Source organism: Xenopus laevis, chromosome 8L, assembly GCF_017654675.1.
Source record: "Xenopus laevis strain J_2021 chromosome 8L, Xenopus_laevis_v10.1, whole genome shotgun sequence".
NCBI lineage: Eukaryota > Metazoa > Chordata > Amphibia > Anura > Pipidae > Xenopus > Xenopus laevis.
In genome coordinates, this window is record NC_054385.1 from 91,478,891 (window position 1) to 91,623,069 (window position 144,179).

Here is a 144,179-nt window from a genome sequence, read left to right on the forward strand (position 1 = left end):
AGAGTTAACTGAGAAACTGAGACAATCAACTTACATTTTCCTTGTGTTATACCAACGTTACAGCTCAGTGCTTCCACTCTAGAGTGGTCCTGTAAGGATACAAGGTGGTTCCCAAGAGAAAAATAGTCCACACAGACTAAGAAGTAACTTCAGAGCAAACCCTTTGTTAATAATTACAATATATTCAACCTGGCTAATAGCCTAGCATAGCAAACACTAACTTTAAATTCTCTCCCTAATGTTATATTCGTCTACATCCTTCTACACATTTCATCCTCAATTCTGCTAGATACACCAATTCCTACGCATGTTTTGTACTTGCAGCTGCTCCACAGTATTACAACTTCATTGTAAATGACAACTTCATAAAATCGCAGAGCGCAGACAACATTTTAAGACACTGACCGTGTGTAAAACACCATTAAAAATATTTCATTACCACTTATTAGGCTCTATCCATTAACATGAATGCTTACAACCCCCAGTCACCAGGTGGACATCCAAACTGTAGTAAACATTATTGAGGAACATGGATGATGACTGGGAAACAGCTCTGATAAAATAATCCTCTAAGAAAAACAATGGTCTTCTTGTCAGATCTTATTTTATACTAGTGAAAATGATTATTGTCTTAAGGTGAGGCATGTGTGGGCTGCGGGTAGAGAATTTGTTCTAGCACGTCTGTTATACAGAGAGAGCACAGTTTTGGCTGGTACAGAATGGATAATCTGTTTTTCTAGCGCATTACTATAACAGCACAGAGAGAACATTGGGGGCAACGTGCACAGCTTTTTATTTTATAAACGTGTTCTAACATAAAACAAAGCAGAAGAATCCAGTGGATAATGTCTTTTTTGTCAAAAATATTTTGTACCAATCATGTTTTATTTTTTTCTATTCTTGGTAGTCCCATTAATTCATTTAATGTATTAATAATAATAATAACATGTAGTTTAGAAATGAGCACAAGATGATACAAATATAGGGCACAACCAAAGTCTGATAAACATTGAAACAAAGCTTTCTACGGACTATGCTTAGACACTGTGACCATGTAAAATAAAAGCTTTTTGCTAACCAAAGTTTACGCGTTAACATTTTGTTTACTTGTTTAAACAAGGTTTATTGTGACCAAAGTAAGGCTGTATGGGTACAGGTATGGGATCTTTTATGCAGGATGCTTCAGACCTGGGGCTTTCCAGATAGGGGATCTTTCCATAATTTGGATCTCCATACTTTGTCTACTAAGAAATCATTTAAATATGAAATATACTCAATGGAATTGTTTTGCCTTCAATGAAGATTAATTATATTTTAGTTAGGATCAAGTACAAGATACTGTTTTATTACAGAGAAAAAACAAATAATTTTTAAAATATTGTTTTAAAATGGAGTCTATGGCATTCCCATAATTTTGAGTTTTCCGATGAGCATTTACTGGTCACCTGTTTAAAAGTAAACATTTTATTGGTTTATGGGTTTACTGCACCTACTGTACAAACTCTATAGGGGTAATTTATATGGAGGACAATCTTATCACATTGTATCTAGGTCACATTCACTCAGTCCAAACAATAAGCTTAAAGCATAAATATCTCTTCTAAAAAAACATGTACAAAACGAGGAGCCACAGCTACTTTGTACTTTAGTAGATATCTACTGTTACACCATTGTCTATTTTTACTTCTTTTTTTCCTATAATGACAAGGAGCACAAGGAGATATCTCTCCATGGGTAAGATTTCTATGATTACCAATGACTGACTACTAGATGGGAATGTAATAAATAAAACATTGTGCTCTAACTAAAATGATGTGCCCAGCCCCCCCCCACTAGCTCACGCCTAGGTTAGATAAGGCTCCTACATTAAAGGAAAACTATACCCCCAAAATGAATACTTAAGCAACATATATTTTATATCATATTAAGTGGCATATTAAAGAATCTTACCAAAATGGTATATACACTTAAGTAAATATTTTACATCTCTTGCCTTGAACCACCATTTTGTGATGGTCTGTGTGCTGCCTTAAAGATCAACTGACCAGAAATACTGCAGCTCTAAGGGGCACATTTACTAAGGGTCAAATTTCGAAGTTAAAAAACTTCGAAATTCGACCATTGAATTTGATACTTGGATAGTCGAAGTTTTTTTTTGATCGAATACAGCCGTTTTCGATCAAAGTAAAAATCGTTTGATTGATCGATTAAATCGTTCGAATCTAACGATTCCAACGATTTTACAAAAAAATACTTTGACTACTGAAAACTTAGCAAAACACTCAGAAAGGTGATAGGAGGTCCCCCATAGGCTAAACAGCAATTCGGCAGGTTTAAGGTGGTGAAGTGTCAACGTTTTTTAAAGAGACAGTACTTAGATTTTCGAAGTCAACGTTTTTTCAATTCAAATCGAATTTTGGCCTATTCGATGGTCGAAGTACCCAATATTACTTTGAAATTCGAAGATTCACTTTGACCCTTAGTAAATTGGCCCCTAACTGTAACAGGGAGATGTGTTGAAGCAAAAGACAGAACTCTGTCTGTTAATTGGCTCATGTGACCTAACAAGTATGGTTTGTTTGGCATGTTTTTGTGCACAGTGATTCCAGGGGGAGGCCCTTATTTTTTAATATGGCAATTTTCTATTTATGATTACCCAATGGCACATACTACTAGAAAAGTATATTATTATGAAAATGGTTTATTTGCATGAAGCAGGGTTCTACATATGAGCTGTTTTATGCAATATCTTTTTATAGAGACCTACATTGTTTGGGGGGTATAGTTTTCCTTCAAGTAATGATCTGTGCCATGTACAGTGACTACTCACCCCAATTTGCCAACAAAGTGAGAATTCAGAGAAGGGGTTCAAACTATCTAGGTGTTAGGCACCATACATATCCCTTATCCTGCATATAAGAAGTGATGGGCGAATTTATTTGCCAGGCGCAAAATTTGCGACAAATTCACTTGATTTGCCGCCAGCGTCCGTTTTTTAGATGCCGGCACATTTTCGCCAGCATCATAAACGAGACGCTGGAGCGGTTTCGCAAATGTTTCGCTATTTCGCACATTTCGCAGGAAATTCGCCGATTTTTCAGCGAAGCGAAATGCCCCAAATTCGCCCATCACTACAAATAAGCAATGGGTTAATAGCTGAAGTCATAGATTAACATTTCACAGGGGCACTAAAAGTAAAATTGTACTGGTTTTTAATTGGTATAAAATAATACAATTTACAGTTTTTTTAGGTTCACTGTTATATTGGAATTTTTACATCTATGCTACTGTCAAACCTGACCCAGTGGTGAAGGGGTGGCAACCTAAATTATGATGGCCTCGTAATCTTCTAAATATGTCTGACAAACCAAAAACAAACATGGTTCTGACAAACCAAAAAAAAAAAGATAACAAGCTTTTGGGAATTAATTAGCGACCTAGGATACCAACATTACCTCAGTCTCATGGAAATAGGAAACATTTGAAATATAATCATATAAATATTGTGTACAGTTTCTGAAATAATAAAGTCACTTTTTCAATCTTAGCGGTCTGTCTCTCTGCATTCAGGCTGTGTGACAGGGCTAATTTTCTTATGTACAGTTAACTGTAATACATCATTGGTCTGTATTTTCTTTTGCCAGAATGATGTATTGGATCTAACTGTCCTTATAAAAAACACACATCTCTGGCACAAAGCCTGCATGCAGTGACAAATTGCTGAAAGGGGAATAGCGAAGTGTAACTTGATTATTTCAGAAATGGTGTAAAATGTGCAATTGATTACATTTAGAAAGTTTCTTATTTCCATGAGATGAAAATGAGATGAGATGGGCTTACATTAAATGTTGGTTTTCAAAACAAAGACACAGGTCATTCTGACAAAACCCCTCTTGTGAAACCACTAGCATCATCCAAACTAACCCGAGTTGTCAAACATCAGATAATTTGTGTCCTCATAGAGCAGCCTGCACTACTAAATAACTAAAACATTACCAGGTTCTTAATATACACTGCACCATTTATCATACCTTGTTATTATATTTTTGCAACAAAGCTGCTCTACATAACATTCTATGTACACTGAATTGGCCATGAGCATTAAATTATAGCAATTAACCAACAGTTAAAATAGCTTTAAATAGTCAGTAAGCAGATTAATATTAGAATTCTCTATGGAAATACACCATTTATAGTTACATACTGACATAGTTAAATCGGGTTGAAAAAAGACAAAGTCCATCAAGTCCAACCCCTCCAAATGAAAACCCAGCATCCATACATACACCCCTCCCTACTTTTAATTAAATTCTATATACCCATACCTATACTAACTATAGAGTTTAGTATCACAATAGCCTTAGATATTATGTCTGTCCAAGAAATCATCCAAGCCATTCTTAAAGGCATTAACTGAATCAGCCATCACAACATCACCCGGCAGTGCATTCCACAACCTCACTGTCCTGACTGTGAAGAACCCCCTACGTTGCTTCAAATGAAAGTTCTTTTCTTCTAGTCTAAAGTGGTGGCCTCTGGTACGGTGATCCACTTTATGGGTAAAAAGGTCCCCTGCCATTTGTCTATAATGTCCTCTAATGTACTTGTAAAGTGTAATCATGTCCCCTCGCAAGCGCCTTTTTTCCAGAGAAAACAACCCCAACCTTGACAGTCTCCCCTCATAATTTAAGTCTTCCGTCCCTCTAACCAATTTAGTTGCACGTCTCTGCACTCTCTCCAGCTCATTTATATCCCTCTTAAGGACTGGAGTCCAAAACTGCACTGCATACTCCAGATGAGGCCTCACCAGGGACCTATAAAGAGGCATAATTATGTTTTCATCCCTTGAATTAATGCTCTTTTTTATGCAAGACAGAACTTTATTTGCTTTAGTAGCACAGAATGACACTGCCCAGAATTAGACAACGTGTTATCTACAAAAACCCCTAGAGCCTTCTCATTTAAGGAAACTCCCAACACACTGCCATTTAGTGTATAACTTGCATTTACATTATTTTTGCCAAAGTGCATAACCTTGCATTTATCAACATTGAACCTCATTTTCCAGTTTGCGCCCAAGTTTTCCAATTTAGACAAATCACTCTGCAAAGTGGCAGCATCCTGCATGGAACCTATAGTTCTGCACAATTTAGTATCATCTGCAAAAATAGAAACAGTACTTTCAATGCCCACTTCCAGGTCATTAATAAACAAGTTGAAAAGCAAGGGACCTAGTACAGAGCCCTGCGGTACTCCACTAACAACACTGGTCCAATTAGAAAATGTTCCATTTACCACCACTCTTTGTAGTCTATCTTTTAGCCAGTTCTCTACAAGAATCCTCTTCACTCAACCCATTATCAATATATTTAAGACAGAGACATTTTGTGCATACTGCTACTGAAAAATGCCTTACCCTTTAAGCAAAACAGGGATTGTTTGTCCATATATTGCAATATATTTAAGCTGGCCAACTACGTCAAAATCATCCCATATCTGGCCAGTCCTACGCTTAATTTTCATCTGATTCATTAAGAATTCTATTGCTTCATTATACATTTTACAAAGGGACTAAGTTTTACCTGCAACTTACTTGCTGCTTTCAAAGTAAAACTCCCAAACTTGGCTGCCCTTTTATTAGACACCAGTGGGATCATCTGACTATAGCTGGGAAGGGTGGGAGCTACAACATGGAGCTGGTCACTGCTCCTGTATAACTATAACAAACAAGGGAAAGTTGTGCTCACCACTCATTTTTAAAACCATTAGGCGGGGGTGCAATGAGGCTGTGACCACAAAATGCATATAGTCAAATACAAGAGTCCTCTGCACTCAACCCATTATCAATATATTTAAGACAGAGACATTTTGTGCATACTGCTACTGAAAAATGCCTTAGCCTTTAAACAACACAGGGATTGTTTGTCCATATATTGCAATATATTTAAGCTGGCCAACTACGTCAGACTGGTTAAGTGGCCTATGGTTTTGAGGCTGAGAACGGGATCAATTTTTGAATAGCGGCACCACATTAGCAATTCCCCAGTGTCTCTGCACTATGCCAGATCTCAATGAATCCTGAAAAATTAAGTAAAAAGGTTTGGCAATCACAGAGCTAAGCTTGCTAAGTTTATCTTAACATGTTACATAGTTAGTTACATAGTTAGTTACATAGTTAAATTGGGTTGAAAAAAGACAAAGTCCATCAAGTTCAACCCCTCCAAATGAAAACCCAGCATCCATACACACACCACTCCCTACTTTTAATTAAATTCTATATACCGGTACCCATAATGTTCTAATACATTTATGTATTTATAATGCATATTGCACTGCAACAAATATATAAAAAGCTAGAGTTTTTTTTACTGTGCTTGCTTGTTGGAAATGATATAGCAGCTTGCCAGTGTCATATAGTTGAATTAAAACTGGGCAACACAGGGATATTTGCTTTCTAAGGTATGTTGGCAAGTCATAACATAGTTCTGTAGAACACTTGACTCGTGCATTGTTAGATTGGCAAATGCTTAACCCCAGACTTATATCTGAATCTATTTGGAGTCAATTGGTGGACTTTATTTTTTGATCGAATGCGCTATTACTTCCATTCGTACGATCCGAATGCGGCCAAATACGGACCTATTCGATCGAAAACTGACCTATTCAGCCATAAAAAACTTCAACTTTATTTCAGTTGGTCTTTTTGAATTAGAATTTCAACATTTTTCAAATTAGAAATTCAACCCTTGATAAATACGCCCCTAAGACAGCAGTATATGAGCAGCCTAGCAACATCCCAGGGTTTCAGCTCAACTTCTTCCAACAACAGGGCTGTGCATCTTACTAAAAACTAGGATAAGTCCACCCACTTACCACTGCTTCTCCCTTGCAATTCCTACCCTTAATCTCCTCAATTGTAACCCTAATGAAATGTTGCTATTATCTGGCTCAGTGGATTTGGGTAGCTGACTGGTTCTCACTGTTAGCACCACATTCTCTACCCATTCACCATGCCATGAAATCTAAGATTTAGAAGAAAAGAGTACTGCCTGAGATACTTTGGAACCTCTCTTTATGCTAAATCAGTACAAAGCTGCTTTATGCAGAGATATTGTTTGCAAGTATATTGCACCTGGGATGTAAAAATATGCAAGTCACGTATACTCTTAATGTAGAAGGACCTGATGTCTAAAGGAGGGAGTTTCAGGTGTTGGGTATAAATCTGAAATAATTTTAGATATGTTGTATAAACAACTGTACATTGGTCTCCATCAGATATCACCATATAGTAGATCATGGAAGGAGTTTTTTTCAACTATTCATATGGCAGGGTTTCCCTCAAAAGTTTTTACTGAGCATCTAAAGAGGTTTGTTTTTGGTTATGTATAAAACGTAAATGTATCCGTAGATAAGCTTTATCACAGTATTGGGTTTATGTAATAAAAGGCACTAAATTTGCCCAGGGGCAGTAACCCATAGCAACCAATCAGCAGCTAGCATTTACTGGTCACGTGTTTAAAAACAAGTACCTTATTAGTTGCTATTGGTTACTGCTACAGGGCAAACATAGTGCCTTTTATTACATATGGGGGTAAGAGGTTAAATGGGAAGCATTCCGCTGGATTTTTTGCTTCTCGGTGTAACATTGAATGGGTGGAAGCCAACAATACAGCTGAGTTATCAGATCTGAAACGTGCTGGAGCTGATTTGCATCAGTGTATGGTACAAGAATTCTTTCTATGAAAGATCAGCCTGTCTCCATGTGCAAGGTAGGGTGCGTCTAGGTTTTGTTAAAGCAAAGACGGGAGTCTAAGGCTATATTTAGAGGCATGTGAAATATTTCACAAGGGGACTTTATATGAACATCCTGTTGCCTCCTTAAGAGATGCACAATCAAACTCCCAAACACTGTTTTTACACCAGGCTTCAAATGCTACCAAGGATTTAACTAGGAAATTCTTATCCATTCTGTCCAGTTGCTGAAGTTAATTGTAAGCATTCATAGTTTTGTTTATAAGGAATGCAAGTCTGAAAGTGTTTTTGGAAGATTCTTGAGGAATGTGAAAGAGTGGTTGCCAATTACCCTACATGTGTTTCCTGACATTTTGTTTTGCAGGAGGGAAGTGCGTCCGATCGGGGAGATATTATTCAGCCAGACAATCCCAAACCACATATTTATTCTCAAAACCCGTTCAATCCACCCTAAATAACATAACAATGTATTGTTCGGCCACAAAAAAGGGCATTGTGCAATATACAAGATACAGAGGTTGAGAAGGGTCAAAGGTCTTCTCCATTGAAGTAATCATCTAATATTACAACATTACATACGAAGCACATTTAAAGGAAAATGAAGTCAATGTTTTTCAGCAGCTTGACAACATTAATTTCCTTTGTCTTTATTTGGGTGCTAGATTTGTTTTGCAAGTTTATTTACAGCATCTCCTGAGTCACATCCTGACATTCTGTCACAATAGTTCACCTCCGTTCCTGTGTACAAAGAGTTCCGCAGGAGGTGTAAGTGGGCATAGGAAGTGATTCTCTATATGAAGGCACATAAGGAATGGCAATTACTGAAGGGCATAGGAAGTGTCACCCAAAATATTTGCAAATCCTTTTTTGCCGGAGATAAAACTAGAATACGGAAAAGGTGGAAATATATTGAGTTTCAGATTAAAGAAGGGATGTCAAACCTCAGACACTCCAGTGGTTCCTGAACTACAATTCTGCTGGCAATGAACAATTGTTGATGCAGCTCGGCAACCTTTGGAATGCTGCATGTTTGACATCTGTGCTATGAAGGTCAGTTTGGAACAATGGATGCTGAATCAGAGATAGTTCTTGCACAAATATAACACAGAGATGGTTGTATGTTAGTAGCCTCCAATCCATTTTTGTTATTCATATCCAAGTATGTTGTAAGCACATATAGTTAAAAACAATACTGTATCTATACGATTAAGAGCTTGTTTACACACACCAGCGCAAGTGTGCAAAGGGCTAGTTTGGATGCAAATTAAGAGCAAATTAACACTTTAGCTTGCACCCATACATCCCGCTAGCAACGTGTGGCTACTTGCAGGGCTACTTGCCAATGCACCTTTCCAGCCAGCTGATGCGTAGTGCACAAGTGCATACTTGGATGCTAGGGAACCATGGAACTACCACCACCTGTCCTAAGACATGGAAGTAATTCCATGGACACTATTGACTTGTGCTTAGTGAGTTAGATGCTAATACAGTTGCACCAGAAATTATGCCATTCCAACATAAATACAGGGGAAATATCAATATTAACTAAAATTTGTGACCATATTGGCTCATTGTGCATAATGCAGTTTTTTTCAGAATTCCAGAATCACAGGGGGCACCACGCATGTATTGTAATTATTACTTACACGTTTACAAGCAGCACACAAGGGTGTGCATATTCTCTTTCGAACGTCCTTGAAGTAAATGGGGTGATTATGAGCGTTTTGTCCCCAACAGACAGAGCAATATGCCTGGGCAACAAAATGCTCAACCCATGTGCCAAAGCTTGAGCAAAGAGTCAGCAATGAGTCTGGACATAAATAGGAAGAATTCAAGACACACAGGAGGGTTTTTCTCTGAAAAACACAGGTAAATGAACCGGTGTGACTCATGGAGCAGACAATGCACAAGAAAGATTTATTGCAAAATTGCATACAATTTAATGCTCTCCCTCCACCTGTAATTTTCATTATTAGTTGGAGAGTGGCAACTGAACAATTACAATAGTTTTGGCACAATAAAGGCTTTTTGCAGAACATACACTAGGGCATGTTTGTGTTGCATTAGCACTGTAAATATGAATGTGGAGAATGAATAAAAAGCCACTTACTCACAGGATTAATAGCTCTCTGATTATGGGCTAGGTTCAGTTGTATCAGAAAAACTCCAGATTTTCTCATGAACAAGAGAGTTTTCACAAGATATTACCGGTAGATTAACTTTTCTATTGATTTCATTCCTATATCAGAAAATGGTTTATAACAGGTAGACAATCTAAGGCTTGGGCATGTAACCTATAAGTTAAAGACACAATGGGGGTAATTTATAAAGTTTGCATAGCGCATATTTATTTGCAAATGGTTGTTTTGCCCATGCTTTATCCTGAACGCTAAAATATTGCACTGCTGCCCATCTTTCCGGGTTTTTGCCAATTCGGACTGTGAACATTTTCGCAAATGAGACTGGTCTGTGTGTGAGTACAAGCACTTTGCGAGGTTGTTGTGTGCGAAAATAGTGTTGACAGTAACTTAAATTCGCAATTTGCAAAACTGTTTTGCGAATATTTTCACCAAAGTTGTAATTCAAACACAGAGTGTGCGCATAAATATTCGCAATTTGCAAATTTTGCCATATTTAAAAAGCTCTTATAGACATTCGCAGTGTGAAAAACAAATTCACAAATCTGTTTGCACACTCTTATTCAGGTTTATAAATATACCCAGGCACAGGGCACATATATTCATTGTGCAAATAATTCTGCCCTGCGCGGAGTTTATAAATGAGCCCCAATATTTACCATTAAGTTGGGGGTACAAAACTAGTGCTGCTTTTGCCATGTATAATCCTTGTCCATACTCACTGTTCCTTTTGCCTTTCTTGAATGTGGCTACAGAAAAATACATTCGATTATTTTTGCTGTATTTGGCGGGTGACATAATTGGTAAGACAATAAAGGTTAGAGGTGTCAACCTTTATGCTGTCATCAAACACAAGTAATACAAAATGAATTAATTGGCTTATCTCTTTATCAGCCTTTTTGCTGCTAGTAAAGGAGATTTTGTTAGGGGAAATTTGTAGAAAATGTACATTACTCTTGAATTTGATATGTGAACTGGAGGTTTGTTAGCTCTGGCCTGGGTAGTTTTATATATCACACAATCATACTTAAATACACGGTGCTGAGGGCCAAATTATTTCATCTTAAAGTATAAATGCCAGTTCTCTTGGGGTGACTATTTGCTGGCCATGGGCTCTCAAGTCAACTGCCAATTTTTAAAATTTCAATGAAAATAAGAAACAAACTTTATTTTTCTTTAAAAGAAAGAACAACAGGCACCATACAGCTAGACCACACCACTTGACCAATTTTGAAATTTCCCAAGTTGTCAGTATCTACAGAATCTGGAAAGTGCAATGTTGCACCATATACAGTATCATGTGCACTTTTTTCCCCAAGAAGCTGGTTTCCCACATCAAAGCTTTCCTCTGTGGGCTATGCTCTTTAACTCTCAATACATCACTTCCTGACCTATTCTTATGTAGAATAATAATATGCTTATTGTTACACAGTTCATTGAAGTTCACAGAAATATTTAGGCACAATGAGTCCCTGCCAAAAATATATTACAGATTAGCTTTCACTGGAAAGGATGATAAAGGGGTACATTTATGAACGCCGGGCAAATGCACAACCGTGCTGTAACCCAGAGCAAAGAACTTTAAACAGTCTACTGAAAATGTAAAGCAGAAAGCAATTGTCTGATTGGTTGCTAAATGTACCCCATGGTGTCAACACTAGGCGTGAATTATTTTGATTTTAAAACTACCCTTTCTCCCGCATATCCCCAAAACCCATTCAGCAACATATACATTTACTCTGTGGTTCTACATGCCTTGCCGACCCAAACCCAGACCCTCTTTTCTGTCATATTGTATTAACACATTATTTCAAAGGGGTGGTTCACCTTTAAGTTAGTTTAGTTATAAAATGGCTTATTTTAAGCAGCTTTTCAATTGGCTTTCATTTTTTTTTTAAATCTTACATTCTTTGAATTATTTGCCTTCTTCTGACTCTTTCTAGCTTTCAAACGGGGTCACTGCCCCTGTCTAAAACAAATCCTCTGTAAGGCTAAACATTTATTTTTATTGTTACTTTTTATTACTCGTCTTTCTATTCAGGCCCTCTCCTATTCGTATTCAAATAAATGCAGGGTTGCTAGACCCTAGCAACCAGATTGTATAAATTGCAAACCGGAGAGCTGCTGAATAACAAACAAGAAAACATTAAAACCAATTGTAATTTGAAACAGAATTTTAACTTTCTACATCATAATAAAAGTTAATTTAAAGGTGAACAACCCCTTTAATTAAGTATTTTCCCATATTAATTTGATCACGTTGATAATAAGAAAATCTGTCTCGGTAATTATTGTTCCATCTTCCTATTACCCATCTGTTCAAAATTTCTTGAAAACATTGTATACCCTCTACTTTCTTTAGTTTCCACTAACAATAGACTTTTTGTCTGGATTCTGACTTCTTTACACTATTGAAACCGTCCTTACAAAAAAAAACAAAACACTATGCCATATCCTCTATCAAAAGAAAAAAAAGGACATTATACTTCTGTTCTTAGACCTCTCAGTTGCCTTTAATAAACTCATGTAAGATCTAATCACAGTCACAATAACCAAAATAATACTCGTTATTACTAGGGTTATATTTCCTAGAAATGCTATTTTAATTTTACTCAAAGAAAAGCCAAAAAATGGGGGTGAAATTAACAGCATATTTATGCATCTGTAGCATGTAAAATACTACCCATTTTACATGTTAGGACTCTTGTTCGGAAATTTATATAAGCTCATCTCTCTAAATTATGCTCATTACATACAATCCACAGGGGGTCATTTATTAAAATCTAAATGTTAAAATATCGCAAAATTCAAATTTTCTTTTAATTAGAAAACTCTCATTTTTAAAAGGAAAAAGACCCTAAAATGTATTATACCCCAATGTTGCAAAAAGCCGGAACCAAAAATCTCAGACCTTTCGAGGTCCTGTAAAAGTCCATGGGAGAGGCACCTATCTCAATTTCAAGTTATCACGGACTGCGCTGGGTTTAGCAGAAAATCCAATTTTTTCAGGGTTTTCAGTCAAAAACTCGAAAAATTCAAGTAATTAGGGGAAAAAAAATGAAAAATTAGAGCAATTCTGGGAAAAAGCCTAAAAAAATTGAGCGATTTGGTTTTATGTTTGATTTTATTGAGTTTTTCCTCGAGTTTTTTTTAAATTAATAAATAAGCTGAAATCGGGTATGGGAGTTTGGGTGTATTTTTTTAAAATAAAATATGAGATAAATTCGGATTTTAGTAAATAACCCCCATAGAGTCACAGTAACTTTTTAAAGATTAAAGCAATTCTTTCATTATTTTTATTTCTAAATTACACTGTTTACACTGCAAATAATTCACTCTACAATATAAAATTGTATTCCTGAACTAGCAAGTGTATTTTTTTTAGTTATAATATTGGTGTGTAGTCAGCCATCTCAGGTCATTTTGCCTGGTCATGTGCTTTCAAACAGAGCCAACACTTTAGGATGGAACTGCTTTCTGACAGGCTGCTGTTTCTCCTACTCAATGTAACTGAATGTGTCGAAGTGGGACCAGGATTTTACTATTGAGTGCTGCTCTTAGATCTACCAGGGAGCTGTTCACTTGTGCTAGGCTATGGACACACATACATTTAACCACAGCGTTTTTGCAACGGTTTTTAAAAAGATCGACCGCTAAGTAGAAGTTTCAAGTTAAGGCTAAGGCTTTTTTAAAACCGTGATGCAAACCATGGGAGTTAAATTTATATGTGTCCATAGCCTTAGGGAGCTGCTATCTGGTTACCTTCCCATTGTTCTGTTGTTAGGCTGCTTGGGGGGGCGAAGGGAGGGGGTCCTATCACTACAAACTTGCAGTACAGCAGTAAAGAGTGACTGAAGTTTATCAGAGCACAAGTTACATGACTGGGGGCAGCTGGGAAACTGACGATATGTCAGATATCAAAATTAAATATAAAAAAATCTGTTTGCTCTTTTGAGAAATGGATTTCAGTGCAGAATTACCTGATGCGTTTTAAAAAAAACAAACAATTTTCTTCCCTTGACAGTGTATCCCTAAAGAGAATAAATTTTTTTAAAAAAGCTATTTTCATTCACTGAACAATATACATTCTTTTCAGGCAAATAACAGTATCCCTTTAATATTAACTTTTCTGTTCAACCAGTTTTGAACCCAACAAACAAATCACTCATTATCTTCAATCCAGTAGGGATTTTCATAACATGACTGCCCTTCCTGTAAACCTCCTTTCATCCAGTCCCAGCGCGTGTCCTTGTGTCACCTTCACCATACCATGCAAGATGCATTTGTTAGCAAAATTTCTGAACTGACCTTAAATAAATATTTGTACATATAGATCTCATCTGTTTATGGTGCCTAATTTCTGCTTTCCTTCTGGCATTAGTTACATTTGAGTTTATGTTAATATCAAACAAATAAATCCTTTTTACTGTCATTCTTTATACTCTTCCTAAGCAAATTTTGAACAACGGAAGCTTATACTGCTATACAGATATGTATATAATACACTGCCTACTGTATATATACATATTTAGGTTATTGTAGTAGTTATATGAAAAAAATTATTATACTCTTATAAAATATTAGCTTCACTATGAGGTCCTTTTCCTACTGAAAAGTTTGTATCTTGTTTAAGTATCAGAACAGTTCTACACCTTGTAGAATACGTTTTAACAAATGACATGCTTTATTAAAGGAAATATTTTTGAAAGAAACACAAATCATTATCCAGCAAGACAGGCAGTCTTTCTCAGATAACAGAGCGACCAATCACATGATTGCTTTATGATATTAACTGTTCTTTACCAGTAAGAGCTTAATTGCTTATTGATTCTAATAAACAATTGTTTTAGCCAATCCAAAGAAGGTCTTTCAAATATATATCTTAAAGGGAAACGTGGCAAGTTACTTTGCTATAATAATCTTGAATGAAATTTACATTTGAAAAATGATATGAGAATGGATTCAGATATTGCTAAGTCAGACCCTGAGTGGTAGCTTAAAAAAAGTACAGGTGAGACTTGTTATCAAAATTGCCTTGACCTGGGGTTTTCTGGATAAGGGGTCTTTCAGTAATTTGGATCTCCATACCGTAAGGGGCAAATTCACTAACCACCGAAAGTTCGCCGACAGCTTCGCTTACATCGCAAGACATCGCCAGGACAACGCTAATTCACTGAAATCCGAAGTTGCGTCCAGGGCGCCGAATGCTGGCGAAGTTGCACTAGCGTTACTGGGGCAAGCAAAGCGAAGTTGCACTACTGTTGACTAATTTGCATTTGTCGGGAAGTTAAAGTTAAATGGACATATATGTTGCAGCAAATACATTACACTACACAACCGCAGGGGATCTTAATAAAATAAAATAGAGTTGTTATATTGCCCTACACATGAGCCCAGTGTACAGGTCTGAGACTTGTTATCAAGAATGCCTTGACCTGGGGTTTTCTGGATAAGGGGTCTTTCAGTAATTTGGATCTCCATACCTTAAGGGGCAAATTCACTAACCTCTGAAAATTCGCCAGCGACAGCTTCGCTCACATCGCAACACTTCGCCAGGCGTAGATTCGCCAAGACAATGCTAATTCACTAAAATCCGAAGTTGCGTCCAGGTCGCCGAATGCTGGCAAAGTTATGCTATCGTTACTGCGCCAAGCGAAATGAAGTTGCGCTAGCATTGGCTAATTTGCATACGGCGGGAGGTTAACGTTCAATGGACGTATATGTTGCAGCATATACATTACACTACACAAGCCCAGGGAACCTTAATAAAATAAAATTGTTATATTGGGCGTTTTTTGGGACTTTTTCAACTTTTTCAACTATTTTTTGAGGAACTCCTATCTACTCTATTGCACTTTGCCTGGTCTGCGGTGGTGAAGGCAAGTCTGTTGCAAAAGGTAACGTTCAGTAAAATCCGCATCTTTGTGAATTTGCGTAGTTACGTCCATTCCCCAGAGCACAAATTCACCAGGCGTTAGGGAGCGAAGTACCACTAGCGTCTATCTCCTTCGCTAGTGAAGTTATGCCGGCGACCATTAGTAAATCAGCGAAGTACTGAAATGACATCAGGCTGGCCAATTTTTGCCTGCGTTAGTCACTTCGCCCTTTAGTAAATTTGCCCCTAAGTACTAAACTACTCTACTAAAACATCACTTAAACATTAAATACAGCCAATAGAATTGCCTACAATAAGGATTACTTATATCTTAGTTAGAATCAAGTGCAAGATAGTGTTTTATTTCCAGATTAGGGTTCACTTACCTGTATTTTGTTTCTATTAAAAAACCTATTTTGGAGCTCATTACACATGGATAGGCACAAGTGCCGGTGTGGTTAAGAGCACCATTCACTTAGCACTTGAGCAGGCAATAAATTACAGTGGTCCCAATAGGCCTTGCACCTGTAGAATGGCATACTGCTAAGTAGGGAGGTTTATATGCTTTCCATGTGCCGCTCCTTACATGGTGGGTGCCAGTTGTGCCCGCTAGTATACCAAATATAGTCAGGAGTGATAAAATTGGGCTTAATAAATAGGGGATGTGGTGCACTTTGGGCAAAAAGATTGTGGCTTGTGTCTGTATTTTCCCTTTGTGCTTCTGCAGTAAGTGAGCCCGTCTGTCTGTTTGTCATGTCCAAAAAAATATGTTAAAAAAAAAGTCCTGATAAATAGTGATGGGTGAATTTGTCCCGTTTCGCTGAAAAACTTGCGAAACGCATTGAAGTCAATGGGCATCAAAATTATTTTGATGCGCGTCAATTTTTATACGTGTGCCTATTTTGTCCAAATGCTTTAAAGTCAATGGGCGTCCAAATAATTTTTATGCGCAAAAATTTTTATGCGCACGACTATTCTGACGCATTCCCACATTTTTATGTTGCCAGCGAAACACTGAAATTCTACGCAAATTCGCGCCTGCCGAAGTAATTCGCCCATCACTACTGATAAAGGTTTCAAGTATAATTTTCCTTCCTGGCAAATTTCTGCGTAGTGCTTTGTCAGTTGATGATAGCCATGCGACGATTTTTTTGGCTGCCAGTGGGTTCAAAGCCGACCCCAGTTCACTGCAGTAATATTGTAAGCGATATACCTGAGGCAGGCAGAAGAGGAAATTCTTTTGCTGCTCTCAATATTGCAAAGTATGCTGTATCAGTATCAAGCCTGGGGCCGCAGCTCTGCAATTCTATAGCCTTGGGGGCCACTAGGAGAGTTCACAGAGTGGGAACTGGCCATAAATATCACTGAACCCTTGAATTTCTCCTTACACCTGTACTGATTTATTAGTTATGGAGAGAAATGTGGAAACTTGTTCAGAGATATGCAGAAGCTCATGTATTGAGTGTAGTGCAAAAGAGAGGATGGTTTATTGTGATGAAAAGGCTTATGAATTATAAAAACAGTATGAGGAGATGAGGCTCATTAATTGAGGGGAAAGAATTCAGAGACTGATGTAATTGGGAAAGAGGACAGATCAGGAGGTATTGCGTGAGGGGTACTTTTGTTTCTTCAAGGTGTTTGAATGAAAGTGCACTTCTTTTATTGCATTAATGGACCCAGACACATATTTTATACTAGCATGCAGCGTTCTCTTTTCTTTTGCAATGCGATGAAACACTGCACTCGAATTGTACTGGTTACAGCTCATTTCTGTGGCAACAATAAACTATGTATTTAAGAGTAAGTGCTCACTGATACCTTTTTACCATAACTGTAATATTGTTATAGAGTTATGTGAAATCTTTGTGTAAAAGAATTTAAAGGGAACCTCTTGGGTAAAAATGTTATAATATATATATAATATAGAGCCCGAATTCCGGTTGGGGATGTTTTTTTTAAAAATGTCAGCACTATGCTACCCGCCCTTGGAGCTCGCAGCCATGTCTGGTCACTCGCATGCGCATGTGATGCGCATTATGAAGCTTTTCATTATGCGCATGTGAGTGACTGGACATGGCTGCTCGCACCGGAGCTCCTTCCTGGTGCAGGTAGCGTAGCGCTGCCAGGGCCTTTTTTTTTTTTTAAAAAAAAAACACGGTTATCCCCAACCAGAATGCGGGCTCTATTAGGCCTCACCTTGGTTGGGGATAACATTTTAACCCAACAGGTGCCCTTTAAGGAACTCTTATCTAAGTCACAAATCCTTTCACGAAATGGTACAAGGTCCAATGTTACAGGAACTATGGCTGGGACCAGAGAGATTGATAATGGCAGGCAGCAGTCACATATAACATAGACACTGCTTTCTAGATTTCCTTATAGCCAATACAGAGATGTTAATACCCCATTTTTCCAGATTATAAGGCACAATCCTTAGTTTCATAGGTGATTGCTTTAGAACTCTAAGGGGCAAATTTATCAAGGGTCGAATTTCAAGTAATGGGAGTTTTTTTTTGAACTCCCATAACTTCGAAATCCGAATAAAAAAGATCGAAATGTATTACGTTTTTAACTTCGGGTGAATAGAATGTATAGAAAAATGTATTCGAATCAAAGTTTTAGCGCATTCGATAGAATTCGAATCCAAGTATTTGCACCAAAAAACTTAGATTTTTCAAAGTCCACCAAATGACCAGATGGGTTCTAGGAGGTCCCCCATAGGCTAAACAGCAATTCACAGGTTTTAGATGGCGAATGGTCGACGGTTTTAAAGATTGAATAGAATTTTGGCCTTTTTATCAATATTTGAAGTACACAAAAATAGCTTGAAATTCAAATTTTTTTTATTTTGAATTTTCACTTCGACTCTTGATAAGTCTTGATAAATCTGCCCCTAAGGGTTATGATGCTTGTTGAGCTCTGATCACTTCTTCAGTTTCATGAGAAAAGCCATGGGTTATTAAGCACCCACTACAGGCACTCAAAAACACATGCTGGCATTAGAGATGGCGACGTTCAATAAAATGCTGCTACTTGCACTACAATGCTTGCCTAGCAACTGCTTCTAGTGCCCAAATATTTTAGTTGGTGTATTTTTGGGTGACAGAAGTAGGTGTTGTGTAATCTATGGTACTTTCTATTTAAACTGGAGACAATGGGGCACGTAGCTGCATTGTAATCGCCACAGCTAGTGCTAGTATGCATTTCAGCAGATATATCCTCCTATTCCATGACCATAAATGAACAGTTCAGTATAAAAAATAAAAACTGGGAAAATAGATAGGCTGTGCAAAATAAAAAACGTTTCTAATATAATTTGTTCCAATTCCAAGAAAAACACCTGCTACCCACTGTCAAATTTGGTGGAGGTTCCACCATGCTGTGGGGCTAGTACAGGGACTGGGGCCCTTGTTAAAGTCGAAGGTCAGATGAATTCAACCCAATATCAACAAATTCTTCAGGATAATGTTCAGGCATCAGTCACAAGGTTGAAGTTATGCAGGGGTTGGATATTCCATCAATGACCCTAAACACACTTGCAAATCTACAAAGGCATTTATGCAGAGGGAGAAGTACAATGTTCTGGAATGGCCGTCACAGTCCCCTACTTGAATATAATCGAAAATCTATGGGAGGATTTGAAGCAAGCTGTCCATGCTCGGCAACCATCAAATGTAACTGAACTAGAGAGATTTTGTATGGACGAATGGTCAAAAATACCACCAACTAGAATCCAGACACTCATCAAAGACTATAGGAGGCTGTTACATTTGCAAAAGAAGGCTCAACTAAGTATCTACAGTATGCAATATCTCTGTTGGGTTGCCCAAATTTATACACCAGTCTAATTTTGTTATGATGCATATTGCATATTTTCTGTTAATCCAATAAACGTGGTCACTGCTGAAATACTACCGTTTCCATGAGGCATGTTGTATATTAAAAAGAAGTTGCAACTTTGAAAGCTCAGCCAATGAAAAACAAAACAAAGAATTTTTCATATGACTGTATATCCTCTATGGAAGCCAGGGCTGTGGAGTCGGTACACAAATCGTTCAACTTAGACTACTCCATTTATGGTTCCTCCGTACTAATACTAATGTCTTTTCCATATTGATTGAAAGACATACAAGGCATTTTATTATTGCCAAAGCTCAAAAATATAAACCACATACTTTGATAATTCTAAACCAAAACCAACCTGTATAAACCAAAAACAATTGGAAAACCTAAACAAGCTTATATAATTAATGGAACCTGGCATATAACCGTAGAATAGCTGTTAAATAAAATTCAACAGCTCTGGTGGAAGCTCAACCCCCATAGGGTCACACTGTAAAAGGTTTTAGGAAGCAAATCAACATAGTAGAACTGTACAGCTACAGACTGGCACAGGCCTGCAATTTAATGTGTTGGATTTCAAAACAGCTTTTCATGTTTAGGTGTATTTACACATCAAGCACATATTTAGACATCTCAGTGAGAATGACAACATCTTTAATTTTTTAAATGTGAGCAGAATAGCCCTTTTTTGGCAACGGTGACTGGATAGATTAATATGTCAAATGGAAATAACTAATGTGTATATATTTTTTTGTGGAGAAACGTCAATAAAAATGCAGCACTCTACAAAAGGAGGGAGCTTTGCAGTCCAAAGTCTAGCTCTTAGGACTTGCCCTCTGCCTCAGAAACCAGTTTTCATAACTTCTTTATTGAACACGTGTAAAATGGAAACACAGTATTTGGGACCCCCACTCTTTCATCACACACAGTATACATCTTACTGGATTACATGTAGAACCACAGGGTATAAACATAAAAGGTTAGCAGCACAATGCAGAAGATTGCAATGACTGCTGTTCATTTTAATAGGTCAAGCTGGCCACTAGAACTCCATTGTTGGGTCTTACAAGGCACCAGTAGAGAGGGAGAGCATTTAGAATAAAGCTGCGACATAAGAGGCAGTTGGGCACTTCTGGAATTAAAATTGTCCAAGTAGCAATATATGTAATTGACAGGAATTTTGGTATCCACAGTTGGCAAAACATAACCAGTTGGGGTCAGGCAAGTGCAGACAGCTGAAAAATACCTCCATGCCTTTATCTATGACATCTATAAAGGGTTCTGACAGTTATTATGGAGCATGAATAACACAGATACTAAATGTGTGCAGTCAATAATGTTACCAAAACCATGTATAACCATCACACAGGATTATGTACTCTTACAACAGATAGGAAGTGTGTCCTGTTATTAGAATCTTCTGTATTATCCAACCTATAGATTACTTTTTTTTTTATAATTAAAAATTGTTGAAAGCAAGATACCAGGAATACACTAAAGATTTTGGCATGGACTTCTAAAGCAACTGTCTCTTGCAGACAGTTCTATGAGGTTATTGTGTTAACCAGAAAAACAAAAACATAAGAAATAAAATGTATAGCATCTAAAACCTGGAAACTGAAGTGCGGGGATACAGGGTGTAAGAGGCCACTATGGTAAAACATGCCTGGCCCGTATAACGTGGCCTATATGAGACTATAGTATTTCAGGCAGCTGCAAATTCTAAATCTCCGTGCATCATGCCTGCAGCTAGAATTATTTTTAGAATTCCCCAGACACAGGCCCCTCATGTAGAAAGCTGAGTTTGCATATCTGCTACTATTTACCCGATATCTCTGCTTAAATGGAAAATCACCTTTACTTAAAACTTGTAATTGTCAGTGAAGTATGAGGGCATCGGTTTTTTGTTCCTACAGAACATTTTTCTGCTCATTTGCTTGAATGGACATAAGGTAGCTTCAATTTGTTCCAAAACAAACAAAACATTAGTTTAGGAGCTGAACTGACAAGACATTCAAACTGAAAACAAGAGAAAGCAGTAGCTTTTTAGTATCCCTATTCTGGTTTATATACCTCTACACAGCCTGAAATTGGGTAATACAAGTGAGTGAACATTAATTACAAGTGAACTATATTTTTGTTTGTGATCAAAGACATTCAAACTGAACATTCGGAAATAAAGGAGAACAAAAGCCTTATACTTAATATTGTTATAAAATGCTTTAATAAATAGTGTTTTAACATTTTAAGAACATGTCAAACAAAATGCACTAAACAGAATTATCTGCAAAGCAATATTGCCATTTCTGTATAAAATTATTAGTTTCAAGCATTCATGTTCATTGGCCAAAAAGAGGTTTAACTTTTCTTCATTGGTAGCCCAATAGCAAAAGGGTGCTTTAAAAAAAAATTAAACAAAAAAAAAAACAAAAAGCTCGGCCTTTGCTGCTATTATATAGAATATGAAAGAACAAGGAAATATGCTTCAAAACTTGATTTTGAATAACCAATTTTTTGTGAGGTAATTCATTTTGTAAGCTTAAACCCCATATTTTAATTGTTTTAAGTTGGGAGGGAAAAAGCCAGAAACTAAGAAAAATTAAACCAAAAAACAGAGGGGGTAAAAAGGAAAATATTGTTCCCTTCATTAGGTTTGTAGTGTACAGAAAACAAAACACACTGGGTAATAACACAAATAATGAGCAGGTCTGATAGAAAAAGTGGTACGTTAGCCTCCCCCATCTTGCTTGCCCTGACGCACACGGTGAATGGAACTGCCTGTATACTTGGACAAAATGTCATAACTATTTACACACAAACGTTTGGTGTCACAAAGAAAATACAAGACTCCTAACATTGATTATATTAACATCCCTTATTAAATCTGGACATGAAAAAAACAAAAAAAAAAAACCCCATCGGGGTGGGAACATTCTCTATGAAAAGCCAGTCACTAAACTTCCCTTCCGCAACATAAATTAAAAAGGAATGGCATGTCCAGAACAAAAAAAAAAAAACCCTTTTTTTGATAAATCAAATATACAGAGCAATTTATTTAATATATACATATTTACAAAAATATTCATTCACAAATAGAAAATAAACAGTGTCTCTTAAGTGGATTCCCCCCTATTGCTCTGCTTATGACTTTAAGCAGAAAGGGTAGTCTTTGACAGTTGCTATAAAAGTTTTAATCTCAAGGCACTTGTCACATACAGCAATACTGCAATCCTAAAAAAAACAATTAAAAAAAAAAAAAAAAACATAATAAAAGGCCACATTTGAAGTCTGAGACATTTATGTCTCCGGTTAGTCATTCCCATTAAAAATAATTGTAAGGCAAATATAAGTAAAAAAAAAAAAAAAAAATTAAAAAAAACAACAAGTGTATGTGGGCTGGGAATAGACCAATGAACCCATGTCTGGCCGCACTCTGCAATACAATACTTAGCTTCACAGCCTGGGCAGATGGGCAGAAAAAGGGTTTTGTCAGGGGGCGGTGCAGATCTACCTTCGCTAATTTGCCTCAACCAGGAGGCTTTAAACAAAATACCTGCATTAAATTACAAGATTATAAAAAGGAAATACATTCTGTAAACAAATGTACAATGGAGCAACAAACTGAACATGATGATATTGTGGAAATATATAAACTTTTTGTTTCCTCAAAATTCTTCCTTAAGAGGAGCTTGCAAAACTTTCCAAAAATAGCAACTATCAAAGATTTTCGCCCGTCTTTTGCCTTATAGCCACAAAATAATTTATAGAAAGACAACAGGAACAAATAGAAAGAAAAATACATTTCTTACATATTAAAGAAATGAACAAGACTCCAGAATTTAGTCCTAAACCTCCCTGGTCACTGGTTAGCAGTGCTAAACGACACAGGCCCCTCCTATGACAGAAGGAACGAATGCAATGGAGATGAAATTAGCCTCTCTCTCAGGTTCCCATTCCTAGCCAAGGCACAATGTCCCTTCTTATACACACAAGGCTACAGTTCCTTCAGCGGGATGTATTCACATTTTTAACACATCTGTTATCCATTTTGTAGTGACTTGTCCGATGGGGTTGCTTAACAGGGCTGCTCTCTGAGCAGTCAACATCCCCTTTGCTCGTTAAAGTTTTTGGGCATGTCTGAGAGGGACATTTGTCCACTTCTGTCACTTCCTCTCCAATCTCCTCCTCCTTTTCCTCCTCTTCACTGTCATAAGTTCTTTTCTGATGAGAAAGGAAATTTTTGCATTCATAATGAATGTCTTTGTAAGGCGCCCCTATAGGGTTCCATATGGGATTCAAAGGCTCCCTTTGATTATTTGCACTTTCTTCTTCTTGGCTCCTTCTCTCTCGCTCTTTTCTCCTCTTCCGCATCCACCACACACAAATTATTATGCATGTTATCCACACAATACTGGAGACTGTACAGAGTACCGGGATAAGGTAATCTGTAAGGGGGGAAAAAAAAAATACATGAGAAACAAAGTAATAAATACATTTGCAGATTATGTCACAAATTACATTTTTAACAACCAGGAATATGAAGGGTAAGGCTCAGGAACAAACAGTTGAAGCAAGAACAGATGTGCAACAGGAGGAGATTCTAGAACATACCTGGATGAGAACTGCCAACAGCCATTGTTTCCACTTTGACTTCAGTGACAGCCAGCAGTACTGTACTATTTTGCCTTTTTGTAATTGCATTAACAATGGTATTTGCAGCATTTTGAATCAGACTGTTGTCCTTGTCATCTGTCTGTGAGATAAAGGACTGTGGAAAAAAAAAAAGTTAAAACACTGTTAACATTTATACAAATTTATATAAAATTTAAATTTTAAAAAAAAAAAAACGCACTGCTCAGGTCTTATAAAAATTAAATGAAATGCCTATTGGCACATACGGACTTTTCGGCTGCTACTGTAGCCTTTCTCACTTTGAGCAGCCGAAACATCAGTATGTGCCAATAAAAATTTCATTTAATTTTTAGAAGACCCGAGCAGTGCCCTCAGCTTCTTGCGTGACAATAAAGTCAAATGTGCTTAATGGGTTACATAGAAAGAATGAAGAAACTTATGTCATGACTCTTGAAAGCCAGAAACTTAAAGGGATCCTGTCATTGGAAAAGATGTTTTTTTCAAAACGCATCAGTTAATAGGGCTACTCCAGCAGAATTCTGCACTGAAATCCATTTCTCAAAAGAGCAAACAGATTTTTTTATATTCAATTTTGAAATCTGACATGGGGCTAGACATTTTGTCAATTTCCCAGCTGCCCCCAGTCATATGACTTGTGCCTGCACTTTAGGAGAGAAATGCTTTCTGGCAGGCTGCTGTTTTACCTTCTCAATGTAACTGAATGTGTCTCAGTGGGACATGGGTTTTTACTATTGAGTGTTGTTCTTAGATCTACCAGGCAGCTGTTATCTTGTGTTAGGGAGCTGCTATCTGGTTACATTCCCATTGTTCTTTTGTTTGGCTGCTGGGGGAAAAAGGGAGGGGGTGATATCACTCTAACTTGCTGTACAGCAGTAAAGTGTGATTTAAGTTTATCACGGCACAAGTCACATGACTTGGGGCAGCTGGGAAATTGACAATATGTCTAGCCCCATGTCAGATTTCAAAATTGAATATAAAAAAAAATCTGTTTGCTCTTTTGAGAAATGGATTTCAGTGTAGAATTCTGCTGGAGCAGGACTATTAACTGATTCATTTTGAAAAAAAAATTGTTTTCCCATGACAGTATCCCTTTAAACATTTTTGCTTGATTATTACCAATATATGCATGTTCCATGCACTTTTTTCCTAGCTTCTATTGGAATTTTACTGACTTTGCTCAAAAAGGTATTATAAAAAATTAACAAAAAGCATTGTACAAACGATGCGGACCAATTAAGGTCAATCTACTATGAATTGGTAATTATAAGATGCGTTTAGATATGACAATTTACAAGCGTTTACTTTAACATTTACTTACTAATGCAACTTCTATAGCTTTTTCCATGGAATAGGATACGTCACACAAAACAACAAGTTCCCATTCTTTTTTCGATAAAGTCCTGATCGCAGGCAAATATCTGATCTCCGAACAGATATTTTCAACTGTAGTTCCCTTTCAAAAAAAAAAAAAAAAAAAAAAAATTAATGCCATGAGTGATTTAATTATTCTGTGCATTTAAACAAGAACTGCATATATATTACAGGAATGAAGGACAGATTATGTGTTTTTGGGAAAACATCCAAATGAAATAAGCACTGCACATAAGGCATCTCTGTGCGAAGACCTTTAGGCTATTCCAAAGGGGTTGATAGAATATAGTGGTTTGCCTTTGTTCTTACCAATCTTACTAGAAGTAGAACAAAAATATGTATTCCATTGAATATAAATTAACCCATTAATTCATTGTATATAGAAGGAGCACCCTAACTTGTCCAAGCATGATTGCTTTAAACAAAATAAATAAATAAAAAAAAATGGTCACAGCTGGTAAACATGGGTAAGGGCTTTTGTTTAGTATATGTCCAGTGCGGATACGTGAGCTCAAATGAAACCTGTAAAAAGCACACACTGAACAAATCAAGACTAGTGGTACCATCATGGCAGATTTTCCCATCACCAGTTATAAGTAAAAATTAGCACTGTGATTATATTGCCTATGTAGTAGATTACTATATGTTTTCAGCACCTACATAAGAGGGCATTCTTGGGCCTTACCTGTGGAACTTTGTCATTGTTGAAGATTAGAGTTATTCTTGCACAATTATTGTCCAAGTAGTCCGAGCCAGGCAGGCACTTGACTGCTGCTGGTAATGGAGCACTACATTGTCCCCATTCCCTGCAAGGTGGCTGGAAACATTTGAATGGTGCCACTCTGGCTTCACAAACCTGGCCATGAGGGCACTGGGTTTTGTCTTGAGAATATTCCAGCAAACAAGGCTTTGGGCCGCACCATGTCTAAAAGACAAATTTGAGAAATATCTTCTACATGTCATTACATTATGAAGATCCTCATGTTTTGAAACTACAACTTGGACATACCTTGGAACATTCAACAAAACCATCCGAGCAATGGCAGCTATTGCACTCTTCCACCCATTTTCCTCCATGTGGATACTGCATTCCTTTAAGCCAACAGGATCTTCCCAATCCAATGACTTTATTTTGAAAAAAAAAGGAAGAAAGGAGTTTAGGTGGCTTTCAGATCACCAAAAAAATAAAAAGAGGAAAAGAATGCACATTCATAGTGTCTCTCAAGTACTTAGCTCTAGGGAACATAGTAATTACCTTCTTGGCAACGGAGGCCAGCTCTTCCAGATGGGCAGGTGCACCTGTAGCCGTTTATTTCATCTATACAAGTGGCGCCATATGCACAAGGGGAAGACTGGCATTCATCAATGTCTACAAAAGAGAATCAACACAATAATAATGAATGGAATAGGAGCATTCAAAAGGCATTTCAATTCAATATCTGCCTAATTGGCAGTGGATGGAGCTGCTCAGTTTACAGTTCAAGCATGTGTAAGGTACAGGAAAAAAACAGCACTGAAACTTTGAACAGCTTTATATGGGGATTTAACCATTACAGTGAAAAATCTTTATTTAAATTATATGTGATCAAAAGAATGAAACCATAAATGCACGTTTAGTTTTTTGGCTTTGTATAACATGCAGGACAACCCCTTTCATTCAGACAGACTATGAACTTTTATAATTGACTTTGCTTCTAAGTTTAGTTTAAAGGGGAACTCCACACAAACATAATTTAAGCTTTTTAAAAAGGCAACATAATTTCAAGCAACTTTGCAATACATCAATTAAAAAATATGCAGACTTTTCATGATTTTTAATGGTTTGGAACAGTTCCCTAAGCCTAGCCCCGTGCTCTTCTGCCGATGTTTGACTACTTTGCTTAGCTGACCGACTACGGTTACTTTGTATAAGCAGCCAGCTCTCCTTAGCCTGCATCCTCCAAACCCCACAATTCCCTGCACACGTGATTTCAATAAGGAACGGAACATCACAGTGCAATGCATTGTGGGTTATGTAGTTCCTGCATGTTGTCTGTAAGCTGTGGAGATGTTGTTACAATTTGTAAAGCCCCATAAAAAGATATTTTCCAATAATGCTGCTATCACATGTTCAACTGGTTACACAAACAAATGGAATTAGTCTAAATAGGAGTACTTACTGATTCTGCAGTCAGGTCCTGCAAACCCAGGGGCGCATTCACAGCGAAACCAATTCACTCCATCAACACAAATGCCACCATTGTAGCTGCAATATATGGTAGAAAGATCCATTTTAGAGGACTTAAACAAGTTGAAAGAAACAGAAAAGCCATTAGGTGGTGTATTCCAGCAGAACAGTTTTCCGTGCCTTAATGTAAAAGCATGGTTGCTCAGGTCTCAGTATAAATGGTGTACAGTACATACACTATATGGACAAAAGTATCTGGACCGCTGCCTGTCTAACATCTTATTTGGAAAGCAAATTAGCAAAGTAGTAGCCTCTACTAAAAGCAGAAACATTGCTTTTGGGATTTGACTCCTTTTAGTCACAAGAGTATTAAGTATTAGTGTGACTGGGTGATCAGTCCTAGCTCTCAGTTTTCTAATTCATCTGTTTTTGTGTTTGGTAGAGTTGAGGGCATGACTATACGCAGGACGAGAAAGGGTTGATGGCATAACTATGCGCAGCACGAGAAAAGTTTTCCCAGTGCAATTTCAAAAAACATTCAATAGATTCACTTTGTGTCCTTTGGGCATAATCATGCTAAATCAGAAAAACACCTTCCCAAAACAGTCGCCACAAGGACAGAGTTGTCACAAATGGAACAATTAACTGTTTTGCTCGCATTTCACTTCGTTGGCAAGGGCAGCTATAGAAGGGCAAACATTTGGCAAGGATGGAACACACCACCAAGCCCTATACTATGACTTATTTAACTGCCAATGTTTGTTGCAGTCTGCTTAATTATACACCAGAATTGTGTGTGTAGCTTAAGATGCCAAATCTATTAATAAAAAGTGGCGTCTGGATACTTTTTGTCCTATAGTGAATATTTTTAAACACAAGAACCTACCATAAGCACAATATTCATTACACAGCTAAAAAGATCAATGCAAGTATGGCTGTAGCCTGATTTTCCTTAATATGATAGACCAGCCTTCACCTGCTGATAAAGATCAGACACGCCATATGTTCAAAGTTATCCTGCATGTTAATCCAATTTGAATTTAAAAGGTCTTTTTTTAGATGCCTATGTGAATTTAAATTCCGCTTCCTTGGACATTCAGTAATGCACACTTACCATGGATAAGGATTGCAGTCATTGGTATCTGTTAAAGAAACAAAAATGTGTTAAAATACCATCATTTACTATTTTAAAAGCATGACAAATCTGTAGTACTGTCCCTGTATGGAAGATTACCAACTGTAATTGTGCATATTAACATTCTGAGCCAATTACAGTGGATTTGGGGTGATCAGTGGTGCCCCTTGAATAAAAAGTTACCTAGGCAGGGGGAGCGATTATTACCCTGTCCTAATATAGTGGGGTGCTGCATGATATAGTTTTAACTATTGGGTTCTGCAGGCTTTTCTGATCTATACTTTTACATGAACACACTATTAATGTGTGAAAGTATGCACATAGTACCAATTGTGTGCGCGCGGTCACGCAAAAGCACAGTTTAAGGGTAAAGGGTACTTAATCTAAGAGAAATATGGTTGGGAAAATGAAAAGAATCAGTCGACAGTAGCAGCTCAATCTGACAGGCCTTAGCCCCACATACAAAACCTATACACAAAATAATTTTATTAGAAACAAACTTTTTATGCCCTCTGGTTACGTCCCATCCCAAATGAGTCAAACATGTTGACAACTAATGAAAAAGATAGAACACGCAGAATGGACACACCCAATATCCTAAAGGTATTAAAAAATAGCTTACTCTCTGTGCACGTCCGTTTCTCCCAGCCTTCTTTACACATACAAGAAAAGGAATCTCCATTGCCCACACAGGTTCCTCCATTCTCACAGGGGTTTGGAAGACAGCTGCTGTTCTTTGCTGTTTTGCGAAAGAAGTAGTACTTGTAAGTTTAACCACATTTTTTTTAAACAAATGAATTGTGCATTCTGCAATCCAACAGAACCGTAGGCAATATCTAGCCATAAAGAAAAGTCTGTATTTGTGAGATGGTGACACAATTTCTGGCACGAGTTAGAATGAGCACACCGATAAGAAACACACTCATAATGAGAATACCCAATGGGGTAGAAACAATTGTCTAAATGAGCTTCTAGTCTGTGCTCTACTGCTGAAATTCATGTAGACAAAACAATGATCCATAAACAACCACCATGTCTCTGCTAGCTGCAACAGAGCAATTTTATAATTCTTTATTACACAACAAGGACATCAAAATGGAATATGTTACTATAGAAAGCCTGCCTCAACTTTTCCTAAAACATCATAATAAAAAAAAAAAAAAAAAAAAAAAAATCTACAATAAACATGGTTCTGGCATTTACTGAATAATTGCAATTATAATATCTTTTATATTATACAAACAGACTACCCAGAAGGAGCCAAGGAGTGTACGTGTTAACCCAACTACTTTGTGTTAATGGAAACTAAAGTCTAATCACACAGTAACTTCAATTTAGTACAGGTTTTATTTGGCATTCCAGTGCCTTACACGTAGTAGAAAATATTCTCACCAAGGTTACATGTGCTTCCTTCCCAGCCTGGGTGACAAAGGCACCGGAAGGAATCGCCTGTATCATAACAAGTTCCCCCATTACTGCATGTATTGGCATCACACTGATATTCACCTGTTGAGTAGAATAATAAATCAAAACGTGAACTCCATGCTTCAGAGCATTAAAAAAAGTGACTGCTTGCCATGTCATATCAGGCCACATAGCTGGCTTCTAAAGTTGTAATTGATGGCATTATTAAACATGACTTAATAAAGATTAATAATTAACAGTTCATGTTAAGAGCTACGATCACTATCCCCATCACTCAAGTCCGCAACGGACAACTATGTACACGGATTGCAACTGAATAGGAAACATTTCCATACTGTGTGACATTTACTTACGGGAATGACAAGTTTTGCCTTTCCAGCCATTTTTACATTCGCAAGCAAAGTCATTCACCAGATCTATGCACCTGCCATCATTCTGACATGGATTGGGGTTGCAGTCATTATAATCTATAAATGGAAAAAGCACATTTTCAGAATACAAGACACAAAAGACGCTTCCATGGACTGGCATTTAATGTTACAATAAAAGTAGATCATGCTGCAAATATTTGATGCAGTGCAGTAATCCACAGAGGGAACTTGCTCCAACCTACTTATGTCACAAAATTCTCCTCCCCAGCCGTTTGGGCAAAAGCACTTGAAAGAATCAATCTCATCCGTACAAGTCCCTCCATTCTTACAAGGGGTCCCAAGACAGTCATTTATATCTAGAGTAGAGAGAATAGCAGCATGAGAGAGGGAGAGACACAAATGGAAAAAATAGCCTTCATATTACTACTACGCATATGGAAATATTAATTTAATACTTACTCTCATGGCAGTATGCACCCGTAAATCCTCGGTCACAGGAACACGTGAAATTTCCTCCTGGTTGACTAATGCACCGCCCGTGAGGCCCGCAAACATTAGAGGAGATGTAACGGATACCTTCCTGGGTGGCATTAGTAGAAATCGCTATTGTACAGCTGTCTATGACTAAAAATAAAAGTCACATTAGTGACACCGAGACACTCACCATCAGCTGCATAAAAGAGTTGACGGACAAAATGGGCTTCAATCTGAAATAGCATCCAACCACTAACATTTGCATAACTTTATAACAGTCATTTACGGCAAGTCTTTTCCTCCTATAGATAAAGCACAGGGCATAGTAGGGAAAAGCCCATTTTGATTTTCTAAATGTAAACTTCTGAAATGGAGGACTTGCTCTAGCTCAGACACTTCACAAAAGCAATAATCAGTTACCTTTGCAAGAGCTGTTTTTACAGTGGTCTTTGAGATGAGTACAATTCTTCCCATCATAGTCGTCTGAGCAAGCGCAGTAATAATCTCCATCTAGGTTATAGCATTGAGCTTTATTCTGGCAAGGGTTGGGCTCACAGAGATCAAGGGCGAACTTTAAAAAAGTACAAAAATAAACAGGTTTAATAAATGCTGCAAATGAACACGATATTTAAATGCCATACAAAACACAGAGGGAGGGCATTTGAATATTGACTGAACAGTAAACAGATATGGGATTTCTTATCTGGAAACCCAATATCCAGAAATCCTTATCTCACAGAGTTCATGTGAAACAGAAATATTCTCTTTACTTATCTAAACCCCATTTCTCCCAGCAGAGCGCTAAAGTGATATCCTAGGCCTGATGTTGGTGTTCCATTTAAAACAATGCAATAACCCACGAGCTGGCTAAAAACAGATCCTCAACACCTTCAACTGTCATCAGATACTTGGAATTATTGGCAGAGTAAAGCAGAAGCAGGAGAGTGGGAAGAGACTATGAAAGCTGCAGTTTTGTTACATGGATTTGGAGTCTCAGGTTGAACACCCATCTGCGAGAGCTATTAGGACAAAAATGTCCAACTTAAACAAATCTTAAAACATGTAAACCCTTATGCAGTTATATCCTTTTAAGGAAGCCCTTCATCTTAATAGATGGGCTTCAACTTGTCTCGGCTGTATTTATTTAAGCCAGATACACCAGTGTCATAACCTGAAACTGCTTCATTGCTGCACTTTTTCCCTTAAAATACTCAGCTGCCTCTTATCTCCTATACTTACAGCCATGACTTATGTATAGCTGTTGCATCTGTAAAGCTCTGACAGAGCTGCAATAACTTACATTGCTTATATGGACATGCACTCTGTAAATACCATTCATCAAAGATAATACTTTTACATTTTGTCTTTTTAAATAATCCAATTTGAGCTAATCGTGGGATTTAACAGTATAGGACTGCATGCTCAGTTTGAGGGGGCAGGCTTATTAGAGTAACCTATGAATAAATATTTTTTTTCCCTTGGCAAAAACAGGGATAGCAATACATATAAGGATATCAGAAATGACCAACCAGTTCCCACGAATATATTTATATATCCGCATAAAGCCCCAGGAAAATTCAACCTCTAATATTCTTGTATTCATGGTACATTAACATACACTAAGCATAGTTATACAGGTATGTGACCTGTTATCCAGAACTCTCGGGACCTAGGGTTTTCCGGGTAAGGGATCTTTCTGTAATTTGGATCTACGTACCATGAGTCTACAAAAAAATTCATTTAAACATTAAATAAACCCGATAGGCTGGTTTTGCTTCCAATAAGTATTATTTATATATCGTGGTAATAATAATAAAATGTACCTTGTACTTGATCAAAACGAAGAAATAGGACATATTTGAAAATAAAAATTACTTGCTTATAATGCAGTCTATGGGAAATGGCCTTTACGTAATTCAGAGCTTATTGGTTAACAGATTTCCAGAAAACAGATCCCATACCTGTATTTGCAGCGATTATATAGTGCACTACAGGTATCTTTCCCACTATGGAGAACAATTCAGAGAGGCATTCATTGTAAAGGATAGGAGTGCACCTTGCACGCTAACACACATGCAGTCTGGGTTAATATTTCTGGATAATTTGATTGATTTTACCATTCACAGGGATTTTTTTCTTACTGTAAAAGGTTAACTTTTAGCAAACAAGAGGTTATGGGCGTGCTGCACGCATACTTTCCCCCCCTCGCTTGCTATGTTTGCTACCGATCTGCTGGACTTTCTTTGAAGAATTTCCAGATCTGAAAGAATAATTAGCAGAGCTGTCCTGCACTGCAAGCCTGTGATGTAAAGCAGCGCAGACACATGCATGGTTGGCTAGTCACCTAAGTTTTCGGGGAATAGCTCTGGCAGTCCATCTGCTTTTATAAAAGGCAATGTAACTGGCTAGCTAGATACTGGGAATAACCCATATCTCCAGTTTTGCATATAAAAAGAGCAGAACAAGAAAACAAAAGGTGAAATTGATGAACTTGAAAACAAACGCTAATTTCGGACACCACTTAATTATAAACGCAAACTGAGGATCGGAGGTTACTAGATATTGAACTTAAATAAAAAAAAAAAGCTATTTATCTATGCAGGTCTGCGCATTTAAAGGCTTGTCAAAGAGAAAATAGCTTCCCCTCCCATACTCTGCAGATATTACTATTGACTTGGCTGCCTAACAAAATTTCGAGACTTATTTTGGAGGACTGGATTACATCAAGTTGTGGAACAAGGAGTCTGCTTTATAGAAGCGTACTGTAAAGGGCAAATACAGTGAAAATTGCTTCCCTGAATGCACGGAATCCCAGGGGCATAGAAGTGAGAACCAAACAACCATTCTTTTTGATCAGTATTTCAGTCAGGCATTTATTAAGGGGAAATGTTTCATCTTTCTTTATTTTCTCAAGCTTCTACTATGGCTAAGTTTGCAGCTTTGATAAACAGCCATTGTCTTTTTGGTATTCTGCCTTATACCCCATAGGCCTCCTACTGTATTATAATCCCCTTACAACAAACCAAAGAAAGGGAAGGGCTAGCATTCCAGAGGTGTGGTGGGAAGTCATTATGGGTTAACAAGTAAAACAGCAGTAAATGGCACTCTCCATAAGCCTTCTCGTAGGTTATTGCAGCTTAGATATCCCCTATAGTAAACATATATCTAGTATATAAGCTAGTAGTTTCACAATTTTTGTGGACCTCTATAAACTGCATGTGGCTTTAAACACAATCTGGAGTGGCTTTAAGGCACACACCCACACCTTCTAGAGCCTTTACAACACACACCTTCTGGAGCCTTTACAACATACACAGCTTCCAGAGCCTTTACAACACACACAGCTTCCAGAGCCTTTACAACACACACCTTTCAGAGCAGTGATCCCCAACCAGTAGCTTGTGAGTAACCCCTTGGATGTTGCTCCCAGTGGCCTCAAAGCAGGTGCTTATTTTTGAATTCCAGGCTTGGAGGCAAGTTTTGTTGCATAAAAACCAGATGTACTGCCAAACAGAGTCTCCTGTAGGCTGCCAGTCCTCATATATACTACCAATAGCTAACCACAGCCCTTATTTGGCACTACCCAGGAACATTTTTTAATGCTTGTGTTGCTCCCCAACTCTTTTTACAACTGAATGTTGCTCACAGGTGGAAAAGGTTGGTGACCGCTGTTTCAGAGTATTTACAACAGACACACACCTTTCAGAGCCTTTATTATAGACTTTGGCCAGTTCTAGAGATGCACCAACACTAAAATAATACACTACAATAGATCTGAATTTCTATCACATTAAGGGTTCATATTAAGAATCCTGACCTGAATGCTGGATTTGGAGCATCCCTAACAAATACAAACAATCGATCCTAATTCCTGCAGCACTGTGCAAGTGGTGACACCAGGCATGTTGCTCAAGGGTTGGTGAGATTATAATAAGGCAGCATTACCCTTATTACTAATGGATGTGTGTGAGCTTTGTCCTATATATAAAAATACTGGCAATCAGTTCCTTAACTTATAATAGAAGACTTATTGATTTTATAAAGCGAAATGCTGCTTATTTATCGTTCACATGGATGTTTGATTGTGAGGTGATTGGAGCATTACATTGTTTTTTAACTTGGGAATTAAAAGGTCTGAGAAAAGCAGAATGTTCTTCAGAAGTCTCCTATCAGCACCACTCATTTGCTTCCGGCTGAAGCAATAATTTCCCGTAAAAGAACAAGTTTAATAGCTGGTAACAAGGATATAGATTAAGTGGCTGAAACTTCCTGCAATTCTTATGGATTTTCATCAGGCTCCTTGATCTTTCAAAACAAAAATAGTCTGCGCACAAGCAGACAGAAGCACAACAGAGAAGGGATGCTATGCTGGTTTACAATATAGGAATGTATATGTGAGCACACTTTTCAACCACCAGACTATAGACGCGGGAAGGGCGGTCACAAATTATTTTTCCAGTGGACTAACGCCATGTGATTAACCCAGATAAATAGTCACCCTGGTAATCTGGAGTCAGGTACGAGACTGTACACAGCAGTTTCCATGCTCGTCACCTCTGGCTTATTGTTGCGCCAACATTTATTATGGACTCATTTTGGACAAGCTTTGTACATGCATGTGGTAAAGGGGGAACTCCACTTACATTTTCTGCATAATGAAAATTCAATTCTTGGCAAATTCCAATATTCATTGGAGAGCTTCAAAATTATTTGTAAACCCAACTGCAGCTGAAAGCAATTTATTTATTTTGTCCCATTATGCACTGCTGGCACTTGCTCTTGAAATAATGTAGTAAAAAACAGCTTTAATACTCAGATTACCCTCTGCTATACTGTCTATAGAGTCAGAACAAACAATACTGCATGGCTTGTCTTGTGAGCTTGCTGCTGGCCATATTGCCAAACAACTCAATATGATGCATCTGGGGACTGTACTTAATCCAAAACATGAGACATCTCCTGCAACTTAATACATCACAACATGTCTATGTTTCTTAACTATATGTCCCACTGGGTGTCAGGAATTGTAGATTACAACATAGAGGATAAAGCCCGAAATATATCCCAGATATATGATAAAATGTTACCTGAAAATACCCAGGTGTTATCCAAAAATCCCCAAATCAAATCCCCCCGAGCTTAGTGCTTCTGCAAGCTACTGTATGTTACAACACAACACTATAACGCACAGCATTGCTACATAGAAAAGCAGTCAGTTATGAACAGTGCAGCCAAAAGCACACACTTCAACCCAGAGAGAACAATGAGGCCTTTCCCAGCTTTCCCAGAGGCCGTGGCTTAGCAGGAAAAAGCAGAGGAAAATGCACATCCATTATCAGCACTGCCAAGACATCCTGCACTTCCCTAACGATTGCTAAGATAGGTTATTTCCCACTATTTAAATCGCTTTTTAACTGTGATAACAGAGACTGCATTCATGTTGCAAGCCTGAACACTTGCACTTGGCTATGAGCATCGCTTGTTATATTCTGAACTGGCAGAACATCCATACAATCCAGAATCCTTTCTGGAAAGCTACTATTAATTCCACTTCTTTTACAATAAAGGCGTTCTAGGAGATCTGTGAAATAATGAGTCACATATTTGCAAGCGTTTATATACCTGGGGTATTCCAGATAAGGGATATTTCAGTTATTTGGATCTTCATACCTTAAGTCTACTAGAAAATCTTGTAAACATTAATTAAACCCAATAGGCTGGTTTTGCTTCCAATAAGGATTATGTATGGCTATTGTTTATTATTATTATTGAGAAAAGGGAAATCATTTTTAAAAATGTGGCCTATTTGGATAAAATTGAGTCTATAGGAGACAGCCTTCCCGTAGTTCAGAGCTTTCTGAATAACTGATTTCCGGATAACTGATCCCATACCTGTATTTTCCCCTTGCACCACAACTGGCATTTAGAGGGTGTGCTTCCAATTCATTACAATGTATATACGTTAAACTGTAAAATGCCATTTGCAGCTTTTAATGAACAGCAAATGTTTAACATTATTGGGGGAATGTAATAAAAGTCGCTAATGGAAAAACTATTCGTAATGTGAAAAAGTTATGCCTTTGCGCAAAAATTTTCGCTTTGTGCGAATTTAATATAGCTTTTGCGAGCCCGAAAATTGTTTAGCGACCACTTCTGACAGTGGAAGACCATTTGCAAACTTTATAGTTTGCACCGATAATGTTATTAAACTTCTTATTGAAAAAGTCATTATGTTTGCTCCAAAAGATAACAACACCTTCAATCACTTCTTAAAGGAATTGTTCAGTGTAAAAATAAAAACTGGGTAAATAGGCTGTGCAAAATAAAAAATGTTTCTAATATAGTTAGTTAGCCAAAAATGTAATGTATAAAGGCTGGAGTGATTTGATGTATAACATGTCAGTCTGAACTACTTCCTGCTTTTCAGCTCTCTTGGTTTACACTGACTGGTTACCCTGGCTACCAGGCACTAACCAATCAGAGACTTGAGGGGGGGCCACATGGGTCATATCTGTTGCTTTGGAATCTGAGCTGAATGCTGAGGATCAATTACAAACTCACTGAACAGAAATGTACCATGTGGCCCCCCCTTCAAGTCGCTGACTAACTCAGAGTTATAGAGCTGAAAAGCAGGAAGCTGGATTCTGGCTGTTTTATTAGATATCTGTCCACTCCAGCCTTTATATATTACATTTTTGGCTAACTAACTATATTAGAAATTTTTTTTATTTTGCACAGCCTGTTTACACAGTTATTATTTTCACACTGAACTATTTAAGAGTGCGCAATTAAAATTCGCAATGCGCAATTACAGTTTAAGGAACAATATTGCATTGCGAGATGTGGATTTTCAGTCTGATTGGTGCGAATTGTTTTGCTCCTTGCGACTTTAGTTACATTCCCCTGTAAATGTTTAAAGCCACTTTGACACTAATGTACAAATTTGCTAATTCACACAAGGCATCAGATAGCTGGTACATCAATGTGTTATGCTATAGCCTTTGATTGCTCTAATTTAAACATTTCCCAGCCCATCAGAGTACAGCAAATAACTTTTCAAAACAGTCCTCACCTCACATAGGGTTCCAGAATATCCTGGGGGACAATGACAGCGGAAAGTGTTGACACGATCCTCACACGTTCCTCCATTCTGACAAGGCTTGCTTGCACACTTATTCATCTCTCTCTCACAATTCTTGCCAATGAAACCACGAGGGCAAATGCAGCGATACCCATTTACCTTATCCTAAAGCAGAAAGATTTACATCTAAGGATGGGTTTGCTAATTAAACGGAACTTACAGAAAGAAGGCAGTGGCTGCTTAGTTAATACAATGCCCCCCCCCATGTATATAAAATATAATTTAACTAGTAATACAACAACACATTTTTACCTGCCCCTTCCTATAAAAGAATGTAAGATATACATTGGTAAGTGTGCAAGTCTTATGAGGTTATGTAATAAATACAAATGTAATCACCTATAGCAACCAATAAGAAGGTGGCATTCATTGGTCACTTTTTTTTTTTTAAAAGCAAACATTTTATTGGCCGCTGGGTATGATCTGTGTCTTTTCATTACATATGGAGTGGATTAATATTTTTGTAATTACATTGTGAAAAGCAACACTCAATTATCAATAAACTAGTTTACCTATTTCCCCTTTTTTTATTCTCAGACTTTACAGAATAACCTTTTGTTCCTTACACTTCCTCTTTTCTATAGTAGGATTCCTGTGATTCATGTGAATTCCTTACAGAGGGCAATAATCTGCAATGTACAATCCAAGTTTACAGCCATTCTTTGTTCTACCAACCTGTTTTAGCATGTAAACCCATACTAAAACCCAAGGGATCTTATTTTAACGGATATGCTAAAATCAGATGTATAAGGATCGGGTCATACATTCTGAAGCCTGTATGGTATTCACTAACTGCATCGATATCAGTCGCTTTCATGCAGAAGTAATGACGGAATAACACCACTGTATAATTATAATTTTGGATTAATTATCAGCATATTACAAAAAAGCAATGGATACATATAAAAAGCTTACCTTACATATGCCCCCATTTAGACACTGTCCATGGCAGTCATCACTCTTTTCTACAAATTAAATAGACAAATTAAGTATAGGAAAAAAAAGAAAAAAAAAAAAGTAATACCATCAATAGATTATCTAGGCAAGGGAGTTTAAGAAGAGTGGTATATACATAGGGACGACATTCTGGAATATTGCATGCATTCTGAAAGCGCATTGCATTGGTTATTTTAGATATTCTCTCAAATCCTCAATAACCCAAACAAAAAACAAAGATTTATTCATTAATGTTATTGCTGTGGTTTTGAAAAATATTGCCAGGAGAGAGATTGAAAGACCCGTTTCAGATGTACTGTCATAATCACACCTGGGTTCTAAGTTTTTGTTTTTTTTTTTAAGCAGATTTCTGTGCTTTTTTTGTACAGGTATGGGACCTGCTATCCAGAATGCTCAGGACCTGGGTTTTTCCTGATAACGGATCTTTACGTACTTTGGATCTTCATATCTTAAGTCTACTAAAAAAAATCATGTAAATATTAAATAAACCCAATAGGCTGGTTTTGCTTCCAACAAGGGTTAATTATACCTTAGCTTGGATCTAAGGTACTTTTTTATTATTACAGAGAAAAAGGAAATTTTTAAAAATGTGGATTATTTGGTAAAATGAAGTCAATGGAGATGGTCTTTCCATTATTTAAAGTTTTCTGGATAACGGGTTTCCAGATCCCATACCTGAACCAACTAAAAGTGCCTAGTGAAAGCTAATATTGATATTGAGCTGGCCATGCATTGGCACATTTCATTTGCCGATTTGAACCAGCAGAAAAGGTGTCCATATCAGGTACAGATCATCTTATCAGGCAACTTTGCTAAACATGTGGCTATTTAAGTATATGGCCAGTTGCAGACTAGAGCAGATCTCTCTAGTCAATTATACTCCACATTAGAATGAGAAGGCGGAGCGTTTGAAATCCATGGTTTTATGTGCTAGAAAATCTGTGAAACAAACCCAGATCCCAGGTATGACCGGACTCAAATAATAGTTTTCTGTACACAATTGTTTTCTTTTGAGTGGAAATGCTATTTGAAATGGACCATTATATACTAACTGATGTGACAATTTAGTCCTGTCCATCCAGGAAGGCAGTGACAGAAATATCGACCAATCAGATTTCTGCAAGAATAAGCATTAAGACAGGGTTTCCCCTCACATTCATTAGCATCTGTGAAACAAGACAAAAAACAAACAAAAAGAGGAAATAAAAACACATGCCAAAGATGCCCAAACACCAAGCAGAATACATTGAAACTTCAAGTAACCCAAAGATGGTCAACCAGCTGGTCACTGCCTGTAACCAAACTACAACTATTAGTATCTTGCTGAAGATGATAGAAACTGTAGTTCATCATGAGTCAGCCCACTGTTTGAACATCCTTGAGTATATTACAGATTAAAATTATATCAAAACCCATGCAGATGCATTATGCTTTTGTGATTATAGAATTGTGTGACTCTTACTATCACATGCAGTGTTTAGCTGAAACCAAAAACAAGAAAGACCAATTTGCCCAAAAAGCAGAAGATATTTCTATAAACTGGTTAGCTCACAGCCCACACACTTTGGGGAAAAAAAACTGACCACCACCAATGTGTGCCCATCACCATTGTGCAAGATTAGTAAAATAAACCCATAAAGAGAAACTGCATCCAGCAAACTAAGCCAGTCTGCTCTGCTTGCATGCCTGACAGCCCTACAACATGCATTGGTAAAAAACTCCCTGCTACCTATAACAGAGTTGAGGTCTACTGGTCTGTAAATATTTCACTTTTCTTCATTTAGTTTTGTCATTGCACGGAGGACACAATTACATTTACAATTAAAGCTTTAGGGAAGGGGGAAAAAAACCAAAACAAAAAAACACGTACCAAGCTGGCAGGTGGTCCCTGCCCACTGAGGAGGACAAATGCATTCAAAACCATTGATAAGGTCTTTACATTCACCCCCGCTTGCACAAGGGTTGGATGCACATTCATCAATATCTAAAAGGTAGAGAGGAGCATGTCATGAATTTCTTGCCATTTAAGAAAAAAAAAAAAAAAAAAAAAAAAAAAAAGAAAGAGAATCCTGAGATTAACCCACTGTTATATGACAGAGCTAACTGCAAAAAACACAAGAGAACTTGCTAATCTTATTATATCGAAAGTAAGCACCAAAGTACAAATATGACCACCATTGCAAGAATGGGATCTCAATTCTGTGACACTTACTAAAGGAACAGAGAAACTTGTAGTACAGCAACCTCTAGAGAGCCATAGACTGCAGATTCTGCTCTTCATGGCCATACAAGGTAGGGAGAATCCCGTTTGTAACATTATCAGCAAAGAGATCATTTTAGACATCTAAGAATTTAATAAAAGCTGAAATTTGTAAACATACCAATAGCACAAGTTGGTCCAGTCCACCCTGATGGGCAGAGACACTCAAACCCAGTAGATACCTCATGGCAGGCTCCATCATTGGCACAGGGGTTGGAAGTGCAGGCATGTTCAGCTTAAGTACCAAACAAAACCGTATTAATATCTTAAAGGAGAACTAAAGGTTAACTAAAGAAGTAGCTAGAAATGTTGTACATTATGTTTTGTGATTCTGTACCAGCCCAAGGCAACCTTAGCAGTAAAGATCTGAGTCTCCAAAGATGCCCCCAATACCCCCCCAATCTTCTTTTCTGCTGATTCACTGCACATGCTCTGTGCTTCTGTCACTTACTGAGCTTAGGGACCCACTCACAATAATATACAGTAAGCATAGAATAGAAATGTCACAATATGAGGCCGATTAGTAATTAATGCAGATAATTATTACATGGCAGCACAGAAACCAGTGCAACTAGCATCAGAATTTAATAATCAGCCATGTAGATTCAGCTTATATTGCAGACCAACTCATTTTCTGCTGGCTAATATGCGACAACCTCAAGCTTAGCTTAGATTTATAAAACGGTTAAACTCCTTTAAGAGTGCTAAAACAGAAGAACCTGTGTGAACATCAGTATGCATTAAATAAAAAAATAATAAAATAGGTATACCTATTTCACAGTTTTGTCCAGAATAGCCATCAGGGCAAGCACAGTAATATTTATCAGGTTCAGTGTTCATGCAAGTCCCTCCATTCAAACACGGATGGTGCGTCCCACAGTAGTTCAGATCTAAGAATAAAAATTCAGGAGACATGTGTAAAAGCATCCAAAGTTATCTTTCAACTGTCAGCCGACAGACAACAGACAGCCATTACCTTCCTGCTTTTAAACTTGCTCTAGTTACTTCAAGCTGACCTAAAGTTATCATCACTAGCTGCCCTGTCACTCTACTCTTTTTATGTGTGTGAACAAAAAAGAAACAGCAAATGATAATAGGGGGGTGAAGAAAGGCTGACAAATACTTCACATTTTCCTCACATGTGCAGGAAGGTTAAAGAAACAGTTCCTTTAACGTTTCTTTGCCTGAAACACAAAGCAAAGGCAAAGCTTGCTGGAGAATACCAATATCAGAAAAGAGTCCCATTTTATGGCAGTAGGAACTTAAAGTCTAGTAGGCTCCCAAATGGTGGGTGTTTAGAATAGTGGCTAGGGACAGCCTGAAAGTCCATAATTATGCGGCTTGGACAAAATACACATGCTGTGTATAAGGATACAAGCACCTCAAAGCTCCCAAGGGTAGAAAAACCCTTTATTCTTTGGGCACCTGTATTATTAAGTCAGACATTGGAAAAAAAAGTATTATAAATGTATCAGTGGAAAAAAATAAATGCACTTTTAAATGATTTTTTCTACATATTGAATAGTTATGTAGTTGGTAGAGATTGCATATTTGTTCTCCCAAGACATTTAGAATCATCACTTATTGTCCTAGATATTCTTGAAACTATAGATAAAATTGCCTGATTGCAGATCTATGAAAGCACTGCTACTTATTATGCTAGGTGGGCCCAGACTAAATTATGGAGGTCAAAGGGCGGCAAATATCTGAAAACCACGGCTCTAGACTGTACTGGATTCATACTCAAGACTGTGTGGTCAGAATAAAAAGCCTTCACTGAGGAGTCATTTGGGTCCTGAAGCGTTTGAGTGTACAGTGTCTGAAGCACCTTGCAATAAAAATTGGGATTACCTCATTTGAAGTACAAGAAGGTACTGGTGTTCTATTTTGTTGTACAGAATAAAAAGCCCACAACAAATTCTAAAATCTATTCGCCTTCGTATTTTAGAGAAAAACAAAATTCCCCAGAGAAAATTATTAGTCATTAGCAAATAATGGATTCAGTAATGGAGCAGTAATTACAGTCATTACCCAGCTTGGTTTTATGCAACATTAAAAACAAACATTGTGTATCATATATGAAGAAGCCCAGGTATACCTTTGTTGCAAAGCAGGCCACCCCAATTGGTCTCACATTTGCAGTCCCACGGCTCCTGGCAGCTGCCATGCACACAGCCAGGATATGGGACGCATTCACTGCAGTACAGCCCTTGCCAACCATAGTGACACCTTGGAAAGAAAAGAAAAATGGTAAAGGATCTAAATGCAGAAAAGGGACCTTTACATATGGAGAAGCCATGCCTTAAGGTCCAGTTTCTTAACCATTGGAAACCCCAAATGGTGTTTTAACTAGAACAGCAACTAGATTAAGTTTCCAAAAAACATTCAGATTACAGAAGCGTAAGAAATGGGTTTAAACCCCCCTGATGGCATTTCTTCTTTATATAGCAAAACCTCAATCCCAAGTGAGGAACTGGTCAGAGGTTAGTCAATTTGTTGTTCTACAGCATGAAAGCATTATTTCAAGAGCTCTGGGTGGGTGAAGGGGCAGCTGTCTTGTCAATTTTCTCATAGCTATTTTAGGAACCTTTTCCATACAATGAGTTTATTCATAGAAACCATTTATAAGAAGTGGTTTACTGCATTGCAGTTGAGTGGATATACAGTAGCATGCAAAAAAAAAAAAAAAATAATAATTATTTAGTTCTCTAGTTTCTCTGAACAAATGCTACATTAAAATTTCGTTAAGTGGACCTGTCACCCAGACATAAAAAAAAATGTATAATAAAAGTCCTGAAATTCAAATTATTTTTTTTAATTGAAGTGTTATGCTGTCAGCCGTCAATCAAATATTGAATGTCCTTCCTCTACGCCTTAGGCATAGAGGCGGGGCAAGCAATTACTTTCACTTTCCATTCAGCAGTTGCTAGATGTCACTGCTCCTCCCACATTCCCCCAGTTCTCTTAACCATTTAATTGTGTAACCAGTGCATGGGGATGTATATCAGGTCCCCCATTCTGGTGCACAAATAAGACTGAGATGATGGAAGGCTTGCCTTAATAACAGTGTCCACAAAATGGCTCCTGCCTGCTTGCTATAATTCTGCATTCCCAGACTGATTGAAACAAGATTCAAATAATGTATACAAGTTAATTTTACTTGACTAACATGATAAAATAGGATTTTGAAAAAATTTTGGGTGACAGGTCCCCTTTAAGCGATATTTTTATTTCTAACCACTGACACTGAACCAGGATTTATGCTGTGGACCTATTATGATGAAAACTTGGGAACTGTGGGTTTCTGGATAACATTTTTCTGGAATATGGATCACCATACCTTAAATCACCTATTAAAAATGTAAACATTTAAAGGGGCCCTGTCACCTAAAAAAATATTCCAAATCCTATGTTATGACTTTAGTTAAGCAAAATGAAATTATTTGAATCTGGTTTCCTTTGGTCTGATACTTCATAATTTTAGCAAGCAGGCAGGAGCTATTTTGTGGACACTGTTATTAAGGCAAACCTTGCATCATCTCATAATATTGTTTGTGCACCAGAATGGGGGACCCGATGTCCATCCCCATGCCTTGGCTTCACAATTAAATAGTAACGAGAGAGGGGGAATGTGGGGAGTGCAGTGACATCTAGGAAGTGCTGAATGGAAAGTGAAAGTAATTGCCTGCCCCTATGCCTAAGGCATAGAAGAGGGGCAGACAATATTTGATTGACGACTGACAGCATAACACTTCAATTAAAAATTCGAATTTCATGTTTAATTTGAAAAGGACTTTTATTATACATTTTTTTATGTCAGCTGAGATTTTTAAATGAGTTTAAAACATCTACGAATGCTTTAATAAAAAATAGAGTTTGGATTTCATGTTTAATTTGAAAAGAACTTATTATACAGCTTTTTATGTCTGGGCGACAGGTTCACTTTAAATAGAAGGAAAAGGTTAATCACTGGCAATTTGTTAGGCAAAAGGTATAAAACAATATTTCTTTATATTCCAAATAATAAAACATCAAAAATGGCCGTTCAGTAGAACATACACAGCACTATAAGCAGAGATATCCATACCACCTAGCAGTATATTACGAGACAAAAAGGAAGCCACCACAAGAGACTGATACACTTGCCAAGGATGAGAATACCCCAACATTTCGGCACTATAGCCTTTGTCAAGGGGAGTGCCCTCAATTAATTTGTATTTCTGTTCAAATTCATTTGCCAAATTACCTAATTTTCAGTATTGTGATTTGGGCCAAACCTAAATCCTTGATTCAATACATCCCTGATTTCTTAAGATTCAACTTTAATGCTATGACATTAAAAAAAATGTATAGGCAGAAACATTTCTGCCAAAGACTTGTTTATTTCCCAGAGGAAAGGTTTGTTAATCAGAGGGGTAAGCCAGCTCTACAATTATCTAGGAAGATTAAATGGAGACTTCCTGTATAGCAGGAAGTCTGGTTTCATCCCAGCTGGTACAGGTGATGGGCTAGCTATAAAGTGAGCTTCCTTATTACAAAACACACACATATATTTAAACTACATTACACACAGAGACATGATTTCTAGGATCGACCCCTTTGAAGTCATTAAATATCTGCTCTAAACTAGAACACATATTAAATTCATTTAGATAAGGTTTTGAAAGATAAATGTGTGTTAACTGGCCAGTGATAGATTCAGGTAGGAAATGCCTGGTATGTCATCTGCCACATAAATAAAAGAAGAAAAAAGTAAAAATGTGTTTTTCCAGGTCGTTTCATGCAAATTAACAGCGAAAAAGATGAAAGAGACAAGTCTAAAATGAAAGCCTATTTTTGCCCAACTGTAACCCAGGTGCCTTTGTTCATCATATTATAAGCACTCAAAGCTAGTATTTCCAGGTCAAGGCAAAAAGGTCATGTCATGGTCAAAAGGCTACTCACCACCATGTCCCCGAGAGGTTATTTTTAAACAAGTTGACCTACAGCACATTTTAACCTTTGTTAAATATCTTCCCTAATTTACCACTAACAAGTAACTTAAGAACTAATTGAAGTTGTAAAACCATACGTCTGCTAGATTTTTATAGTTATCTTCCCCTTTAACAAACTGGAGACTACAGTCAAAGCTTGATGGAAATATAAACAAATAGAAATTGCGTAGCCTAGATAACCTTATCAGGCTTCTATGCCTGAACCAAAGCAATTGTTATGTGGAGGATACATTAACCTTGCAAGGCATAGGCTTAGAGAGAGACAACATTTCATGGAGGCACCTAAAACGATTCTTTAAATAAATTGCACCCAGAAACAGCTGGCACGGCCAATACCGATGTGGGGATGCAATAAACAAATACAGATGTGAAATATTTGCCCTCTGCAGCTCCGAGGTAACTTCTAATATCCTCATATTTTGCAACTGGGGGTACTTTATTTATTATAATACACGAATTTCAGTGAGTCATGTGACAGAAATGACATCAGAACTCACCGTTTATAACTGATGACATCAGAACTCACCGTTTATAAGAATATCATTTACAGGATATTCATAGCTTTTGTGTATTATAAAGGTATATCCAACATGAGTGTGTGTTGACAAAGACATTTTTATGCATGTATGCAATTTGCCACTGGACAGTTTCACACATACATCCCAAGTTAAAACAAAACCAAATTCTGCTCTAAGCAAAACCGTTAAAATTATATATTGCCTTAAAAGTTTAAAGAAAATGAAAAGAGTGGATGTGATCTTTACTGTAAAGGAATACTGTGACATACAGCGCACTTATTTTACAAAAGTATAATCAGTTCAGACTTTCCACTTATGTGGAATTTCCAGGCCCACACTTAAAGGGCCCTATACTATACAACAGCTTCCACTTTTGCAAAATACAAAAATTCCAAATGTTAAGGCAGTAGTGGCTTTTCAAAGGTCCAATCATTAGGTGCTACAAAATTGCAAAAAGCTCTATAAACATTCAAGTACCAAAGCACGACCAACAGCATTGAAAAAAAAAAAAAAAAAATACATCCTGTTATTTCTCGTCTGGGACATTAACAAAATGTTTTCCTGGTTACTAGCTGGCCTTCACAACAGAAACAAAGCCAGAACAAAGTTTTCATAAAAGAAAACAAATATATGTGCCTGCATATGGTGTGTTTGATTCACTTTTCCTGTGCATTAAATACACAAACAAACTTGCATAGGTAGAGATTTGAGCATGAAAGTGATTTTAAAGGAACTGGGTGATTTTTAAAATAAAACTGGGTAAATAGGCTTTGCAAAATATGAAAATATTCCCAATAAGCTTAGTAAAAAATTTAATCTGTAAAGGCTGGCATAAGCAGATGTCTAATGTAATCGCCAAAACACTACTACCTCCTTTGAGCTCTCAACTTTTAGTCAGTTGATGATTAAAGGGGGTCCAAATGGGACATAACTGTTGAGTTAGTTTGCTTGTGAGCGTGAAAGTCAAGATGAAAGAAAGTACTGTATCCAATTCCTGTCACACAACAGAAGAAGTTGGGTGGGCTATCTGAAGGCCTGGGGAGAATCAGTGATGGCGGGCATGTGGAATATTAGAACCAGTAAAGAGAACAGAGCTGCAGATATCAACTTGCTGACAGTTATTATGATTTTAAACAGTGAAACCCCAAGTCAAGCTACCAAATTATTTTTAGGATACATAAATGACTAATATCCGCAACACCGATTGATTTTTGAAAAAAACAAACAAAAATAATGGATCTGGATTGATATTGATAAAAGAAGAATGTCAATACTTACTTGCATTCACCAGGTACTGTGCATCTGCCATGAAGCAAGTCACACCCCTGCTTGCATATAGCTGTTAAAACACATTAAAATGATTGGAGTGACATAAAACAATTAGTTCATTCCACACAATTAAATTAAGCCAAACTGAAGGGTAAACAATGAGAACTCTGAAAATGTATGATCCCCGCTTCATGCATCAATGCTTGGTTCCCCAGACAGCTTTAAAATCCTGCTGCTGTCATGTCTTGCAGAGTTGTCTTACAGTGGGGACTTAATGATGAACAATTATGCCGTACATTTAAAATACACAAGGAGCTCTCTTACTTTGCCAGTAGTTGTGAAAGATTTATATAAACATGCAACTAGAAACTAAAAAACATCAGTAAACGCAAGACTACATGAAAAATACCTTGCTTGCACTCTGCTCCCATCCAACCTTCCATGCAGGCTTTGTTTCCATTACTGTCACACGTGTAATGACCAACAAAGTCATTTCTTGGTCTGCAGAACTTGTTGCACATAGAACCATAGTAATTCTCATCGCATTTGACCCTTATCTTTACATCGAATTGGGCAACATGTCCAGTTAATGGCAACAGGGTCCACTGGTCCTCAGGGCTGGTCACTCCAGCATAAATAACTCGATCTATCAGGAGATCTTCGTCTAAAACAAAATAGAATTTTAAAAAATTATATCAATAAAAATAATATTTGCAAAAGATAGACCAAGCTTCCTTTATTCATCCGGTTAAAATTTCAAGCCCAGCCGTTTCTACTGACACCAAACCGGTGTTGGTACACTGGTGGAAGCAATCCAACTTAGAAATTTATGTATATCTCTACTTATTTTGTGAAGCCACAACTTTCAGTAACCTGATGGCTGAGGCCTCTCTAAGCATCAGTTAGAGGGTTATAGAATTGATAATGGCTGTTTAACAATACAAGTACTCCTACAAATAAGTGTGATATTACTTATTTCGTCAGGGTGCCATCTGGGTCCAGATTATTAAAAAGAAGAATACATGTAAACTGCTAAATTGTGAGAAGACACAAAATTGAGTTAACTGGGAGAGTAAGAAAAATTAAAAAACAGTGAGTAGTTTATCTTTTTGAGGTCATTTAAAAGACAAACCACACAGACATGGACAGCAACAAATCACTACTGGAGGCACCAAAACTATTTCAAGTTTGCAATTCATGTAAAAAGGCAACAGGACATTTCCTAGTCAACAATGTGAACAGGATGCAGATTGCAAAGTCCATTCCTGCATTCTCAGACTATTTCTTTAGGGAAAGAGGGTGGGGGAAAAAAAAAACAAAAAACCTTTTTAAACAGTTTTCTGCACGAAAAAGTTTTTAAATCAATGTAAAACTGAACTGTTTTGTGCAGAACATTCAGCTCTCCTCCAGCAATATACTCAAATTTCCACAGTGCCTTGCAAGCTTCAGGGATTCAATTCATGAAATATATACGGTATACCTCCAACAAGGAGGAATGTATTGATTTTTATAGGATTAGTCCAATTAATTTCTATTTTTTTGTGTAAATCCTAAGAGTGTTAGGTGTTACTTGAGGTAAACACACACGTACTTTATTTGGGAGAGCATTCCCTTTAATAGTAGAAATCCTATACTCTTTTCAGTTGGGCTTTACCATGCAACGCCACCCCTCCTTCAAATTGTGATGAGATGGATTCAATGACTTGAAGTCTCTGCTTTCCAGAGAATCTGTCCACAACCATCCACTATAGAAAACAGACTTCAAGTCACATAATCCATACCATCACAATGGATTTAGGTAGAATCAAGTATGCCAACTAAATGAACTCATGTCAAAAGGGAATTTTGTTTTTAAAAGTTACATTTCTCAGAAAACCTACATCTCATACAGCACATCAGTTCCATGTGAACAGTAGGATATGTCTGGTGACACTTAAATCACCAATTTGGAACAAGTTTAAGTGCAAATGGTGTATTTGGGAAACTGCTAGGCTAGCTCAGTTGACTTATCACCTAGGTTTAAACAATTTCACTTTTATAAATCAGATTGGAAGTAAATGATGGAATTCCCTATGCCTACGATATACAGTAGTTCTTATGCATCAATTTAGAAAGAGGAGACAAAATGTTATTAAACATCAGGAGCCTGCCAGATCGCATTAAGTGCCAACCAGTAGCATGAGTGTCAGATTGGTAGAGGATGCATTTCTAAAATAAACGTGACTGGCATTTCTGCAAGTAATAAATATGTACCTATTCAGCAAGCTCTGACAGTGCCAGACGCACACACATTTATACACAACACATGCCTTGTGTGGGAAGCAGAATCAGGTCACACATACATTTTTTTTTTTAACATTTTTTTTAGAACACCAACATATTCCACAGTGTTGTACATTACATGGGGGTATACATTAAAAACAGAGGACATCACACAAAAACCACAAATAACCAATATAAGAGGTAGAGATAGATTAAGTTTGGCATGCATTTAAATATTTAATATGTATATCCTGTATTAGTAGAAACTCTAGAGCAGCTTCAAGAAGCACTAGACTAAAGAAGCTGCTGTTTAGCCATGGGGGCAGCCATTTAGGCTATAGGGCATACGTTTACATAGCAGATAAACAGCAAACCATACAATATATAGTGGTTAAAAAAATTACTACTCCTAAAAACACGAGTGCCACAGTGGAATCTTCAGGTCAGGATCCCCAACCGTTGTAATGTGGATTTTTTCCCCTTCTTGGGTATATGAGCAGGAGCTCTGCTTCGGATTGGACAACACCCATTAGTCTTTCATTGTTTCCCAGTGAGGGTTTTTAACTTTAACTTTTGTGCTAATGGCAAAATGGGGCACTTTGACATCCACTGGTTTAAGGCAGAGTATAGTGGCTGAAAAAAGTGGAGTGGTAATAGGCGAAAAAAAAAAAATCAAGCAGGGAGAGGTTTGAAGTTTGACAGCCGCTTGGCAGTGGCAGTCAAAACACTACTGTGACGCAAGCCTTACAAAGGAAAATAAACAGGACACAAGTGTCATCCATGGCTCTAGATCACAAAATAAAAATAGAACTAGATTTCAAAAGACAATTTTAGCACTCCGTTTTCTTAAATTTAAAGTTATTTGTAAGCCACATGTCTGAATTTCATGGAACAAACCACTCTCTCCACTATGCAAGAATAGAACAGAGCAAGAACACCTAAGAATTAGATATGCCATATTTATGCCTAGATATTTATATACTGATATTACAAACTAAAGGTACCAAAGACGTCTGCTTTGATGAAAAATTCATCATACAGATTGGTTTCTAATCTTATACTACCACTCCAAGGGATTCCCAGAGATCAGAGGACATGCAACAACATATTCTAGTTGACACACTGGTAGCATAATGGAAATAAACAGTGTTTTCTGGCTACAATATACTTAGGGTTGCCACCAGCCGATGTATTACCGGCCTGACCAGTAAAAATTATGGTTGATCCCAATGTTATTAACAGGCAAAAATGATAAATATACAGGAAGGCCGGTATTTTTTCCAGAAAAGGTGGCAACCCTAAATATACTGTACTTACAATCTTGTGTTGTTCCTGTATAGCCTGGGTGCTTTACTCAAGAAAAATATATTTTTGCATAATGAAAAATAATGTTGCTTATTTCTGAGCAACATTCTGATGCACATTTAACATTTAAAGGACCAGTAACTAGGGATGCACCAAATCTACTATTTTGGATTCGGCCGAACCCCCAAATCCGTCACGAGAGATTAGGCCGAATACCTAAAACGAGGCTACGCCCCGCTTCTTGGGGCAATTAATCACCATGAACACTATTTACTAATATCTGACCTCTTAGGCAAAGACAGAACAAATTAACATTGCTCTGATACCCAGCAGCCCCAATTACCTGAAATGCACAAGTAGACAGTTCAACGAAATGGGTACACAAGAACATCACAGTTGTGTACAGGTACTGAGATAACAGATGGGCAGCAGGATAATTCACCACACATCACCAGGCTTCGCCGTTTAAAAAAATGGAGTAATTTTTTACGTGTTTTTTTAGAGTAACTTCCACCAGAACTTGCTTACAAAGGTCTGAAGCAATGTAAAATAATGGTGGAAAATCTGGCATTCATATGGTGTAAAATAAAACACACCTTGATAAACTTCATTTTACACAGCATGATAAATATGCCTCCAAAGCCTTTAAAATCACCTTCTGCGGAGCACAACGTCAGCCCAGACTAATGAGTAAGGACACTCTTCGTTGTGCATAAAATTTTAAAAAAATTAATACACTTTAGTAATAAAAAAAAGAATAAAAATAAATAAAAAAATAAAAACCTTTGAACTCACCCACTTTGGTGTCATTGTCCCAGTCCCAAGCCTCTAAGATTAATGTAAATGACCTCTGAAAGACAAGATAAGTAGAATTAGAGCATCTCTTTATTAAAAAAAAAAAAAAAAAAAAAAGAAGAAATGCTTAAACACAATATGCCATACATTAGCTTCCACAATTTCATTTATACAAACACACCCAGATGCACACCATTGAAAAAATACTGTTTAGAGTTGTGGGACCAGTTACCCAGAATGCTAGGGACCTGGGGTTTACCGGATAAGGGGGCATTTCCATAATTTGGATCGCCATATCTTAAGTCTACTGATTTTAAGCATTATTTAAACCCTATAGGAATTTTCTGTCCTCAATAAGGATTCATTAGTACGGTTTTATTATTACAGACAAAAAGTAAGTAATTTTTAAATATGTGATTTAATTAAATTGAAGTATATTGGAGATGGCCTTTCCGTAATTCTGAGCCGGTTGGATAACAGATCCCATACCTTTAAATAGTTCTATCTTGGAGAATAAAACGTGTTTACAGTAATATATTTCCCCCTTTTTATTGGTATGCACATTAAATTAACTACTATTTCAGTGCGAATAACGGCCCTGCACGTACACATGTTCATACAGCTAGGCATTTGAAGCAGTGTTTCCATTGCTTGTCCATCATATTGAGCAACATCTACAGGTAGTAAAGGACAAAGGGCTGTTCCTATTACCCATCGACAAGCCCATTTAGATAGTCAGCAACAAAAACCTCCATCAAAACAGCTTTTGTGGTTGAAGAAGTATATGAATGGGGCTTAAAATTAAATGATGACACTAGAACTAGTCTGAATGACCTTGTGTCTTGCTACTGGTAAAATGATTACGCCTTAGAGAAAGTCCTAAATGGCAGGAGGTTGCCAATCATTATTAAGTACAATAAACATCACAAGGACACCGAGGGATAGGCCTTACTTACCAAGTGGAAATGCACACAATATAAGTAAACAACATTTATTTAGTTACAAACCTACACTGCAAATGCCGTAGAAAAAGGACATCTGGCAGGTTGTTTCTTAGTGTGCGCAAATAATTAAACATGTTAATCACCCAGGGGGGGGAAAAAATACTGTTCTGTTGCAAATCTAGTGCCTAGGTGCAAAAACATATCTATCTTTAAGCCTATCCTTAGGATTCCCCAACAGCTCATGCTTTCTAGATAATTGCACAAAAAAAATCCCATGGGATCAATAAGTGAACAGCTACAGAATCCCTAAATATCAGTATCTGCTTTGTGGTATTCACATGGCGTCCCAGTCAGAGAAGAATTTGTTTACAGACAAAAAAAAAAAATCATAACGAATATACATTTAGCCCTTGGGGCAAAGGCGGATACTTTTTTAATGGTGGCATTAAATTGTGTCCAATGCTTTTAGATTGTAAGCTCTTTTGATCAGGACCTGCTTTGGTTATTTGTTTTGTATGTTTTCAACCAACAGCACAGAGTGAAAATAAATTGTGTTGTCGCATGGTGGATCACAAAAATACATTGAACAGTCATCTCAGTCTAGGCAAGGTCACAAAACTAGATACTTCGCCATATCTGCTCATTTAGCTACAAGTCCAACTTCTGGATCTTAATTCTTACCTATGAAGACCTGTTGAGGGAGAGCAGTTATCAATGGGCTTATGCAGTCCTCCATCGACAGGATTTTGTAACCTGCCTGGACTGTCTGCCCCTACACAAGACTGATCTACCAGTTCAACACCCACACGTCAGATTCTCAGTGCCTGGGAACAGAAATAAATACTCCCAGATTCAGAACCCAGTGTCTTTTGCTACTACTCCAGATACACTTTGGAGTTAAATTCTCTGGCTTACTGAAGAGCAGCCAAATGACAAGTTTAGAAACGCTTTTAGAAGTCAGTGCCAACTACAGAAAGTCATCCCTACATACCACAGGGATAGCATCTCCGAAAGGAAGATCAAGTAACCAAGGAGTAATGTAAATACAAACTGATTTCAGTTATAAGATACAGGAATTCCATTGCTTGCACAAACAATAAAATAACACCAGCATACACAACATTAAGAATTTTGGTTAAGGAACCAAATTAGACATGAAAGATGTCCTATCCCCAGTTCTACCATTTGCCCAAGCCGAGTAGACCTTCTAAGCCAGCAATTGAAAGATTCAGGATTTCAGGGTCTAACAAATTTTAACTACTTAATGGGCTCATCACCCCAGAAATGTTTCCCCCATTAGAGCTGCAAGAGATATTTTCCACTGTTTGGATAGGGGAAACAGTCACTTATAACGGCACAACAATTCGGGTTTTTGCTGAAGCTTAAAAGGAGACTGAAATACTAATTTGATATGTGGATTCTCAGGCCCCAGTGACACCCTTCAACCAACATGATGTTGCAATATTAATTTTTTTTTTAGAAAGAGTTAACTAAGGAAAGATTAAAGATTCGTCTACTACCGAACCAAATCCAAATGTGCATATCCAAATTAGAGGCCAGAAGGTGAAAGACAACCGCGCGTGTAGTTAAACTTTTTTTTAAACTTCCGGTTTGTGTGACGTCACGTGACTAGGGATTAGATTCGTCCGAATCCTGCTGAAAAAGGCAGAATACCAAATGAAATCCTGGATTAAGAGTTGACACTGAATAGTAGGTTACTCCTAGACTAAATATGGAGTGGAATGTCATACCTATTTTTTGCATTTAATTTTTTTTTGCATTTTGTGTATACAAAAATTGTGTGAGAAGAACAGGCCGCAGAAATACTAGTCCTAGTATTTGTGGCGGCTAAATATAGAGGGGGTCATATATTTCCCCAGTTCAGACTGCCTGCTGGCATCACTGGTTTAAGCTCTGTTCTTTTACATTCTGACAAAACAAACAAACACAGTTTATACTAGATGAACTACTAAACTGCGTACTTGGTAGGATCAACAGAATGCAGCATGCAAGGCTTCAAGTAGAAACCTGACTGATTTTTCTACAGATTAAATGAAGTGCAACATGCACCAAGACTAAATACTTGTGGTTTCTGTAATGGGACCAGCACCTTTGTGTTCTAGTTAAAAGAGAATGGCATTAATAGATTCTTAACTAATACACATTTTGTTTTTTGAAGTACAGCTGGAGAAAGTTTTGTGTGCTAGTTTTGACCCTCAAAGCAAGACTGAAAGTGAAATGTACAGGGTGTTGTTTTGACTGCCAACAGGGAATATGAATTAATAGACGTAAAGACTTTGTAAGCAGAGAAAGGGCTCAGTTAGGCAAGTGAAAGAAAGGTGCTTAGATGTATAAATATGAACAATACATAGCAAGCACAATGTAATTCCTTTGCAGCACTTAGGTTTAGAAACATGGGGTGAATGGTCTGCAGTCGCCATCCAGTCTAAAACAATAGTGGTTATTTTAAGCTGCAGTCAAAATGACCTGTGTGCCTTACGGCTCTTACACACAAGAGTTTTGGGCTGCGCCCCCATGTGTTCCATTTCAATCCATTCAACCACAGAGGAGCGCAGGGCCAGATGCACTCAATTTTTCAAGCTCTCGTCCTCAGGATGACACATTTAATAGCCGAACGCAGGTGGAATGCAGCATGTTGCAGTGAAATGGAAAGCAAGCGAGCACAACCCAAAAGGCTTGTATGTAAGAGCCCTTAGGCCAAAGAGTTGCATGGAGAACACTTTTGCTTTGACTTATTGTGTAGAAATGCAACAGTTACCAGTGCCAACAGCCCCAAATAATTCACTAACAATTACTGTTATGCCCCTCCCCCAATTAAGACCAGTGATTTCTTACAGTGGTCAAGTGTGAGTAAATCAGCCCAAAGGCACTCGCACCCACTGTAAAATTTTAATAAAACTGCAACATTAACCGAGCTGGCCAGAAGAGCTACAGCACATCACAATACGGGCAAGACTGGCTGGAACAGCTCACACTCTCAGGACTTGCATCAGGAATCTATAGAAATCGGAAAGCACTGCCACTCTGGCTATTCACACTAGCTACACTTCACGTTTGGACTGCTGCAACAGAAGGTAACTGATTAGCAGTTCTTTCCCTAGAGCCAGAACCAGCGAACAGATATGGATAAACAAATACTGCTTTTCAACGGCAATTACATTTACAAGCGAACTTCAAAAACACCGAAAATGTATAATGGATGTATATTGGAAAGTTGCTTAGAATTAACGCTTGCTTTCATTATGCAAGTTTTTTGGGGGGGCGATCAATTGCAAGGAAAAACAAATATACAATGCTGCTTACACTTAATGGAAATATATAAACAGCTACGAGCACAGGGTTAATATCCTAAAAAAGAAACACATGACAAAAAGAGAACTTATTTTGGGCAGGTCTGAAAAGCGGGCTGTAGGCGGACCACATTGGCATGTGTTTGCAGTCATTACTTGGCAACAATGCCTATGGCCCCATGCGATCTGTCAAGCATGAATGAACAAAGGGCACGAAGCATGCACATCACCGCAATAGGCATGTTGCTGAATACACATACACTTACGGCATATAAGCAGAGATCCTTTGTGTGCTCCTCCTCATACATATACACTACTTTCCTAATGGGAACAGAAGTATTGCCGAAGACAAGCCTTTGTCCTACGGATAGATCTGGGACTTGTTTGCCCAAAACAGAGCTGGGGTACCAGTGTGATCCATACATTTAAGCTGCGCAGCATACTGTACACCCAAAGTCTGTAGAATTCCAATTTGTTGCCTAAAAGTTCTAATATAGTACATTCTAACACCAACACACATGGTGGCCAAGTGCATTTATATGCACAAACCCTGAAACAGTGTATTACAGAAATTAATGAAATGTCACATTTGAAGAACCAGCCAATTAGATATCAGCAATCATAAAGGGATGCTAGATATTTTACTCATCAGTTTACTGGAAAAGTCAGAAAATACAATGTAGAGAATTACTATAAATATGCTGTATGTTCTACAGAACGTCTGGTATTATTAGAACAAGTTTTTACGGAAGAGAAACTTGTTTCTAAACTGCACATCCCATTAGAAGTCAATTTAAATTCAGAATCAAGCATAATCCAGCACACGGCCTTTATGCAAAAAGCTTTCATATGAAAAACAAAAAGACACCCAAAACACTATGCCCCACATATAATAACAGACAATAAGCTAGCCCTGAGCAGTAATCCAAAGCAACCAAAATTATGTATGCTTTTAAACTGGAGACCAGTAAATGATATCTGCTGATTGGATGTTATAACTTGGTGTTTGTCCATCTCATATGAATAAGCTGTATTTATCATGAGAAATAGTATACTTTTGCTGCTTATATTTTATCAAGAAATTAGTACAAAAGGTGGTTGATAACTAAGGGCTCTATTTACCAACATTTCTTCATGAATCTCTAAAAATGTGTGTTTTTTCTAGATTTCTTTAAAACTATAAACATTAGAAATTTATTAAGTGTACAAACCACAAAAAAAAAAAACTTAAATACAAAATTTCATCTGGTAAAAGTTGCAGAGGCCCTATAGAAATCAATTGGAGTTGCGCTGATCCTATTTAACGTTTTTAATCAACCACATCTTTAAAGAGAGCAGGCCCACAGCTCCCTCTCACTTGCATTCATATATGCCAAATAAGCACCATTTAGCCTTTGGTATGGCCAGCTGAACCAGTCTTTTACCAGTTGGTCAGTCCATGCATGAAGAGTTTTCAATGACCATATTGAGGACATTTTTATGAAAGCAGTTTTATTAAAGCAAGAAAACATGCAAGCAAAATGTCACTTTATAAAGTACAACACATATACAGCTATAAGGAGGTCCATTATATCAAATTATTTAAGCCTATGACATTATTGGAACCTACAGTTTTCTATATAAAAGGGTCTTTCAACAGTTTGGATCGCCATACCATAAGGAGAAATCCAAAAGGAATGTTTGCCATGAACATGGATTTATGGTAGTACAGTAATGCAGTTCTAAGGTACTGATTAGTTGCAGAAAAAGGGGTTAATGCTCTTAACAGCTTGTCTATGGGGGGAAAAAAAAAAAAAAAAAAGGAGCAATGAATATATAAAGTCGGTAAAAATTTGGGATTATTGTTGTTCCTTTCTTTAAATTTGAAAACAAACCGAGTAAAATAATTGTGAAATATCTACAACCTTAAGCTCTAATCTTTTGGCAGACACTGTCCCATTTCCCAGTTACCCCCATAATGCTTTACATTGGCATTAAGCAACTTTTCAAAGTATGACACACTCAAGCAGATACTGTGCGCTGATTTGGACCTTTACACTGAATTGGCTGTGTATGGATCCAAAATGGTAATCTTCCAATTCAACATGCAGAATTTGTTAGAATACCCCACTGGATCAAGCTCACATCAGGGAACAGGACACACCGGCACAACATGGGTAATTTCAGCAGGTAAAACCTTGCTCGTTTATTGCAGATGCAACGTTTCGGGGCGTGACCCCTTTCTCAAGCATGAGATGTGTGTCCTGTTCCTACGTTGTTTCTGAGGTTGCCCATTCCCTCGAGCATCGAGCACCTGGGAGTCGCTGAAGTCTGGACGGCCAGGGTGTGCGAGTGTAAGTCTTTCTTCAAGCTCACATCAGTCCATGTATGGGCTCAGTGGATGGTGACATTTCAATGGATACATGCGAGTCAAATTGATGCCAATGTCATGATTCTGCTCATCAAACAGGTGGAAAATGGAGTTCTGGTCAAAACCATTGACTCAATGTATGGCTAGAAAAGGTAGACCTAAGACCTGTTCTCGCCTTGTGCAGTTAGGCCAGGACAAGACTGCGGATCCGCTGCCTCTCCTCTTCCTGCACCCCGAAGCATGGTCTCCGCTCGGGTGCAGGCAGACACATTGGATTTCGCAACATTTTGCGCCGAAACCCGCCCTGCCTTCAGAATACAAGGGGAGCAGCAGCGTAGCAGATTCTCTATTTGCAGATAATCGACATTCATCAACTTCGTCTGGCCCTAGCCTTTAGGGCATTTAATGAACCTTAGTCTGTTCTGTGCCATTTATCCCTGTACATATAAACACAATGTGCAGGCTTCATATGTAATAATCAAGTTATAGCTATGAATACATTCAGTACATACTCAGGAGTAAGGCAATAACTGTTTTAATGTAAAATTTAACTGCAATTATGGCCATATGAGGTCCTCCATTCACCACTATCTCCCTGAACTAAAAATAAAAAATAAACTCCATACAGTATACACATTGAAATCAGATGTGTGGGATGAATAGCAGATTTGGAGCCATTTAGGTGTCAACAGTGCCTTCTTTAGGTTCACAGGAAACAGGCAAAGCCAATGTTCTTATAAAAGCACACAAATCAAAATCTGAATTGATACCTTTAAATTTACAGAAACACTAGTATATTTTAGATAAGCAACAAGGAAAATCCATGGAAGGGAGAGGCCAGAGGCATGAAGCTGCCTATAATAGAGTTCTGACTCAAGGTTAAATTGTCATTCCTATCGGTATGTGTTTCCTTGCTCTAGTTTCTAACAGCTTGCAGTCTCCAGTGTAGCTGGATCCCACCAGTATCGGATAACCGCTTATTCCTGGCAAAGCCTTGGAAGAAAATGACGCTTTCTTGTCATAGAATCACAGACTAATTGCCACACTCTAGATATTTGGTAATTTACACATCTCAAACCTTTGATCAAAATGGCAGGGCAGTAAACATGCTTGGTTAATTAATGGCAATTCACGAAATGTAGATTTATTTACCCTTTGCAAACACAAATTAATAAAGAAAATTAAGTAAAGAAAATTAGACAGGTATCCAGCCAGCATCATGCCTAAACATTTCTGAGCACTTTTGAATGTCAGATAGGCTAACCAGACAGATGTGGCTACATGCTGCACAAGACACACACTGTATAAGAGGAAGACAGATGCTCTAGAACAGGGATCCCCAACCTTTTGAACGCGTGAGCAACATTCAGATGTAAAAGGAGTTGGGGAGCAACACAAGCATGAAAAATGTTCTTGGGGTGCCAGATAAGGGTTGTGATTGGCCATTTGGTAGCCCCTATGTGGACTGTCAACCTACAACAGGTTCTGTTTGGCAGAACACATGGCTTTTATGCAACAAAAACTCGACTCCAAACCAGTAATTCAAAAATAAGCACTTGGTCCGAGGCCACTGGGAGCAACATCCAAGGGGTTGGAGAGCAACATGTTGCTCACAAGCTACTGGTTGGGGATCACTGCTCTAGAAGAAAGTCACTCAATCGCTTCTACTTTCAAAAAGCTTTCCGTAATTCTAGTTGTGTGTTTTATTGAAAAAGTAAGAGATTCCAGGTCCCAAGCATTCTATATAACAGTTCCTATACTTGTAATATATTGCATGACTTATGGAATGTCTAGGGACCACTATCATGGCATTAAAGGGCAAATAAAAACCAACAAAGAGTTAGAAAACAAATTATGTACTTTATGCACATGACTTAAAAGCAAAAAACCAAAGATACAACATAAATGCAACAACGCATGACTTCAAAACTGCTCTATCTTTCTGTTCATAGTTAGCCCTTCTCTGGAGTCTACATAATATTAGCACATATAAAACGTGGAGAAGCCGGTCTTCATTCTCATATGCCATTTTCAGCAATACATGTTGCTGCAGCTGAATTTCCATCCCAAATACCTAAATGGTCATCAGCAGCACAATTCATAATCTAGATTGCAAGCAAGATCGAACAAGAAAAATCCCTCTCTATGGATCAATTATTTTTGAAGCCAAAATAGTAAAAAAATTGTTTGCTGTGGGGCGGATAGGTATTCCGATCGTATGCATTCAAAAAACTCAACCCTGCAGCATGCAAAATGCATGGATATCAAATGGTTGCAGAGATACCAATGCAATACCCCTTTAATGTGACCTATACCATAAACAATGGTATAGGTCACATGTAAACCCAAATATATAAAATCTAAAATGCTTAAGAGAATAAAATTTGCATGGCCCGACAGAACACTAACCAGTGCAAATCTTTTGGAGCACTCACCGGATAACTTTTCCTAGTGAAGCCAACATAAACTGTACTGAGGCAATATACATTAAGACAGGGGTCAGCAAACTTAACTATCAAAAGAGCCATTTTGCCCCCCCCCCCCCGGTCCACTAAAGAAAAATAGTCTGGAGCCGCAAAACATAACAGCATATAAACTTCTAAAAGTATTAACTTTTTTTTTCATTTTTTACAACATAATACAAAAAACAGAAGTGCAGTGTGTATGTGTAGGCCTACTTTGAAATAAATGAAACAATGAATAGCCCTATTAAATGCTAGTGTTCTCATCTGTTTAATGTGACTTCTGTTTCTGAAGCTCCATGCTGCAAGCAAGCATCAGGCTCCGGAGCCGTGTGTTGCCTACCCCTGCATTAAGAGGTGTGAATAACCAGTGAGGGTCACTAGGGGACCTAGGGACTGCAGAGTTGGCTCAGTTGTTGCACCACCTATTTGAAGGAGGAGGTATTGTCCGGTATAGTCCCAACTACTAAATACTACACGGGGCCCCAGTTTTTAATCCACCACTCAAAAAAACTAAAGTCCAAATGCGTGAACCATAAAATGAATAATGAGAGAAGACTTACATCCTTTGGTCAATAGGATAAGGTAGAATAACATGATCAACAAGAAACAGGAGGAACAAACATGACTTGCGGCAAAGGTATTTAGGTTCTTTTCCGGCTCATTACTTCTCTAAAACCTCTGAAATACACGAGCACCGAATACACTAATGACTTTTGTCACAAACTACGTGTGAGGTAAAACGTTTCTGTAAAACAGAGCGGTCAACTTATTCCTATATCTAGGGAAATTCGAATATCACAATTAAAAATGTAACAAAGCATTCAAAAGAATAAAAGAGAAAGTAAAACAAAATTAAATTTTTCCAACAAATATAGTCTCCACCTTTAGGAATAGACTTTATGTTCCAGGTACTATAGCCTAAATGGATACTATTGTAGTCCCCAAAGCAGCACTTAATATATGCTTTCAACTTCAGGGCTGAAACACCACTTTCCAAAAGCATTTTACACAGAGGTATTTGGTCATGGACATGAAGTCAAGATACGGTCTTCCAATACACACTGTGAAAAATACATGCCTTCAAAAGGGAAATATTTGCTTACACAGCTATTTAAAAGTGGAGTAAAATATGCAACATATGCAATACATTGTGTAATTAGAGAAATTGCCATGGTATACATGAGGCATCAAGGGGGACAACAGCTTCAGTTCAGAGTAACCCAGAATATGATCAAGTATAAAAATAGTGACAAAGTGTAAGTGAATGCCCTGATAGTGCCAAATATGTTGTTAGATTAAAGAATCCATCTGAGCAAGTGGACAGATTCTTGTGAGCAGCTATGGATGACCCAGAAATGTGAACATTCTCAAAACCATCGAATTAAGACCATCACAAAGAGGAAAGAAGACACTTTAAAGTTCTCAGAAAGCTGCCTTGTCCAAAAAAAAAAAAAAAAATTTGTACTATGGCTTTGTCCAAGAAGGGCTAGGTGATTTAAGGTTTATTCATAGCGGTAGCATATTAATCAGTTGAGCATTTGCTAAAGGGGAAAGGCAAATCAATTAAAGTTGAATCGGGAAATTTGTAAGCATATAAAATGCTGCTAAGCTCAAGGCCTGTGTGCTAGATGTGGCCTTCTAAGGTTTTGTATGGAACCTAGACTGCTCAAGAGCTCCACTGAACTCTCTGGATGACATCCTAAAGGAAACCCCCTTTATTCAGAGAGCTCTGAATTACGGAAAGGCTGTCTCCCCATAAACTCCAAATTTTTACAAATGATTTCCTTTTTCTCTGTAATAAGACACTACATTGTACTTGATCCAAACCAAGAAACAATTAATCCTGAAAGCAAAACCATCCTATTGGGTTTATTTAATGTTTACATCATTTTCTAGTAGACAAGGTATGAAAATCCAAATTATAGAAAGATCCTGAAAACTCCAGATCAGAAGCATTTTGGATAGCAGGTCTCATATCTGTATAACTGTATGGACCTTGCATCAATAAACCTGTGTATTTAAACTTGTAGGAATAGTCACTGCCTGGGTTGTACTTGTAGTGCCCTATGTTGCAGAGAACAAACTATTATTCTAATATACAAGAAAGTTATATACATGGAAAGATGCCATTTAAATGTGTAGTCACAAAAACTGAATAGAACATATGGTAGTATTCTACCAAAGTCGGCATTCCTCAGCCACTATTCCACTCATGTATGTACATATTTATTTATACAGTGCTAAATGTTATGTACAATCTTGACTCAGCAATGATATGCAGCTTTTGTAACCTCACATCTTGACTAGGAAAAGGCATGAGTGCAGCTGTAAAGTGGTTATGAAACTCCCTGTATAGCATTACAGCTGAAGCCTGCCACGGGATTCTGAGAGTTGCAATTCAACAAAAGGAACAAAAAGGGCTTAAGGTTGGACATCCCTGGTACATAAGCCGGTATACTGGGAAGTGATTTGACACTAGCAGCTACGGGAAGCGGGTACAGATCAGTTTCACAGAGTGAACACAACCTTTACATAGCAGCTTCTACTCACACCTAAATTCCTATGTACGGAAATTAGCTGCCTGTGTATTTCATTGAGCAGAATAAGCAGCTGTGCGAGTTGGGAAATATGGCAGCACAAATTAATTTTGTTCACCATTTTCTTCTGACCGGTATGTTTTAAAAAGGATAATAATAATAATAATAATAATAATAATAATGGCAAAACAGCACTATGCCTCAACACAGCAATCATTTACCCATAATATAAGTTGAATATATTTGAAAATGTACGGCCTACAGGCAAGATATGGCCCTCTACCTGTACACAGCCTTCATAAAATGATTTGCATGACATTTTCACAAAACAGAATAGATTGGAGATATACAAAATGGTGGACAGCACTTATCTGGAGTACTAGGGTCAATGCTTTAAATCAGTTAACAATTCCCTCAGTTGGGGCAAGAAGCATGGAAGCTACATTGATATGTACAAAATATAAATACCAACATTCTGATTAGTTCCAAATATTGAAAGCAAACCATAATCCTATAGAAGACAGTAGTATTCTGGACAGTCACATGTCCATTTGGTTTTAACAATATAATGCCAATTACTATCCTTTAGTCGCCAATACTCCTAGTCATAGGTTACTAGAATAGAAACTATTTCAGAATGCAAAGGACATCTTCATGTAATACGCTAAAATTATCTTAAAAGGTAAGCCATGATGCATAGAATGCAACACTGAGGCACACAGAATTGCTTGCACACAGGGCCTTGTTTTTTTAATTCCAACATTCATACAATATGGAGGTATGCAAAATATGGTGAAGAAAGGTAGGAGACTTAAGGTAGAGGGGTATGGCATATCGAAGAGCCAAACCATGATTTAACAGATTGATCACATTCAAAAGAATCAGAGGCAGGTTCACATAATCAAGTGGGTGTATTAAGGTCACGTAAGACCAAAATTATGTACACCAGTATGGGCAAAAAGCATTTTGGGATAATATTCGGTCTTCCATAGTTCTACTGTCCCTTTTAGAAAAACAGTGGTAAAAAAAAAAAAAAAAAAAAAAAAAAAATCACTTTATGGAAGAAATATGATTTTTAATTGCCACAGAGGCAACACAAGATGCTTATGTCTGAATATTTTGATTGCACTCATTATGCTCAGTAAAAATTACTTCCCCAGCAGGTGTTTGATGTACACGCCAAATAATTGATCAATTGGTCCACACGAGGAAATGATTTATTTTTTATTTTTTTTTTAAATCCACCTTTGGGTGCCCAGCTTATACTGTACGTATGCAGTCAATATTTAAATGACCATGGAAACGTCTTAAATCTGTCTGGAGCTTTACATGGCTGGCAGTCAATCATCAAGACCAAAAACTCAATTTAGGCCAGGGATCCCCAACATTTTTTTACCCATGAGCCACACACAGATGTAAAATGTGCTGGTGAGCTACACAGGCATGAAAAAAATTCCATGGGGATGGACACTTACTTTAAGGCCACCGTGAGCGACATCAAAGGGGTGGTGAGCCAATACATAAATATTACATATATTTCATTCTAGGTTTAATGGGTCCATTGACATTAGTTGGATAGTACTGCACCATTTTAGGGCCTTACCAAGTTACAATGGAAAAGCACATATTCATAGGAGGTGACACTTTATTTCACAGTTCACTATGTTGGAGAGTTACAGGTCACCGATTCATTCAGATCTCACTTCTATGGCTGGACAAACAACCAAACCGAATATAGTGGAGGGTTTGAGAATGGCCCCCTACAACTTGGGATCACAGGCAATAGTAAGCTTTATGTGAACCAAGAGTGCATCAAATATATGAAGGGTAGAACAGAACTCCACAAGCGTGTTTTAGTCGGATCGACTCCCATCGACAAGCCGAATGTAGTCGCAATCGTCAAGATACAATTGGACTAAATGAAAAGTGGGAGGTAACAACTACACGGTCAGACAGTTGGATGAAGACGCTGCGTCCACGTCAGACAGTCATGTCGCGTCAGATGTAATGTAGTTTTTACCTGACACTTCATTCAGTCCAATTAGAATGTTGACGCCTGTGTCTCCATCCGACTTGTGTGTTTTGTTGCCGAGCGCTGGTCCAACAAAAAACGCTGGTGGAGTTCTACCCTAAATGTGGACATTTTATAGATACAGTTGGCTTACCAGCCACTGCACAAGATTGAGGGCAGTGTCAAAATGGGGTGTCAGGAGCCCTCAACAGACAACCTCCAAAAAATGTTCCTAGTCTCTTCTGTTTACATACTACAGGTATGGGACCTGTTATGCAGAATGTTCAGGACCTGGGGTTTTCCAGGTAACGGATCTTTATACCTTAAGTCTACTAGAAACCCATAGGCTGTTTTTGCTTCCAATAAAAATTATACTTAAAGTTTTGTTCAAGTACAATGTACTGTTTTATTATTACAGAGAAAAAGACATTTTTAAAAATTTGGATTATTTGGATAAAATAGAGTCTATGGGAAATGGCCTTTCCTTAATTCAGAGCTTTCTGGATAATGAATCCTATACCTGTATAAGCATAATGTTTGCGTGAGCAGGAGGGTCCACCGAGACCACCTGAGCTCACTGGAGTTCTTGTGGGTCAGTGCGACACTCATGGGGAGGGCGCACACAATATATGAAAATGCACAAATAAGTACTCAGTAATCACCCACCTTTGAAATGCTTGGCTATGCCATTCTAACACAAGCCCTGGCTGTACAATGTATGTAAAAATGTCCTGATCTTACATTAATCAATAGTTTGGGATAATTACTGCAGTTTTTTTACTTTTCATTCAGCAAGACCATTCCTACTTGTCATATCCAACACCCCAGCCTCCACATCTTGAAAGATCAGTAGTGAAATTACAGTCAGGATTACACGAGTTTGCAAACATTCAGAAGAAAATTATTTCTACTGTCAAAATCTCTGTTCTGGGGACATGGGTGAACACTGGTGTTTAATTTGGCAAGCTGGCAGGAAAATAAAAAAGCATCAGGTCTTCCCGATCAAAACAAATGAAATGGAAACTCGTTCTGGGACAATATTCAGCAGTTACAGCTACTTTTCCTGCTCCAAGCATTCACTCTACACACACAGAATGAAGTTCCACTCAAAGAAACCCAAAGAGCAGATATCTCACTCGTGGTCCAGCCTACCAGAGGATCTCCTACTGTCTTACAGAAAAACGATACAATTTGTCACCATCTTTATATCTAATTGCTGTTTCGCCAGCTGACTGTTTTAACAGGTTTCCATCATAACCCCCTTGTAAAAATATGTTGGAAAGACGCACAACATTGCATCTACATTATTTGCTTAAAAAACACAAACGTGACTTTGGAAGAAGAACAGCATGCAGAATTTTAAAAGAAGCAACTCTGTTACTAGCATTACTTGTTTGTGATTATGGTCAAATAGGTTCCTAAAAATGTATTTGAACATTTGCAGCAGGAATACAGTATATACGTAAAGAAAATGCATCCACACATTGAAAACCTGTTTAATCTACACAATTTTTATGAAAAAAAGCAAGACCGCCACAGTTGCCAAGACATCACTGCCATGTAACTAGTCACAGATGCAGACAAATGCAACACCATATGGGTCAGAGCGTGCATATCTAGCACTATAGAAACAAACGAGAGAAAAAAAAGTACTTCACATCAACGCAATAGTATAAACTATAGGCAGAAATATACATACATTAGCACCCTATTTACATGGCCAGCTGGAAATACTGCAGTTGTGCCTACAACCAACACAGTATGACGCAGCAGCTGCATTCGCTCATGCTAAAAGGGATTGGAACTTGGCAATGTAGAGACCATATCAACAGCACATCTACTAGCTTATGTATTACCATTTGAAGGGAAAGACAGACAATTTAATTTCTTTTGATTAGATTTCAAAATGGCAGTGGGTATGGTCACATCAAATAGATGACAGCAAGTGGAAATGTGAATGTGCGAATACGAATGCGCCTTTTCTTGGGAAGATGCAGCAACCCTTTGTTGTTCAACACAACTCTCAAATTCATTTAAATTGGCATATTTATCAAATGGCGACAATATGATTTGGAAGGAAAATATCCAAGGTACCACCCTAAAAGTCTATTCAAATAAATTGGGGTATAGATGCTATAAAAACCATAACACGCTGAAATTATATCCTCAAGTGCAACTTCTGTTGCAGCAATTAAACAATAGCCATTATTATACAGATGGCAAATGAATAAAATTAGATTAAAACTGTAGCCTCCATGTAAATCTGTTAAAGGAATTTACTGTAAGCCCAATTGTGCTCCTGAGCTTTAGGCCATTATTAAAGCCCAAAACTAGAAGCCAAACTTGTCTGTAGGAGCATAAATGACATTCTTTGCCAGAATCCTCTCTGCACGGCATAATTCAACCAAGCTTCCACTGTGCACGTTTCTATTAATCATGAATTGGAACTGAAGAAGCAAAACATGTCTGGTGCTAACCTTGTTGTGCACATCAGATAAGGGGCTAGAAAGAATACTATCACGAGTGAGTTTGGCAAGGACAGGGTTGTAATGGGGCATGCTTTAGAGAAGAAAACAAAAGGGTGGAATGGACAGGTATCTTCTGACTAAAAGGGGCACATTTACTTAGCTCGAGTGAAGGATTAGAATGAAAAATACTTTGAATTTCAAAGTATTGTTTTGGCTACTTCGACCGATTCTAACTAAAAATCATTCGACTATTCAACCATTCGATAGTCGAAGTACTGTCTCTTTAAAAAAAACTTTGACCACCTACTTCGCCACCTAAAACCTACCGAGCACCAATGTTAGCCTATGGGAAAGGTCCCCATAGGCTTCCCTAGCAATTTCTGATCAAAGGAAAATCGTTCGAACGATTTTTCCTTCGATCGAACGAATTGCGGTAAATCCTTCTACCTCGATATTCGAAGGATTTAACTGTGCACCATAGTGTTATAGTCAAAGAGAAGGGGGAAGGACCTCTGATTTTCTCCAGTAAGAAATACTGAATTAACACTAATGGAATACATCCTGCTCATAGGCAGCATGCACAAGAGAAATGGTTAGGGAGTAGTGCCCTAAAAACAGCTTCCATACTTACTTGGCTAGACTAACTTTTAAACCAAGAAGACAGGGCATGAGAGGCACTATTGCAATCACTTTTATGCTCCGTGACAATGCATGTTAAAAAGTTTGACAGCATGGAGTAACCCTTATAATGGTTCAACTCTAGTCTGTTGGGATTTAGGGGTTGAATCTGGGAAATACTAGAAGTCATGGGCCAACCCTTTCCCATGACACTATCTAAGACAGAAGAGAATTGCATATTTAAAGATCATCTCACTAAATCTCTAAAACCACCACCATAAAAATTTACATGTTGCATGACAGGACTGTAATAAATACACATGAAACGTCCAAAACCTTAAAGGTATTAAGGCAAATATTACATGGAGGAAGCAGAGAAGGGCATAGGCCTCTTGTCCAGAAAATGAGGAAACAGGAAGCAATACTTTTAAACCCAAAAGGAAATGGAATGAATAGTAATCACAATACAAATGCTCTACAATGCAGAGAGCCAAATGCAAAGTTATAGATTTCTCATACAAGTAAGAACTCAGGCTGCTCTTTTAGTTATGTATGCAGAGCATAAATATTGAAAGCATCCATTAAAAATAAAATTAAAATGCATTATACAGCACAGCAGTTATCCACAGATGGCAAGGAGAGAAAAAACAAAACAAAACAGGGGAACATATTTAGCTTTCCCAAAGAGCGGGGGGATGAAATAGATGGCTATGAAACTCCTTATTGATTTGTACTATCATTAAATGATATTAAGAGTCCAGCGATCATTGATCTTTGTTTACAAACTGCTCCAAATCTTATCCCAGGTGAAACGGGAACAGGTGCTCAGTTTCCTGACAGGTTGCATAGGGCACATAAGCCGTTACTTAAAGACTATTGCACAGTTCCTTAGCAACAAGCTAGAAGCTTTGAAAGGAGCATAAAAGGCATTGCTATTTAGCCTTGAAAACCTGTACCCGAGCCATGTAATGGAAGATTTTGGAAGTCATTTGAGACATATGAACTTGCCTTTACCCATTATTAGAGAGTTTATCTATGTACTAGAGGGAAGACATACATTATATGCACATGCATTGTAGAAATATCCAATCTACAAGCCCTAAGGTCTCAGTTACAGTTTTGTTTGTGAGAAAAGACATAGCAACAAAATGCATTAAACACTCTGATGTCTGCAGGTATAGCACCTGTATGTTATCATCACCTTTACAAAATGTAATTATCAGTGTACTGGTAAGCTGGGGCCTTAGAATCTAAGCTCCGCTGGGGCAGAAAATGATAATCTCTGTAAAGCACTGCAAAATATGATATATAATAATGAATAATGATAACAATTTTAGTAGTATAGCAAGAGTACCTTTTTTTACATATTCACAGGACATAATTATCAAGTTCTCTCTCATTTGGCAATCATTACCTTTGATTGGTGTAGTGCAGGAAGAACGGCAATTAAAAAAAAAAAAAAAGGCAGGTTGTTATGGTTACTGCACAGGGGATAATTTGAACCTTTGATAGTAAATAAGAGCTCCTGGCTACTATCCCAGGCCTATGGGACTCGTAATAAAAATAGGCCTGCTTCCATGAGAGATGACCTGGAAGTGTGCTATGGACTTCATTATGCTTCCTATGGATGCCGCACAAACTCTGTGCTTGTGCCAACACGGCTTTCAGCATGAACCGGAATCTTGCACCATGCAGCTCAACTAGACTTCTATGGATGTACAAAAGCTTAAATAAAAGTGCTCTGGCTGTACAGAAAGTTAAAAGCTCCTTCAGACTATTTGATGCAGGCTGTAGAATCTACAGTGCTAACTGTCAAGTACCACGTTCATTTTTACATTGCAGTTTTCAGCACTGCAGATCCAGAGTCAACAACAGCCAGCTTATTAATGGATTGCTACCCACTCAAAGCGGTACGATCTACTATGGCAAGCTCCTGTAAAAATCACGAATGTTGTTGGAGAGCCTTTCCGTGGAACAACTGCAAGGGTCCATGGTGGGTCCTTACAAGGCAGATAATTTGATTACCAGTACACAACCTTCTCCATGCGTTGCAACAGTTTCTCATGCAGGATTCCATTATGCAAGGGTATTATCTGTATACTGGGAATCTAATTATTGATCTCTAATGACCAAATGTGGCAGAATGACCTATTTAAATAACCAAAATTTATGGTTATTTCTTGCGTTACAAAATAGGCAAAAAAGGTTTTTCAGTACAATTTCTGCTCACAGAACTTATGTTGAGCATGGGGGTATACAGCCCCTTAAAGGAACAGTTCAGTGTAGTTCTACTAAGGCTGGAGTGACTGGATGTCTAACATAACAGAATACAACTTCCTGCTTTGCAGCTCTCTAACTCCGAGTTAGCGACTTGAAGGGGGGCCACGTGGGACATAACTGTTCAGTGAGTTTGCAATTGATCCTTAGCATGCAGGTCAGATTCAAAAGCAACAGTTATGATCCATGTGGTCCCCATCAAGTCACTGATTGGTTACTGCCTGGTAACCAATCAGTGGAAACCAAGAGAGCTGAAAAGCAGGTGGTAGTGTTCTGTTTTGTTAGACATCCAGTCACACAAGACTTTATACATTACATTTTTGGCTAACTAACTATATTAGAAACATTTTTATTTTGCACAACCTATTAACCCAGTTTTTATTTTTACACTGAACAATTCCTTTGTGAAAATACAGGGTCTACTGTCTAGCCCTGGCGAGGACTGCTCCTTCCGAAGTGGAATTATGCAGCCACCAATTAGAGAAGCTGATGTAAGGAGCTGTATATGGTGAAGGTCACATATCAGCTGATTTAGTCACACGTGCAGCAAAACGACTGAATCAGATAGGAAAGCCATTTGGCCACGCTAACTTACACTTCCTTTAATCAAAAGCCCCACATGGTGTATCTGAATTTAAACTGAAATTCTAGGAACTTAAGGTGTCAACAGATCCCTATGTAAGAGCAAATGTAATGTTTCGGAGAGAAGTATGGTTACTATGGGAATGAAACAGCCCTTTGTGTTGAGGTACAAATTAGAAGAACTGGAAGAATAGAGTTTGCAGTTGGTGGCCACCTCCCATAACTATGTGTATACATGTGCAACTGGATAGATATAAGAGAGGGAGAACATTCAGGCCAGGTTAGTGTAAGGATGCCAGATCATAGGAAACATTTGGGAAAATTCTGGCTGAAAGGCTGATAATAGGAAAGCAAAAAAGCCTGAGGCCTTTTTGTTTTTAAACAACCTCGTTGCATCAGAGGTGCCATTTCATGAGAGTTGTAAACATTATGATTATAATGGTAATAAGATCTAATGCAGGGTTTGTAGTGTAGTAAACAAACATTAAAACAGCATGAGCTAATAGATATTGAAAGACTACACTTAAGATCACCTCTAACAAATAGTGTAAACACTAAAGCATCCTGACATGGTATTATTCTATTTGGGCAAGCAATCCAAACAGATGCAGCACCTCTTTACTTATTCCAGTGAATCACCCTGGTTGACTTTCCTTGTGAAGCCACCCATTGATATTAAATCCCTCAGTCCGAGTACAGTGACATTGTGCTGCTTCTGCTCAACCAACTTTGTTTTAGGGCCCTGGCAAAGAACATGCGCATAACCAGTCCATAATCAGATATCTCCACTTTGACCAATAATGTGTGGATCACATGGTATACCCGCATGTCAAAATTAAGCTACATGGGACCTGTTATCCAGAATGCTCGGGACCTGGGTTTTTCCGGATAACGGATCTTTCCATAGTTTGTATCTTCATGCCTTAAGTCTACTAGAAAATCATGTAAACATTAAATAAACCCAATAATATGGTATTGCTTCCAATAAGGATTAATTATATCTTAGTTTGGATCAAGTACAAGCTACTGTTTTATTATTACAGAGAAAAAGGAAATCATTTTTAAACATATTTGTATAAAATGGGAGAAGTCCTTTCCGTAATTCGGAGCTTTCTGGATAACGGGTTTCCAGATAAGGGATCCTATACCTGTACTAAAGCCCAGCCTGTCTGGTACAAGGCACTTGGGTTATTACAATACTACCGTTGCTCACTAAAATATGATCTGATCCATAAATGGTGTATAACAAATATGGTCCACCTACATGAAAAAAATTGGACACCATTTATTCCAGGCATGTATTTGGCTTCATACTACAACAGTCTGATTTCATCTTGTGATTACAAAGAAATGGATTCTCATTGGATCTGTGACTCCAGAACGAGAGTTCTTGGTCTGACCGACTGCATGACAGGTCCAGACTGGAATTCAGAATAGGCCATGGCATATCAATTACACATCAGCCCACTAAATAGTGGCATCTTACTGCAGCCCCTCTGGCATTTGCCAGAATGCAGAGATTGCCAGTCTGGGCTTGCTGCATGAGACAGGACCTGCAGCATGGTGTATCTCAAGATACATGCATAACAGCGATAACTAGTGTCAGAATGATGGTTTATATCTAAAGTGTGAGGCACAATAAAAAACACCCCCATGAATACTCAAGTTAGGTGAGAGTACAATCTACAGGCTTACTAAGAAGTAAAGGGTCAATAAATAACGGTTACACATGGTGTCTCCATTGTGGCAATGTTCCAAAAAGCAATGTAAACACAAGGGATAACAAAAGCTGAAATTCCGTGCTTGGGTAAGTAATTGTCAAGCAAGTGCAGATCCTAGATGAATTCCAAATGTAATAGGCTAATTGTCTGTATTCACCATTTGTCACGCATGCAGATGATTTGAGTTTTAGATAGGACACACAATCTTATATAAAGATGACACCAGACGCTAGTAACATCTCAAGCTATAGGTATACACAGGGGTTTTTGAAGCTTTATTTTAAAAAAGTTTTAGCAGGATGATCCCCCTCCCCCTTGTTATCTTGCTTGCATTACATATTTCAGGAAAAGTGCTACATGGCACGCACAGAGAAAGAGCAAGCTCCACACTGCATGCTCACAATAACAGTAAAAGGTTCTTCATGATAAATGAAGCCTATCCATTCTTAAACAAAGCTAAAGATACTTCAAAAACGACTTCTGTTCTCTACTACGCAGATGAAATCCATGTCCAGAATGTAACAGGAGCCAATGCAAGATGAAATGAAGACATTTCATCAACACTTGAGGGATAAATTTAGACGAGTGGCATTTTTGTAAAGCAGTGTGAGACCAACGATCCTCATCGCATGTGATCTGCAGCAGAGTACACCTGTCTCGGCCAGAGGAAGGGGTGTGCGCTCTGGGCACATAAGAGACACTGTTTGGGGGGAGGGGGGTGAAGATTTGTTACATGAGCCATTGGTGAAACCTCATGTTTAATGCACTTTAATCTCACACAGAGCCAGTACTACTGACATGCCACAGACACACGCTTGGATTGGGTTACTTACAGTTACAGGAAAACGGGAGACCCACAAATTTATTTATGCAGTAAAAAGGAGGTGGCATGCACAAAAGTCTTTAGCAGAATACGTCAGTATGTGCCATTAAAAATTTCTTTAATTATTATAAGTCCTGAAAAAGGGGTCTTTCTATAATTTGTTAATGGAGAAGGAAAGTTGTTTACCACTTGGGGGTGGCAAATGTTAGGCACCCCCAAATGATTGTATTTACTTACCTGAAACCCGGGCCGGTGTGCTGATCAGCAGAAAACTGCACCGGCACGGTGTTATTCCAGCGAGCACCACGGACGGAGTGATCCTCTTCCTATTTCCCGGAGCAGACGCATGCGCAGTACAACGAAATAGCCGACTTTTTAGTTGAAGTGTCGGCTTTTTACTCTAATGTGCATGCGCAGCCGCGCGAAGAAAGAAGAAGCCGAAAGAGGATCGCTCTGTGGTGCTCACTGGAATAACGCTGGCCCGGTGTAGTTTTCTGCTGATAGGAGCACCGGCCCGGGGTTTCAGGGAAGTAAATATATTCACTTTGGGGTGCCAAGTGGTAAACAACCTTCCTTCTCCTTTAAAGCCACTAAAAATAGGATTGTTTTGATGCCAATGCGGATTTATGCAGCTTTGTTACCATCAAGTTCAAACTAGTATTATGGAGAGGAAGAAAAAAAAAAAAAAAAAAAAAAACACACCACTAGGGAAATTGCAATCCTGCACATTCTGTATAACGTGTAATTGCATAGAATGGTAGATTTATATTTAATTGCGCAGTTATGAGATCTTATTTTATAAAACAAACAAAAAACAGTTAAGCTTGCAGTATGTATAGCACCAAAGTTTTCTGTATACCACTAAAAGAAACACAACCGTTGACAATAATAAAGTTAAATAAGAATATGCAGCAAATTCCTGTGCCTATCAACAGTTTAGACTATGGGTGAAACACACGCTAAAGGCATGAGCATCATGAGTTAATGACCTTAACTTTCCAGCCCAGCCCCCCTCCATCCAAGCTACAGGATGGATTGAAGCCAACTGCGCAACACACCCCTATGGGGATTATGCAGTCCCTGGAGGAGTCTTCAACAGCGAACCAGCCCCTTTTTCCTCAGTATGGGCTGCGTGCTGTCTGTCTGCCACCTGTAACCATGAAATAGCAGATCCAGGGTCCCTAGATAATCACACGCCCTGAGTTAACATGTCTGCCTCGTCTAACCATGTCACGCCATGAATATCTACAAACAGCGATGCTGGGGGAGCTAGAGCCTCCCCTCAATCTGACATACTTGAAGGCTTCCAGGACACTGTTTGAACATGGTGTGCTGCCTTGTCTGCATTTGCAAATCACAAAATATTGTATTAGCTTTTGTTTGTTCCTTTACAGGAAGGGGTCATTTAGACAAGATGACATCCACATACAGCAATTTAGCTTTGAAGCAAAAGGCACAGCAGGACTCCATCCTCCAACCTACACATGCTCTGCACTGGAAAGGGAATTTATATTCTATTTAATGCATGTAATTTAGGGAACAGCAGATGGCTGAATTTACAGATAGTCACATTAATATACTACAATATGTAATATACCCTACTGAAGCGATTCAATGCATGTGCCCTCTGAACTGCTCCTTTTGCAAAGCTTAATCTGGAAACCAGTGTTACAACAAACAGCCCAGGTGAATGGTATCCATGCAAACTCGGGTGAACTGCATGCAGCTCCATTCCCTACAGAGAAGACAATCTATTGGTTTATAGCTGAAACGCGAGAGAACTTCTGCCATGAATTATGACAGAAATGTTACATGCCGGGGCACAAGCTGCACATAAAGACATCTGCAGTATCAACTGCTCACCCCCATATGCACACATAAAACTGCCTTTCTCAAGGGCAAAGCCGAAACACTTATCTGCATCGGAAAGTCACAGAGAAACAGAGCCACTAGCTACCACCTCTGAAATGGATACTTCCAAAAAAAAAAAACAATCCAAACAATATGATTAGGTTGATATGGGACCTAATAAGACCACCACTTTGAACTTGTGCTTCTAAAAACCAAACCCCCCCCCCTTGTTAAACCCCCATTATAACATATCTTTGTAGCATCAAGATACTGGACAGGTAAGGAAAAGCCAACTTACCGTCCAGGCAAACTGGAAAGGAATAGTAATCCTGCCACTCTCACTGGGGGTACTTTTACCATGGTGGTTGTATTTGTTGTTCAAATAAATAGTATTTCCACCGAGAACCGAAGTAAATCCTGAGCCATAGTTGCATGGTCCAGTTGGGGTGATCTTGGCCTGAAACTCCTTCAGACAGACCTTCAGGTAAGTATCACACTCGTCTTTTCCACAGTCCAGGTTCTGATCGCTCTTAATGTCATCGCAGCATTCCCCATTTAACAATTCTCCGTTGGCATTCTTCAGAGAGATCAGCTGCAGCTCGAAATAACCAGTGGAATGGGAGACCTAAATATAACATATCAAATGGGGAGACAACCTCATTACTACGGTGCCTTGGGACCTGCCAGGAGGACGCAATACTGGCACCCCCCCCCCCCATGGAGCAGAAGAAACATGGATTAAGCGTAATTGGGCATTAAATTTATTGATCACACAAGGTTAATGCAGCAGCCATTAGGACATAAAACTTTACCCAATCCAATTCAGCTTAGTATACACAGAAGCACAGGGGAGGACATACCATTCTGCTATATTTTAGGGCATTGGTCTTACCGTCAACAACAGCCAACAAAAAGTTGGATCATGGAGTAATTCCATAAAAATCTATTTAAAAGGGGGGGGGGTCCTAGTACTCTGAAGTGGTTTGATACAATAAAAATATATATATTTTCTAGGGCCAAACAGCCTATATTTAAAAGATACCAGCTCACAACCCATAACTAAAGGTCATGTTTGTTTTAAACATTTGGGCTCAAAGACATTAAAACATTTAAGAAATGCATGTTTGTTGCAGTCCATGGTATATAGCAACCAGATTTAGGATGCCATTATTGGTTAATAACGTGTAACACCATGCATGCATTTACAGGGAGAAAGATAGGAAATAAACCAGAAATGATGGAGTGAAGTGAATTATCTGTAGCTCATGGAAGGGCAAATTGGCTACTCTTATTAGGTGAAACAAGGAACACCTGCACGTACTGGGAAGAGGAGGCTCAATAATTTGACATTAACATGTGCATAGTATGCAGAGCAGGCATCCAAACCGAGACCCTCCATTTATTGTTGAACTACAAATCTTAGCAGCACAATAAAGCCATATGCTGGAAGTTGCTGAATGCAAATAAATGCCTGATGTGAACAGCCACACAACTGGAAGGCTCATCAATATACAAGTATAATGCTATACGAATATAAGATGCTTGCAGGAAACCAAATGGATATTGAACAAATGCATCCAGATCCCCAATACTCTAGGTATTAGTAATACACTGCAAAAATATATATATATATATATATATATATATATATATATATATATATATATATATATATAATGGGCAGGTCTACTAGGCTAGTTGTGCAGTTAGAGTGTTTGTAATTAGCATTAGGTGCAGCTAATGATCTGATGCAGATGGTGGGGCACAGGGATGCACAATCATTAGGCACAATCATTAGGCACTGATCTGGCAACCTGTGTCTCCATGCTTGTAATTCACAGAGCCAAAGAGAAAAATAAAAAGTAATTAAACTTTGGCATGTCCTGACAGCTGGAGGGCCACAGGTTAAAACTCACCCTCCTATTTAATAGAATAAATATTAATCTAATAATTGTTACACTATTGATAGAAAAGCATGTCACTAAGGAGGCCCAGAGATACTAAGGGTAAATGCCCCTTCTGCCTAAACCTGGTAATTGCTAAACTATGGATCTGCAGGTTGGGCACATGCGAATGAATGTCAGGAGAAATACAGGCAGGTGGAGAGGGGATCATGGGAGAAAGAGGCTGCAGATGTGATGTTATTCTAGAGATCCAGCCTTACCTGAACCCACAAAGTTAGCAATACCAAAGCCAGCACTGAGAGGTGGCCGCCGCCGCAGCTGCTACTTATATCCAACATCGCTGGGAAATATGTGAGCGTCGGCCGGCGCTACCAGTAACACGCAGGGAAAGGCAGTAAAGGATTAGCCATGGAGCAGCAAAGCTCCGTCCACAAGGGATAAAATGATCGCAGTCTACTGGAGCAGTGCGAATACCTAGGATGTCAGTCAGGGCAGCTCCCAGCCCCAACTCCTTCGATCGGCTCTAGAGACTCTCTGGTCCCATCACCACCAACATGTAGGTGAAAGACTGACAGCTCCATTAACCATTAGTAAACGGCGCCCAGGCATTGATATTCATGAGGGGCGTGTCGTGGGCGGGGCCCATATTGAAGCGCTCAGGGAAAGGGTGGTGGAGGACGCCGGGCCAGAGGGGAGGGAGAGGTAGTGCAGGTTGTGCTGTACGCAGGGTTAATGCTGAGCCCTGTTCTTTCATCTTTCTTGTATATCTGCTGTATTCCCCTCAAGTGTCTTGCATAACTTACTCATACATGACCGAGCATGCAAACGCAGGCTTTAATAAAATAAGAAAATCAAATACGCCATTATGTGAGGAAACAAGGGCAGGTTAACTGGCATTGTGTATTGCAGAGACAATTGCTTTTCCCCGGCTCCACGCTGCCTCTAGACCTTATATAGATATGGCTGCTGGTTTATGAGCTGAGTACAATTTGTAATGACCTTGTTGGCCCTCGTCGTGTATCTTCTGAAGAGAGTGTAAAGCACTACACCAGGGTGCACCTGTTCTACTGCTCTAAAATGGCCACTAGCTTTAAGAAACATGCACAGTTGTTGCATTTGCTTACAGGGCCCTGGAGGCAGCCATTATGTACTGGGTTCCCTCTGCTCTTTGGCCCTTTACACTTGTGACTTGCATTAGTGCAATGAGTTCACTAAACATCCCCATAACACCACCACAGATTTTAGTGTGTTAGTAGCTCATGGTACTTGTGCCAGGCCCAGAGATGATGCCAGGCTGCCAAAAGACCTGGTGAACTACATACTAATTGTACCCAGGAAGTGTTGTTTCATGCCAAATACCGACAGGGAATTCAGTTTAGAGTATCCAGCATGCAACGTTACATTTAAGATAGTTACTAAGATCTGGGACACTGTGCATAAGATTTGGGGTACAAGCCTGGCAACACCACTATTTGCACCTTGGCATAAGAAATGTAAACCCATACTTGATCCAGCTACATACAAATGCCCCAAAAAAACCTAAGCACCCCCCCAATAACCTAACCACTGCCACTATGTCCGGACTAAACAGCTAGCCTATCTATGTAAATGTATGTGCCTACGGAAAATATTTTAAAATGTCATCATTTTTGCATATTATTATAAAGATATTTAATGAAGCCAGTGAAAGTCTGTTTTCACATACACAAAAGATACTTTTTTGGTAATATCATTTCTATTTGCAGTCCATTGAGCTCCCCCTTCTGCTTAAACAATGCAGAACACGGAGAATGTGCCGCACGTCGATAAATCGCTTGCTCCTTGGATCCAACAGACCTGCAGAAAATGAAGTGGGGAGTTTAAACATTTCCCCATAAACATTAAACCAATAATAAAGATGAGCTGGGAAAAAATGTGAATATTCAATCAGCCCTTTTGTGGAAATGTGCTTAATTATTAAGGTCACTCAAAAATCTGCATTTAATTATATTGTGGTTAATAACCTTGGGGATAGCAAGGATCATCTGCGGTATTACTGTGACAGATTATCAGCAGGGGGGATTTAGCTGGGTTCCGTACCTGATTGTTATGTCAAGCCCTTCGGTTCTTCGAAATCCTAGAATTCCATGCAGCGGATATGTTGTGTTTTATTGAACAGCTCACATCACTCACAGAAAAGTATTATTTACAGCTTGTTATGAATGATTTCTAAATCTGACTACCTTTATGTTTTATACCATACCAGACAATATTCTGAAAGACTGATCTGTATTACAGATTGGAAGTTCTTAGGGCCTTCTTTACTTCCTGTATCATTCAGTATGTGCATGTAATTCTTATGTTTGATGTATACTTCCTTCCATTGTACAGCCCTGCAGAATATGTTGGCGCCATTTAAATACTTGATAGTAATAATAGTTTGTTTCATGAATGTTTCCTGTAACAAAAAGGTTAGGGTCTACATGAAACAGCATGTTGTAACTTTTAAAAATACCCCAATAAATAGTTCTCTGCTTTGGAACTTAATGACCCATTTGACGTTGACCAAGCTAAGCAAGCTGTAGGAAAGAATTTTTTGTATACATACCTAATTTTCTTGTGTGGACCCAATAGGAAGTAATAAGAAATAGGAAGTAATAAGGTAATTTTAAATTACAGGTATGGGAACTGTTATCCAGAATGCTTGGGACCTGGCATTTTCCAGATAATGGATCTTTTCGAATTTGGATCTTCATACCTTAAGTCTACCAGAAAATCATGAAATCGTTAAATAAACCTAATAGGATGATTTTGCTTCCAATAAGCATTAATTATATCTTCGATCAAGTACAAGATAGTTTATTATTACCAAAAAAAGGAAATCATCATTAAGAAATGTGCACTATTTGGATAAAATGGAGTCAATGGGAGATGGCCTTTCTGTAATTCTGAGCTTTCTGGATAACGGGGTTCCAGATAACAGATCCCATACCTGTACTTCCTAAACTAGGAGAAAAGCAGAACATGCTATACTCCATATGTTAACAGTATTACAGGAACAAGATACCTGGAAACCCAATATCCAGAATTATGCAAAGGCCATCTTCCATGGAGTCCATTTCAAGCAAATAATTGTTTTTTTTCAATATCTTTATAATAATAAAACTGTAATCAATAAATGCCCCATAACAATCAGCATTTGGAATGTTTTGGAAAAATTAGCCAGTATTTAGTCAAACATATAAAAAATGTCATAATTATGAAATCATTACAGCAATCAAATTCATGTACATGATTTCATGAACTCAGAAATGAATCCAAAGAGCAAATAAACTGGAAGATTTATATGGACGTGCTCTTTATGATTTATCAGCGGTGGATTCTTCTAGCTCCAAGAGTTACCATTGGCCTCTTTGTTGCATATTAGCTAATTAGCTGAGATTTGATTTTACAGTTCTCTAGGAAATGTTCCAAGTTTTGGATATTTTCATGTAAATGGATCATAATTGATGCTTTTCCAGAACTTTATAGATTTATTTATTTCTCATGCTAACACCACTTTATAAGTAAAGCTATTAATATGGCTTGTGATTACTGTCAACTTAGATTGAGGTGTAACAATCTGTTAATTTTAAATTATATATGCAGGAAATGTGTGAATTTGTAGAGAAGTTATACCATTGTTTCTCCAAGGTAATTAAATTTTTTCCCCTGAATATGGGGATTTAGAAGCAAATTCTTCTTCAAAATGTTTCTTTATAAACATTTATATTAATGTTTCCAAAGTATTAACAAAAGGACTCCACTGTGCCATTAAGATACTTGTAGACAAATGTGGTGCTTTTAACTGATATACTCTATATGGGCAGGATTTTCCTATGTAAACACAATTTTGCTACATTATTCTGTCTGCTCCTAATAGAATATGTTTCTGTAAAGAATAAAACTAGAAAACAAATAGGTATTCCATATGGCAAATCACAGTTTTCTTACCTTTTTGTACAGTATTATGTAGCCACTTGTCTTAGTAGGTGCAACATTACACAGACATAGAAAATGTATGAAAAGGAAGTAAATTTACCAGCAGCAGGCGGCCTAATAAGGGAACTGACAACCATTGTTTATATACTTCGATTTACTTTTTTTGTCACTTCAGTATGGGTGAAAGAGTAAAGGTGATTTATGTTCCAACAACAATCATTTGAACAATTTATGTTAACAACTGGCCAACTTGAATTATCTGTACTTGAAAGAGAGAAAGCAATTGCTGCCCAGAAAATGGCTAGATTAATGTAGGAATGATGGTCATTCAGTAAATCTTGCCCCACACAGTGCTCTTGCACTCAGTTTACATCTGTATAAATGTCCACCAGTTATAAGTGATAGCAGCACAGACACTTCTTTCAGTTTGTGTCCAAGACTGAGTTACTATTTGTCTCGATTTTTTCTGGTCAAGTTTTTTTTGGCAAAAACTAAAATGTTTTGTGAAAAAAAACTTGAGATTTTTTAAGATTTATTATACCCCGAAGCTGCTAAAAGTCTAAATCCTTTTACAATTTGAAGATATTGTGATCAGCGATGAGATTTGTACAATAATCTGAAAAATTCGGGCTTTTCAGACGATAAACCAAGAAAAACGATGTTTCGGGCGTCAAATACAAACAATTCTGACAATTCTAGTTTTTGCTCAATTTAATGTAGTCTTTTCCTGACCCAACTTTTTTTTAGTTATTTCATTGATAAAAAAGATAAAATCGTGAATGGGAGTTTGGCCGAGCTTGGTTAATTAAAAAGATGAGATAAATTTAAGTTTTAGTAAATAACCCCTGTAATGTTTCATTTGGTAGACATTCCTAAAGCATTTGCCATACGGTGTGGCTCTCCTCTTCTACTGCACAACAGGCAAGCCTGTGTTTGCAGATTTTTAGGGGCGGCATGCTGCCCAGCCGCAACCTAAGGAGTACTGGGAACGCATACTCCTGTATGCATAATCCCCAGTGCGACAGGACCCATCAGCCTAGGGGCGCCGAAGGCTGAAATCCGGGACTAACAACAGGACATGTGTTAATGAGCTTGCTCTTCTCAGTGGGTCAGAAAAATAGGTCTCCTTCTCTGGTGGGTACAATTATAGAAAGTTGCATTTCTGTGTTCAGTTTGAAGAAAAAAAGTAATTTCACTCCTTTACCTATTTTCAAAAAACATTTTTATGTTCCACAAATCCCACGACCCTTTATGCCTCACTGTATTTATCCTTTTGGGTATAGATTGAATGTGGTTGGCTTCCTTGTACATGGTTCCAATGTGCCAGTTGCCCATGTTAATGTGAATGAGGCACTAAACTCAATGCATGCCAGGTACCAAGCTCAGTACTTTTCTTTACAACAAAGCATACAATGTAATTGAGCTTCCAAAATGATGTGCAAGTGATAGTTGTGTAAATATATACCCATAATGTCCAGAACGCAACTGTAATTAATTGTTGAAGTTATCAATGCTGGTTTAAGTCAGGAAAAAAGATGTGTTTTATACAGTAGCTACGAGCTGGGGTCAATTAACTTCTGGAATTTTTTTAGCTTTTTCATTGTAATAAGAGCATTTGTTAGCATCTTTGGTTGATTTAAGTAATTATGGTATTCTCTGGAACAAAAGTTTGTGCAACTCTTTCCATCTCAATATGTGATCTAGCTAGTCTTGTTTCTCTGGTATAGTGAGACATTTATAACATGAAATGAAAGAGCTCCTTTGCACAGATGCTTGTATCATGAAGATATTTGCCCCCAGCACATTCAAGTACAATCCTTGAGTAAAAGCAATTGAGTATAACACTTTCCCTTTAACACTTGTCAAAGCACTTGTAAAATATTGCAGTACAGGGTTTCATCTAGAAAAAAAGGCAAAATTGCATTATGCAGTATGTACTGTATATACTGTAGATGCCTCCATTTTTACAAAGAAAAGATTTGGCAAATCTAACCTTATCTAGGTGGTCACTGGTCCTTTCACTTAAAAACATTTCTTCTTCATAGTTCCATCATTCTATCTAGACTGATCTAATTCCCACTTTGGGTCCGAGGCACACCGGGATTCCGACATAGGGGTCCCCACCTCCGATCCGGGCAGGGGCGGATTAACGCATAGGCTACCATAGGCTATAGCCTAGGGGCCCATTAATGGTCAGGGGCCCATGGGTTTTTTATTGGAATTTCTTTTATTTAAAAAAAAAACCTTCCAAGCCCCCCCCCCTTGCTGCCTGGGACTGGGGGAGACAATTTAGGCAAGGCAGGTCTATGCGCATCACAGTGCACATGCGTCATCTGCGTGCAATCTTTCTCTCTAGCCGGGCTGGCTGTCTTTGACTCTTCGTTGGAATTAGCGTTCGCCAGTGACGTCACTGGTGTGCGCGGGGCAGGCCAGCGGCTTGAGAGAGTTGAGCGTGCTTTTGCACACATGCGGTACGACACTGCACAGAACAGACACGCAGTGGCCAGTGGCTGTGCTCCACTGGGATCAGCATTGGGGTCTCACTTCCAGCCAGACGTGGCGCACCAAAAAAAAGTCCTAACCTAGAAGGGGGCTCTGTGGAAAGTGTGGCCTAGGGGCCTCACATGTCCTTAATCCACCACTGGATCCGGGCCTCTATGCCCCAGCAGCAACCCCACTCCAGGACCCCTGCCCCATTTGCAACCCCCTCAGGGCCCACCACGTGGAGAGAGAGAGAGAGAGAGAGAGAGAGCGAGAGAGAGAGAGGAAGAGTTGACATCACCACAACATGTTGCTGTTTAATGATGTTGTGGTGATGTGATCCCTTCCCCCTTTCCCGCCAGTATGTGTATATTAGGCCCTTTTTTGTGTCTAATGGTACTGTGAGAAAGGCTCGATTGCTGTTCGAAACTTAGTATCCCAGTAATAAACTTAAATATATTTTTTGTTTTTTAAAGGGGTGGTTCACCTTTAAGGTAACTTTTAGTATGTTATAGAATGGCCAATTCAAAGCAACTTTTCAATTGGTTTTCATTATTTATTTTTTATAGTTATTTGCCTTTTTCTTCTGACTTTTTGCAGCATTCAAATGGGCGTCGCTGACCCCTACGAAGAAGCAAATGCTCTGTAAGGCACATTAATTATTATTGCTACTTTGTATTACCCATCTTTCTATTCAGGCCTCTCCTATTGATATTCCAGTCTGTTATTCAAATCAGTGCATGGTTGCTAGGGTAATTTGGACCCTAGCTACCAGATTGCTTAAAATGTAAACTGGAGAGCTGCTAAATAAAAACCCTAATAACTCAAAAACTTTAAATAATAAAAAATGAAAACCAATTGCACAGTGTCTCAGAATATCACTCTCTACATCATACTAAAAGTTATCTGAAAGGTGAACCACCCCTTTAAGACCTGAGAGTGTGGACTTCTTTTTGAATTATATATACATATAGAGGGAGACATTTAGATGCAGATTCATATGCCCAAAGTTACACTGATAACCAGTATGGTTTGCTGTGGTTATTTGTTTAGCATTACACAGAAATGTTCTGTTCTGTTGTAAGCATTTGCTAACTGTTACAGTATAAGTCCTGTATGATCTGCATTACCAGTCCTCTGTTCCCTGCCACAATGTTATTCACAGCATTTACATTACTATTACATAACGCCAACGACCTGCTGCAGGGATACACACCAGATATATATATTAGCAGTACAGTAAGCTCTGTCAATTTGATATGTCCAGCAGGTGCATTATCAATCTGCCAAGCAACTGCATTACCAGCACTGGAAGCCTTGCCACAGCAATATGACTAGAAACAACTGCTATTAGCCACATTTTGACAACAAGGCCCTGTACAGGTAACATAGTAACATAGTAAGTTAGGTTGAAAAAAGAGACACAGCCACGAAGTTCAACCTTTTAACTCTTTTAAACCTGCCTAACTGCTAGTTGATGCAGAGGAAGGCAGAAAAAACTAATTTGAAGCCTCTCCAACTTGCCTCAGAGGGGGAAAAAATTCCTTACTGACTCTAAAATGGCCAGTCCGAAATCGTCTATTTGAAAATATTTTTTCTTTTCAGGGAACTGTAAAATGGACTTTAAGCTTAGAAGTCCTTATATTTAAGGATGTACTGTATAAACATGTATACAGCATATTTTATTTTATAAACAAAAGATTTTAAGGCAAAAAGAAAATTTTAAGGCAAACAAAGACCCAATGGTGCTTAAAGATAGAAGTGTCGTAAAAACATTACTGTTAATTTATGCTCTTCCGTATTCTTCAGCAATATGAAATGCTGTCATTCTCCAAATGCATTAAAGTTTGATCGAATCAGCCACAGATTTGCTGGCAAAACTGTGGAGTAAACTGTTTTATTTTGCACATGATAAGTTTAAAATATACTGGTACTTTACCTAACGAAATCTGACACATACAGTAATTGTCATTGGCTTTTTATTAGTCAGGCATACTGAATGATTTATGAGCACTCATGGAGAGAGTACAAGCTGTATGGTTACACTGGTAGATTAGTTGATTAGAGATCAGCCAACCTCTTGTGTTCTAGATTAGAAGATTACCTGCTAGCCTCCAGATCTTGTGTTATGTGGCTGCTAGCAAGAGAGTACCAGCTTACTTATTGCTCATACAAGCAGGTGCAGAAGTCTCAATATTTCACCAATGCAATTAAAGGTGATATTAAGCCTAGAAATACTTCAAAGTCTGCACAAATTAATTGGGTTGTAAAAAGCTATTTTTCTAAGAATTGTCTTTTCAATCATCAGTAAGTATTCCCATGTCCCAAGAAATAATACAATGCTAATAAAGGAAAACTGCAGAAATGACTATTGGTGTGATAGAGGAACATCCTGTCAGAGAAATATGTTTTGCAGCGCCTTCATTCCTTAACAGATTGTCAAATTGGGTTTTTAAAGAGACATCCAAATGTACACCATGTCGGTTGTGGCTTCATTAGAGCGTAAAAGGACAAGGCATTTTTGTGTAGGTTTGTCTGTATTTTAGTTGTCATTAAACTTTTGTATTGTGCTGACGAATAGGTTGTCGATTTGTAAATGAATGCTCTAATAATAGTAATAATAATTATAATGAAAGCTGTGCAGAGGCTCTCACTGTGAATCAGTACAATTCAGCATTCAGTAGCATAAATGCAATGTAGCTTCCTAATAAATAAACCAAGCCTATTTCTTTTCATCCCAAGATAAAAAGCACATTAACCGCTTGCAGGATAAGTGTATATGGATTCATTATTGTTCACATCAATAATTTATACACAACCTTGGTTTTGTTAGTGGATAATGAAAATACAACACAAATTGGGGGGAAGGGGTGAATAAGCCAAGATCTCTGCTTTCAACATAATCTGTTACAAAATGAAAAAAATACTGATCAATTTAATTTCAAGATTTCTGTAAAAGGGGCTGATGAAGGATGTCAACATCTCAAAAAGGAACTACAGCGACCAGAATTCTAAAAAGCATTTTAAGGTCCGTTTTTTTCTGCTTTCACTGTTTCTCACAGAGTCTTATTTTAGACATTGGCTACCTTGAAGGGGATGAATCTAAACTGGAAACAAAGATACTGTATGCACTGGGCTACAGTCAACAGGTATGGAAAAGTCAATAGATACAAATGGGAGCCAGGAAAGAAGCTTAATAAACTAAGCACAGTGACAAACCTTACTCTGTGTACTTCTGCCCTTTACACACAAAGATAAGCAACCAGGCTACCTGCTCAGCTGAGAACAAAGTAAGCTTCATAGCTTTCACTTGTATGTTGCCTTCCTGCCCTCTTAGCTGCCATCTTCTTTCACAGCACACCTCCCAAATGATAAGGGACACAGAGCCAGGTGCTGTTGGGTCTGTGTCTGAACACACCATTTAATATCACCCCTCCCAAGTATGGTAAATTTATGGGGCAGGGGAGTCCAGTCAGGGAAAGGAAAAGAGTAAGCTGAAAACAAGACTGCAGACTTCAAAAAGTCACTTGTACCTTTTAAATTACAAAAATCACCCCTCTATGTGAATGTGTGTATATAGAATAGCAAACACATTTATAAGAACCAGAAAAGCAGTCCAGAAGAGTTGTGTCATGCTGTGATTTACTATCCCAAACCCCCCTAGCCTTAACAAAGAGAGATTAAAGATCATGCTCCTGCTGTAATCCCTGTAGCTGGCATCTGTTCTTGTTTCCCTTACAACATAGACAAATGTGCTGATAGCTGTTAAAGTAATAAGATCTGCATTTTTACAAGAAAAGAAACACTTTGCCTTTTATGGAGTGTTGCATAGTGCTTCCTCTCTTATATGAAAAGCATTGGGTCTGCTCTCGCCACATTTTATAGCTAATTTGAGATTGAATGTTACCTGCACTTCTCACCATACAGTATATATATTTATTCATTAAGAGGGAGCCCAAGGCTGGAAATAACCATGGGGGAAATAAACAGAGTTGTATTGTAAAGATTCACAAAAATACTTGCATTCTGTTCCTTTTCTTTTCCCAGATTTCAATTTCTGCTTTATCTGGACACCAGTATGGAAGTGACTAGTGCTCTTTAGGAAAGCTAATTTACCTTGATGTCAACCCTGGCTTTACAGTAATGTTTGTATGTTCAGTACCAGTTTTCACCCTGCATACATACTGTAGTTTGACAAATAGAGATACAAATTGAAGTATATAGTAAAATAAAATTTGAACTGAGGGACCTCCTCCTGATGTAGGGTGAAGAGAATGAGGCCCAGCCAATGTTATAGACTTGTTTTTTTTAAAAAAAGAACCCCCTAACAACATCTGTCCAGGGCAGCAATCAAGAAAATTACAAATTGGGTTTCTTGGTTTTTCTGTACCTTCTAACCACCCATCACCACTGTTTAGAAGTCCTTTAATCTTAGACGTGCAGACAGCTCTTAAAAATTAACATGAATTTGTACCAAAAAGAAAGGAACTGCAAAGAAGAGCTAACAAGGTTGCACAGCCTTATTAATGAATCTGCTTATACAATCTAATTATATTCATTAATAAGGCTGTGCGACCTTGTTAGCTCCTTTCTTTTTGGTACAAATTCAGCAATCAAGAGAAGACTGAGCTTCAACAAAGGGGCACATTTACTAAACTGTAAATTTTCTCTTCATGTAACTTCACCAAAGTTCACCTTACCTCGCCAGGTTTATTTTTACAACACGTCATATTTACCAAAAATGATAAGTTCACTTTTTCAAGAGAAATGTGGTGAGTTTTCTCCTGGCATATATATTCTCTGTTTTAATTCAGCAGTATATTTCCCCATACAATAGTTGTGGGGAAAATTCTCTAGAGAATTTTGCCATGGAGAAAATGTAATGATGGAGATTTAAAAATGACTGCTCAATCTTTATAATGGAAGTTTGCCAGCCTGAACCTGGAGAAATTTTTCTTGGTGAACATACGCTCTTGTGTTCTTAGTGAATTGGAGAATTTTCACTGGACAAAGTTCACTTGGAGAAGAGAGGTGGATTTACACCAATGCAAAGAGAATTTCAATCACTGCGAAGTTGATTCTCCAAAGCTTGTTTTGGAGCTACAGGCGATTCACAAACGCGATGTGGGCACAGGAGCTGGCGTCTTTCATTTGGTTTTGTTCAGAGACAAAACGAGCGATATGTTGCCGCGATTTGCTTTTTAAAAACGTTGGCGACAAATCGTCCAGTGTGTCCTTACCCTAATAGTGTACCAGCACTTGGAATGTAACTGGTGTGTTGCTATAAGCATAATTTTAATGTTAAATGTGGTTCTCCCCTGCTATAGAGATACTACACAAAGAAGCACAACATATTTAAATTCTAGGATTTCTAGAGTTCTAGTTCTCCTCAAAGGTATTAATAGCTACCATTGCTCACTGCAGTGGTGATTGTAATTTTGTAAATTTGTTACTGATGGCTACAAAAGTCATATTTGGCTCAAATGAGACTTACTAATATGCCCAAGATTGCGTCTCTTTTAAAATAAATAACTTAAGATGACCATACGTCAGTGATCCCCAACCAGTAGCTCGTGAGCAACATGTTGCTCTTCAACCCCTTAGATGTTGCTCTCAGTGTCCTTAAACCAGGTGCTAATTTTTCAAATGGTTGGAAGCAAGTTTTAATTGCATATAAACTAAGTATACTGCCATGCAGTTCACATAGGGGCTACCAAATAGTCAATCACATCCCTTATTTGGCAGCCCAAGGGACTTTTTCATGCTTGTGTTGCTCCCCAACTCTTTTTACATTTGAATGTGGCTCACAGGTAAAAAAGGTTGGGGACCCCTGCCATACGTGGTCAGATTTTCTCATTCTCAGATCAACAATCTTATTGTTAAACAATCGTTTTGCAATCGTTTTCACTGTACAACATTCCATCCACCGAGGGCTACCATTCAAAAATAAGTCATTGTTTCACTGTCAAAAGGCACGAAAAGATTGCCATTTTTCAAAATGTTGTTTTTTGCTCAAGTGTAAACAATATTGCTTATTTACAAACAATATTCTCTTTTGCAAATGTTTGCAATGCTTGTATATAATATTTTCTAAATCTTTTTTTCAAAAAGCTTTTTGCTGAAGTGCCTTGCTGGTATTGCACAAGGTAAATTAAAACATTTGGGCAGATTCACTAAGCGCCGAATTTGCCCTAGCGTCCACTTCGCTCACATCGCAACACTTCGCCAGGCGTAGATCCAGTGCACCGAACGCTGGCGAAGTTGTGCTAGCGTTACTGCGGCAAGCGAAGCAAAGTTGCGATAGCGTTGCCTAATTTGCATGCGGTGGGAAGTTAATGTTGAATGGACGCATATTTTGCAGCCAATACATTACACTACACAAGCCCGGAAAACCTTAATAAAATAAAATAGAGTTGTTATATTGCCCTACACATGAGCCCAGAGTATAGTTTATGTGCCATATGTTAGGAAATGTAGGGTGGAAGTCAGGTACCCCAAAAAAAATTTATGATCTTTTGCAGCCTATCACCCTGAAAAATGAAAAGTCGCCAGCGTTTTGTATTTGTATTTATGAATTGCATGCCTCATGACCTGCGCAGAAAGCATCATTCATTGAGGAAGTCTGTCAATCACACCACCTGGCAGTTTTTATCATTGAGCAACTGAAAATTTTAAACCCATTTGATCAATTTTGAGAATTATTATATCGGACGGAACAGTAAATTTGCAACTGTTCTCACACCAACTATACAATAACTTCACAAAGTACAAAATCTGTGTTTAGCCATCTTTATTCTCAAAAACCAACTTGTAACTCGTTCTCCTGATCACTGACAGCTCAGGTGGTGTATGTGGCCTTTACCACTGCACTGGTGAGCCAGTGGGCACGGAGCTTGCATCTTCCTTTCACCTTTATGTGCATATGCCTAACTGGTTCTGTGTGAATTTGTCAAAGTTGTTGTGGGTAGACTAGTTTAAAAGCAGGCATGCTTGTTCTCCAAATCTGCAGACACATAGCTGTTAGCATAACCATATTTTATTGGTGTTCATTAGATAAGCTAGAAAAAAAACTTCCCTTTTTTTATTTTTGTCCCCAACCCTTTCACCAGGAACACATGTCTGTTAAAGTGTAAAACAATAATCTGTTTATGACCACTTTAGGTATTTTCTTCAAGAAAATAATTTTCTCTTTTTGAAACACCACAACATACTACTTTAATATGATGTGAGGGAATGCACAGTGGGCTTATAATGTGTACATTTATCTTTTCCTTTCTTGGTAACTCAACTGTACATATTCCAGGCCTCAGGAGGAAGAGCAGTGGGGGAGCTCATGTTTCACATTTGAACAACTGCTAATTCTATGAGATCAAACATTGTTTTCCCACCTGCATGTTAGCATCACTTGTTTTTCAAACAGAGGGGAAAAAACGATCACATTGGCAATTCCCACTGAAATCTACTGTACACATATAAAACAGAATATATGGTTTCAATTACTGACATACGGAACATGGAAGTTATAGAGCAGGAATCAATAAACATCCCCTTACTGTGGCGCTAACATGCATCTCCAAAGTGTGTAATTTTGTGTCATTTTAGAATCATAAACCAGCATAAATATAAGAACAACTAACCTGCAGTGAACACAGTGAAGTGTAACAATTGTTTTTCAAAGATAATATTTCAGATCCCTGCCATGTCATGATATAAAGAGGGCAAACTTAGATATTGTTATCCATAAATCTAAAATAGAGGATAGCACAATTGAAATTACATTTACAGAGCCACTACAACGGAAACTACATATTATGAGATGATTTAATTTGTCATCAGGACATTTGCTCTGAACTCTCCAAAGATGTAAATGGTTGCATTGTTTTGGATCCCCTGGAGTCCCAAAATATAATAGCTTTCCCTTCTTCCCTATTGTTGCAGCTTTAGTCCTGTCAAAGCTAATGAATGTTTGTTGAGAGGTAATGTAGTTGCCCAATTACCTACATAACCCAAGATATGCTGATTACTTGCTGTGGACCACATACATATCTGTAGTATTGCAGTTATATTGCTAATCTTCACATGGACTACAGGAAATTTGATAAATGCAAGGTGTTTGAGGCTTTAGTTTATTGATATGAATATGAGTATGTATGCTTGCCTCTCTGGATATTGTTGATAAAAGGAGAAAATGTATTAGCTTTGAAGGTTTAAGTCTTTAGACCAGGAGGTTGCTGTAATGTCATTTATATGTAGATGTTACAGTCAGTGAGATACCTTACTGAGCCTTGTAGAGATATGTCTCCTCCAATTATTAAATGGAAAGCATTCTGGCAAATGTCAACCTCCTGTCGAAAGATGGTTGTATTGGTGTATTTTCATGGCATGCAATAAACCTTCTCACAAGCCAACTTGGCCTTTGTCTAGCTTTGCAATGCTGATCTGCCTCTCCTTTATACCCCTCTGTGTAAAAGAAAATGAATGGTGTAATACGTTACTTTTCCATATAGGCCTCTAGCACACCTAATTGTAGAAACCCTTATGAGTTAGATACACAAGTAAAGGAGATGTATGTGGATCTGCTGCGATGCTAACTACACAATGCATATTAATCAGAAAGTTTAGCTTCTGGGGCCAGAAGGAAATGTGAGCACTATTGCCATTGTGATATTGCATTAAGGCTAGTAGTGATTGTCTGCACCACCAATATGTTCACTAGAAGAACACAAGTAATAGAAAACATGTGGACTCTACTAGTCTTGTCGCTTAAAGTTTAACTGAAAATTTATTAGCATGCAATTAGACACAAAAACATATTTTGGTGTGGCTTGGAACAGTGGCATAACTATAGAGGAAGCAAACCCTGCAGTTCAGGCCCCTCTGCCCCCCCCCCTCTGCTTCCTCTATAGCTGCTAGAAATCCTCCCTCCCCATATGCAATATCACCTACCCGGCGAGAGAGGTCAGGGAGCAGGGGACATAAGCAGGCATGACGGTGGACGTAGGGCTGGGTAGGTGTGTGCCGGGTCCCTACAAATTGTTGGTTGGGCCCAGAGCACAGTTGTTACACCACTGGCCTGTAACTTTTCTTCCTCATATACAGTACATGATGTCCACAGTTGGCCAGTTGTTGTTCCGAAGCAACTAGCGTTCTGCTTACAACATTTCACAGTCAACACCTACGGTATACATCTAACTTCAGTCACAGGGTGAAAGTCACAGAATATTCCAAGAACAATTTATAAATTAGCCACAAGTTAGCGGTTCCCATCTAGCACAAGCTATTTAGAAGAATACAGCCCTGCACTACTTATTTTGCATTTAGCAAAACTTTATGAATTTCTTAGTCTTACACTTTAGTTTAGTGTTTTTTTAAATATGTATTTAAGTTTTCACTATATATAGCAGATTTGTTTGCAAATTATGCTTGTCTCTTTTTTATGCAATTCCCATTGTCTCTCTTCTTGTTATATTTAATATGTTTAATGAAATAGTCTGCTAATGTAGCGGTGGAAGATCTAAGAATTGAATGCTGATTTTTTTTTTACTCTGACAGCAGCTGCCAAAGTTGTTTTCTTTAGCTCAAGTTGCCAAGCACTTGCTTTTAAATAACATGTTTGATAGCAATGAACCCCTGTTTATTTAGTGAGGTGTGTAAGAACTCCAGGCTGTGGATGTTTCTATAAAAAGTTTACACAGACATGTAGAAAATTCAATCAGTACTACTTGTGTGTCACGTGTGCAGCGAACCCCTAGGGTCCTGGCTTCTCCTGGAAGTTTATTTATTTATTTATTTTCAGTAATACGGTATGTCTGCTTCTAGGCCTAAATATAGCCACAGAGAGGCACACTGACGTGTCCTATTACACATTTACCAGAGATTACAGTACTGTCCAGAGATAAAGAGAGTATGATTTAAAAAAAAGTTATTGCTAGTTTTCCTCTTTCCTTTGATACAAACAACATACCCCAGTTGCATGTAATATTATTTGTTTTTTAATGCATGTATTTTCAGGTTGAAAGGGAGTGATGGGATATGTAGTTTAACAGCTAACAGTTAGAGATTGCACATTATTGGTGTACTCTGAGATAGAGGTCGATTGCAAATATTTTTAAGGAACAATATTGATTAATAAATAGAGGTTAGGCTACAGGTTTCTTTGTTGTCCTACACCACGAATAAAACCATTTTATTTCTGTTCTGTAAAGAGCAGAAATAGAAGCATGTTTATAACACACATTGGGTCAGATTCGGCGAGAAAAAGTGGTTTATCAAGTGAAAATCATCAGTTTTCACGTGAGAAACCTTTTTCTCACTGAACTGAATCTGTGGCATTCACAATACAGGTGCATATAAAGTTGCTCTTTAATATCTCTGTATACTTACCCTTTTCCAAAACATACTGACATTATTGTATTGAGTTTTCTCAATTGGAACACAGACTGCTGAGTTACAAACTTTCTCTGGAACAAAAACACAATATCTATTCAGAAATGTAATGCCCCCCCCATGCACAAAGCACTCGGATCCATTCAGATTTGCTGAGATAGAAGAACTTGACTGGCCTTGGGTGAGCTCTGACCTCAGCCCAACACTTGCAGGATGTATTGGAATCCAGACTGCAAGCCGGGCCTGATTCCTAACATCAGTGGCCAATCTCATGGCTATTTTTATGGCTGAAGGAAGAAAATTCCAACAATAATGAAGTATCCTATAGTGGAAGGCCATGCTGGAAGACCAGAGGGTGTTTTAAATAACAAAGGAAAATTCTGTTATTTGGGTTAAAATTGGGTGCCCTTTTATCAATCCAACCACAAAGTGGTAGCACGCACAAAATCTACACCCAAGTAAAGCAGACCTAAAGCTGGCCATAGATGTAAAGATTTTTAAAAGATCTTTTTGTTATCGTTAGTCCAAGCTCATCTTTAAAATATGATTGTTTAAATGTACGATTTGTCCATCAACTAAAAAGACCATTTCAAGCGATGTTGTCTAGTTGAAGCCAGGAAAACTGAGGGTAGCTGCCTGCTTGGCCCTGCAAACAGATATATATAGATTTCACTGTGATTGATGAAAATTTTGTTGACGATTCAAGTTTTTTTGTACTGAAATTATAACGTCAAATCAAGTATTTAGCTAAAAAACTTGAAAAGGTCGAGCGTAAAACTTCAGCATGTAAAAGCTTGCAAGGTCATATAGGTCAATGGGAGTTGTCCTAGGCAAAATATAAACTATTTATTCAATTAAAGTTTTGTAGGAGGTTTTTTTTTGAGTTGGTCAACTCAAACAAATTTGAGTTGTTTGAGTTTTTTCAATGGTTTTATTAATTCAAGTTTTTTATATTTGATGTTTTTAATAAATAAGGTAACGTTTGTGTTTTATTTTTGATTTGTTAGTTTGTAACCTCTAAAATTACACAAATCCAAATTTGATAAATAAGGCTGTAAGTGTACCTACCTCTGTGTGATTTGGTTTTCATTTGCTGAATGTCTGGAGTTGTTTCACCTGGACCCCATATTTTATACAGTGAGCTGAATATCATACTGATACTCTTTAATTTATTCTTCTTTAGCTGATTTATTAGTGCCCAATATTTTTTATAATATTAACATTTAAACCTGTATTTTCCATGCTGAATCATTGTGTTGCAGCATGTAATAGAGTAGTCCAAATCTTTTCTTGATGCATACAGCGTGGTTGGGAGAGTAAGGAATCAGACAATTCATAGTGCTCAGTGCTGCTATTAAGCTCCGTAGTGCTGAATGATGTTAGAGTGCTCAAAATGGAACGGCCAAGGGCACACTAAGCTAATTGTCTGCTTTCCATCGCAGGTGTTTTTTCTATAGAGGTGGAGGAAAGCAGATCTGCTGTTATGTGCACATCCCGATATCTGCTCTGAGTTGCTCCACACAGGCCAACGCCAGCCGCCAGGCATGTCAATGGAGCTACAGGAGTCTGGTCATAAGAGTGGATCCGCTTGACATGGGCAGGGCCAAATATCTGCCCCATTTCCCCAACTGGCCTAGAAATAATTACCTCTTGTCTTAAGTTGGAATTTTTCTTTGGCCACAGCTTTATTACAAGACATAAGCAATAACAATACCTAACCATAAATATAAATAACAGATACATAATAACAGTGTTATAACAGTAAATATTGACAGTGATATAACATTAGCATAACAGTCATACTTAGCATCTGCAAGGTCCCTGGCAATGGATCAAAAATAAGTGCATGACAATTGTACCAGACCACCAGCTGCTTGTGCCCTCCAGCAGGTGGGTAAGCCAGATTGCATGCTGCAACCAATGTAAGATAACACCTCCCACAGACCAATGCTCTTAGAGAGAAAACAACTAACCATGTCCCACTGACAAATTTGCTAAACTTGCCAACAAACTATCACATTGCCATTGTTGTGACAACGGGCTATCATCCTTCAAAATGTAGCCTAATCATAATCCCTGAATACTCACCTTTCCGAGGTGACTTAACCTGTGTCCCACTAACATGGGCCACAATTGTGACAACTAGCACAAAGTGTTTGTTCTATTCAAAATGAATGCCCTACCTAACTGCACTTGATTCAAATGAACTACACTCCATCCCCACAATGCTACGTTACTAAATCAAACTACTAACCCCTGCCTGGCAGTTTTTGTCCCACCCAGTAATGAACCCTCAGTCGGCAATTTGCTGTACCGGGCTTCCCTCTCTATAAAAAACATCTGCAGAGGAAAGTGGACAATCCACCTCGTGTGATCTTGGCTGAACACATTGAACTGACTTAACTATTGTATCTTCTTTAATAAATGTACAATTTTGGAAAATGCGAATCCTTCAACAAATATACCACCCCTGGTTTAAGAATGAGAAGTTGGACAGAAGTTGTTATTTTAAGAAATATATTAAAGAACAAATAGTAAATTTTAGTAAATACAATAAATAATTTTGTAATGTCATTTATTTGTCTTCATCTAATCTTAATCTTAAAAAGGGGGAATAAAACAATGTATGGAACAAATATCTTTTTGGCTATTGAAAAGGCACTTCTTTATTGTCTGAAAATGTACTGGGCAAAATAGTTCTTTTGAAATACAGTAACTTATCCTTGTTGAATTGCCAAGGGGAATAGGAGAACTGCCATTTATTTATTTATTTGTTTTTTTTAAAGAGCTTTTGTGTGTTCAGGAAATTAGACACAGGGATCCTAAACTATATCCATTGAATTTTTTTTTGCAAAATAAAGAAAAAACAGGAAGCGATAACAAAGGAGTACATAAATCTATGCATTGTTTAAAGAATTCCTAGCAATAAATATAGCTGTACTGAAAACTGTTCAGTCAAGTTCTTTATCTTGAAAAAAAGTTTGATTCCTGGAGTAGATTGATTTAAAATACACAGACTCTGGTATTTAATAGGCCCCTTTATAACTTGTGTCTAGCACTGTTCATGACAAATAGCAAATTTTAAATGATGCTCTCATTGACTTATGAATTCATACAAAATTATGCCTTAGTCCAGTAGCTGACTCTGACCAGCAGCAGCATTGTACCACTATAAATTACTGATAGGTTCTTATGGATCCTGGAGTTGGAGAAACATACCAATATGCTATGACTGCATTTCATTAGTTGGATATTAGTTAGTTAGACTGCACCCCATATTAGCAATTTGCATGGATCTAGAATATTGGCCTACAGGCTGAGTGGTTATATCCCTATGTGGAATCACAAACTTGTGCAGTTATGGATTGATGCTGCATGGTTTATAGTATTATAATACACAAGAGCCATGAATATTCTGTAAATTATATCTTTATAAAAGCTGCTTAGTGATGTCATTGGTTATAATCGGAGCTTTAGTTATGTCATTTCTGTCACATGACTCCCAGAAACTTGTGTATTATAATAACTAATATTATAATATGAGCAAAATATGAGGATATTAGAAGTCACTTTGGAGTTGCATGACCTGTATAAAAACACTCAGCCTTCAGCCTTATAATTTCCTTATATTTTAAAAGAGGGGGTACTTTATTTACTTTATTATTATGAGGTAGCTTTTTTTTTTGCACTCACTATAGATTGGTCAGTAAGATATCTTATTTTGGTGAATAGTTTATGCTCAGTATAAGAAGTCAGCACTCACCCACAGAATGAAATGAAGTCAGGCGCACGTCTCAGGCAGCCACTTCCAGCCGAACTTCAAATACACTTTTCAATTAGGCAGCACCAGGCAATGAAGATTTTCTTAAAAAGCCTTTATTATGAGGTAGCTTGAGGAAAGGCTATTGTACCATTGCTGTATATCTGTCTGAGTAAAGCCCTTTTTAATAAAGGCTTTTTAAGAAAATCTTTATTGCCTGGTGCTGTCTAATTGAAAAATGCAGATGATCATAAACATCAGTTCGAAATTGACTATGGACAGTTTAGATATATAGCAAGCAAGAATTATCATGGAGTTGTGGTTTTACTATAATTCCAATAAACAAATGGTTTAAATTCAGATTTCAAGTCTCATAATGCATTATAGGAAACATGAATTCTCACTCGCTGGGGATGGGCATTACTGGTGCTTGTTAGTGCAGACCCCTCAATTTGCAAAATCAACAGGCAGCCATTGTTATTTTTAATGAGTTTTTGTTTTTGTAAGATATTTGAAGAACATAAGCTACTGTATGTATTTTTTGCCTAGTGCATGTAGAGGACATAATCCTGGCTATTACAGGTTTTTGCAAACATCTAACAGGCAGTTAGAGCTATAGGTCAGATTGTAACTCAACCTTTCATCATTAAGGCTTTCAACAGCTTATACTAGATATACCAGAAAGTATTATGTGCTATCATTTCCAGTAATAGTGCCTAAACAAAAAGTTTGCTTATTGCATACAAATGCTCCACAATCAAATGAATTTCCCCATTTCAGCAACAGGTGCACTTCAGCATGCACCACTTTAAAGGATCTTCCAATGGGCCAAGATGCAGGAGATGCAACTTTTAATAGTATATAAGAAATAGTTTCAAACCAAGTTAGTTATTGTTAATATAAAAAATAATATATATATTTAATTATACTCCCTGTGTTTGTGTGGGCTTTCTTGGCTCCTGATAAAATGGTGAATGTGATAGGGACCTTAGATTGTAAGCTCCTCTGGGCAGGAATTTATATGAATTATGTATTTCTGTTAAGCGTTGAAATATTTCTTTATATATAATGAAAAATTGTATTCTGCACTGCTGTACAACAGAAGGGTGTTCACATCAGAAGTTCAGCTTACATACAAGTACTGACTATTACAGGAGGTACAAAGGGCCCTACTCATTAAAGTTTACAGTCCAAAATATTCTTTCAGCAAATATGCCATAGAGATAAAGTTTCACTTTTTTTATGATTTGAATCAATAGAATGCATTATGATGCTATGTCTGCAGAGACACATAACTCCAGAACCAGCATGTCCATATAATTCATGGATGACCCTGTTAAAAACAAACATACCACATGCTGAAGCAGGTGAAAAAGAGATGATACTATGATAACATTCTTCCAAGCAAACCATTCATTTTGACTTCAGCAAAATTATTGCCAACTGGCATTGAAAATACTACAGTGTGTGGTAGATCTATAACCCTTTGTTCCTATTAAAAAGCAAGCTAAAGAAACAAAGAAAGGTAATTTGTAACTAGGAGGAATAGAAGTACTGACAGTTTATAATGCTTATTTTTTCATTAACATTCCCAATGGTATAGCCTTTGTGATTTTTACTATTAATGCTCTGTGCTTTGCAAGGAAAGTTTGCTATGATGGTGCTTCTGATTTGCTAACACTTGCCCCAATGAGGCCAAATAATTGATCTCCAGTCTTTCTCTAAACAAACTCTCCATTCTAGGAATCACTGCTAAACCTGCAATGTTTTTGTTTTATAATTTAAGTTTGAAGTATGAATAGTTATTATTTTATATAATGTTTTAATTCTATAGTTCTTTACTGCAATTTGACTCCTGTTGTATTTCTTAAAATAATTGCATTCTATGTAGTTTATTTGCAATTACTCCATTCCAATTTAAATGGTTGTCCACATAGCTTCAAAGCAGCTTATATGTTTAAACTGTATTAGTGACTCTGAATCAAATATTCAACATTTACTGTCAGCACTTTAGCTTTTAATACTGTATATGAGAAATCTTTAGAACAATACAACTTTGTAAAGGCATAGGGCCATCATTATAGTGTTGAGCTGTGTGCCTGGCCATTTCTGTCTACACAGACTGGTAGCCACATTGTCCAATACAGTCTCTATGGTCATTGTATAATTAGTATTATTTGACTAATTGTATGTATATATGTACAAACAGGAGGAGGTCTTACAATGTCATACAAAATAACAATGCATAATCAGATATGTAATGGTAACCTGGCATATAAATATTTTTTTTAAATGAAGACCATTTTAAACATTGTGGTCCATGAGAGTACTCACACGTTCCCTGCATTGAATGGGCTCTGGATCACTAGTATGCAGTTATTTATCTTGTACTTTTTCTTGTTTCCACTCTATGTTTTTTTTTTTGCCTGACTCCACAGTTTCCCTATTTTGCACCTTACTCCAGTTCTAACCGTTGAACTTAGAGCAACATACGATTATTTGAGTGGCACCATTCTCTTTTCTGACAGGGAACCCTTAACTCGGGATCTGTGAAAAGTGTGCACCACAAATAGAAAAGAAAGGAAAGGACAAAGTTGATATTGGTAAATGATAGGAGAAATAGGGAAGGTTTAGAATTGAGAGAATAGTAAAAAATGTTTGATTACTTGGGGACATGTTGAGAGAGAAGGAATAATGATTTTTGTAAAGGAAAGACTAAATAGGAGCATTATTGCTTGATTCTGTCCCATAAGGAGCAAAGCCATATGCCTACTGGGTCATCTCACCTAACTTGAGATGTGTAAAAAAAACTCATCTTCAGAACATTGTTTGTCAGCAACACTACTTTGAAAAATTACATAAAAACAATTACATTTTTATATAATTGGTATGCTGACATCAGTACAATACTTCTGTAACTATCATTCCACTTTATATTCTGAGTTATGGATAACCTACTGTATCCTCATTGTTTTGTTACAGATGAATTCCACACAAGATGTGCACTGACCATGACAAAGTGCAAGCTTAAACTTGATGCTTGGTCATCATGTAGCTTTAAAATGATTAATATTTTTTTAAGTAAATGTTTTGTAGGAAAAGAGAAGTCTCTGCATTATTTGCATATAGTTAACATATATTTATACTGTTTATAGATATAGGAAGCATCAGCATATGTTGGTATGACAATTGTATCATGTTGTTTTATTTTGTCTTTGCTTTGTGTCCCATTTGCATACCATTTACATTGCTGTTGCTCAATATATTCACCATTTATTGTATTGTTTATGTGAACTCATGTTGCATATCTCTCTCTAATTATTAAAGGTTTTGCACATCTCCAAATGATTATTCATTGCCTAGGTATAAGATATAAATGCATGAGGTGTAGGTAATGGGTATTTCACCCAATAGGTCATTATAGTGTAAAACAAGATATATAGACAAAGATTTAAATGTTCGATTATTGGGCGAGGGTATGGGAAATGTGCCTGAAGACAATCACCTGTGTCCTCCTGGCTGAGGACCAAGATTTGATAAAGTGATAGGCTACACCAGAACATGTTGAGGTGCTACCATGGTTCACTTGGTCCTGCATCCAACATTGACTGCGAGGTTCTGCATGCAACATTGACCACAGTATAAATGTATATTATGATAGCCACTTAGGACCTTTCACTTGCTCTTTACTGGTCACAGCCTTAAAATATTCCTATGCAAATATTACAGCCCAGAAACCAGCATAGGATTATTTTTGTAGGGTATATTCACTTAATTCATACATTGTGAGAAATAGTTAAGGCTAATTCTCCCATGTGAAGCTAATCTGTACCTAGAATGATAATAGCTCTAGGCTAATTCCCACACAGGTAGCAGCTTCCTGATTGCAAATGGAACTTCTCATTCTTTCTTCTCTGTGAAAATACTGTACTTGTTGAAAACAAAAAGTGCAGCATTTTGAACGGGGGGGGGCCTCTCAGGAAGAACGGCTGCATTTTAAAATGTGATTGATAGCTTTGAAGTACTTCCTATTTACATGGAAACTACTTATCTACTGCATCAAAAACAAATTTTGAAAAACTACAGGAATCCTGCATCATTTTAGGATTTGATAATTACTTTTTAGGTATAATAATGACATTTATCATTATTCTGTCCATATAGAATTATAATCATTGGTATTGCCTCTGTCTTATTTACAGGTAATACAAACTCAGTCCTCGCCAACAGTGCATTTGTCCTCTGCATCCACTGTAGCATTCAGCAGCTGCAATAAATAATGCACTCTTGGCAAGGCCTAATGACAGTTTTGAGAAGCTATTGTCCTAATGGGTATGACAGTAATGCTGATAATTATGGTCAAGTTTAAAAGTATGAATATATTCAGCAAATGTCCTTCCCATTAGACCTGTTGTTCAGAATCAGTAAGTCTCACTACTAAAGACGCTTAACTCTACACATAGAGAAAAGCTGATCAGGCAGTTTTTCTCCTGGTAATTCTCATTCCTGGCAATTGATTTTAGCTTTTAAATCTGCTTTTCTCCTCATATGCAAGTTAACCTTAAATAGCAAATGCATCTCTTCATGGATGAAAAAGTATACTAGAATTTGATTAGCTATGGTGAAATGGCATTCTGAATCATTTTAAAATACTAAATATATGTGTGTGTGTTTGTGTGTGTGTGTGTGTGCATTATCTTATTGATTTAAAGAACAAGAATTTAAGGCTTTTCACGCCAATTTAAAGCAATAATGTTTATAAAAAAAATAACCCCTGGACTTCCAAGAAAGCTTACTAAATCTCTCTTGCACGTGCGTATAGATGATTTGAAATCACTTTTCCAAGTCTAGGTTTCCAATATGCCCTTAAATGGAGATAATAATAATGTCCTATTGACCCCTATGTCAATGTTTTGCCCAACCATAAGTGTCAAATAGCCAGAAGCTGTGCAGTCTCACTTTTGGAAACATCCCAGACGTCCAGCAATGGGTCAAGTTTAACAAGTGACATGTTAACCCCCCAAAAAACCCATGCATGTCCTGTACACAGTATCTTATGATATTCTTTGCCAAATCCTTGTTTAAACAATCTAACAATTACATGTGGCACAAAGAAGTAAGCTGTGTATAAATGCCAGGTTAGCAGGGGTCAGCAGTGATGGACTGCATAGTCTGCTGTCAGACCTAAACACTTTATAAAATCCTATAAGTTAAATAAAGGATACATAAAAGCAGGCAGACGTTTAAAAAAACATAGGTTTGTTCAATATTTACATTATAGAATTTGGAGGGCATGCTGCCTGTGTGAGGTACAAAATCTTGTCCTTTACTTGCAGTAAAATGTGACACACTGTTTAACATTGTTTTGATTCTGCTGGTTCAATAAACATATAAAACCAAGTGGTGCTTATATAAAAATAGACTAAAACAGTGTGACAGCAGCATCATGTTTGGTGCAGATCTTATAACTGAACGAGGCAGGCGCCTTCTTCGTGTTCTAAGAGATTTAAAAACATGCTCATATATTTTTCTCTCCTACATAAGAACACTGTATATATGTGTATATATTTAAAGTAACCGAGGAGTTTCATGACCATATAAAACCAGGAGGCCGAAGGCCGAGTGTTTTTATACAGGTCATGGAAATTCGAGGTAACTTCTAATATCCTCATATTTTGCAACTGGGGGTACTTTATTTATTAAAATACACAAATTTCGGTGAGTCATGTGACAGAAATGACATCAGAACTCACCGTTTATAACTAATGACATCAGAACTCACCGTTTATAAGGATATAATTTACAGGATATTCATGGCTTTTGTGTATTATATAGATAAAATACACAAAAGCCATGAATATCTTGTAAATTATATCCTTATAAACGGTGAGTTCTGATGTCATCAGTTATAAATGGTGAGTTCTGATGTCATTTCTGTCACATGACTCACTAAAACGTGGGTATTATAATAAATAAAGTACCACCCCACTCCTCTGTAACTTATAATATCCTTATATTTTACAAGAGGGGTACTTTATTCACTATATAATTTACAGGGTTTTTAATGGGTCTTTTGTAATATAAAATGAATTTAAAAAAATTGAATTATAAATATAAAAAAAGATTCTAGTAAAATTCTTAATAAGGGGCAGACAACACTTTCCATAGCAGAATTTAAAAAATTGAATTAAAAAAATTAAAAAAAAATTCTAGTAAAATTCTGAGAAAGGGGCAGACAATACTTTCCATAGCAGTTACAGAATTGCAGATATCTTCAAAATGTGTTTTTAAACATATTGGAAAATTGCTTAGAATTAGGTTTTCTTTCATTAGCAAAAATGCTATATATAACCTTTAAGGTTTTAGATGACACCTTGCAGTTTGAAGATTCGCCTCATGCCAGATAACACACCCAGAGTAAAGTGCAGGGAGAAGTATTGAAGTGGGGCGCACTATTTATGCCTGCCATAAGACAGGAGGTAAGACAGGACCCTATCTGAATGACGCACAAGTTAGGGGATGGCTAGGGGCATGAAAGGGGGATGCCACCATGCCCCCCACCGCCCCTCATGAATACAATGCGGCTGAATGCAGACAGTGTTGTATTCATGGTGGTGGCTGCAAGTCTCTGTGCTGTGAAACAGAGCAAAGACAACTTGTGCAATTAATTTTTTCAGGATGGGCACGTGCAAAAGCAAACAATGGCTGATTGCACCTGTTTTTATTGGCACTCTGCCTTTCCATAAGTAAATGGCCCCTAGTATTAAAAAAATTAATTAATTTCCATTTGAGCTACTGGCCTTTAACGTAACTGTTGAACTATTACTAACAGTGCTGAAAAAGTGAGTTTCCGTGAGTTTTTGCTTGGGTGTCAGTTATTTTTTGTGGCTAAATACTGATTCAAGGACATCAGATTGCTTATATACCTGTTCTGCTTTTCCTCTGTTGATCAAAGAAAAATTGGTCTATTAAAATGTCGCCTGAAATGCTGTGATTGATCTCTTTCTAACTGTTGGAAAGTTAAAGAACTAAAGAAAAGATAAAACAATGTAAGCTATTTAGGACATATTTCTTGATCTGCTTGCTGCAAGCCTGAGGATCAAACATTACATTACAAAGCTGCTGCCTTATTTGCATACAGTTGGCGGATGGCTTGAACCCATGCCAAATATCAGTTTATGACACTGAATACCTTTGTACAGTGCCGCATCACCAGATACTGTTGCAAATGATCCCAGCAGCCTTTTTTTATTGCAAGAAAGAGATGTTACACTTTTGTGGACTTAGATAATAGAGCCGGTTCAAAAACAGGTTATAGTGAAAGAAATCAACTATCCTCCTGTCTCTTCAGGAAAACCTCACCGTTGCTGCAACTTCTGATATTCTATTGATATTCTATCTAGGCGATATCAATATCAACAGCAGATGTTCTTAAGCAAATTTTGTAATATGTTTAATGTAATATCTGAGGGATCATTTATTATTAAATGTAATGTTCAAATGTTCTTAAATAAATTCACATGCTTTGGTACTACTTTGGCTCCTGCTACTTGAAAAATATAACACTGATGACATCACTGCACAGTTGTCATATAATGTATAATGCTAAAGTCACAAAGCCTATAAGTAGGAGATTGTTTCATGCTCCCCAGGGCATTTAAATATTTAAATGTCTGATATTCCTTATTGGCATAATCAATGCATATGGGAAGTTGTTAGACCATTTACACTGGGACTCATTTATAAACACTGGGCAAATTTGCTCTAGAAGCTCTCTGTTTGTTTAGGATAGCAGCTGCAGTATTAGCTTCGTGTGACATCACTTCTTGCCTGAGTCTCTCCTATCTCACTTATAGCTCTGTGCTCAGATCACAGCAGAGAAGGGAGGGGGGTAGGAAGAGGAGCAAACTGAGCATGCTCTTGCCCACGGCAAGGAGGTTCAAGCTGAAGGCAGGAAGTCTGATACAGAAGCCCATGTGTACACAATAGAAGGAAATAAATGCTGTGTTTCTTTTGAAAGAGGACTCAGAGCAGCATTACTGGTATATTTAGGTGGACTTTTCTGATAAGGCTTACTTAGTTTTAACCTTTCCTTCTCTTTTAAAGTGGACCTGTCACCCAGACACAAAAATCTGTAGAATAAAAGTCCTTTTCAAATTAAATATGAAATCCAATTTCTATTTTTTATTTAAGCATTCATAGCTGTTGTAAGCGCATTTAAAAATCTTTGCTGTCAATCAAATTTTGTCTGCCCCTCCTCTATGCCCGTGGCATAGAGGCGGGGCAGACAATTACTTTCACTTTCAATTCAGCACTTCTTAGATGTCACTGCTCCCCAAACATTCCCCCAGTTCTCTTTACCATATAACTGTGTAGCCAGGGCATGGGAATGGACACTGGGTCCCCATTCTGGTGCACAAACAAGATTCTGAGATGATACAAGGCTTGTCTTAATAACAGTGTCCACAAAATGGCTGCTGCCTGCTTGTTATAATTATGAAATCCCAGACTGAAGGAAACAAGATTCAAATAATTTATAGAGTGTAATTAAAGTTCATTTTCCTTGACTAATCTGATAAAATAGGATTTTTAATAATTTTTTTGGGTGACGGGTCCCCTTTAAGGAGAGGTCTGCATTATTGGGCAATGTGATCCTCGAACGTTTGGAGTTTCTAACCTGTCCAATAGATGTCTGGGCCAATAACCTACTAACTCTGTCAGAAGGGGTGAGATAACTGCTTATATCCACCCATGCGTGGCCAGCTTTACTTACAGTATGTCAGGTCAGTTTATTTAGTTCATTTGTTATTTTCCTTATAATACATTGATTGTAACTGATATGTGCAGTTCTCAAGAGATGTTGGGAAAATAATTTCTTTGCCTTCCTGTATATGTCTTCATACGTTAAACCCCCCAGGCAGAGACAAGTTCACATTTAGGTTTTCTTTAGATAGAAGATGGCACTTGTGAACTCCATTGTGCTACTCTTCATCTATACGTAGGTCAGCTTTACAAACAGGGACATTTTTCCTTGTAATAACTCTGCAGGATGGGGCCGATGGAGGGCAGTGAGTATGCTTGTTGGGTGGTTTAGTTCTCCTTTAATACAGTAAAATAGCCTAGATATTGTGGTATTATTTATATTTTGTCTGATACTTATTCCTATGGCACCTCTTCATATCTTGCTTCTCTACAAATAAGGACTTTCTGCAGCCAAGATAAGAATATGTATTATATAAATGATTCTGCTATAACAGATTCTTGTTTACTTTTACATACTACCTGGCATGGATTTTGGATGCCATTCCATTGGGTTAATCAGAATGTCTATGAGCAGCTTTGGCTTTCTCTATTGTTCCCTCATAGAGAGTCTGGTGGAACTGATACAGATATGGAAGCTGTTTCCCTTCATACACTTTAGCCACTTTCTCTTCAATGGGCCCGATTCAATCCTGTGAAGGGTTTATCACATGAAAACTAGACTAGAAATAGACTAGATTCAATTCGAGGAGAAACAATTCTTATTGGAGGATCAATTTATATTCCCGTCAGAGGTAGCTCTGGCATGATTTTTCAAAAATATCAACGATCACTGGTTTACTACAAGGCATCATTTCTTTGAAAACTTTGAGGACACTGAACTATACAATGACAAATACAACTGCAACTAGCCATTTACACATGAATCAGTATGCTGCTGTTGCATTTTCAGCACATTGCATCAGATCCTTTGCCTGTGCACACCAAAGTACAAAATTATTGTTGCAGAACATGCTATCACATTTGCCCTTTCTGTGTACCAGCCAGCAAGTGAATCGCCTAGTTCTTAACCCAGTGTTCTTAATTTAATACTTCCAAAAATATAACACAAACCTATCTTCAAAGCCCCCAAGCGCGCTACATACTTTAGTGATGCGGTTCCTAAAATAAGGTGTTAGCAGTTCATAAAGAATGCAGAGCTCAGTAGACCCAGCAGAATCTGCACTTTAAATGAACATGTTTTTCTTTTTCCATTTTAGTATTGGACGGAAACTGAATGTTCCCCTACTGCAGTGGTTTGATGAGACTGGAACAGCTGCTGCTGAAAAAAAGGTATATTCATCCATTCACTCATGAGAGCAGCCTTTGTTATAGGATTTGCCAACGATCTCTTGTGTTAATTCAGAAGACAGTTACAATTCAGGTACTGGAGAATTTATTGCCAACATTATTTTTAGGTATTTAATCCAAATCATAAAATACATGACTATCTATAAAAAAATAAATTCATGTTTCTGTTTGGCAACTGTATTTTCTCCTCTTTTAATGACTATGAATAATGAAGCTCTCCTCTCATGCATAGCCTGTGACCCTTGTATCTCGACAGACAATAAGAAAACATAGGCTTCCTAAGCGACTGCATTGATACTTTGATGCGAGTCAATCTCAACTCATTAAAATGGCTGGTCAAACATTTTTTTAAGAGGTTACTACAAGCAACTATTATTTTAAAACTGGAATTCATTTCTTTTCAGAATACATCAATAGGGTACTTTTTAAAAGTAATGCTGCATATTTGCTGCTGTTCTAGAAGCACTACAATGAGAGGCTACCAAATGATAATCCTGGAGAAAAATATCTTGTAAATGTCATGTTGTTTCATGTATGCAAGAAAATTATACTAAATCAGTTTTGCCATTTTTTTCTCGTTACCTTAATATACCTACCCTGAAATTATTTGAGTAACATGGCTTTAATAATCCCCAAAGGCTGCAGGTTTTAAAAACAAATCATTAATGATTTACACAAGGACCTTGATCATTATCAAAATTTACAGACCAAAAACTAATTTATCAATAATTTCTCTCGAAAAAAAAAACATTGCAACAAAACTGAGCATCAATTTGTACAATTGACACTCCGAAAACTCGACTTTATCTAATTTTCACTCAGCTTTTCGAAATATTGAACAAAAAACCTTGACTTTTTCGGATTATCCAGCGCAGATCATGATGTCAAGAAACAACTTCAGGTACATCTGCCATTGATTCTACATGACCTAGACAGGTTTTATCGGGAGTATTTTCAGATTTTTTGCAGCTTTGAAGTATAATAAATGTAAAAAAAAATTTAGTTTTTGTTTCCCTCTAAAAATTTGGGGATTCTCCTTTAAAAACTCGACCAGAAAAAATGGAGGTTTAATAAATGGGCCCCAAAACATTGAACATCAATTTTGGAAAACCAGTAAGAAATAAATGATGGAAAGCAATTGAAAAAAGTAGTTATTTCTGGTGAACAATCTGAAAACAACTCAACTGAAAAAAAGTGTTTGGAAGGTGAACAACCCCTTTAAAAGGTATAGAAATCAATGAAAAGCTGATTAAATACTGTAAGTATGCACGTGGAATTCATGAAAAGCTGGCAATTACATTCGTAACTACATTTTTAAAATATCTTGTTGTAGAGAATGATACAAAAGTATGTGAGTAAATCACATTATTGGTGAGTATTCAAATATTTCTGGTCACAATCCACAAAATATGTGAATACTTTATATAAATCTTGTTTGTGCCTGGGTCGACAATTTCAGAAATGCTGCCATACCATTGCTAATATATAATGCCTTTTCTAACATATAAGGATTCTTAAGTAAATATTTCAATATCCTCATTTTAAAACACTTTTTGATCTCTTCTCTCATGAACATTCTCTGGAAAGGAATGCAGCACAAGAACATGGCATTTTATAAAGGTATGGGACCTATTATCCAGAATGCTCGGGACCTGGGGTTTTCCATATAGGGGATCTTTCTGTAACATTGAGGGGGTTATTTACTAAACTCGTTTTTTTTTCTGGTTGAGTTCTTTTGGGCAAAAAACTCTAATTTTTCATGGGAAAGGAAAAAAACTCGAAATTTTCAAGATATATTACCGGTATACCCTGATGCTGCAAAAATCCAGAATACAAAAATCTGCCATCTTAGACCTGTCAAGGTCCTGTATAAGTCAATGGGAGATGACCCATCCCAATTTGAAGAAGAAGCAGTGCAAAGAATATTTGAGGGCTTTTAGTAAGAGCTCCCATTAAGCAGGCATTTTAAATCTCACCATACTGTATGTTTTTCCTTTTACATTTATTTGTATTAGCATGATAATTTATAAAAGTGATCACATCTTTTCTTGCTGCTAAAGATTTCATGTTATATACTAGTGGTGTGCAGGTCGAAAAATTCTCGCAACTGACCCTAATCCACCCCCTCCCAACCCGAACCCCGCCTGGCACACCAATCCCCCCTCTATAAAAATATATAGATAAATATATAGACCTGTCCGCAGTGATGTGACCAAAGGGGTGGGCGCGAGTCAGTGAGACAGTGCTAGGTCACGAGCGGGGAGAGCAGGAGAAGAGCTCAACCTGGACCCACCCGCGCCACTAAGATTTTGTGCAGGAGCCAGCCCGAACCTGCACATCACTATTATATACTACAAAGAGAGCACTGCTGACTCTCCTTACATTGATCTCTAAACCAAAATGTTTTATGAAAAATCTTTTTTTAACATACAGCACTTCTGGTTTCAGTTGAAACCTATATGGATTCTTGCTGGTTGGATCATTTTATGCAAAATATTTCATTAACTGATCTCGACCAGACCACACACATATAATGCTAACACAGCAACTTGTTTTAATACTGTTAAGTTTATTGTTATGCCATACAAGTGTATTGCATAGCAGCAAAATGCTGTAATGAAACTGATCAGAAAATCTGTTCTCACGGATCTTCAGGAGATAATATGACAGTTAGCATTTGAATGAAACTGGCCTGCTTTGAGAAATAACATGTGTTAATGTTAACAGCTGCTGATCAGAATGTATGTCCGAATGAGTAAGGCATGACACGATCTAGTCTGACATTGTGGTTTGAAGTGTAACAGACTGAACCATTGTCAAAAAACTGCTAATTTCAAAATGTCTTCTTCGTCAGATGCTGATTTTGTATCTAGTATGTATGCCAAGCAATCCTGTCATTCCTTTGTTCATTTATAGTGTGATGAAGGAGTTTGTACAACATAATAGCTCAAAGAACTGAATGGAATATATTCAGTAGATCCTATTAATTATAAACAATTTTGTACAATATAATGTGCAATTACAATTTTCATTTACAGGAGGTTACTTAGATACAGACTTGCATACAGTATATTACATGAATATTAGAATTCCTTTTCAGTGGGCATTTTTTAAACATCATTCAGTTGTCTACTTCTTCAAGATTATAAGCAACACAGGAGCTTTAATGGTCATCCAAATAAGAAAAATAATAATAAAGGCAAAATTAGAGGTGGCCCATGAAGCACTTTTTAAATTGACATACAGTACATTTCCTCTTTTTAGTAGTTTCAGAGATATTAGCAATTGTACACAGATAACTTCTAAAAGCATTTTTGCTCTATTTGAAGTTAAGAGTATCAACGATCCTAAGGGCCCTTTAAGAGTGCTCAAGCCTCTGGGCTCTAACATTTGGGTCCAAAAACCACAAAAGAGTTCTTGAACTCTCTCTGGGTTTCTTCTTTCTTATACCTCGCCTTCCTGCTGAGTGGGTTTTTTTCCCCTAAGCGGGTTTTCCAAAAAAAAAACCCCAATCATCAGGAAGCTAAGGTAATTGAAGGAAGAAACAACACAAGAGTTTAGGAATCCTCATGTGCTTTGTGGTCCTGAAGCTTCAAGCATTCTTACTAAAGCACTTCCTATAGTAATTTAGCTCTCTTGACTCTCTGATCTTCTGAGAGAGCTGTTGAGCCAAAAGCCTGGTATTACAGTTTAAAACTGCAGAAAATGTGAGTATCAGTGGAAACCTGATAAATCTGCCCCTAGACTGCGATATTGCTGTCCTTGTCTATTAGAATTTTCTGATTTAACTTAGCTAAGGAATGCAATGAGGGATTTGGCCTTTATATTGTATATATATCATATATGAAAATAGGAAAGCGATAAGCCACATCCCCACGTTTGTTGTTGGAGAACTTTATAGAAAATAAAACTTCTTTCTGAACTGGGTGTATTTCCCTTTAATATAAACCAGCAAAAAAGTGTCTAAAACTAAAAAGCTTTTGTTTTTCACCAAGTATTAATGAACGTTATATATAAGCATTTTCCTCTCCCTATGATTACTGTACTACTGTATAGAAGGCAGCAGAATTCGTTTAATACATTCTGTAGCCAAAACATCCATTACGGTAATGTTGATGAAAGCAGATGCATCATACAGAAAAATCAATAGCAATTTGTAATACACAAAAACGATTATCAAGCTCAGGCAGTGACCCATCTAAGGCAGTGCTATAAGAACTGGGAATAGAGCCCAAAACTGAAGTATCTCTAAGTGCTTGATGGCAATTATAAAAAGATCAGGAAAAGTAACTGTATTTTGTCTCCATCCTTTTGCTTTATTCATACATTGGTTAATGAAGGGGAAAAAGCATCAGTGAATAGACCTGGCTACTCATCATAGGAAAACTGATATTTTGTTCTGTCATACACAAGAAACAACCACGTTTCTTTATTTTGTAATCCCTTAAAATAGAGAGATGAACCATTGTGCATTGTTTAGGCATTAAGTGCACTAATTTACTACTTTCTGTTCAGCATTTATTAATCCCTAGTGGGTGACATTTCTTGTAGTGAAGGTCAAGGCTCAGCAGAAGGGTGTGTAAGCCACTGCCTAGCATAATAGTACCAGGGACCAATTTTTGGTTCCTTTTTAACTAGTTTATAGGCACACAATGGTGGCAAAATACCTGTTGAATTAGAACTGTGATTATTGAACATGGATACATTAAACAAACATAGATGAGCCACCAATTAAAAATTGCATCCTATGAAAACATGTTCAAATGATGAAAAAGGCTGAAATAAGAATACATTACCTGAATGACAACACAGAAACAGTGAAACCTTCAAACATGGAAATCAGTGACAACTGTATCATGGGTTTATCCATTGCTGGTTTATAGGTTTCTACTCAACCCCATGAGAAGATATTTGTAGAAATGGCTTTGCTAAATGCTGAGATGAATAGTTACAGGACATGGGCAGTCCAAATGCTTTTATGTTCTTAGATGAGCATCCCTGAGTATCATTAAGTGTAAGACTTATGTGTGATTCTACTTGAGTGAAGGTTGGACAGTGTTCAAGAATATGCTGTAAACTATAAACTAGCTGGATGCCTTTAGGCTACTTTCAAAATGAAACAACAGATATTGCCAGTAGCCAACAGAAATTCTTTGATTGGTAGCTTGGAAACGCTTGTCTAAATTAAAAATATACGTTTTGTGACAGTACACAAGCAAGAATATGCCATGGACATATATCCTGCCAGGATTTCTTCAGGGCATTTGGATGACTTAATACATTCTGAAATTGCATGTCAACGTATCTGTTTAACCTGTTTATCTAAATTAGAATTCCTTTGTACATTGTTCAATGGATAAATAGAATTATGTCATATAAGGGACAATAGGCAAAAATAAGTGCTGTGATTGGCCATTTGGCAGCCCCTATATGGATTGTCAACCTACATTAAGACTCTGTTTGACAGTACACCTGGTTTTTATGCAACAAAACTTGCCTCCAAACCAGGAATTCAAACATAAACACCTGCTTTGAGGCCACCGAGAGCAACATCCAAGGGGTTAGTGAGCCACTGGTTGGTGATCACTGCTATAAATAGTGTCATGCTATGCTCATATTAGTTTTATAGATGGCCATATTGATGCTTTTATTAACCTTTTTTAAATTTTGTACATGCACACTAAGGGGGTTATTTATCAAATGTCGAATTTTAGAACTTTGTGAGCTTTTTTAGACCTCGATTGAACTCACAAATTGAATCGTTTGATGGATGAAAAACTCAAATACTTAAACAACTCGCCTTTGATAAATAATCCCCTAATTATTTATAACTTGTATTTATTGGTTATAGGCAAATGATTTGCTATATTTCATAAGGGGTAAGAAAGTATGAGCATATGCCCTGACAAAACCTCCTTCAGAGACCTTTCATGGGCAGTCAGGGAAACCCTCTGGGCTATTCTAAAAATACTTTATTACTGCTTGGGAAAATGTATATGCTGCTTTATATCTGTGAAAAATAATTGAATATATACTGTAGACATGATCTTTTACATGTTCAAGCATCCTGAGGCTAGACTGTTGACTATTAGAACTGCAGAGGCAGTGGCTTTGTTATGAACTTTTTGCAATAGTAACTTAGTGTGCCTACAAAATTTCACCTTTCCCTTTCTTGGGAAAAGCAAATCCCCCCCCCCCATTTATTCACATTATTTAGTGGGAAAGAGTTTTGAAATTGAAAAAAGTCATACTTTCTTTAGACTATTGCATATCCTCTTCAATACCCTGACAACAAAAAGTCTTTGTAGTGACCTAATTTATACTTTACTGACCATTATATCCCAAATATGTTGACACTTTTATATTGTAAAATGTCTCTATTTTTTTTAAAGACAATTGATGCAAGAATCAGGTTTACATCATTCCCTTCTGTGAACAATAAGCTAGAAATATGTCAAACTTCCATGGATGGACAAGGATAGTGAATGATATTCAGTCAATTATTTAATTGTCATATGAGTCAAGAATATTATCTAATATATGTATAACAGTCAATCCATATATGTATACACTTATTTTTGGCTGACTGTGCTTATTCCCACCTTGGTTTCTTCTTCTAGAACTGAATTCTAGGTTCATGTAAAATGCTTATTAGATGGATGGAGACGTTTTAAGGACTTGCAGGCAGAGGAAGAATCAATGGTACATTAGTGCATGATTATGCCTATAAATTAATTCTGTAATATTTCTTTATGAAGACTCAAAATGCAAAGTTACCAAATGTTTTTTTTCCTTTCACATTTATGAATCAACCCAAGTTCTACATTTTTTTTTACATAAAACTTCATCAGCCATTACTCAGCCCAGTTTTCTTGATTTGTCTAAGGACCTTTCTGTAATGAGCAAATATCTTTATTTGATTTAATTACCTTACATAATTAAGCTTAATCTGAATGGGTATGTTACAGTATAGACCATCAAAAATGTCTTCAGTAAAATGACTGAAAAGTACTGAGCCCCGTGCTGATCAACTTTCAGTGTAAGGCCAAATGGAATATTTTCCATTTTTAATAAGCCTGTGCACTGTTTCCCTGCCAGTTTCCTACCCACGTACAAACCCTTTCCCCTTGTCCTAGTGCCCTAATTTTATGCAGCAATCTGTTATATGGAATCGTTTCAAAAGCTTCAGTGAAAGCTAAATATAACACATTCACATGCCTGATCTGCCAGTTTACTACTTATAAACTTATACTCACCTCCTCGGAGAATTGAATTTGTTTGATTTCTATGGTTTGGTCCATTCTCCACAATATATCAATATATATATATATTGAATATACAGTGTGTGTGTATATATATATATATATATATATATATATATATATATATATATATATATATATATATATAGGGAAAGGTGGGTACAAGCTGCACACCTTAAGATACACAAAAATACCTGGGTGCTCTGGTTAAAAAATAGACAGAAGTTGCACGTGGTACTGGCACTCACAGGGTTTGCATGAAAAACTCAAACATTCGATATAGTGACCATGCACATAGATAACAAATATTCTATACAATTATTTTACCTCAAATTAAAGCCAGTGGGACAAGTCAGACAGTAAGGGGCCCCTTTACTTAGCTCGAGTGAAGGAATAGAAGAAAAAAAACTTCAAATTTCAAATGTTTTTTTGGCTACTTCGACCATCGAATGGGCTACTTCGACCTTCGACTACGACTTTAAATCGAACGATTCAAACTAAAAATCGTTCGACCATTCGATAGTCGAAGTACTGTCTCTTTAAGAAAAAACTTCAACCCCCTAGTTCGCCACCTAAAAGCTACCGAAGTCAATGTTAGCCTATGGGGAAGGTCCCCATAGGCTTTGCTAGCTTTTTTTGGTCGAACAAATATCGTTCGATCGATGGATTAAAATCCTTCGAATAGAACGATTTGAAGGGTTTAATCGTTCGATTGAACCATTTTTCGTTCGAACGAATAGCGCTAAATCGTTCCATATTTGAAGTCGAAGTATTTAACTTCGACAGTCGAATATCGAGGGTTAATTAACCCTCGATATTCGACCTTAAGTATATTTGCCCCTAAAAAATGGTAGTAAAACATATCCAACTTAAACCCAGATTATATTCGGCTTTTTATGACAGAATTGTACACTTGGCTACACATTCATTGCAAAGCTTTATAAATACAGATGTTTTTGCACAGTGTAGCGTGATGTTATAAATTGTTGATATGTGGTGATTTTCACTTCCACTTCTTTATCAATATGAGCCAATGTTTTACAGCTAAAGCTAATATCCCAAAACCAAATACCAGTAAAGCTTGCATAGTATGGTTGCTTCCTGCAAAAGAAAGACAAAAGTGCTCATTTATTAAAGCCCCAGATGCAGCGGCTGCTTCCTGCACTTGAGGTGCAAAGGCAAGATCTTAAGTGTTCAGTTACCAAAAACAGGTGCAAATACATGCCTCTTTTGCTCTTTTCTCCCTTTGGTGCTCCCTATAATTGACAAACAGCCGGAGCAGGGTGCAAAGTACATGCCTCTACAAGACTCTATTACTTACTTACCTACCTACCTGCTTTCCATTGAAATAGTGTATAATTGTAATGCTGTTTTGACCACAGACACTGACATTCGGGTGGTGAAAAAAAAACAGATATATCTCCAACATGGTTTAAGTCTGTAACTATTACTCACCTGTATTTGGGTTCTGTATTTGATGCCAGCCATAAAAAAAACATTTTGTATACCCAGTTTAATTACCGCTAACCTAACACCAGGACTAAATACAGGGATTTCAATTAACTAGATTAAGCAAATTCTCATTCTTTTTTTCTCTGCAACATAGGGACAAACAATTCCTGTTTTGTTTAAAGGGAAGGGCATTTTTAGTAGCTAAATGCACAAAATGTCCTTTATATATTGATAATGTATTTTTCTCTGTCATGCATTTATTTTAATATTAAGAGCTGTCATATTGCATTTCCTTCTCACTGAATATACATACGAATACAAAAGAATACATGGCAGGTTTAAAAGCAAACCATGTTGGCTTATGGAAAAAAAGGCAATGATGTAAATTCTTAGCAACCTTTTGAGGTCTGCAGTCATTAAGACGTTAAGATGGCAGCTGTTCTAGTTGCTAGACTTCAAGTGACAAATGTTGTAAGACCAGAGATAAATGGCACAACATGTGCCACATCCTCTATATAGAAACCTCTGTCTAATGAAACTGAACAACTTGCAAGCAAAAACTACATAACCTTTGCACAAATTATGTCAACATATCAGAAATGTTACCATAGCTCCAGGTCGGCTGGAACAAAAACAGTGCCATGGAATAGTGCTATAAGCTGGTCTTGAAATTCAAGAGGAAATCTTTGTAATACTTTAGATGCTGGGACGGAAGTATTTGAGTACAAGAGCCACACATTTACCCAGCTTAACATGGTTTTATGGTAGAGGAGCAGAAATACATTATATCTATAACAATTTACATATTATTTAAGCAGCTGTAGGAAAATACTATATATATATATATATATATATATATATATATAAATATATATATATATATATATATATATATATATATATATATATATATATATATATATATATATATATATATATATATATATATAATGGTGTGTATGTGTGTGTGGTATATATTATAAATTCATCCTACCCAGGAAGTGTCTCTATTCAGTTTCAACTTAAAAGATTGACATTATCCATTTAGGGAAAAACAGCTTTGATTTATGATTTGGAAATCTCTTTACTCTTACGAAATCTTGCAGTCAGCACCACATACTGTAGATGTTGCTAGCCTACATCTCTGTATAGGGGGAAGAAAAAGAAAGGCAGAGGTAGAAGGCTACTCAGCAAGCAGTGTTAGGGTCAGATGGCCTAATTGTTTTTGATGAGGGGGGGGCACCATGATAATTTGTTTGGGTGAGGGATATCCACCTTGATATTGTTTCATATTTATATTGTCTCATTATTAACCATACATTTGGTTTGCATGTATTTCCAGTTGCCTTGCACGCATTACACTCCTATTCAGCTCAAACCGCTTTGAAATGAACATAAGCGGTACCACAACAAGAACAACAACAAGATATGTAGTGAAGCCATTTCAGTAAAGATACTGAAAATATGCCACTGGCTGTTGCGCCTATTGATGCAGGAAACCCTGGAGCTACCACCAGGTGATAGCTCCATGATCCCCTTTGCACCGAGGGTCAAAAGGGTCAAACAGAAGTTTCTAATCATTGTAAATAACCTACAGGTATAGTATTTATAATATGAAAACCAGTTATCCATCAAAATCTCTGAAACACAGCATTGTCATTTGCTTTGATTTTTCTATGTAAGAAAATACATTAGAGTGCTATATAGGTTAATTAGTACAAGCACAGTTGCAAAGAGCAACACATTTGAACTTTGCATTCATTTTCTAACTTGTAGATGTGATTGGTTTAATTTAACACCTATTTTAATAAATTAACCCTAGAGCCTTTTACTTGATGTTAAGTCAGACAGCATAAATTCACGTTTATAGCAAAAACATCCTACATGTTTGATTGGGATGGTGCTCCATATAACAGAAAGGCCCCTATTCAGAAAGTCATAACCAAAGGGCTCATTATATAGGGCTTATTTAAAAGTACAAGTGCAAAGTACAATTTTGGGCACAAGTCACCATGTTTTTTACCCACAATGTCTTAAAATTCCAACATAATTGTGGCCACAGCAGGGAGTTGTGCTTAGCACAGTTGTGTCCGATGCATTGTATTGTGTTTCATTGTGGATTGGATGCAATTGTTCTGAAAATGCAATATGGGATCCCTAATGGAGAGAAGCAGATCAGAGCAGTTAAATATAATTGTACCAACGGTTCAGGATAATAAACACAAATGTTTTTTTATATATATATATAGAATCTGGCATAACAGATTGAAGTTTTTTTTTTTATCTACACAGCTTTTCACCATACATTATGTGCTTGCTTTTTTACAGCAGCTGTCCAGGCCAGAGTACACTCCCTTAACCTTGTTCGGGAAAATTCTGCCTTGTAGCTACCATGATATTTATAACTGTATTGGTGCCAAGTTTGTGCTGACCCATTACCATACTGCCTGGCTACTACAAAAAAAAATTTCAATTAGTAGATCTATAAAAAAAAAAAAAGTAATGATTGATTATTTACATTTTCTTGCACAGTAAGGCAAATCTGTACTAATTTTGTATTTAAAATTTGTTTCAATGAACTTTTTGTGAAAATATTGCCACTGATGCTTTGATGTTTGGAAAATACAGAATAGACCCATGAATATTTTTTGTGTGCTGTAACAAAAAGTCATACATCTACATTAGATTATCCACAATTGCATTCAAATATAAGAACTAATTCACAGAACAGTAACAGAAAATGATTATAAATTATTATCATTATATACTATTATTATATAAAAATTATTTATAAATTAGACTAATTACATTGTGATTTCAACACTAAGGGGCAGATGTATGAAGGGTCGAATATAACCCTCAATATTCGACTAGGAACTAAAATCGTTCGACTTCGAATATCGAAGTCGAACGATTTAGCGCAAATCCTTTGATCGAACGATTAAATCCTTCGAATCGAACGATTCGAAGGATTTTAATCCAACGATCGAAGGAATATCCTTCGATCAAAAAATCTCAGGCAAGCCTATGGGGACCTTCCCCATAGGCTAACATTGACTTCGGTAGCTTTTAGCTGCCGAAGTAGGGGGTCGAAGTTTTTCTTAAAGAGACAGTACTTCGATTATCGAATGGTCGAATAGTCGAACGATTTGTAGTTCGAAACGTTCGATTCGTAGTCGAAGGTCGAAGTAGCCCATTCAATGGTCGAAGTAGCCCAAAAAACACTTCGAAATTCGAAGTTTTTTTAATTCGAATCCTTCACTCGAGCTTTGTAAATGTGCCCCTTAAACAAACCTCTCCGTCAATATCCTACTTAAATTTGCTTACTATATCATTACTGTATGTTTAAATCTTAGCCTAGTAAAATAAATACTGTATGTTTTGCTAATATCACTAATAACAGCAATTCTGTAGCTGGGAGAAAATAATAAATTGTGGCAAGATCAGAAGGAGCCTAGGCTTGGCACTCATAAAGAGGCACACAAGTCCCCAATAAAAAGTGTAGGCATGGAGCTTCCACCCAAGGCTAATGGGCTGATCTGCTGCCTGAAGCTCTGAAGGTGACAGAACCTACTGTTCAGAATGTCAGTCCATGTGATTATCCCAGAGAGTAGGCTGCCATTGGAAGGGTACCAAAAGAAGCAGACTCAACAATAGAAAAAGAAGACATATTAAAGAAATGGGAATAAATCTATTCCTGTTGTGTGGCAGTAGCTAATATTCCACCTATCCACGGCTTTTGGAGTTGCCTAAATTCACAACTGAATGCCCAGGTGTAGCACTGCAAAGGTTTTTTATGACCCTCAGCCTGTCAAAGGACCTCACAGACTTCTTTGTATGAAATAACTCTTATGATGTAATCTGCTTCACATAGCATATCATCAGACTACTATGCTTAAAGCCTTGGACACCACTGTCTTTGGGAACCACCACTTTTTTATGTGCTGTTATTCATTCAGATATTTTGCTTCAGGTTAGTAAGTTACTTGTATCCCCTCAGTCCACATGCTAAGAATACATTTTTATGTTGCGTGTGCCAATATTTATAGTGGGACTCCCCTCAGACACATATTCATTGAACCCAATTAGTTGGCGGGGTATAATGCACAATGTGTTAATTGGATTGTAATGATACCTTAAAGGAGAACTAAACCCTAAAAACAGATAAGGCTATAAATGCTGTATTTGATATATTGAACTTACAGTACCAGCCTAAATGTTTGCCATCTCTATAACAGTAATCGGCCATGCCAAATTAGGCACTGAAGCTCCCCATCTTAGATCTTGTGTCAGTGTTAGTGACATTGCATATGCTTAGTGTGCTCTAGACAAATCAAACAGAAAATTAATCTTTCATAGAAGCTGACTTCTGATGTAAATTGCACTGGTTTTTGAGTTCCCATGTAATGAGAATCTGAATTAATTACTAATCATCCTTGTATTGTGACTTTGTATATCGTTAGTTGGTCACTAAGCTTAGGTAACTGACAGCAGCACAAAACATGTGCAGTGAATCAGCAAAAACAAGACAAGGAGCTATTAGGGGCATAATTGGCAATGATCATCTCTGCTAAAGGGTGGTGGTTGCTTTGGGCTGGTACAGAACCACAGAACATAATATGCAGCATTTCTAACCTGCTTCTTTGTTAAGCTTTAGTTCTCCTGCATAATAAAAAGAAAATATACTATTATAACCACTAATAAAAATGTTATGTGCCTCATAGCTCCTACGTACAATAACTTATCCATTCCCATTTTTTATTTTTGTAATAAAAATAACTATGTCAAACCTATATTTTGATATGTGACAAAATAAAGTAGGGGAAGTGTCTTTGTTTTCACTCTGTCAGCGTTATAAAGAATGTGTATACTTATTAATACTGTGTAAATAGTCGCTAAGGGTTTCCCAGTGTGCATACAGTATTCCATGTGAACAAGTGAGAGACTGTAGTAGCACTCTCTTTATACTGGATAATCCTAAAGGCAAAGACACACGCTGCTATTTTGGGAGATTAGTTGCCCAGCGACAAATCGATTCTTCTTCTGGCAACGAATCGCCCTGAACTGCCTTTCTTGGCAGCTAGAATGTAAATCGCCGGTGGGATGGCAGTTGGAACGATTCGTTTTCCAAGTCGCCTCATGAGGAAACTTCGGGCGACTTCGGAAAGCCGAAGCGGTCCGAGTGTCGTCCCACCAGTGTCGGTGCCATAATATTCTCCCAAGTCTGCATTGACCAGAGACCTCTCTTTTTTTTTCTTTAGTTTACCTGTTTATTTCTTCATTTTCGTTGAACTCTCCACCATATTTACTGCATATTCCAGGAACATTTTCTTTTTTTCCAGGAAGCTAGCTATGGCCTGTTTAGAGTTGCTTTGATATACAGTACTGCAATGGGTTTACATAGCTATCCATTTATAGATACTGCATATTGGTTAAGTTACAGGTATTGATTTATATTGTATTGCTCTGCAAAAGATGATACTGCATAGCGGTGTCCTGTTACTGTCAGAAACAAAGGGCTGTGCATTTCATCAATTTACTTCTTCCAGAACAGTTACAGGTGTACAGCATATATAAATTGTGAATTATGGATGAATGTAAAAATAGAATAGAGGCATACTGCATACAAATTAAATTTTACAAGCTATAGGCGCATACTGTTGTTCATGGTGGGTGCGTTTTGTTAAAAGTGGGAAACAAGCATCTTCCATTAATTAGGATCATTTCAATAAAAACAAGACAAATTATGAAAACTCAAAATTATGTTTTTTGCATGCACACAAAGCTACAGGCAACAGATATGGTCAGCAGAAATAATAGACAAGCATTGCAAAGATAGGACAGTAGGGGGAAATGTGCTGAGTGGACAAGAACAGCAGGAGGGGAAGAATCTTGGTGCAATGAGTAACATAAATATACAGTCCAGTTCATAAAAGAGATGGGGGCCGAGGTCCAATGAAAAGCAAATAAAAGCTGGCAACTCAGCAAGAAAGGTTCTACATAACAGTGCTCTGTAAGATTATGTTTGCATAAAATGTAAACATTTGTTCGTAAAAACGTGAGCATGCCGAAAACTGACTTTGCGGGTACATTAAAGACAAACAATTGTTGGATGGTAATACACTACATATACTACATATATAGAATGAAGGTGAACCCCACCTTGAATGCAGTAATTGCATATTTTTAATACAAAATGCATAAAATTGCATTAATCGACACTTCACTGCAATTGCAATTTAGTCCCCCAGATCTACAGTCTGTTAAAATACCCCTGGAAAGATGACAAATGCTTGATACCTTCAGCTGTTCCTTGCTTCAGCCCTCCTCCAGGGAATGAACATATATAAGTGGCCCAATACAGAACCCTATGGCAAACCATTGAGAATTCGAGTTACATTAGAGAATTAACCATTGACAAATACTATTAGCTTGAAGCTTCCAATAGATGCAGAAGTATTTTGAGTGCAAGAAGTCAATAGCAAACAGGTCTATATAATAACACTTGTACAGATAATTATTAAAGACAAACAGATCAAGCACAGTAATCTGGATGATTTGCTATCACTGAATGTGTTTGCAGACTATATGAGATGTAGAAAACAGCATAGTTTTATTGTTCAGATTTAATTAGAATTAGGCAACCTTACTTGCAATGGATACAATTACACGTGACACGACTGCTCACTACGGGTCACTTATTACAGTTAGCATGCTGCATTTCAACAGGAAACCTTTTTTGAAAATGTTCTTATGTTATTTTTATTAATAATGATAAAAAGGATATATCAACCATTCCTAAATTACTCTTCTTATCCATGAGAAGTTTACAAGATCATTTTAAAACACATTTCTTAAGCCACACTCAGTCTGATTACTCAGACAGAAACCCATTACACATGCTTGACCAACTTCTTTAATTACAAGGGAAAAAAGTAGATCACTTTTTAAAGTTCACAAATATCTAAAGGGCAGGTGTCATTGGACTATATGGGCTCATAATGAGATTATATATAAAAACAAGGCACAATAACCGCTACACCATGCCAGAAAAGAATCATTTACCCTTCAATTTCAGCCTAGTTTGGCAATCACATGGAAAGCTGGATGAGGGCATAATAGAACTCCACAGTAAAAAGTGACAGTTTTTTTCTAATAGTCTAATAGCCTATACAAGAAAATACTGTAAATCTATGCCAACATAAGTATTCCCTTGAAGTAAGCACATTTCTACTGAAAAATATCAGGTTATAGTGACCTTTCAATAAGTGAATGGAGAGTAATTAAAAGTAAATTAAGTAAATTAAAAGTAATTAAGTAGCTATCTCTATTTGGTAAATCAAATGCAAGTTGCACTAAAAGCAATTTCGACATTATTTGTTAGAATGTCATAACTTCTGCAACACAGTGTTATAATAACGCTATAAGCAAGTCCATATTGGCTATTCAATCAATGTGCTAGTGGAACCCTGGGACTCCCACCACATCCAGATTGTCCGGAGCACTCTGTTGTGAAGCGGTCCCCCTGGCTGTGTAGTGACATCATCATGTCATGTGAAGTCATTGTGAAAAGTTTTGGCTCAAAAATTCAAAATAAAAGGATGCCAGAGACCTGGGTTCAATGACCATATTTATGTATTTCTTGCTTAAGTTTCTGGGTGCTCCTAAATTGCTATTTTTGCCTTGATCCAGTGGTTCCTGGCCTCCTGCCTTGACTCTAACTTCACAACTTGCTGCCTGCCACTTTCGCCTGGAAAACAACGACAAACTTTCATAACCCTTCAGATACAGTGAATTGGACTTCTATGCATACAGCTTCCTCCTTGGTCCTGACTCCAACCAACTAGAGCTTGGCCTAGGCCTTGACATAGACTAGCATTAATTCCAGGCTTGCAGTCCATCAATGAGCATGCTTGCGTAGTATTCATCAGAGAAGATACGTCACGTGACTTGACTTGCTCCCTGAGCACTCGAAAGTGCAAACTATCATTTATCGGATGCCCCTAACCTGATTCTTGCATATTTTGTTTTGATTATAATATGTGCCATATGCAGATTATTCTCTACAATATTGCACATTGCTTTCTTCTGCCTGTACATTCACATTTTTGTGAAATCACAAGGGTTACAGAATCAGGGTTTACTGTCCTACGAAGTTATCACTTTAATGTTATAAACTATTAGGATTTGGCTCTTGCTTCAGTAGGCAAGTTAGTAGAAAAAGCTGAACTATAGACACATTAGATGTTGTGTAACTGGAATGGCAAAAATGATGTATTGAATAACTTGCTCAAGCCCAGACATGCCCAACTACTGTATAACAAAGTAGAACGTTTCCTTCCCATCTCCTTTGTTGCATGAATAGTTACGTGCCATTTTGTTCAAATTACTCACAATGCACATGTCACTGCTCTTCAGCTATTTTGCAGAAGTTCAAAATGGATATTCCTTGATCTTGATAACATAATAATAATATCTACAAATTACAAAATGGTAATTTTTTTTATATATGGGAAAGTTGTTTGCATATCAATCAAATCTGACTCATTACTAATCTATATACTCAAGCACAATATACTGATGAATGCTAACTAAAGGTCACAATACATTGCACTCTTCTGTGTTCACCATTAGGATGCATTTGATAACTGCAGTTATTGCATGATTAAACATGTCTCCGCATTATTTGTATTGCACATTAAGCAACCTTCCAGCTACCCCACTCTAGCCATGTAATTCCTTTATTACATCTGTAGAGTAACTATTGCATTTTCATCCTTTCTGATAACAAAACTCATTAAAAATTTTAAAGGGTTGGAACTTCACTGTCTTTAATAAGGTGAGATGGGCCTGCCCTTCAGGTGGCATAATAAAGTGCAAAGTAAAAGAATTTAGATGCAAGGTAACTCTGGAATTAATATATACCTCTAATGAGGTCATTCTTTCAAGATTCTTATTGGGGCAAATTAACTAAAGGGGAAAGTGACTAACGCGGGCGAAAATTCGCCAGCATGACTTAATTTTGGTACTTTGCCAATTTACTAAAGGTCACTGGCGTAATTTCACTAGCGAAGGACATAGACTCTTGCGGTACTTCACTCCCTAACACCTGGCGAATTTGCGTTCTGGCGAAAGGACGTAACTACGCAAATTCAATAAGATGGGGATTTTACTGAAAGTTACCTCTTGCGCCAGACTTGCCTTTGCCACCTTAGACCAGGCGAAGTGCAATAGAGTAGATAGGGGTTCCTCAAAAAAAAGTTGAAAATTATTCTAAGTCCCAAAAAACCCTAGCGTCTTTTCCTTTTTTCAGGGTGATAGGCTGCAAAAGAGCGTAATTTTTTTTGGGGGTAACCCGCTTCCCCCCTACATTTCCTAACATATGGCACATAAACTATACACTGGGCTCATGTGTAGGGCAATATAACAACTTTATTTTATTTCATTAAGGTTTCCTGGGCTTGTGTAGTATAATGTATTTGCTGCAACATATACGTTCATTCAACTATAATTACCAGCCGTATGCAAATTAGGCAACGTTAGCGCAGCTTCGCTTGACGCAGTAACGCTAGAGCAACTTCGCCAGCGTTCCGCCCCCTAGACGCAACTAACTTCGAATTTTAGTGATTTAGCGTTGTCCTGGCGAATCTACGCCTGGCGAAGTGTTGCGCTGTGAGCAAAACCGTCGCTGGCGAATTTTCGTAGGTTAGTGAATTTGCCCCCTTGTGTTGTATCAAACTGTGATGCCCATTAGTAAGGTGGAATTCCAGCAAAAAAGCTGCATTGTGGTAAAAACGTGGGGTCCCCTCATATACAAAGGCCCCAGGCACAAAATTGCTCAACTTAGTGCTCATTCCAAAAGCTTTTGCCTCCACAGCTTTACTGCAGGTCCTGCCGGTAGCTCTTCATGGGGAAAGTCCATGCATTTCTTTCCATTCTGGAGCACAAAGTCTTGAGCCCATAGTGCAAAGTGTGAGCAGGGTGCTATCGTGCAAAAGACATGGCAGTTTGAACCCTTTAAGCCATTTACACCCTGCCCTCCACTTTTAAAATGTTATTTTAGTGCTTTGCACAGTAAATGATCCCTTGTATTTGTTGGGGGCTGACTGTTTAATATACTAGGACAGATTTTCTAAACACAATTGATCGATTGATGCCTATGTTTAGTGCTAACTAAGTCAGGGACATCAAACTCATGGCACCACAACTGTTGGTCAATGGACACTAGGAAAAATACAGTAGTTCACTTTTTCTGAAGTGCTACAGTCTGACATACTTGCCTTAGGTTAAACACGATTAAAACAGATGAAGAAAAAATGAAATACTTACAAGCATTAGGTAATAATCCACAGCACATATTTCCCATAGGTGTTTTAACCTATTTGATATTGTGTAATTGATAACCCAGTGTGGGAAACTTCCTCTTTTGGAATTCTATTGGCCATGCTTCAAGTAAATATTTTCTGCAGCAATTGAAAAGGCTGGAAGAACTATCTGTTCAAGTCTAATGGAGCTCATCCTTGTAACAGACTGGTCAAGTAACTTTTTAACCAGTGAAATGGTAAAGTCATCCATTGTAACAAAATGGCAAAGCGTAACTGATCATTTTCACAGCTAATGCTCTTGGATACAGTAAGACTGAGCTGTCCTTGCTAAACATTCTGCTGCTGCTGCTGCTCAGGCACACAAGCAACAAGCCATTTAAAGGGTTCTTTATTTTGTACCTGCACTGTAGGAGGTAAAATAAGCATAGTCCTTTGCGCACATTCAGATGTCAGTGTGACATCTTGTACATTGCACTCCTACTTGTGCAACACAGAGTCAGCTTTGATTGTTCATTCTAGATACACTTCTGTGAGATCTGTTAACAAATAAATCAGTCTTTTCATTCATCCCAGACATTTCATTTCATACTTGCATATTCATGAATAAAATTCTGTTTAGGACAGCTCTTGTTGATGTGTACCTATGTGAAAGATCACTTTCTATCTTGTATGACACTTCAAATAATAAACCATCAACTGGATGGAGGATGGCACTTGTGTTGGTAGTGTCTATTGAGATGTTTGCACACACTTTTTGCTACGTCAAAGTGTTCAGTGCAGAAACTGGCAAGAGTTTTAAAGGAATGCATTTATAAAGGTTAGGTACATGGTTTATGAAATTAGAGGACTCAACATGATGCTGTAAACTGAACAATATTACACCTTGTATAATTCACCAAATTCTATGGGGCAGATTCACTAAAGGGCGAATTGTCGCCAGTTACCGATTCGCACAAAGCGCACCACTTCGGCAGGTGCAAATTCACTACCACCATGCTAATTCACTAATATGCGAAGTTGCGCCCTAGGCGACAAATGCTGGCGACTTTTTGCTAGCGTTACTTCGGCAGTGTGAGCATTTCATAATGAAGATGTGGTATCGTTCGTTTGTGCCTAGCGAAAATTCGCTAGTGATCTTACCCATAGGTCAATTTGCATACGGCAGGTAATTTAAAGTTGTATGGAAGTCTTTATTATAAATGTTGGTGCAAATGCTTGAAGTTAACACTTTTTCTTACAAATGTCCAGGAAACCTTAATAAAGACAAGAGAGTTAATATAATGCCCTACACATGAGCCCACTGTAAAATGAATGTTCCATATGTTATGAAATGTCGGGAGAAAACTGGTTACCGAAAAAAAGTTTAAGTCGGGACTTTTGCAGGCAATTCCGCTTCCAAAAAGGAAAAGTCACCAGTGTTTTTTGAACTTTAATGCATTTTCTGCACACAGGATATGATGTAAGTGACAGAAGATTGAGGAAGATCTAGCTTCTTTTTAGCACTTCGTCTGGTCTGAGGTGGCGAAGTCAACGCTGGCGAAAGAGGTAACATTCAGTAAAATTCGCACTTCACTGAATTTGCGAGAGTAAAAAACGACCTTTTGACAGGGAGCAAAGTCGCCTGGCGATAGAGTGTGAACCAACGCTAGCAGCGGTTTCTTTCGCTAGAGAATTGGCGCCTGCACCTGTTAGTGAATTGGCAATGTCGATGCGGATGGTGACGCTGGTGAAGAGTCGCTAGCCCCTATGTGTCTGTGTTTCTGTTTATCATAACTGATCATAATGAAAAATACATACTCATTGCACAGTGAGTTACAGCAAATTATGGAAAAATACTATGAGGAATATGGTGGCACCATATGTTTATTGAAGTGGGGCAACATCTTTTGCTTTGGACACATAAGGCAAATGCTTGTATGAGAAATACAAGGCATATAGAAAAATAGCTATTTTATTAGGGTAAGTCTACCGCCAGCAGCAAATTACAAAATATTATTTTCTTTTCATAGCTCTGATTTTTCTTTGAAACAATTGTGAATGGCAAACATATTCCCAACTCCATTTGCATGTATAAGATCATGGGGACCTTTAAATTTGTGTCCAGGCCCTAGTTGTTTAACAATGCTTTGTTTTCCTGTTGTTTCCCTTCTTGCTCCTCCAGGTGTCTATCTATGGTTCCCCAGTTATCAGTAAAGTAATGCTTAAGAATTGTTTACCACTTATTATTTTGACTTACATATGTATATGTGAGTAAATCAGCTAAGCTGCTAAACCCCAGATAGCAACTTTCTGCATTTATTAATGACACTGTGGAAATTATACAGACAAATCATTACTCATTAAACTTAATCTATTTTCTCTGCATGCTGCTGTATCTAATTACAAAAAAAATGCTTTGTGATATATACATTCATAGACTTCATCATGTAGCATAAATGTAAAGACAACATGGCTTCTTTCAGTACAAAAAAATCTCATGCAGTCACATTCCATATGTACATACATTCCCTCCCTATACACACTAACACATACAATAATATCTTTGTACTATCTTTGCATCACATCATTATCATGCTAGTTCTTCATAATCTTCTTTTGCTTTTAACACCAACTTATTTAGGAACATGTTGTTGTGTCTCATAGCTGTACTGGTTTGCGAAAATGATGTCTTAGAGGCAAATCACAAGAAGAGCTCATGTAATTATTCAGGGTACATAAGCCATTGTTATTTAGAGTTAATAAAATAGGAATTATTATTTAAGAGCAAGAATAATTGCATTCCATATTAATGGAATGACATGTCTTGGTTTTGCGAGACACAACAGTAGCATTAACTTTAATGTACCAGACAGAGTACTTGTTCTCAGTGCACACTGAGTGATGACGGGAGTCCCATTATCACCAGATTCTTGAACGATCTGTAATTGCAGGATTCCTGGCATCCCACATGAGCTCTAGACTGGTTTTCTATCTTCAGCATTAGAAGAGCAGACATTCCACAATTTCTGTTAGGCTTCCAGTAGCACCTTATGATACACATGTTCTGGCATGAATCTCCTCCCTATCTAGCGCCCAATACAGAACTCCAATTCTCTCTCCTGGTTATAAGCCTCTTCTTGCCTAATCCTATCTCTGACTGTAGCCTTTAGTGACTACAAATGAACTTGCCTGATCATAATGATTATTTAGCCTTGTCACATTGCCATACCAACAGGGCCACCATCAGGGGGGTGATTTAAAGTTTAAAAGAGGCCTGGTTGTGCTGCACTTTCCGGTTTAGCTGGGACCCCCTTGACTGAATGCCGGACGTCGCCGAAGATCAGAAGCCGCCAACGCCACGGAAGATCCAAAGCCACTGAAAGGAGCCAAATACGCAGAAAAACCTACCATCAACAAGGAGAATGAAGAAGATCACACATGAACTTAAGGTATGTTTCACTGAACACCAATGTTTTTTTTTGGTTTTTTTCTAGTAAAACCCTGGCCACCAATGTTTTTTTTTAAATCTTCTTTTAAATCTTCTTTGGGTCTTGTTTAGGGCCCCTGACTACCAATAAATCTTTTTTAGCTTCCTTGACCACCAGTGCATTTTATTTTAACCTTCTATCGGGCCCCTGACCACCAATTGTTTTTTTTTCGGGAGAACCCTGGTCACCAGTGGGGTTTTTTTTAGCTTGTAAGGGGGGTCTGGCCATCAATTGGATTTTTTTTAAATTGTAAGTGGGCCCTGTAAAATAAGGGTTTTTTAGCTTTTTTACTGTGGTATGGGGGTGCTTGGGGTCTGGGGCAGAGCTAGTGGTGGGCAGAACCCAAGGGGCCCAGAAAATAATTTCTGCCCTGCATACCAGTAAATGAAAGGTCCTGAATACAACATATAGGTAAATACAGATTACAAAAAACGAGCATTGCTAATTAATTCCGAGACATAACTACAAGGCTCAAATGCTTGCCAAAGACTAGAGTTCAGGACATGAATTACATCTCAGCAAGCCATTTGGTTCCTTACCAGTTTCACAGGATAATATTTACCATTATGTATGTTATGAAAAGGTTTATGCGTCTTTTAGGATGAAATAAGAGAATAAAACCCTATTTGTAACAAGCTGCCAAAATACTAACTGTCGAAATGAAAAGCTCTAAATGCTGCCTGCCTGAACTTGTACCAATTACACTCTTGGCTTCACATGCACTAGTGTGTTTTATAGTTTGCTGTATGGAACAAAAGCATCACTTTGGCCACCACAAGCATTCTATAAGTGCATTTTGAATGCCTTGTATTGCTGAAATAAGAACACAAATCGCTTCAAAATATAGCAAAAAGTAAAAAAAAAAGAATTTTTTTCAAGAATGAGTACAGAGATTACTTTTGTTTTTAAAGATTCCAGAACATAATCTTGCACAATTTATCCACCCACAGCTCTGGGTGTAACTGACAAGCCATTGCACATATCACAAATATCATGTATAATCCTTTTGATTGAAAAATTGACAATGTATAAATCATTTTGAAGCAAGTGTGCTTTGTGAAACACACTTGCCAATATATCTTTGTATGTCCATGTGTCACAGTGGGAGTAATGTAATGTTACATAACTGACAGTTACCTTTTACATGTCATCATGTCTCTGTTTATTAACTCCCTGACATTGTACTTTCACTGGTTTTGCTGATTTGTGCAACTGTTGCTGGTTTGTGTAAACATAAATCTATATGCGCTTCAAGACAACTTTGCATGTCTGCAGTGTTAAAATTGTGGTTAGCATTGCTGTCATGCAAAGCCTTGTTCTTGGGCTCACTTCTGACCAGGGAACTAAATGCAAGGGATTTCTTTATTATTACTGATTTTATGCGAATTTGCCCTGGATATTTTGTTTTCCACCGTATTCTATACAGGAGCCAAACTGACACTAGGGTGTATGTGATAGGTAGCATAGATTATAAGCATGAATGATGAACTAGCTTTGCTGCTATATAAAAAGATGACAATAATATTGTTAGATGTAGCATTCCATTCGTAAAGGAACTGTTCAGTGAAAAAATAAAAACTGGGTAAATAGATAAGATGTGCAAAATAAAAAATGTTGATAATATAGTTAAGTAGCAAAAAATTTAATCAATAAAGGCTAGAGTAAGTGGATGTTTAACATAACAGAATAGAACTCAACTTTCTGCTTTGCCGTTCTCTAACTCTAACATGGGACATAATTGTTCATTTAGTTTGCTTTTGATCTTTAGCATGCAGATTCAAAAGCAAACAGTTATGACCCATATGGCCCCCCTCAAGTCACTGATTGGTTACTGACTGGTAACCAATCAGAGAGCTGCACAGCAGGAAGTTGGGTTCTGGCTATTATGTTAGACACTCAGTCACTCCAGTCTTTATAGATTTCATTTTTGGCTAACTTTATTGAAAACATTACCCAGTTTTTATTATTACATACTCCATGTACATAGGTCATGTATAGTTTCTACAATTATGTGATATATGTTTATTACATTTGTTTTTCCCCTCATGTTTTCTATTATATTGAGTATCTGGAGACCTTGCCAATGCTCTAGAATCCTGCCAATCCTCCAGAAGAAATGGCACAAGGTACAATGGTATATGAAGAGATTAAAAAGCCTCATTTACCAATAAGGTGCACTGTTCAAAATGCAAATTTTATATGCTAATTGGCATGCTTTTTATTCAAAGTGCAAGAGAACTCCATCGTAATAGCAGGCACATGACATGTTGTATCAATTGCAACTTCCAGTAGATGCTAAGTAATGTCTTCTTGGCAAAATTGGCATACTGTAAGTTGTGATGGATCAGATTTCCCTTAAATTTCTGTTAAAACTTCCAGCACTCTGTGTTAATAACACAATTAGGTTCAAATGCATTTGCTGCAAGGCAGTAGTTGTGTATTGACACAACCTTCTAGGAAAACCATGGAACTTCTACCATGTCCAGGCTGGCACTTATTCCAAACTTTCCTATGTCAAAGCATGGACTCATGCTGTCACGGCCGGCACCCAATACCGGAACAAATGCCAAGGACCCTGGTCTCAGCTTCACCAGTAGTGTGACCACCTTTGAGCTTCGGGAAGAGCCCTCAGCTTAATTGGGTGCCACCTGGACTTAACGAGGGGTACAAAGCGAGGAGTTCTGGCTGGCAAAGGGGCACGACCGGATAGCAAGAGTCTTTGGGCAGAAGGACAAGGCGTCAGGTGGAAACGGAACAGACTGGATCAGGACAGGCAGATAACAGAATCGTCAGGCAGGCAAGGGGTCAAAACCAGATAATCAGACAGACTGGATAAGGCAGAAGGATGGTCAGACAGGCTGGATCGAGGCAGGCGGATATCAGAATCGTAAAACAGGCAAGGGGTCAAACCGGGTGATCAAGCAAGGGGTTAAGCAGGAAGAGTTGTCGTAGGCAGGCAAGGGTCAGGATACAGAATGCAGAGTAGTCAGGAACAGGTTGGGTCAAACACGGATAATCAGTCAGGATAGCAAATTCAGAAACAGGTAGCAAAAGCACAGGAAATCACAGGAAAAGATCCTATAATGGGCACTGGCTACAGGTCTGAATGGGCCGTAAATAGGGATCCAATTGGCGCCAAAACGTGCACAATTTCACGCCGTTGCACGCTGGCGCAATCACACCAGCGCGCGCCCTAGTAATCAAAGATGGCGCCGGCAAGGGCAGGATAGGAGCGGCGCAGCGGGCGTCCACGCCAAGGACACGGTGTGGACCCCGCTGCCCACTAGACCACCAGGGTAAGTTTCTTACACATGCACTATTTATTAAGGTGACCATACATGGCAAGATCCTCTCATTTGGAGTGGATCTTGCACCTTTATGACCACCTTGAGCGGGCAATATTAGGCTGATCCGATCGTGGACCCTAGGGCCCAATGATTGGATAACAAGGCCAGGAATGTAGGTGATGGGTTTGAGTAACAAATGCGGTCCCTGATCTGTTGGGAATTTTTAAGCCTGTCAAATTTTCAGTCAGATATTGGTCGGGGGAGCCAATCGTATGTCCCCACATACTGGTCAATAAGCTGCTGACTTTGTCAGTCTGTAGCTTTTATTGGCTTGTGTATGGCCATCTTTAGAGTTGGCTGGGCAGGTACTTTGGTGCCACCCACAAGTACTCACAAGTTTCAGAGGTGTTTATAAACACAAGTACCATATACATATGATATAAAAACATATCGCACTGCTGGGAATTCCTCTGGATTTGCCAGTTTGCTGTTTAGTAAATCTGCCTGGAAGTCTGGAATTGTAGAAATGATTGCTCCAATAGTTGAATTAATTTCATGCATACTTTCCCATGGGGGATTTACTGTCAGAACTGCAATACTGGCAATCATTTTCTTTTGGGAGGGGAGTGGGTGGAAAGGGTGATAATCCTTTTAAAACAACTCCACAAACCAGTTTATAAACACAAATAAATCATGTGTATGGTTGAAAACATCATTCTCAATAAGTCTGTTTTACATTTTTTAGCTGGAATAGGTTATATTACCCTAGAGCTTTTCTTTGATGGGGGGGGTGGCTGTTAATTTTTTTTTAACAGGGTTTACATTTAAAATGAGCACTGCTCCTGTTAAACATTATATAAACATATTATATAGACAATTATTTTACTACCATTTTCAAGCAAAGTCAAACTGTGCAGGGACAAATCTATTCCTTTATTATTTTGCATGTGTTTTTCAATCATAACATGGAAAAAATAGCAATATGTTTAGAGGATCCTTTATGGATGTTTTGCATGCAGAACTGAAACATTCAGGTAACTTTTCATAAAAAATATAAAGTATTTTTCTGTGTTCAGCTTGATTTTCTCCCCTGCTAATTTAGTTAATAGGTTATTCCTGGTTTGCTATAATACATTCATTACTGTTCATCACATCTGTCCCAGTGAATTCCATTTCCTGTCCTTTTCATTAAGATCAGCAACCTGGAGCTTTCCTGATTAGCGCCACACTTTTCCCATGGCCTCATCACCTCTGATCCTCCCCCTCCACTACCAGGCTCTTATTGTTAATCATCTGTTCTTCTCTGCTGCAAACTATTGTCAGTTGTCCCCTTATCCCAATTCCCTAATCTAGCTCTTGTTGTCTTTGATATTCTCTCTAATCCACCAACTTGTCAATTGAAGCGTCAGCCCATGTCCAGGCCAGCTGCTCTGTCACAGGACCTCCAGTTCCTCTCTGTGCTTTATATGAAAGATTTAAATGGTTTCGCCCAGCAAGCATAACACAGGCCAACTAATAATTAATACCCTTGTGATTAGCCCTTTTGTGCAACATTAGTTGACCCATGGATACAGCAGAGACATCAGTTAACCTCTGTCAAAATAAAGTGTATGCTAAGGCTATAGTTTTGTATAGTTTTACATGAACTGATTCTCAGAGCATACTTACAGTTTTTTTATTGATATTTTAATGATAAGCATATTTTTAAATACAGCTTATATATGCTGTTGATGTTGCGCAAAATTGAAATTTTACATATGAAACATTGTATAGGCTTAAAAACACTTTAGCCATTTATTCCATCTTCTGCGTCAACAGTTATTATTGTAGGAAATGTATAGTACTGCTACAGAAATGGGGACCAATGCAGATGTATATCACAAGGCAGATACTCTGCTGTGAGCAGGGTTGTAGGACTGAGATTTCCAAGCTTTTAAGAGGGTCACAGTGTTGCCTGGAGAGGAAAGAAAAGGAGACAGAATTTAGCATTTGTAGAGGTCATCAAGGGGCAGTGTTTAATATGAAATATATTTTATTATAATCATGTTTTACTATATAGGAAAAATATTCCCAGACTTAGGTCTTTATTAAAGGACCTAAAAAGTTCCTCAGACTGAGAACCAGAGAAATCACCAGAGTTCTGCAAGGCTGCCATGGTCGCTTTGCTGATCTCTGCATTCTCTGCCTTTGATACATGGCTAAATAACTTTTTTCTTAGGAAAAATGATGTGGTTTTGGAGGGGGCTGGGGCAGAATATAATGGTAATTGTACATTTGTTTGATCAATGCACAATTTATTCAATGGCTCCTGGGTGGTGCAATGGAATATATTTACTACAATAAGCATGGACAGCCTTTGTGGCATGGAATCTTACTGATTTAAAAGGGCTCTGACGTCACCTATGTCAGGAGCCATAGTCTGTGTTTATGCAGTGTTATTAATGACAAACGTCAAAGTGGAGGTGCAGTGTAAGTTTTGGAAATATTAAGAGACTCCTATTATAGCACTTGTTTAGTTTTAGACTTCTCTTGTCTTTATAAAGATACTAACACTTCCTATAACTGGTAACATGTAAGTATCATTAGTAAAGATGTTAACAGAACTCCCCTTAATGCATTTCAAGGTCCGAAGTCTACTCACACGCTTCATAGACATTTTTGTAAGTTATTACCATTTTAACAGACCTGGCCCTTGAAAATGCAATATGAGACATAATCTCCAATTACATGTTAGCAGAAGTACTCTGTATGGCCAAAAGTACCCAACATCTCATTCCAAAACAAAATGTATTAATATGAAGCTGATTCTCTCTTGTTAAACAATGCTTTCATTTTAATTCATCTGAGGAGACTTTACATTAGATAGTACATTTTGGTGGGATTTAATTGATTGATTTGTAAAAGGTTGGACAATAAATTTCAGAATCAATCCTGGTTTATAGTTAGTGTTCCAATTCATCCTAAGATGTTCAGTTGGATTGATGTCAAGTCTCTCTCTATATAGGCCAATTAAGTTCTTTTTCTTCCATCTCTACAAACAAATTAAATATGCATCTTACTTTGTAAAGGGTTATAATCCTGCTGAAACAGGAAAGGCCACTAAGAAGAAAGCATATCATTTTCAAGAAAGGTATTGCATTATGTAGTGTGACTTGTCTTTGCTATGATGGATGCATCATATTACAATTAAGGCAAAGTCCACATAATTTTGTCCATATAATGTAGCACTGAAAGAAAGGCACAAGGATTTGTCCAGATCCTTAGTTGGTACAGTGAGCAAGTTTTATCTTTTTTTGTCTGCTCTCTACCTTGATCTCTCAGTCGCATTTGACACTGTAGATCACCCTCTCCTCCACCAGTCACTTGGCCTTCGTGACACAGCCCTGTCCTGTTTCTCTTCTTACATCACCAATCATTTCTTCAGTGTCTCCTACAATGGAGTATTATCTTCTCCCCTACCTCTTTCTGTTGGAGTTCCTCAAGGCTCTGTCCTGGGACCATTACTATTCTCCCTCTATACTTCCTCCCTTGGCAAATTAATAAATTCGTATGGTTTCCACTACCACCTCTATGCTGACGATACTCAGATCTATCTCTCATCTCCTGATCTCAACCCAGAACTCCTAACTCGTGTCTCCTCCTGCCTGTCCGCTATCTCTACCTGGATGTCGCAACGCTACCTTAAATTAAACCTCTCTAAAACTGAAATGGTTCTCTTTCCTCCAACTAACACCAGTAGCATCCCCGAAGTATCCATCATAGTTAACAATTCCACTATCATCCCCCTCTCCCCAGGCCCGGTGCCTTGGAGTTATCCTAGATTCTGCCCTGTCATTCACTCCTCATATCCAGTCACTTATTAAATCATGTCACTTCCACCTAAGGAACATATCCAAAATACGATCATTTATCACCCAAGACGCTGCCAAAATTCTTATTCACTCTCTCATCATATCGCGTCTAGACTACTGTAACTCTCTTTTAATTGGCCTCCCCCTCCAGAGACTGTCACCTCTCCAGTCCATAATGAACACTGCTGCGAGGCTCATACACCTCAGCAACCGCTCCTCCTCTGCCTCGCCATTCTGTCAATCCCTGCACTGGCTTCCATTACCTTTCAGAATCAAATTCAAATTAATGACACTGACTTTCAAAGCACTTCATAACTCTGCCCCACCCTACATCTCTGAACTCATCTCTATATACTCACCCACTCGCTTACTATGCTCCTCTACTGACCTGCTACTCAACTCTTCTCTCATTACCTCCTCACATGCTCGCTTTCAAGACTTTGCAAGGGCTGCACCCCTCCTCTGGAACGCTCTCCCACGGTCTGTCCGACTTTCTCCCAACCTTTCTGCTTCAAGAAATCTCTGAAAATGCATTTCTTTCGAGAAGCCTACCCTCACTCTGCTTAACTACCAAACGCAACACCACATACAATACCACATTTCTCACCCACTTAATTCGATCTTGCCCACTCCCACACCTTGTGTATTACTCCCTTCCCTTTAGACTGTATGCCTATGCATAGGGCCTTCCTCACCTTTTTGTACCTGTATTGATTGTGATGTTTGTTACTCCATATATTCTATGTATGTAATTCATGTGATGTAGTTGTATAATCACATTTACTTTACAGTGCTACGCAATATGTTGGCGCTATATAAATACATGTTAATAATAATAATAATAATAATACCTTATGGGGACAGATGAAAACCAAACAATCAGTCATTGGAAAATATATTTTCTTGGTTTCTAAGTGAACTCATGAATGGTTTACTTTCAAAATTGTGAGCTTACAACCTTATTATTTGTTTAGGAAGGACTTAAATTCAAACCTGAATTCAAAACAGCCAATCATCTCATTGACTGGAACATGTTAATCAAAAATGTTAATAAAATATTTAATTTACACTCAGCTACTTCTGCAACAAAGATAAATAATAAATAAATATATAAATATGCATATTTTTTTGTATACGTATGCCCAAAGTATCCAGTCTTCACAAGCTAAGATGATCAGAATATGTGATGTGGGAATTGGGCAACAGACCATGCCACAAAGGTATTACATTAACAAAGGATGAGTAGAGGCTTATAGTGGTCTCAAGACACAACCCACAGTCCTTTGCACAGTTAATGCAGAAATGAAGCAAAGCTACCTGTTCATTACCAAAGAATTAGTCTACGCCAATAAAGTAGAGAAAACACAGGTAATTGTTACATAAGAGAAATAAATACAGGTGGTCCAATCAGGTTCAAAAACTTCCACATTCTTCTGTTTATTTTTTTAAGTAATTTCTGGACCTATAGTGTCAATATGGTAAAAGCCAGTTATATTGTCTGTGTGCCAATACATTACCTTATACTAAACTGTGCCATAAAACTGCTATCCAACACTGCACTCAAGGCAGCTGAACTTCGTATGCCAACACTGTTTGAAAAAAACTGTACATGTATTGTGTACATATGTATGTTGTATAATATGAATAAGTGTACATTTTTGATTCAACAAATTGTTTTATTAATCAATCCTCATAACCTAGGCACATATGAATTATATGTATATGAGAACAAAGGACTTGTTTACAAAAAGAAGGAGGTGAGGAGCAAAGTACACATGACCGTAGCTAATCACCACCTTCATTGTGAAATTTCTGTTAGGGATGGAGAGCAAATGGTATTGCCTGTGTGAGATATGAGTCCCTGGCATGTCTATTTAACAACAGTAGCAGTGTAATGATCTCTAACACAATGTAATCAAAACCAAACTCTGGTATAAAACTAGTCTTAACAAAAACAAATGCAAGCAAAACCATGTTTTTGTTTTGGAAAAAGGGGCAAGCACGTACTTTGCATTGAGATGAAAAACAGGGCACTGTGCACCTTTCCTCAATGCAATTTACATGCTGCCACGACTTTTTACTCTAGAAAGGAGCATAAAAAGGTTGTACCTATCTCTGTAAACAGTGCTATCAGCATTTGGCAACACAAGTTGAGTGGCACATGGAAAGTCTGTGTAGCCTACACAACTGCATTCTATGGTTAAAGGGCTAGGTATTCTCTTTATTTTCTCTTTCTCTACATTTATTTTCCCCTTATATACTTTCTACTTATTTCCCCCTAATTCTTTGTGCTCTTCACTATGTCTTATAGTAAATCCCCTATTCCTTTTGCTCATCTTACAGCACCCCCCCCCCCCCATTCTCTAGTATGTTTTCCCCATATCTACCATTACTATTTCTTTATTCTGGTTTCCTATTCTGGTTTCTCTGCTCTTTTCCTGTTTTTGTTAGCTCTTCCCACTTGAATTTGTGTGCTATTCAAGACCCTACCCTTGTAATGTTTGATCCAATACCTTATTATAACTTAAAGGTATCTGAGGTATAGTAGTTTGGCTGCCCATGCACTAGTCCCATTTTGTAAAATATCACTATTATGTACAATAGACTCTGAGCCATGCATTGTTTTACCAAGGTACACTATAGCTAGCATTTTTATACTGTTTTTGTTATTTGTTTAGAACTAATTTCAGCAATTCTACACGTGTACTTATTGCATGTATTACAAGTTGACGTGGTACGTCTATCATTCTTTCCACCTGGAGACTTACACAGAAAAACATGCTTTTTGTCAAGCACTATGTATTGCATGTAATACATGCCCTATTTATAAGAGTGGTTAAAGGAAAACTAAACCATAAAAATGAATATGGGTAAAATTGCCATATTTTATATACTGATCTTATTGCACCAGCCTAAAATTATGGCTTCTCGATAGCAGTAATGATCACCGGGGGTCACCATCTTAGAAAGTGTCTGTGACATTTACATGCTCAGTGGGGTCTGAGCAGCTGTTGAGAAGTTAAACTTAGGGATCATCGCAATTTATCAAGCAAAAAATTAGGTTGGCCTATAATATAAGCTGATGCCACAGGCCTGATTAATAAATTCTGATGCTAATTGCACTGATTTCTGTGCTGTCATGTAGTAATTATCTGTATTAATTACTAATCAGCCTTATATTGTGAAATTTATATTCTATGTGTACTGTATATTTTCATCCCTAGGCTCAGTAACTGATTCAGCACAGAGCATGTGCAGTGAATCAGCAGAAAAAATGGGGAGCTACTGGTGCTTCTTTGGAAGCACAGATCTTCCCTGATAAAGGGCTGTGATTGAATTTGACTGGTACAGAAGCCCAAAGATGTACAGCATTTCTAGCCTACTTCTTTCTTTTTTTTTTTTTTGTATTTCAATTTATTTTTTTATTGAAGCAATAATTATTATTATTTATTAACATGTATTTATGTAGCGCCAACATATTGCGTAGCACTGTACATATTGCGTAGCACTGTATATAATAATTAGTTACATAATTAAGTCACTTTTCTTTGACAATATTGATCAGAACATTATAAAAAAAGTCTTACATCAGTATTTTTTATGTTCATACTTAAAATTTCAGAAATATTATATGTAACTTAATTTAAAGCAAATTCTTAACCTCAAATTTGAAGGTTATTTGCAATGTAAACAAAAATAAATACATAGGATCCATTTCCCGTACCATTTACTGTAATTGAGCTGACTGTTTTGATAATTGTTTGAATGTTTTATATTTCATGTCATAATCACTGTATTATCTACTTTATGGAAACATATACAAATATTTCTTGTGATTTTACTTTATCGCTGACAATAAAAACAAGTTACAAAAAATAAATAAATAAATAAAAGTACAAACTATCCAGAGTTATAACAATAATTTTAGAGGCAGTATTATTTACTTATATTGTATTAGGCGGTCAGCTAAATTTCAGTAACACAAGATTATCATCAATAACATTAAGTTGAAAAGTATGAGACCCAAGACATCTAGGTGGCTATAAAATCTGTATGTTTAAGGTGTAAAAAAAAGCTGTCAATTCCTCCATATGATATATTTCATTTACCTCTGCTTGCCATTCTACTATAGTAGGAGGGTTCTGGTCTTTCCAATGTTTTGGAATTAAGTAGCGTGCTGCCATCAATAGGGGGAGAAGAAGGGTTTGTTTAAGGCACATTTCTTCATATGGAGCATGTATGTGATGTTAAGATTACCTCGTTGCCTGTGATCTCAGAGCATAGTTTGCCCACTGTCCCCCAGAATGTAAGTAACACCGGACATTCAAACCAAATATGTGTTAATGTTTCCACAACATTCTCACATCTCCAACATAGATTATTAGGTATGAGTTTCATTTTATGCAGTTTCTCTGGGGTCCTATACCATCTGGCCAACAATTTATAAGAACTTTCCTGATATTTATTGCTTATGCAACATTTAGCATTGAGTTTAAACATTTTTCCCATTCTTCATCTTCCAAGTGTATTGAAAGCTCAGATTCCCATGACTTGGTATAACTTGGCAGTGTTGGATATTTTCTGTCCACCAATAACTTATACAAAAGTGATATACCCTGTGGAGGTGCATGTTCCTTTTAACAGATCCGTTCACATTCAGTAAGTAATCTATTCGCATTCATTAAAGATTTATCCAAATTAGCCTACTTATTCTTAAGCTTTAGTTCTCCTTTAATAAGTTAAAGTTACCTTTCGGTAAAAGATTTTCCCAAAAGCCTACTTTATCTGCTAATCTGACTGTGGAAACGACAAAGGATTGGTACAAGCTACATTGGTATTGGTCTCTTTGCTGATTCAATGGAACCTATGAGCATTTGGTTTCACCTCCAGCCCTACCTTGGCAACCCCGTCAGCTCAGGCCTCCCTCATTCACACTTTCTACAGGCAACCACATCCACTAATCTATACGACACTCTTTTCACCAGGTAGCAACTTCCACAGATCCTTTCCTAAATGGCTAGCAGCAACTTCAACAAATCATCATCTACATCCATAGTAAAATAATGTAGAGCAGAGCCTCCTTGACTTCACATAAACCATTGGCTGTGGCTGCCTAAATGTTTTTCTACTTCTTCTCAAGTGCACCATTTCTGCTTCACTCCAGTCGTGTAGTAACCCTTTAAGTATCTCTGCGTAATGAATTTTATTTTGCAACCTAGTCATGCTATCCTCACACTAAATAATATCACAAAAAAATCAAGTTTGCTGTTT

At 37.6% G+C, this 144,179-nt stretch overlaps 1 protein-coding gene across 2 annotated transcripts; it reads right to left on the reverse strand.

Annotated features, from left to right (window-relative positions):
* Positions 1–21,809: 21,809 nt before the first annotated feature.
* On the reverse strand, positions 21,810–79,136 carry jag2.L (jagged 2 L homeolog). 2 transcript variants are annotated; one of them, XM_018230632.2, is made up of 26 exons: positions 78,828–79,136; positions 76,962–77,288; positions 52,706–52,760; positions 48,753–49,007; positions 48,353–48,413; positions 43,661–43,791; positions 42,333–42,452; positions 41,684–41,797; positions 41,173–41,286; positions 40,355–40,468; positions 39,261–39,310; positions 38,277–38,450; positions 31,625–31,775; positions 31,190–31,354; positions 30,973–31,086; positions 30,713–30,826; positions 30,327–30,440; positions 29,557–29,673; positions 28,914–28,941; positions 27,792–27,877; positions 26,888–27,001; positions 26,642–26,757; positions 26,318–26,557; positions 25,580–25,714; positions 24,220–24,376; positions 21,810–24,053 (listed from the first exon to the last, which is right to left on the reverse strand). In XM_018230632.2, the coding sequence occupies exons 1-26, from the start codon at positions 78,903–78,905 to the stop codon at positions 23,614–23,616; spliced, it is 3,684 nt and encodes a 1,227-aa protein (XP_018086121.1). In that variant the 5' UTR covers positions 78,906–79,136; the 3' UTR covers positions 21,810–23,613. The 2 variants fall into 2 exon arrangements, with proteins under 2 accessions (XP_018086121.1, XP_018086122.1); XM_018230633.2 differs by lacking the exon at positions 40,355–40,468.
* Positions 79,137–144,179: the final 65,043 nt, after the last annotated feature.

Bases quoted from the DNA above. Each gene is read 5' to 3' on its own strand.
- jag2.L (XM_018230632.2), bottom strand. From the start codon at position 78,905: ATGTTGGATATAAGTAGCAGCTGCGGCGGCGGCCACCTCTCAGTGCTG. The intron at 30,441-30,712 runs GTAAGTAAATGT...TCTACTCAACAG, and splicing joins AGGCAAAACTTGTCATTCCC to GTGAATATCAGTGTGATGCC. The intron at 24,054-24,219 runs GTATGTTCTAGA...CCCCCCTTACAG, and splicing joins TGTTGGCAGTTCTCATCCAG to ATTACCTTATCCCGGTACTC.